A 144,179-nucleotide genomic window follows, 5' to 3' on the forward strand; every position below is an offset into this window, starting at 1 on the left:
GTGATACAGTGAATTATAAGGATCTGGAGGATCTGAAGGACCTGAAGGATCTGGAGAAGGTCTGTATGGAGGAGTGGGCCAAAATCCCTGCTGCAGTGTGTGCAAACCTGGTCAAGACCTACAGGAAACATATGATCTCTGTAATTGCAAACAAAGGTTTCTGTACCAAATATTACGTTCTGCTTTTCTGATGTATCAAATACTTATGTCATGCAATAAAATGCAAATGAATTACTTAAAAATCATACAATGTGATTCCGTCTCTCACAGTTGAAGTGTACCTATGATAAAAATTACAGATCTCTACATGCTTTGTAAGTAGGAAAACCTGCAAAATCGGCAGTGTATCAAATACTTGTTCTCCCCACTGTATATACTGTATATCCATTGATTCTTGAAGAATATAGCTTATAAGTGCCTCATGAGCTTAGTTCAACTGTCACACTCCACGAGAACCCAAAATATAAGCTTGTTTTTCTCCAATGTTTGTAAACATTGTAAATGTAAACAAACACTGTATAGCCTCATACCATGGTTAAAACAATACTTTTGATCACATGGATGGTCAATCCTTGCATCCATAGCTCTGTCTATTCATCTGAGAGTGGTAACATTTCTCCAGGCCCATCACTCAGCTTTTTACCAAAACAAACGCTGGGCGACTGTTTTGTTATTGTTTCATCTGTGGATTTGCCCTTTAAACAGCTGCATATTATCAAGATATCAAAGTGTCACCAACAAAAAGGTAAACAATAGGCCTTTAGAAAATGCAGCATATGGCATTCATTTTTCACATGTAAATAGCACTTTTCAGTAGTGCTCAAAGCATGCCATTCCATGAGCGCAGCATTTATTTTTCAACTCGAATCGATGAGCCCAATCAGTCCTCCATAACAACAAAATCATAAACAACAGAGTAGGGCTGGCTAATAAGTCCTTAGTTTTGGGGTTATGCTCAGGTAAAACAATTTGGCTAATCTATACTTCCATATTTCAAGACATATTCTTGAAGATCAAGGGGTATAACATTTATTGGAATGACTGGAATTCTGATAGACTTTGGTTTTTAATGTAAAGATATAATTTAATCGTATTATTATATGTAGTAGAAAGCAATGGGTTAGAAGAAGCCTACATAACCAACACATAAAGTAAAATTGTACATCCATATATGGCCAGCTATGTAAACTTTAACATTTATATATCCTGCAATAGATGTTGTTCAATTGGTAACATAAATGTTTGTCTTCTTTTAATGCCTCTTAAAGGGAAAGTAATCTAAATGTAAGTGAAAGTAATCCGATTACGTTACTGAGTTTGGGTAATCCAAAAGTTACGTTACAAATTCCAATTTTGGACAGGTAACTAGTAACTGTAACAGATTACATTTAGAAAGTAACATACCCAACCCTGCAGGTGTGGCATATCAAGAAGATTATTAAACAGCATGATCATTACACAGGTGCACCTTGTGCTGGAGACAATAAAAGGCCACTCTAAAATGTGCAGTTTTGTCACACAACACAATGCCACAGATGTCTCAAGTTGAGGGATTGTGCAATTGGCATGCTGACTGCAGGAATGTCCACTAGAGCTGTTGCCAGAGAATTGAATGTTAATTTCTCTTCCATCAGCCGCCTCCAACGTGTAGCTCAGTTGGTAGAGCATGGCGCTTGCAACGCCAGGGTTGAGGGTTGGATTCCCACGGGGGGCCAGTATGAAAAAATTTATGCACTCACTAACTGTAAGTCGCTCTGGATAAGAGCGTCTGCTAAATGACAAAAATGTAAAATGTAGAGAATTTGGCAGTATGTCCAACCTGCCTCACAACCGCAGACCACGTGTAACCACGCCAGCCTGACTGCAGTTCGGCGTCGTAACCAACTTCAGTGGGAAAATGCTCACCTTCAATGGCTACTGGCACACTGGAAAAGTGTGCTCTTCATGAATGAATCCCGGTTTCAACTGTACCGGTCAGTTGGCAGACAGCATGTATTGCGTTGTGTGGGCGAGAGGTTTGCTGATGTCAACGTTGTGAACAGAGTGCCCCATGGTGGCGGTGGGGTTATGGTATGGGCAGGCATAAGCTATGGACAATGAAAACAATTGCATTTTATCGATGACTATTTGAATGCACAGACATACCGTGACAAGATCCTGATGCCCATTGTCATTCCATTAATCTGCCACCATCACCTCACGTTTCAGCATGATAATGCATGGCCCAATGTCGCAAGGATCTGTACACAATTCCTGGAAGCTGAAAATGTCCCAGTTCTTCCATGGCCTGCATACTCACCAGACATGTCACCCATTGAGCATGTTTGGGATGCTCTGGATCGACGTGTATGACAGCGTGTTCCAGTTCCCGCCAATATCCAGCAACTTCGCACAGCCATTGAAGTGGAGTGGAACAACATTCCACAGGCCACAATCAACTGCCTGATCAACTCTATGTGAAGGTGATGTGTCGCGCTGCATGAGGCAAATGGTGATCACACCAGATACTGACTGGATTTCTGATCCACGCCCATACCTTTTTTTAAGGTATTCATTTCTGTGTTCCCAGTCATGTGAAATCCATAGATTAGAGCCTAATACATTTATTTCAATTGACTGATTTCCTTATATGAACTGTAACTCAGTAAAATCTTTGAAATTGTTGCATGTTGCATTTATATTTTTGCTCAGTGTACAATGAAAACATACATCTCAGAAGCTGGTGCATAGCTGGACAGAACTACAGAACCAATTTCAGTTCGACACAGAGTTCTAGCTTCCCTATAGTTCTCCGACTCACCTGTGCCCCAGCATCCAGCAGCAGGCGGACACACTGTGTCTGCCCCTGTATGCAGGCCTCGTGGAGGGGGGTGATGGAGTCCACAGCCACAATGTTGACCGCTGCTCCTCCCTGGATCAGTTGCTGCAGCTGGAGGGCCTTGCCCTGGGCAGCTGCCTCGTGTACCGCTGAACGGTCTGTCCAGAACCCCAGGCCATGAGCTGCAGGCAGGGAGAGTGTGAGAAATTACTACAAATACATATACCTGATACAGACAGACAGACAGTAGAGGCGCATATAATTTAATCTGCCCAACAACTGTTGATCTATTTTACATGATACAGGGTGGGTAATTCTATATTATGGTAACATTATTTGAGCTCATCATACAAAGTAGGTATTTAGTTTAAGTCTGTATATATGAATAAATAACGTTACTGAAAAAATATTGTTCTAGATCTTGAGTTATTGCTGAAACCCTTTGTAGGGTCCATGCAGGGCCAGGTTCTCACCCTATGAGGCTGAACCACTGCTGACATCCACTGTCTGTCTGTGTGATGATTGTTGACATGTATTGGCATAACCCTAAACTAAACATATTCTAATCTAGACAACATTGGCTAGATTCATGATCTGGTCGGCAACAAGCTAGATACAGGTGAATTAATGTTATATAACGATCATCTAGGCTACCTACTACAGTCCTGAACACGAAATAGAATAATAGGCAACACGCTCTAATAGACTCGTCGTCACTTACTTGTTATAACAAGCTTAGCTGGCTGCATGGTCTCAAATTAGGTCAGTTAAAAACAAGTTAGAGCAAATGTTTTCTAATAATAGGCCTAATGAATAAGCCAGCTAAATAAAATACTCAACAAGGGAAAGCATGACAAATACGTGTCGAGGACAGCAAATGTCTCTATAATTTCGATTGTGGGTCAAGTTTGCCTGCTGTTTACGTCATGAGCATTAGCTTTCCTCTGAACTGTCAGACAGACAGATGAGACACAAATAAAACACTCACCTATATCCCCAAACAATGACGGTCTGGCGCGAGTCATCTCCATTTAGATATGGTATCCTCTCTTCTAGTCTTCCAGAATAAATTGATGCATTTTATAACGCAAAGATGAACAGGGAAGCATTGTTACAGTAACGTTGTTGATGATGGTGCCTAAAGTTAAGAAGCAGTGGTTAGAAGCACTCAGTAACCGAAAAGAACATACAAGGATTGTGGGATATGTAGTTTAGAATGATACGTTCCTAGTGATTCCAGCATGGGCAGACTTAAAAGAAAGTTGAACCACTAAATTGAAAGAAGCTCCAGCCGAATGTAATAATAATAAAGACATCACACTAACCTATGGAAATCCAACATTTGTCCACCATAGGGCGCATGTAAGACGTTTCAGAACAAGTAGTGACGTCAACCTCGGTTCAACATACTATAGGGAGTCGCACTCTCGCGACGTAGGTTGAAGGAGCAACAATCGATCCTGACAAGGCCAATAAAATCCGCTTTCACTGGAAGCCCCGCCTTCCACAGATTACAAACGTGAAGCTAGGATTCATTATTTCAATTATTCCGCTTTTCACGATGGTGTGAACAGGAACAATTCATGCTACTTAAACAAACAATTGGATAACTAAACTGTCCCATAGTGGTAGAGCGTGCTCACCCCCTGGACGTTGTGTGTTGAAGGTTGTACTTGTTCTCATATGTTTTCTGATCACAAACAACTAGTTATTCTTCAATTTGCTGGTGCAATGAGTAAGATGGCTAAGAAAACGACCGAGATGACCATGGCTAAACCGTGTTCGGGGTCGAGATCATGCCCCCAGTCATGCGGTTATAGCATTTATCAGAAAGATACACACGGAATATGTGTAGTTTGTCTCGGCTTGGAGCACGCTCAGGCGTCCCTTGCTCGAACCAGCTTGAAGCACGCTCAGGTGTCCCTTGCTCGAACCAGTCTGTGTGTGCATTGCTGCGTACAATCTCCCTGGAAAGACATGTAGCATTCTCGAGGAAGCTTGGAATTACTGATGGCAACTTTCCTTTCCCGGATGGCGGTACCTTGGCTGGGACTGAGGTTCAGGAAGGAGATGGATTGGGTGGTCGGAGCAAATGTCTTGTCTGTCTGGGCATGGGGTATGCAGTGGCTGAATGCGCCCAACCCGGCTCCTGTGCGCTCTACACGAAGAAAGAGTGCGGCCAGGTTCGGTGGGTACCTCCGCCACCTGTGTCTACCTCGGTCAAACACCGCCTGCCTCTCTTCCCAGACTTGTTGATGAAGGGTCCGGTCCCCCATCAGTGATCCGGTCCTTGCCAAGGCGAGCTAGCTATTACTAGCTATTCCTGCGGTGGAGTTGCTGGGGTAGCTCTCCTGTTTAGTATACATAGCATTAAAGTCGCTTGGTTATTCTAAACAGACCGTGCTGCGGTCAAAGAGGTTAGCTAGCCTAGCTCATTCTAAAAAGCCTCCTGGCTAACATCGGCTAGCATGCTTAACTTCCGACGAGTGAAACTTAATAGCTTTCCGCTGGCGATATCGCAACCCCATTCCTATTTCCAGTTCCTGTAATTGGAGGGAATGAAGAAAATAGGGTTTGCATGCACCGCCGATGAAGAAGCAACATGCTTTCGCTTTGAGAGACTAGTCAAGGATCATATCACCTCTACGTTACCTGCCACCCTAGACCCACTTCAAAACAAAGGAGACTTCAGGAAACAGCAGAGGGTGCACCCCCCTATCCACATCGACGGGACCGCAGTGGAGAAGGTGGAAAGCTTCAAATTCCTTGGCGTACACATCACTGACATGGACCACCCACACAGACAGTGTGGTGAAGAAGGTGCAACAGAGCCTCTTCAACCTCCGGAGGCTAAATCAATTTTGCTTGGCACCTAAAACCCTCACAAACTTTTACAGATGCACAATTGAGAGCATCCTGTCGGGCTTTATCACCGCCTGGTACGGCAACTGCACCGCCCGCCAGGACACCTACAGCACCCGATGTCACAGGAAGGCCAAAAAGATAATCAAGGACATCAACCACCCGAGCCACTGCCTGTTCACCCCGCTGTCAACCAGAAGGCGAGATCAGTACAGGTGCATCACAGCTTCTATCTCAAGGCCATCAGACTGTTAAACAGCCATCACTAGCACATTAGAGGCTGCTGCCTATAGACATAGACTAAAAATCACTGGCCACTTTAAGAAATGGAACGCTAGTCACTTTAATAATGTTTACATATCTTGCATTACTCATCTCATATGTATATACTGTATTCTATACTATTCTACTGTATCTTAGTCCATGCCGCTCTGACATCGCTTGTCCATATATGTATATATTCTTAATTAATTAATTACTTAGATTTGTGTGTATAGGGTATATGTTGTGAAATTGTTAGATATTACTGCACTGTCGGAGCTAGAAGCACAAGCATTTCGCAACACCCGCAATAACATCTGCTAAACACGTGTATGTGACCAATAACATTTGATTTGATGTCCCCGGTTGCCTCAACTCGGATGCAGATATTTTATCCAGGTGGGACCCTCTCTCTCAGGAGTGGAGGCTCTCCAAATTATGGGACATTTTCGGCAGGGCCGACATAGATCTTTACACATCGTGAGAAAACGTGCATTGTCGTCTAATTTTCATCGATGAGGGACCCGAGTGCCCTGTCGGGAACAGACGCTCAGGCGCAACAGTGGCCTCGGACCATCTACACGTTTCCGGCAGAGATTTGGTTCCTATGGGCCTGGCCCCTAAGAGGGCCAATCTGATGGCTAGAGGTTTACCTCCGAAGGTTATTGCTACCATTCAGTTTGCAAGGGCACCGTCTAGGGCTGTATGTGTATAAGTGGCAAGCATTTGAGCTCTGGTGCCAAGATAAAGGACTTGTTTCTTTTCAGTGCTCTGTGAGGGACATTCTTATGTTCCTACAGGAGCTTTTGAAGCATTCTCCTCTTTAAGTGTACATGGCCGCTGTCTCAGTGTGTCATGTGGAAATTGACGGAACCTCACGGGGGTGGTGCAGTTGCTGAAAGGTGTAGGTCATCTCAGACCGGTCTCTAAACCTATTGAGCCCACATGGGACTTGGCGCTGGTTTTGGAGGCACTGTGTGCGGCCCCCTTTGAGCCTCTGGAGTCGGTGGATTGGAAAATCCTCTCCTACAAAAACCTCCCTGCTCATGGCTTTGGCCTCTGCTAAACGTGTTGGGGACCTCCACACGTTATCCATACACCCTTCCTGTAGTCAGTTCGCCCCGGGCGACTCCAAGGTTACTTGTGTCCAAATGCCCGAAAGTCATGGCTATGTCCTACAGGTCCTTAGCTTTTGAGCGATTTCCCTTTTCGCCTCCTTCTTTTACTTCTGAAGCGCAACAGAGGTTACATGCCCTGCGTCTGGTGCGAACTTTACACACGTACATTGACCGGACCCGGGATATCTGTTTATGTGACCAACTTTTTGTCTGTTTTGCTAATCCAGCTCGTGCAGGGTTCTCTCTAAGCAGCTTCTCTCCCCTGGCATTTAGCAGCAAGGGGCAAGTGTTACCTAGCAGTGTACACGCCCACTCCACCAGAGGTCTGGCGGCGTCTTGGGCATTGTGTAAAGGGTTGACTATAGGAGATATTTGTGCTGCTGCGAGTTTGGCATCACCACACTTTTGTGATATTGTATCGCTTGGATGTCACTGGTTCCAGTATAGCACACCGTGTGCTTACGGCCGGGACAGGGAAAGTCACTAGGCAGCACACCGGGTGCGCAATACCCAGACTGCCGCATCAGGCGGGTCATCGGTTGGGTTCGGCTTGGGGGGTGATTATATTTCCCCATAGTATGTTGTACCGAAGTTGACTGACTGAAACAGAACATAATGTTATGACTATAACTAGCTACAGTTCCCTGAAGGAGAGAAATTATGTACAACACCTCTTTGGCACCGCACTGCCCGTGCTCGGTTAAGAGCGGTATTCAGATTCAGATCAACTTTATTATACCACCAGGGGGAAATTCATTTGGTCAGGCCCATGTCGCTCAGTTGGTTGAGCATGGCGCTTGCAATGCCAGGGTTGTGGGTTCGATTCCCACGGGGGGCCAGTATGAAAATGTATGCACTCACTAACTGTAAGTCGCTCTGGATAAGAGCGTCTGCTAAATGACTAAAATGTAAATGTCATGTGCTTAAATTACGGTACATGAACACACAGAAACTGCACAATAGAATTCATTGAAAGTGCTATAGCCTACACATTTACAGTGAAAGTGCAACATGTTACAGTGAGGGGAAAAAAGTATTTGATCCCCTGCTGATTTTGTACGTTTGTCCACTGACAAAGAAATGATCAGTCTACTTCCCGCCTGTAGCCACCGCTTATGTTGGGCATACTTAATGTGATCTTTTATATCACTATTGCCAACGTGCGCAAACGAAAATGTAGTTCTGCAGTGTGTGCGCAGAATGCCGCATTTTCGTTGCGGGTTACATCACGGAGGAAAGGATAGGCCTTCTGGAGGTATTTAGAAAATACATTCTTTCTTCTCGGCCAGAGAGTGAACACATTTATATTTTGTCTATTTTCATTTTTAGCTCAATGTGATGGATTTGGATGGCAATGATTTTGGAATTCCTTGCTCAACCCCATTTAGGTATTAGAAAATCTTGACGCCCAATATGACATTATTTTTGTAAGTGTTCTAGTGCTGTACAAACATGCATATGATAATCCACAATGACCCATTTACTTTTTTCTTCACAGGACAGTGGTCAGAATTTGTGTCGAGTTATCCATTTCATAAGGTACCCTTTCATATGAAGTGGATTTGCAAGTTTTGCACATTTTCATCAGTTAATCAGCGCACCATAATACGACACTACAAGTTGAAACACGGTCATTATAGTAGATCTTGCATATATACTGACTGTGTCTGTTCTTTCAAGACACAATCCGCTCTAAAGACTCATTTGTTGAAACATGAAACATCGACACATGGATCTCAAGATGCAGTGACTTATCGATTGCAGTGTGAACGTTGTGATTTTTCAGAGCCTTGCAGTCTTAAACAATACTTTGTTCATTTGGGAGGTCATTAAAAAAAATAAGGAAAAGCTGATGTGCCTCTTTCAACAATGTACATTCAAGTCTAGTGTGTATACTACCTTAAGAGCACATACAAGTAGATATCACAATTCTTCAAGATTAAATGATTTGAGAGTTAATTTGTGTTCGTAGTTTACCAGCTGCAGCCAATGGGGGGCATACTGAAGATGCAGTTCTTTTAGATAGTGATGTCATTTCAGATTGTGGATTTTTAGAAGACAATGAAGATTATGGAGAGTCTATTAAGCATAGACTGGCCTCCATATTCTTACGAATGCAAACAGTCTTGCATGTCTCAAAGTCAGCCATTCAGGAAATAGTTGATGAACTGTATGAAATTGGCACTCTATCTGGAGATTTCAGCAAGAGGACTATTCAAAATCTGTTAAAACAGCACAATGTAGATACTAACTACTCTGTTTTAGGTTTGATAAATAGAGGAAACAATTCCACTTGGTTTGCTTTCAAGGAGTGGTTCTCTTGGCACTGCCCACAAAAGGTCAACTTTTTTAAAAAGTAATTTATCTGTTATAGGGTGGCAGGTAGCTTAGTGGTTAAGAGTGTTGTGCCAGTAACCGAAAGGTCGCTGGTTCTAATCCCCGAGCTGACTAGGTGAAAAAAATCTGTTGATGTGCCCTTGAGCAAGGCACTTAACCCTAATTGCTCTGGATAAGAGCGTCTCCTAAATGACGTAAATGTAATATGTATTAGATGTAGACTGCAAAAAAAAACATTTCTAAATGTGCCCATATTAAGTGTCATAACTGAGTTGCTAAGCCGAAGAATCTTGTTCTAAATCACAGTCTGGTCAGTTTAAGTCATTTCGTGATGGCTCATTCTTTAAAGAAAATCCCCGAGATGAGCTCTCAATTGCGGTTGGCTTGTATATTGATGATTTTGAGGTTTGTAACCCATTAGGCACCTCAAGGAAAAAACATTAAGTGTGTGCTGTGTATCGGGTTATTGCCAATCTAGCGATCAAATATAGAGCCTCTCTCTCTTCTATCTACCTTGCAGTTTTGTGTAACATTAATGATGTAAAAAAGTTTGGTTATGATACAATTTTAGACCCACTTATGAAAGACATAGAGCTACTTGAAAATCACGGAGTGTTTATCCAGCGTTTGGGGGCAAATATTAGGGGTACCGTACTCTTTGTCTCTGCTGATAACTTGGGGGCCCATTCACTTGCTGGTTTTCAGGAATCCTTTAATGTCGACAAATGTTGTAGATTTTGTTTGGTCAGCCGTGTGTAGATGGTGTAAAAAGGGACTGTGTTTTAAACAGGTTGAGCTACTTTCACTCAACTACAGGGTTCCCACTTTACTTTCTTCACAATCCTTTAGAGGGAATTGTGCCTGTCCAACTTAGTTTGTGTCTGGGCAAGTTGATTTCTAATAAATACTTCACATTAGACAAGTGAAATAGTACAATTCAACACTTCCCATACTCATTCTCAGATAAGACTAACCGACCCCAAAGAGTAACTCAGACTTTGAGTTACCGGAACAATTGGTGGAAACGGACATGAGAATTGGACTCTTTTAAGGCTGTTGCCCTTGATGATTGGTGAACTAGTCCCAGATAATGACAACACGTGGAGAGTACTTCTTGAATTGAAAGATATTGTAGAACTTTTGTCCTCGTCTGTGTACACAACTGAGTCGCTGTGCTATTTGGAATATAAAATCTCAGTCCATAGACAGTTGCTGCAGGAGGTGTTTCCTGATTTTCGTTTAAGACCAAAACATTATTTTTTGGAACATTATCCCTACCTCATCCGTTGCTTTGGACCTTTGGTTGACTGTTGGACTATCCGTTTTGAAGCTAAGCATAGTTTTTTCAAAAAGGTTGTCCATGATGCGAACAATTTAAAAAACATTTTGCTCACATTAGCCACAAGACACCAACTCATGCTGGCTTACTTCTTGGACATGCCCAGCCTTTTTAAGCCCCCTTTGGAAGTTGTGAATGTATCTCTCGTTTCTCCAGACATTTTGGATAAGACAATTAAACAAGCTATTAAGTTAAAATATTGTCACGATCGTTTAAAGACTGGTCGAACCAATGGCGCAGCGTGATAAGCGTACATGTTTATTAAGCGAATAAACACACGACAAAACAACAAACAAACAATACGTGAAGTCTCAAGGTACACACAACAAACCTATACGGAACAAGATCCCACCACCCACTAGTGCCAACAGGCTACCTAAGTATGGTCCCCAATCAGAGACAACGAGCTACAGCTGCCTCTGATTGGGAACCACCCTGGCCAACATAGATCTATACATACTAGATCTAACCATAGACAATAAACATAGCACAACACGACACAGAAAATACACACCCTGACTCAACAAATACGAGTCCTAGAGTCAGGGCGTGACACTACCCCCCCAAAGGTGCGGACTCCGACCGCGCCACATAAACATAACAGGGTAGGGGCCGGGTGGGCATTCTGCCTCGGAGGCGGTGGAGCAGATTGCTCTGGCTCCGGAGTGGAGCAGGTGGGACAGGCACGGGCCGTGCCGTACTGGACACACGCACCACTGGCTTGATGCGAGGGACAGGAACGGGCCGGACCGGGCTGACGATGCGCACCACTGGCTTGGTGCGGGGAGCCGGAACGGGACGTGCCGGGCTGGCGACGCGCACCACTGGCTTGGTGCGAGGGACAGGAACAGGCCGGGCCGGGCTGGCGACGCGCACCACTGGCTTGGTGCGAGGGACAGGAACGGGCCGGACCGGGCTGGCGACGCGCACCACTGGCTTGGTGCGAGGGACAGGAACGGCCGGACCGGGCTGGCGACGCGCACCACTGGCTTGGTGCGAGGGACAGGAACGGGCCGGACCGGGCTGGCGCCGCGCACCACTGGCTTGGTGCGAGGAGCAGGAACGGGCCGGGCCGGACTGGGAACATGCACCACTGGCTTGGTGCGGGGAGCAGGAACGGGCCGGGCCGGACTGGGAACACGCACCACTGCCTTGGTGCGGGGAGCAGGAACGGGCCGGGCCGGACTGGGAACACCCACCACTGGCTTGGTGCGGGGAGCAGGAACGGGCCGGACCGGGCTGGCAACGCACACCACTGGCTTGGTGCGAGGGACAGGAACGGGCCGTACCGGGCTGGCGACGCGCACCACTAGCTTGGTGCGAGGAGCAGGAACAGGCCGGGCCAGACTGGGAACACGCACCACTGGCTTGGTGCGGGGAGCAGGAACGGGCCGGGCCGGACTGGGAACACGCTCCACTGGCTTGGTGCGGGGAGCAGGAACGGGCCGGGCCGGACTGGGAACACGCACCACTGGCTTAGTGCGGGGAGCAGGAACGGGCCGGGCCGGACTGGGAACACGCACCACTGGCTTGGTGCGGGGAGCAGGAACGGGCCGGGCCGGACTGGGAACACGCACCACTGGCTTGGTGCGGGGAGCAGGAACGGGCTGGCGACGCGCACCACTAGCTTGTTGCGAGGAGCAGGAACGGGCCGGGCCGGACTGGGAACACGCACCACTGGCTTGGTGCAGGGAGCAGGAACGGGCCGGGCCGGACTGGGAACACGCACCACTGGCTCAGTGCGGGGAGCAGGAACGGGCCGTACCGGACTGTGGAGGCGGACTGGAGGTCTGGAGCGGAGAGCTGACACAACCCGTCCTGGCTGGATGCTTACTTCCACACAATAGGCATTAGCACAGGATGTACGGGGCTGTGCATGCGTACTGGCGATACAGTACGTAGCACCGGCGCAGGATATACGGGACTGAGGAGGCGTACTGGAGACCACGAGCGTTGAGCCGGCACACCCCGTCTTGGCTGAATGCCCATCTTCGCACGACACGTGCGTGGTGCTAGCACAGGACGTACAGGACTGTGCCGGAACACTCGCGGCACAGTACGTAGCTCCGCATAACACGGAGCCTGCCCAGTCACACACTTCCTAGCATGAGTACGGGGAGTTGGCTCTGCTCTAACACTAGGCTCCGCCAACCACCCTTTTAGCCCCCCCAATTTTTTTTATTGGGGCTGTCTTTAGGGCTTCCTCCTCGGCCGGCACCTTCTGCGTTGCCGCTGCTCCTTTCTATAGCGCGCCTCCACTGTCTCCTCCCAAGGACGGCGATCCATTCCGGCCTGAATCTCCTCCCAAGTCCAGGATCCCTTCCCGTCCAGGATCTCCTCCCAGGTCCAGGCTGTCTGCTCCTGGACACGCTGCTTGGTCCTCATTTGGTGGGATCTTCTGTCACGATCGTTTAAAGACTGGTCGAACCAAAGCGCAGCGTGATAAGCGTACATGTTTATTAAGCGAATAAACACACGACAAAATAACAAACAAACGATACGTGAAGTCTCAAGGTAACACACAACAAACCTATACGGAACAAGATCCCACAACCCACTAGTGCCAACAGGCTACCTAAGTATGGTCCCCAATCAGAGACAACGAGCTACAGCTGCCTCTGATTGGGAACCACCCTGGCCAACATAGATCTATACATACTAGATCTAACCATAGACAATAAACATAGCACCACACGACACAGAAAATACACACCCTGACTCAACAAATACGAGTCCTAGAGTCAGGGCGTGACAAACATAAAGATGTGGAATCTGTATCTCTTGCTTCCAGTGTTCTATACATGGCACAAAGTACACTGAGGGCATGTTTGTGTCTATTGGTAAGACAAGTGGACTCCCTGACTTTGGCAAAATTGTGAAAGTTCTAATTGTAGCAGAAACGGCATCCTTCATTGTTTAACCGTATTTAATCTGGTACCTGGAACACCTCAGGTGCTATGAACTCACCAAGAAGCCTTCCAAAGAACTCTTTGTACCAGAACTAGAACAACTAAACTGCTACTCCCCGCTCTCATCCTACCTTTTACAAGGAAGACTTCTGGTTTCACCCAAGAGCATTATACACCACTAAGGGTTTTGTTAAGAAAATATATTTTGTGTTTGCCTTGTTAGTAATTGTTTAAAACTGTTTCTCACTTTTTTGTCTGTACAACAGCCAGCATGTTGCTTCATGTATTCCTTGCGGATGATGACATCCGGAGAGTTCAAATTGAAACACTTCCAGAGACGGTTGATGAACTAAAGACTGTGCTTAAGCGCAAACTCATCCTGGAGGGTGAGATGATCATCCAATTTCAGGATCCAGAATTCAACAATGAGTTCTGCAACGTGACTGACATATCCGAGCTACCTACAGAAAGGGTGAAATAGAAGATTATAATGAAGGCACCACCCAGCTCATCCCGATCGGACTACACTTTGGACACAGGTAGTGTGGACACTTCCAGCTGCTCATCAGGACAGGCTTCATCACTCAGCGGTCGTTCAAAGCGCTGTCCTGAATCATTTGTCATACCAAGCTTTTCTTATGACATAGAGTTGAAGCTCAGAAAAGGAAATTACGCCTTTTGAAAACAATGGTTCACTGTTGACCACTACCAATGATGTCAAGACTGACATTCTGGACAAGCTTGGACGTGCAATGTATGACTTTAAATCATATCCAACCCAGAAACAAGTTGAAGAAGTAGCAAAAGCCCTTGTAAAAAAGCATCCTTGCTTAAGAGAGCTAGGGTCCACAGAGGGATGGTACTGTTGGAAGTTTAGCCTCGGTTTTAAGATGGGAAATCTTCGTCAAAACTATCGCCTAGCTGGAAGTCCTGAGCTAAGAATCAACAGCAAAAGGTCATCAGGTGCAGGGAGTGGAGCCAATAAACTGAAAAAGCTAAACGGTTAGAGATCAATTTCCTTCCAGATATTCCTCAAGGGAGAACTCTCGACAGCCTGGTGGAGGAGAGAAAAACTTTTGAAGATGAGATAAAGAAGAAGAAGCTGGACCTGAAAAGGATTGATTCACTGATGAGAAGCACATTTGCGCTGCGGAGACAGGAAATAGTTGAAAACGAGCCACTGGTGTCTGACGTTAAAAGCAAATGGCCAGCATTGTTTTCACAAAGACAGGTGAGTCCTTGAAATGTTTGCCAGATACAATTTGGGAAACCATCACATGTAACATCCTCATTATTACTGTTTTCTGTTGTGATAAATGTTGATTTTATGGCATTTGTCTTCAGATTGCAGCTGAATTTATGCGCCTTGTGTCAGCTGACCTCCACAAATCCTTGCTGGATGGGCTCGACCGGTATGTGCCAAGACTCCTTGAGTTGTACAGAGCTCAAGGTGGTCGCGTCACACAACTTCAACATCTGTTGGAGTCTTTGGGTGTTCAAGTAAGTGAAAAAGTCACACCTATTTAAAATGACACAATAGTTTTATTCTGATAGTATGTTTGTGTTTTTTTTTACCAAGCATTATTTCTTAAGGTCTCATTCGGACAGCAAACTTTCATTATATCAGAAACTGTAAGGCAAGGTTCATCAACTCCGGTCCCAAAACACTTCAGATTTTTTATTTTACCTAGTAGATAATTGCAATCACCTGCTTTCCCAGGTCTAAACCAATCCCTTTTTAGAAAGGGAGAACAAAAATCAGAAGTGTTTCGGCCCTTCAGGACCAGAGTTGATGAATCCTGCTGTAAGGGAACAAATAGATTGATAGTATTGCTTGTGCAAGGAGTCTGTAAAGAAAGTAATTTTTTTGTTAATTTGTGGTTTCATGTTGTCTCAGAACTCCAACCAGAACAAAAGAGCTGCAGCGCTGCTTGGGTTGCCACACTTCATGAAAGAAGACCCCTCCAACTTCATTAAGTTCTGCCAGGTGTGTTGGACAGTTAAAAGAAACATGTCATTGTGTGTTAACCCTTGGGAGACTATATATTTAATTTTTCATTAAATCTGCCTAGATCTTCACTTTATGGCCTCCAAAATGGTCCCCCTTTGTTATAATGAATATACTACTGAATTCAGCTGAATCTCAACTGCACAGAACAGTTGACATTCTTTTTGAGAATGTTAAATATCTTATTCTTGACTTAGAAGTTGACATTTTAGAGAGAAATCCAAAAAACTTATGTTCATTCCTTCAGCTGGATATACTGGTCCACTTTGTGCTCACGTTACTCAGCCTGTGTAACTTTAGCAGAATGGCTAGAGTATCAGGAACAAAATGATACGTTTCTATAGATATATCTATTACGTTTTTTTATTCGACGACATGTAAACTATGCACACGGATTTCAACTCCCAAGGGTTAATGTGATGTTGTTCTGATATCACCCACCTTTCTGTGGAAGCTTTAAAGTGGTTTTGAGACCTAGATATTACAACTATTACAATATTACCCATAAATAAAATGATAAATGTACTGCATTTATATAGCGCTTTTCTAACCAATGGCCACTCAAAGCACTTTACAGTGCCTCACATTCACTCATTCATACACCGACGGCGGTGTCAGCCATGCAAGGCGCCAGTCAGCTCGTCGGGAGCAGCTGGTGTTAGGTGTCTTGCTCATGGATACCTCCACACTTGGCCAGTGGGAACCGTGGATCGAACCACCAACCTCCCGGTTGCTAGACAACCTTATTCGACCCGCTGAGCCACTGTCGCTCCATGTATTGTGTTTCAGGATGTAGGGCAAGTTTTGAATACTGATGTTAGACAGATTAGTAATTCAGTGTTGTATGATAACTTTCAGGCTTCTGATTCCAAGGAGGGAGTTGTGACAGGAGTGGATGTTGGAGTTCTGATTGTCAGAGAAGATGGAGAAGAGGCTGTGTTACCAAATAATGTTCTGGATGTTTCTGTTATACTGGAGGGGCACATTGTTTTGAATTAACTAAGTGATGTACCTACTGCTTTCGGTGTTTTGGTGGGTCTACTTTACAGCCTAAATATTGATTATCCAAAGGGATTGAAATATACCTTTGAGGTCCTCCAGAAGGTTCTGATGGACGTTGGTGGGGGGACCTGCTCTGCACGTACTCTTGGACTATGAAACAAATTGCTTCAGGGCACATTATAGAGGCAAGTTGTGAAACACAACAAGGCAGCCAGCCTACTGTTATAGTTGAAACCAATGAGCCATCTACACAGAAACAGTGTCACAGGGACATCGTAACGTTGTTGTTCGTTGGTTTAAAGACCATAGGCATTAGTAATTAAAGTTGTATGATTCCAAGGTGGTAGTAGTGCCACTGTTATAGTGTCACAACTCTGTTATAGTTGAAACCAAATCTACACTCAGAAACATTGTCCCAAGGAAATGTTTTGTTTATTAATGGCCTTGATCGTTTTGGGAAATTGTTGATTTTATATATTCTTTTCATTTTTAGAACAATGGTAAATCCATGCATACAGTTTATGTACAGCACTTTGTTGTTTTGCATATTTAGAAATGTATATGGTTCAAAATTATGTTAAAATTGTATTATTGTCTGTAGGACAATTGTTAAAATACATTTTCACTTTTAATAGTGAAATCTTGTTTCAGAGAGTTTTTAGTTGATCCTGTTGGAACACTTTTGTTGTCATGGCAAATGTTAACGGTCAAGGAAGTTGACTAAATTTAAGATCGCTAGTAGGGCCAACTTTCTGTAAAAGTTACCTGATTGCCTTAGGATTTTAAGTTCACTCAACCAGATGCTAAGTTGAAATGCATTGAATAACTTTGTTGGAACTACTAAAATAGATAGTTGATAAGACCACAAATATTTAGTTTGCAGAACTAATTGTTTTAAGTTTGACAAACTTTAATTTGAGCTGAGGGAACTGAAACTACTTTGTTGGTTCAACATAAACATCACTTCCTTAGACTAAATATTCTATGTTGATTCAATGGTTTATCATCAGTCAGGGAAGTCATCGGAACTTCTTATTTTAATTTGAACAAACTGAAGTGTGTGTTGAAATAACTTGAGATCCTTTGCTTAACTTAATCAACATTTTAAGGCAACCAGGAAACTTTTTTTTGTTCCGTCAACTTGTAATTTTTTACAGTGTATCGATTCGCTAGATAGCGTTAGCCGGCTGTACCTGTGCCAAAACTCCGGTATTTTTTATCCTATAGCTTGACTGATCAAAAAATAATCTATTCAGCAGACATACACTGTGTACAAAACAGCAAATATTGAGTTGCACCCTCTGAATGGCACACATACACAATCCATGTCTCAATTGTCTCAAGGCTTAAAAATCCTTCTTTAACCTGTCTTATTACCTTCATCTACACGGATTGGGGTGGAGTTAACAAGTGACATCAATAAGGGATCATAGCTTCCACCTGGTCAGTCTATGTCATGGAAAGAGCAGGTGTTCATACTGTTTTTCATTTATTTGGGCTGCAATCTGAGGTGCAGTTAACTCTAATGAACTTATCCTCTGCAGCAGAGGTAACTCTGGGTCTTCCTATCCTGTGGCGGTCCTCATGAGAGCCAGTTTCATCATAGCGCTTGATGGTTTTTGCGACTGCATTTGAAGAAACTTTCAAAGTTCTTGACATTTTCCGGATTGACTGACCTGCATGTCTTAAAGTAATGATGGGACTGTCGTTTCTCTTTGCTTATTTGAGCTGTTCTTGCCATAATATGGACTTGGTCTTTTACCAAATATTCTGTATACCACCCCTACCTTGTCGCAAGACAACTGATTGGCTCAAACGCATTAAGAAGGAAAGAAATTCCACAAAGTAACTTTTAACAAGGCACACTGAAATGCATTCCAGGTGATTACCTCATGAAGCTGGTTGAGAGAATGCCAAGAGTGTGCAACGCTGTCATCAAGGCAAAGGGTGGCTACTTTGAAGAATCTAAAATATATTTTGATTTGTTTAACCCTTTTTTGGTTACTACATGATTCCAAATGTGTTATTTCATAGTTTTGATGTCTTCACTATTATTCTACAATGTAGAAAATAGTTTTTTTTTTAAACTTTTAAAAAACTTGAATGAGTAGGTATGTCCAAAATGTTGACTGGTACTGATTATATACACTGCTCAAAAAAATAAAGGGAACACTTAAACAACACATCCTAGATCTGAATGAATGAAATAATCTTATTAAATACTTTTTTCTTTACATAGTTGAATGTGCTGACAACAAAATCACACAAAAATGATCAAATGAAATCAAATGTATCAACCCATGGAGGTCTGGATTTGGAGTCACCCTCAAAATTAAAGTGGAAAACCACACTACAGGCTGATCCAACTTTGATGTAATGTCCTTAAAACAAGTCAAAATGAGGCTCAGTAGTGTGTGTGGCCTCCACGTGCTTGTATTACATGTACATGTACATTTAAGTCATTTAGCAGACGCTCTTATCCAGAGCGACTTACAGTTAGTGCATACATAATTTAAAAAAAAAAAAATATTTAAAAAATTTTGTATACCCCCCGTGGGAATCGAATCCACAACCCTGGCGTTGCAAACGCCATGCTCTACAAACTGAGCTACATCCCCTGCCGGCCATTCCCTCCCCTACCCTAGATGACGCTGGGCCAATTGTGCGCCGCCCCATGGGTCTCCCGGTCGTGGCCGGCTACGACAGAGCCTGGATTCGAACCAGCAGTGGCGGCTCCTGAAAAAATTCTCAGGGGGGGCAATTTTTCTGATGATTTAGGTGACCTACACACATTTTAAAAAAGATATGTCCAGCAACAACATGAAGACAGGGGCAGCATATAAGTCAATACCAGAAGCATTTATTGACTGATCTCAAAAGTGTTGGCTTACCAGGGTTGGTGGAGCCCTCAGTTTCATCTTTGCCTCGCAAAGCTAACTCAAACACTCCGCAAAACTTCACACACTGGATTAGCCGGCTGAGGATGTGGCGGTTCTTGCTAATGTCGTAGTAAATATATTTGTTATAGTGAATATGGAATATGATATGTTGAGTAAAATGTTGTGCTAAGATCTATTTAGGTCAGGAGCTGGTTATAAGTTCTGTTCCTATCCAATAACAATGGACAAAAGGGTCCTATCTTGTCAGCCTTGTCAGCAGGTGGCCAAGGACAACACCCACGCCATAGGCCTCTCAGTTCTTCCAACTCACGAGTTCTTGCTCTGAGGACACACACACACACACACACACACACACACACACACACACATCATCACTGTTAAACACACACACACACACACACACACACATCATCACTGTTAAACACACACACACACACAAAAATCCCCTCTCTTAGGCTGAACATTTGAAGACAGAGAACCCGACTCAGAGCCAATGCAACAGTGACACTAGCCTGGAGGTGACCTCGCCCAACTCATCAGGACCAATCAGAAGATCAGAACTACTAGATTCAACCTACTTCATTTATTGCATAAAATGTCTGCACACAATGAAACATTGTCTTCAGATAACGAACGGGTCCGTGCACGCGATTCCAGATATCTTTACCTCTGAATAAACTGCCTTTATTATACCATATCCACCCTGTCCAAAGTCTCTACTTGGTCTCAGTTCTCCAGTAAACTTGTGATTATCAACACTAACCTCATCGTTGTGGCGGCGGACAGCTAGCCTGTATCCCTCATCCAGTTGAGTGGCAATGTTCACTCCCCAAAGCAGACCATCTCAAACAGCTATCCATGTGGGTCTTTGACAGCTCATGTTTCTTAATCTTTCCTGAAAGATGGTGCATGTCCGTTACACACCAGTCGCTGTCCAAGCGGTGCTGTCTGCCGTGCCGCCTTCAGGGTGAAAGAGTAAGCAGGGGGTAGCAGAAGACTGCATTAGCTACATCGCAGCCTGCTAGCCAGGTTTTTCGTTCGTACTAATTTTTGGAAAATCCTCGGGTGTAGGACTTTCCGCCTTTAGTAGAAACCTGTTGAATTATTAAATTTGGTCTGGGAGGTCCTAATTGTTTCGTTGCCAATTTATCTTGATTTGTTCGCCGACAAAAAGTAACTTATTTCAAAGAGACAATCGAGTTGCACTGAACGCTATAGCAATCTTACCAGTAGTACGTGAATTGATTGACGCTGCTACCCGCTCTTTTCTTAGTTACGTTCATGGTTACGTTACGTATGACGAAAGCGCGTAAGTGCAAGCCCTCAGAAACCCATAGAGATTGTATTGAAAGCTCTGATATTTGAAAAAAATAGATTTTACATGGGAGTCTATGAGAGACTTCTGGGCGATTTTCAACCTGACTGAAATCGCCCCAAAAGGGGGGCATTTGAAGCACGACTTTAGCCTGATTGGACATTTAGACGTCTAGATTACAACACTGATAACTACTGTTGCCGTGATATAATTGATTAGAAAAAAAATCCCTTCCTTTTCCCGTTTGGCAGTGCGTCGCCCATATCGCCCTATTGAACACACCGCCCCTGCGAACCAGGATCTCTAGTGGCACAGCTAGGACTGCGATGCTGTGCCTTAGACCACTGCGCCACTCAGGAGACTACCTCCCTACAACGCCTGGGCATGCAAAGCGACTTACAGTCATGCGTGCATACATTTTTGTGTATGGGTGGTCCCGGGGTTCGAACCCACTACCCTGGCGTTACAAGCGCCGTGCTCTACCAGCTGAGCTACAGAGGACCACATGCCAAACGTCCTGCACGGTGTTGGGCTGTAAGCACAACCCCCACCTGTGGACGTCGGGCTCTCATACCACCCTCATGGAGTCTGTTTCTGACCGTTTGAGCAGACACATGCACATTTGTGGCCTGCTGGAGGTCATTTTGCAGGGCTCTGGCAGTGCTCCTCCTGCTCCTCCTTGCACAAAGGCGGAGGTAGCGGTCCTGCTGCTGGGTTGTTTCCCTCCTACGGCCTCCTCCACGTTTCCTGATGTACTGGCCTGTCTCCTGGTAGCGCCTCCATGCTCTGGACACTACACTGACAGACACAGCAAACCTTCTTGCCACAGCTTGCATTGATGTGCCATCCTGGATGAGCTGCACTACCTGAGCCACTTGTGTGGGTTGTAGACTCCGTCTCATGCTACCACTAGAGTGAAAGCACCGCCAGCATTCAATAGTGACCAAAACATCAGCCAGGAAGCATAGGAACTGAGAAGTGGTCTGTGGTCACCACCTGCAGAACCACTCCTTTATTGGGGGTGTCTTGCTAATTGCCTATAATTTCCACCTGTTGTCTATTCCATTTGCACAACAGCATGTGACATTTATTGTCAATCAGTGTTGCTTCCTATGTGGACAGTTTAATTTCACAGAAGTGTGATTGACTTGGAGTTACATTGTGTTAATTAAGTGTTCCCTTAATTTTTTTGAGCAGTGTATATACAGCTCTGGAAAGAATTAAGAGACCACTGCAAAAATATAAGTTTCTCTGGTTTTACTACTTATAGGTATGTGTTTGGGTGAAATCAACATTTTTGTTTTATTCTGACAACATTTCTCCCAAATTCCAATTTTTTTTTAGTCATTTAGAGCATTTATTTGCAGAAAATGAAAACTGGTCAAAAGAACAACAAATATGCAGTGTTGTTAGACCTCGAATAATGCAAAGAAAATAAGTTCATGTTCATTTTTAAACAACACAATACTAATGTTTTAACTTAGGAAGAGTTCAGAAATTAATATTTGGTGGAATAACCCTGATTTTCAATCACAGCTTTCATGTGTCTTGGCATGCTCTCCACCAGTCTTTCACATTGATGTTGGGTGACTTTATGCCACTCCTGGCGCAAATATTCAAGCAGCTCGGCTTTGTTTGATGGCTTGTGACCATCCATCTTCCTCTTGATCACATTCCAGAAGTTTTCAATGGGGTTCAGGTCTGGAGATTGGGCTGGCCATGACAGGGTCTTGATCTGGTGGTCCTCCATCCACACCTTGATTGACCTGGCTGTGTGGCATGGCGCATTGTCCTGCTGGAAAAACCAATCCTCAGAGTTGGGGAACAATGTCAGAGCAAAAGGAAGCAAGTTTTCTTCCAGGACAACCTTGTATGTGGCTTGATTCATGAGTCCTTCACAAAGACAAATCTGCCCGATTCCAGCCTTGCTGAAGCACCCCCAGATCATCACCGATCCTCCACCAAATTTCACAGTGGGTGCGAGATACTGTAGCTTGTAGGCCTCTCCAGGTCTCCATCTAACCATTAGATGACCAGGTGTTGGGCAAAGCTGAAAATTGGACTCATCAGAGAAGATGACATACACTGTTCAAAAAAATTAAGGGAACACTTAAACAACACAATGTAACTCCAAGTCAATCACACTTCTGTGAAATCAAACTATCCACTTAGGAAGCAACACTGATTGACAATAAATGTCACATGCTGTTGTGCAAATGGAATAGACAACAGGTGGAAATTATAGGCAATTAGCAAGACACCCCCAATAAAGGAGTGGTTCTGCAGGTGGTGACCACATACCACTTCTCAGTTCCTATGCTTCCTGGCTGATGTTTTGGTCACTATTGAATGCTGGCGGTGCTTTCACTCTAGTGGTAGCATGAGACTGAGTCTACAACCCACACAAGTGGCTCAGGTAGTGCAGCTCATCCAGGATGGCACATCAATGCAAGCTGTGGCAAGAAGGTTTGCTGTGTCTGTCAGTGTAGTGTCCAGAGCATGGAGGCGCTACCAGGAGACAGGCCAGTACATCAGGAAACGTGGAGGAGGCCGTAGGAGGGCAACAACCCAGCAGCAGGACCGCTACCTCCGCCTTTGTGCAAGGAGGAGCAGGAGGAGCACAGCCAGAGCCCTGCAAAATGACCTCCAGCAGGCCACAAATGTGCATGTGTCTGCTCAAACGGTCAGAAACAGACTCCATGAGGGTGGTATGAGAGCCCGACGTCCACAGGTGGGGGTTGTGCTTACAGCCCAACACCGTGCAGGACCTTTGGCATTTGCCAGAGAACACCAAGATTGGCAAATTCGCCACTGGCGCCCTGTGCTCTTCACATATGAAAGCAGGTTCACACTGAGCACATGTGACAGACATGACAGAGTCTGGAGACGCCGTGGAGAACGTTCTGCTGCCTGCAACATCCTCCAGCATGACCGGTTTGGCGGTGGGTCAGTCATGGTGTGGGGTGGCATTTCTTTGGGGGTCCGCACAGCCCTCCATGTGCTCGCCAGAGGTAGCCTGACTGCCATTAGGTACCGAGATGAGATCCTCAGACCCCTTGTGAGACCATATGCTGGTGCGGTTGGCCCTGGGTCCCTCCTAATGCAAGACAATGCTAGACCTCATGTGGCTGGAGTGTGTCAGCAGTTCCTGCAAGAGGAAGGCATTGATGCTATGGACTGGCCCGCCCGTTCCCCAGACCTGAATCCAATTGAGCACATCTGGGACATCATGTCTCGCTCCATCCACCAACGCCACGTTGCACCACAGACTGTCCAGGAGTTGGCGGATGCTTTAGTCCAGGTCTGGGAGGAGATCCGTGGAGGCCACACACACTACTGAGCATCATTTTGACTTGTTTTAAGGACATTACATCAAAGTTGGATCAGCCTGTAGTGTGGTTTTCCACTTTAATTTTGAGGGTGACTCCAAATCCAGACCTCCATGGGTTGATACATTTGATTTTGTTGTCAGCACATTCAACTATGTAAAGAAAAAAGTATTTAATAAGATTATTTCATTCATTCAGATCTAGGATGTGTTATTTTAGTGTTCCCTTTATTTTTTTGAGCAGTGCAGGCCTAATAGTACACAACAATAGGTAATATGACCTGCAGCTCATCAGCTGTCAATGGCTTCCTCCTTTTTGATCAAGCACACACACACAAACATGTGACTCAAATCATTAGTACTGTAACCTTTCTGTGTCAACCCAGTAAACTGTGTGTGTGTTTTTGTAACCTCAATACAGATGTGTGTGTCTGGGTATCTCCTGTAAAAAATGGCCCTCATGTTGAACTCCAGGTTTCCATCCTTCTTGAACACACCTGTTCTTAGGGTGTCATACTCACATCAGATCACAGCATACTAACCTGGTGCTACACAACACAGATACAGACGATACAATTAGACTAGATTTCAATGGAAAGATGGAAATCAAGGTTTGTACTAAATAACATCAGATGTGATCAAATCAAAGTTTATTTGTCACCTGCGCAAGATACAGGATGTAGGCTAAACATTGCAGTGAAATGCTTACTCACAGGCTCTTCTCAACAGTGCAGTACACATCCACCATTACCTAAGGTGGCAATATCTGTTAATGGTAATCTTTTAACAATGTCCCAGTAATGTGTATATCTGTCTGTTTAGGCTGGCTGATGCAGAGACATGTAAGTTTGTATGTGTAAACTTGTGTGTGACCTGACAAAAGCTAAAGATGGGTTCCCCTTGAAGTCTGATAGTCCTGTCCAGCTGGTCTGTAATCAACTCAGGTATCTGCCACTATTTTTTTTTATTTAACCTTTATTTATCTAAGCAAGTCAGTTAAGAACAAATTCTTATTTACAATGACGGCCTACACCGGCCAAACCCGGACGACGCTGGGCCAATTGTGCGCTGCACTATGGGACTCCCAATCACGGCCGGTTGTGATACAGCCTGGAATCGAACCACGGGGTCTGTAGTGACGCCTCAAGCACTGAGATGCCCACTATAAAGATATAACTCAAAGACAGACACACAACTGGTAACTTAGCTTAGCTATACCTCATAAGAATGTGTCATAACATAATGTGTTGCCATGCATAAATTACAGTATTGTGATAATCAGATTCCATGTGAGGCTAAGTTATTCACCAGATACATTATTTCTCTCCCTCTCATACTAGCTAGCTAGCTAGCTACTCCTCTTTCTCTCACACACAAAAACACACACGGATGGCTTCAACGTATCAAGCTTAGGAAACATCATTCAGTGGGTTAACATTAGCCCGTTAGTTTGCTGTATATATCTAGTTAGCAAGCTACTTAGGTTAGCTAGAAAAGCGAAGTGGTCTGGTCAGAATCTAAAACAGCTAGCTAGCTAAGCTAACTCAACTCCATGATTTACGATAGACTTGCGCTTATCTTGGCTAGCTAGCTAACGTTAGTGAGATAGAGCTAGATAGTTACTGTAGCCACAATGGAGCCGAATTTAATGTAATATATCTAACTAGTTAGTTTAACTAGCTGCTGTTAGCATATAGCTAGCTTGCTATCTAGCAATACCAACGAATTACAATGCTGAACCAACCAAAGCAATTTTAGCAGCACGCGATCACATCAGACCTCATACCTTCCATTCTGTCCTCTGGACTACACTAGCTAGTCATTACACATAACATAAGCTTCCACTTAACATTCCATAGCAGTCTGAGCTGTAGCTACACATTGTGCCCCCTACCGTCTCCCTCCCACTTTTCCACAACAGTCTTCCAAAGAGGTTTGAACTGATCTTTCCACTTACAATCGTCCACTCGCCTCCCCTTAGCATTCGTCACTTCCGGTTCTCGTTGAAGGAGCAGTTCGAGTCCCAATAATCACTCTATTGCGGCATGGCCTTATCAAGTTGTTAGTTGAATATTACATTTTACAATCGATGTATAGACACGTATTACGCCTCATAGATGAGATCTATTCAGTGAAGAAGTGTAACTTTTCTAACTCATTTTCATATTTGTAAAATATCGGCCTAAAATGTAGGCCTACTGTAAATGACAGTCTGCTCTAAATGTATAGTTTGGAATAGGTTTGCCATGCCTATAATATTTTTATGAACATAATGCATTCCATTCACGTACAATTTTCAGTTTGTGTTTGCTGTTCAAAAGCTCAAACGTCTACTCAACTGCGTCTACTAGTGGATTGGAGAAATGAAAGCAAATTAGTCTCAAAATGGATGCGGGGAGACATAAGTTTCTGTTTCTTTTTTGGAAGCAAAACTTTATGTTGAGTTAGGATTACATTACTCGGTGAATATATATATGCTATTTGTGGCAAATATCTGAGTATAGGCTCAGAATATCGAAGTGTGTTCTAATCGCGACGTTTTTCATTTTTCGTACTTCTTCCTGGTTGCAACGTATGTGGAGACTTGACTTTGGCACAACGATTCGCCAAATCATTCATATGGATTGGCGACATTTTTCTCGGAATAGACCAATTAAAAGTATCGGAATATCAACGATAGACGGAGGTGGTCTGCGAATGTCAAGAGGAGAAAAAGGGACAAACTGATTTCATACGTTTTTTTCAACCATGGAAATCGAGAATGGTGTCGCAAGAGGTGACGAATAGAGTTTTTGGTCAACCATAATTCGTTATATCACTCTTATATAACACTTTTATATGATAGCTATTCATCATTTACATTTTACTATGTCGAGAATTGGTTATAGTCATACATCATTGTTTTTTGGTCTATCTATGAGTATTACAGTATTTACAGTTTACAGTATTCTGTCACGTGTGCATAGGCTACAAACTTTACTGTAGTTAGAATCCGTAAGCAACAAGAATAATGCATACACATGGGCGAAACACTAGCTAGCACTCCAGATAATGCAGTTCCATAGGTAAAACACAATATTTTTGGCATAAATACACTACATGACCAAAAGTATGTGGACACCTGCTCGTCGAACATCTCATTCCAAAATCATGAGCATTAATATGGAGTTGGTCCCCCCATTGCTGCTATAACAGCCTCCACTCTTCTGGAAAGGCTTCCACAAGATGTTGGAACATTGCTGTGGGGACTTGCTTCCATTCAGCCACAAGAGCTTTAGTGAGGTCGGCACTGTTGTTGGGCGATTACATTTTTACATTTTAGTCATTTAGCAGACGCTCTTATCCAGAGCAACTTACAGGAGCAATTAGGGTTAAGTGCTTTGCTCAAGGGCACATCGACAGATTTTTCACCTAGTCGGCTCGGGGATTAGAACTAGCGACTTTTCGGTTACTGGTACAACGCTCTTAACCACTAAGCTACCTGCCGATTAGGCATTCCAATTCATCCCAAAGATGTACAATGGGGTTTAGGTCAGGGCTCTGTGCAGGCCAGTCAAGTTCTTCCACACTGATCTCGACAAACCATTTATGTATAGACCTCGCTTTGTGCACGGGGGCATGGTGATATTATGCTTGTGTATGGCTGCTCGGCCATGGAAACCCATTTCATGAAGCTCCCGACAAACATTTATTGTGTTGACGTTGGGTCCCGTGTAGCTCAGTTGGTAGTGCATGGTGCTTGCAACGCCAGGGTTGTGGGTTCGTTTCCCACGGGGGGACAGTATGAAAATGTATGCACTCACTAACTGTAAGTCGCTCTGGATAAGAGCGTCTGCTAAATGACTAAAATGTAAAATGTTGTTCCAGAGGCAGTTTGGAACTCTTTACGCGCTTCAGCAATTGGCAGTCCCGTTCTGTGAGCTTGTGTGGTCTACCACTTTGCGGCTGAGCCGTTGTTACTCCTACTAGATTTTTCCACTTCAAAATAACAGCACTTACAGTTGACCGGGGCAGCTCTAGCAGGGCAGAAAATCTTTTAACAACATGCTCACCAGTATTTGGCCTAACTCAAAATAGTATATATAGAATAGAATCAATATGGTGGTCCTCTGTAGCTCAGCTGGTAGAGCACGGCGCTTGTAACGCCAAGGTAGTGGGTTCGATCCCCGGGACCACCCGTACGTAAAAATGTATGCACGCATGACTGTAAGTCGCTTTGGATAAAAGCGTCGGCTAAATGGCATATTATTATTATTATAATATGGTCGTTACAAATGCATGACACCTAGAATATAATATCATATATATGGTAGTTACCAATGCAAGGCACATTTGACATTTTAGTCATTTAGCAGACGCTCTTATCCAGAGTGACTTACAGTTAGTGAGTGCATACATTTTCATACTTGCCCCCTGTGGGAAACGAACCCACAACCCTGGTGTTGCAAGCGCCATGCTCTACCAACTGAGCTACAGGGGACCTAGTATAGAATAGACAATAATATAATATAAACAATTATATAATATATCAATATGGTAGTTACAAATGCATGGCAACTGTTGGTACAAAACATAACAATTTACAACCTTACAGTAAAGTCACTTTTTAATCTTCTTCCTGTTCCAACCACCAGGTGTTTTATTACCTGTACTACCAGGATCTGAGCCCTTCGACAACATTATTCTGCCTCCACTGCAGAACATGTACATGTACGAGGAGTCTAAGCTGTCTTTCAGATACAACTCTGCTTTCTTGATAAAGAATGCAACCCTGCAAGAACGGGTCAGTATATTTGACGACTTGGTAACTTTTTAATCCACCTGCTTACCCCTCAGTGCGCCGTCCCTCTCTGACCAGAGTTCAGTTATTGCATGATAATATCTGTGTAATACTTGATAATACATGATCGTACTTGTACTTCTACATGATAGTATAAGTGTTATATTTGATAGTACATACTATGTGCAATACTTAGTATTTCTTGTGCTGTTCAGTCAGTTGTTAAGTACATGTTTACATAAAATCGGTTTACTTTTGCTAGCAAGATGTTGGTCACATGCGACAATGACCTTTTTCTTGTTGTTTGACAGTATGAGGCCTTCCGAACTGAAAGGAGAGGCATGGGATACTCAGAGGAAGAACTGGAGGAGTCCTATGGGTTCTTGCTTTTCGACGACGAAAATAAGGTGAAAATAATAAATAAGAAAGAATATCAATGAACACCAGAATAATATCACTCTAAACATATTAATAACCATTTCTACATTTATATTTCTGTAAAAAAAAAAGGAAAGAAAGTCACACACTGTATACTTTTTTTAAATGGAGAAACCAATATCAGTCATTTCTTGTCATAGAAAACTACCTCAAAACATCCCAAGCAAAGTTACTGATCACTACTAATCACTATTTTTCTATTTTAAAGGCAAATAAAGTGGGAGAAACTGGTGTAGTCCCTGGACACAGCACATGCTCAACGCTTGGAGATCCTTCAAAGGGTAAATGAGCTCCGCCATATTGTTTTATAACTCCTCCGCCATAGAAAACGAGATATCACCCACTGGGCACACCACGTAATTTCAAGGTTGAAATTTGGGTAATATTTGGTTGAGACGTTGATCAATGACATTTAAACCTTTATTCACCCACTGAATTCCCAATGTGTTATCACTATGCTTTCAACCATTTAAAAGCAACAAAGTTCAAATAGGAAGACAATGTCAGACATTATGGATTTATACAACAACTTAATGTATTATTACTGTGCTTCATCTAGTAGCACATCCAAATGACCTGGATTGCAGTTGAGATTACATTAAAAGTACACAGTGCAAGTGATCAATGCTGTTCGAGAGTCTGCACAGATTATTATAGTAATTGTGAAGATTTCCACAGACCTGCTATGATGAACATGCATGATTTCTATGATTACATAATAGTAACAGTAACCTCAATATGTGGCCATGGATGCATTACTCATTTTAAGGTTGAATAAATACTGTTACATTAGTTTGTAAGATAGTCTTAACTTTTGTCTATTTACTGTATTAGAAAAGTAATATTGAATTGTGTTTGGTTAACAACACAACCAAATATCAACATTTAAAAGATATGTATCTAATGCTTGGATAGTTTCATCTGAGCCACTGGCTAAATCCTATTCTTTAACTTTTATTTTTGGTTTATTTGCAGATGTGAATCCAACATATCATTTATTAACTTGCAAGTTATTAGGCTATTTACTGTATTGCGAAAGTGATATTGAATTATATTTAGTTCTCAACGCAACCAAATATCAACATTAGAAGGAAATTAATATTTTGTGCCACTGATTTAGTCTAGCTTTATTTCCAGTTTGTCGAGAAATTAATAATTGATATGTTATATTCACGTCTCCATCACAACCAAAAATCTAAATTAAAGAATAGGACTAAATCCTATCAAACTTTATTTAAAGTGCATTTAAAGTTTGATTTGATTTAGGCATATTCTTTAACTTAGATTTTTGGTTAAGATGGAGATGTGAATTCAACATGTCAATTATTTATTTGTAGACAAACTGGAATTAAAGCCAGACGAAGTCAGTGGCACAGATGGAACTGTCCAAGCAGAAGATACATCTCCTTCAAATTATATTTGGTTGCATTGACAACCAACCACAATTCAATATCCAGTTTGTCTACAAATTAATAATTGATATGTAGGAATCACCTCTTCATCTCCACCAAAAATCAAAGGTAAGGAATAGGACTAAATCAAATCAAACTTTATTTAAAGTGCACTTAAAGTTTGATTTGATTTATTCCTATTCTTTAACTTGAATTTTTGGTTGAGATGGAGACGTGAATCCAACATATTAATTATTAACTTGAAGATTATATTTCCACCAAAGTTTACAACCCTATGACTATTTGTATTGTCTATTTTTAGTTTAGTCATTTAGCAGACGCTCTTATCCAGAGCGACTTACAGTTAGTGAGTGCATACATTTTTCATACCCTGAGTTGAATTTAAACGCTCACAAGAGCGGAAATTCAATTGTTTTTAGCTGAAAGACGATGCCCATAGCTTACGCATGATGTTGCACAACGATTTAAGTCAATAAGTCATAGTTTTAGTCAATATATGATATATTTGGGCTTGAAGTGGGAAATCCAAAGTAGTAACTAAATATATTTTCTGTGTCAATGCCGTGTGTTTCCCTTATGAGATGACATGCTAATACTTTTCAATCTACGTTTCTTTTCGGGGCTGGGTTTTATTTGAATGTTACCACCCATCAGCATGGCATTGTTTATTAATCAGAAACACCTGCAAAGTTCTTCCTCACGACTGAGCCAAACAGCTTTTTGCCGTATCCTACACTTGGCCGCCTTAGCTATGGAGCAAATAATTTTTTTGCACCTCCACTTTTTTACCAGCAAATTATCATAATCCATTGGATAATTTGTCAAATTTCACTTTTTATTTAGCTAGTCTGTATAAAAATAAAAAAATGACATTTTTTATAAATTATTACATTGCATTTGATATGACTGCATTTTGGAACCCCGCTCCTCCCAAGATGAATGGTTTTGACCACGCTCCACTGCTTTGATTGGTGCAGCTAGAAACCACAAGTGTCTATCCTATAATGAAAAGGCACCTGCAAAAGAAAATTACACAAACTAGTTTATCTATTTTGTTGTGCTGTTTTTACATTTGTATTGATGTGTTCGATCGTCTCAGGATGTTGTTACATACACTATATACAGTGGGGGAAAAAAGTATTTAGTCAGCCACCAATTGTGAAAGTTCTCCCACTTAAAAAGATGAGAGAGGCCTGTAATTTTCATCATAGGTACACGTCAACTATGACAGACAAAATGAGAAAGAAAAATCCAGAAAATCACATTGTAGGATTTTTTATGAATTTATTTTCAAATTATGGTGGAAAATAAGTATTTGGCCAATAACAAAAGTTTCTCAATACTTTGTTATATACCCTTTGTTGGCAATGACACAGGTCAAACGTTTTCTGTAAGTCTTCACAAGGTTTTCACACACTGTTGCTGGTATTTTGGCCCATTCCTCCATGCAGATCTCCTCTAGAGCAGTGATGTTTTGGGGCTGTCGCTGGGCAACACGGACTTTCAACTCCCTCCAAAAATGTTCTATGGGGTTGAGATCTGGAGACTGGCTAGGCCACTCCAGGACCTTGAAATGCTTCTTACGAAGCCACTCCTTCGTTGCCGGGGCGGTGTGTTTGGGATCATTGTCATGCTGAAAGACCCAGCCACGTTTCATCTTCAATGCCCTTGCTGATGGAAGGAGGTTTTCACTCAAAATCTCACGATACAGGGCCCCATTCATTCTTTCCTTTACACGGATCAGTCGTCCTGGTCCCTTTGCAGAAAAACAGCCCCAAAGCATGATGTTTCCACCCCCATGCTTCACAGTAGGTATGGTGTTCTTTGGATGCAACTCAGCATTCTTTGTCCTCCAAACACGACGAGTTGAGTTTTTACCAAAAAGTTATATTTTGGTTTCATCTGACCATATGACATTCTCCCAATCCTCTTCTGGATCATCCAAATGCACTCTAGCAAACTTCAGACGGGCCTGGACATGTACTGGCTTAAGCAGGGGGACACGTCTGGCACTGCAGGATATGAGTCCCTGGCGGCGTAGTGTGTTACTGATGGTAGGCTTTGTTACTTTGGTCCCAGCTCTCTGCAGGTCATTCACTAGGTCCCCACGTGTGGTTCTGGGATTTTTGCTCACCATTCTTGTGATCATTTTGACCCCACGGGGTGAGATCTTGCGTGGAGCCCCAGATCGAGGGAGATTATCAGTGGTCTTGTATGTCTTCCATTTCCTAATAATTGCTTCCACAGTTGATTTCTTCAAACCAAGCTGCTTACCTATTGCAGATTCAGTCTTCCCAGCCTGGTGCAGGTCTACAATTTTGTTTCTGGTGTCCTTTGACAGCTCTTTGGTCTTGGCCATAGTGGAGTTTGGAGTGTGACTGTTTGAGGTTGTGGACAGGTGTCTTTTATACTGATAACAAGTTCAAACAGGTGCCATTAATACAGGTAACGAGTGGAGGACAGAGGAGCCTCTTAAAGAAGAAGTTACAGGTCTGTGAGAGCCAGAAATCTTGCTTGTTTGTAGGTGATCAAATACTTATTTTCCACCATAATTTGCAAATAAATTCATTAAAAATCCTACAATGTGGTTTTCTGGATTTTTTTTCCTCAATTTGTCTGTCATAGTTGACGTGTACCTATGATGAAAATTACAGGCCTCTCTCATCTTTTTAAGTGGGAGAACTTGCACAATTGACTAAATACTTTTTCCCCCCACTGTATACAAAAGTAAGTAGCACGTATAAATCGTCTGTCCTCTGTTGCAACACTCACTACCGGGTTCCAAACTGCCTCTGGAAGCAACATCAGCACAAGAACTGTTCGTTGGGAGCTTCATGAAATGAAGCTTCAGCCGCACAGAAGTCTAAGATCACCATGCACAATGCCAAACGTCGGCTGGAGTGGTGTAAAGCTCGCCGCCATTGGACTCTGGAGCATTGGAAATGCGTTGTCTGGAGTGATGAATCACGCTTCACCATCTGACAGTCCGACGGACGAATCTGGGTTTGGCGAATGCCAGGAGAACGCTACCTGCCCCAATGCATAGTGCCAACTGTAAAGTTTGGTGGAGGCGGAATAATGGTCTGGGGCTGTTTTTCATGTTTCGGGTGTTCCAGTGAAGGGAAATCTTAACGCTACAGCATACAATGACATTCTAGACGATTCTGTGCTTCCAATTTTGTGGCAACAGTTTGGGGAAGGCCCTTTCTTGTTTCAGCATGACAATGCCCCCGTGCACAAAGTGAGGTCCATACAGAAATGGTTTGTCGAGATCAGTGTGGAAGAACTTGACTGACCTGCACAGAGCCCTGACCTTAACCTCATCGAACACCTTTGGGATGAATTGGAACACCGACTGCAAATAAGGAATAATCGCACAACATAAGAGTGGAGGCTGTTATAGCAGCAAAGGGGGGGACCGACTCCATATTAATAGCCATGATTTTGGAATGAGATTTTTGAACTGTGCTTCCGCAGAGGTAGGGGAGCCAGCAGGCCAGAGGTGGATGAACGCAATGCCCTCGTTTGGGTGTAGGGACTGATCAGAGCCTGAAGGTACGGAGGTGCCGTTCCCCTCACAGCTCCGTAGGCAAGCACCATGGCCTTGTAGCAGATGCGAGCTTCAACTGGAAGCCAGTGGAGTGTGCGGAGGAGCGGGGTGGTGTGAGAGAACTTGGGAAGGTTGAACACCAGACGGGCTGCGGCATTCTGGATGAGTTGTAGGGGTTTAATGGCACAGGCAGGGAGCCCAGCCAACAGCGAGTTGCAGTAATCCAGACGGGAGATGACAAGTGCCTGGATTAGGACCTGTGCCGCTTCCTGTGTAAGGCAGGGTCGTATTCTCAGAATGTTGTAGAGCATGAACCTACAGGATCGGGTCACCGCCTTGATGTTAGCGGAGAACGACAGGGTGTTGTCCAGGGTCACGCCAAGGCACTCTGGGAGGAGGACACAACGGAGTTGTCAACCGTAATGGGAGATCATGGAACGGGCAGTCCTTCCCCGGGAGGAAGAAGCAGCTCCGTCTTGCCAAGGTTCAGCTTGAGGTGGTGATCCGTCATCCACACTGATATGTCTGCCAGACATGCAGAGATGTCATTGTAGTCTATCATTTCACTTCCTCTAGCTGTGAGAACCATGGCATGAGCATGGGCTGACTTGACATTGCTGTACCGCAGCTGAATAGCCTGCCAGCAGCCTACCAAAGGTTGCACCGTGTCCATTACAATGTCGAAAATCTAAAATCAAGTCCAAACCGTTCAATAGTTAGGCTATCCATATTACCAGAGATTAATCTTATTCTTTGTATTTCTATGGCGGATTCATGGAAGATGACAAAACTTTGGAGATAACAATACATGTCAAAGTCAAATATACTGGCTTCCCCTATTCATCTTTGGCAAAGCTTTCCCTAAATGCATATTATGAGAAATCCAGCTCCAGAACCAGCCATAGCCTAGCCAGCTGGCTATCTTTTGAATAAGGTATAGTATAAAAAAAAACAGCAGCAGATACCATTAGCTAGCTAGATAAGGTTAGCATGCTAGCTAGCTACACTGACGCTGTCAGTGCCCCTACTTGTTGTTATTTCTCCACTCCACGTGGAAATCACCACAACATTCCCACCCCTAATTCGCGAATATGTATTAGCAGCCTTTGTGATTCTGTCTCTGGTGGGGGCCTTTAAAACAATAGATGTTGATGACGTCGCAAATGCTATATACAGTGGGGAGAACAAGTATTTGATACACTGCCGATTTTGTAGGTTTTCCTACTTACAAAGCATGTAGAGGTCTGTAATTTTTATCGGACGGAATCTAAAACAAAAATCCAGAAAATCACATTGTATGATTTTTAAGTAATTAATTTGCATTTTATTGCATGACATAAGTATTTGATCACCTACCAACCAGTAAGAATTCCGGCTCTCACAGACCTGTTCGTTTTTCTTTAAGAAGCCCTCCTGTTCTCCACTCATTACCTGTATTAACTACACCTGTTTGAACTCGTTACCTGTATAAAAGACACCTGTCCACACACTCAATCAAACAGACTCCAACCTCTCCACAATGGCCAAGACCAGAGAGCTGTGTAAGGGCATCAGGGATACAATTGTAGACCTGCACAAGGCTGGGATGGGCTACAGGACAATAGGCAAGCAGCTTGGTGAGAAGGCAACAACTGTTGGCACAATTATTAGAAAATTGAAGAAGTTCAAGATGACGGTCAATCACCCTAGATCTCACCTCGTGGGGCATCAATGATCATGAGGAAGGTGAGGGATCAGCCCAGAACTACACGGCAGGACCTGGTCAATGACCTGAAGAGAGCTGGGACCACAGTCTCAAAGAAAACCATTAGTAACACACTACGCCGTTATGAATTAAAATCCTGCAGCGCACGCAAGGTCCCCCTGCTCAAGCCAGCGCATGTCCAGGCCCGTCTGAAGTTTGCCAATGACCATCTGGATGATCCAGAGGAGGAATGGGAGAAGGTCATGTGGTCTGATGAGACAAAAATATAGCTTTTTGGTCTAACCTCCACTCGCCGTGTTTGGAGGAAGAAGAAGGATGAGTACAACCCCAAGAACACCATCCCAACCGTGAAGCATGGAGGTGGAAACATCATTCTTTGGGGATGCTTTTCTGCAAAGGGGACAGGACGACTGCACCGTATTGAGGGGAGGATGGATGGGGCCATGTATCGCGAGATCTTGGCCAACAACCTCCTTCCCTCAGTAAGAGCATTGAAGATGGGTCGTGGCTGGGTCTTCCAGCATGACAACCACCCAAAACACACAGCCAGGGCAACTAAGGAGTGGCTCCGTAAGAAGCATCTCAAGGTCCTGGAGTGGCCTAGCCAGTCTCCAGACCTGAACCCAACAGAAAATCTTTGGAGGGAGCTGAAAGTCCGTATTGCCCAGCGACAGCCCCGAAACCTGAAGGATCTGGAGAAGGTCTGTATGGAGGAGTGGGCCAAAATCCCTGCTGCAGTGTGTGCAAACCTGGTCAAGACCAACCTACAGTATGATCTCTGTAATTGCAAACAAAGGTTTCTGTACCAAATATTACGTTCTGCTTTTCTGATGTATCAAATACTTATGTCATGCAATAAAATGCAAATGAATTACTTAAAAATCATACAATGTGATTTTCTGGATTTTTGTTTTAGATTCTGTCTCTCACAGTTGAAGTGTACCTATGATAAAAATTACAGACCTCTACATGCTTTGTAAGTAGGAAAACCTGCAAAATCGGCAGTGTATCAAATACTTGTTCTCCCCACTGTAGGCCTATATAGTATCGTTCATCATATGACTTATAAAGTATGGGTACATTTAATTTGCGCTGTTAAACCTATCCTTTGGAATGACTTTGATAACAGTGAATCTATTTAGTTATTAAGAGATCTCAATAATAATTCTCACGATAGCATATTGGTGGTAGTGACAATGACAAATATCAAAGCTGGGCATGGTTAAAACCATGGATGGGAGACCAAATGGATAGCTGTAGATAGATTCACTCTCCAGTAGGAGATGCTGCCCAGCCTATAGTTTTTTTTCTGATAGTGGATATAACGTTGGTGATCTGATGTTGTTTCAACGGTACAAATTCAACATATTTTATACAAGGTGTGTATATGTAGATTTCTTTTCCTCCGTGATCGCATAATCCTGTGGTTGAAATATCACCCTCTAAACTGCAGTTTACGTTGTGAATTGTTTTCATCCAATGTATTTTCCATGTAGATTTCACGTCACAATACATTGAGAAATTACGTTGAAACAACGTTGATTCAACCAGTTTGTGCCCAGTGGTCAGACAAGACGCAAAACCCAAACCCATTTCCTGCCTTTGTGTTGGCGGAGTACCAAGTGGAAATGACTAAATGGTTCGCAGCATGGAAGTTAAATACACTAGGTCAACAACAACCTGTGTTAAGGGGATAAGAGTAAAACGGGTAGTCTTACTATTAATGAAACCTCTTTATGCTGTCATCCACAAGGCCTCAACTAAACAAAGGAACCGTTCTAAGCTTGTATAACAGACATGGCTATTTGGCTAGCTAGGCCTATAGAGAGGCAAAATGACAAGCAATTGTCTAAGCCGTGACCATAATCAATACTATGCTATCCGTGAGTGTGCACTATATGGCTAAATACACTTCATAACATAAGTAATGAGATTGAAAGCAGTTTTCTTACCAAGCTGCTGGTGGGCTGTTTCATCTGCTTTTGAAAGTGAAACTGTGCTTAACAGACAAATGATATGAATGCTTTGACTGGAAAGAGAAAGTGGAAGGAGAGTGGAAAAGAGAGAGACCAGTGAAACTTAACTCTAGTAATGTTTGCTGAGGCAGTGAGTAGTGTTAGCCTATACGTATGCCTACAGTAAAAATGTTTGAATGATGTAGAAATTAGATAAGATTTTAACTCATTGGAATGATTCTACTTTTATCAGCAGAATGTTAATGTTATGAGAGTTTAGCTTCGAACATACAGTACATATCTTTCTTTGTTTGGAGTTCCATAAATGCATTCCTCAATAGAATTCAAGGTGCAGGGGCAGTCCCTAGCAGGTGGAAAGGGGAAGGGTGATGTAAGATTATCTACGGTAGGACAAAGTCTGCTAGTTGTATGTATAAACTAGGCCCAGATACAGATAACTGGCGTAGTTATGGAGGAAGGAAACAGTGGTCAAATTCCTTGTGTGGGATGTTGTTTTGCACTTTCAAAAGTTAACAATTCTAAATGTGTACGAGATCGCCATAGAAGCTCTGTATAAAAAAAAACTAGAACCGACTGATAGTTTTGAGATCTTACGCAACTTTTTACAAAAAGAGTTGAAGTCTTTTTTTCAGTACTAGTACAATATGACTTTTGTAAGACCTTTTCATTCCCGTATGGGTTCTTCACTTGTCACTGCTTGAATGTGCTTCAACTCGTTTTTCCTGTTTCGCACCCTGTGAACCTCCTCCCTTCACTATAGAGAAATCAACATGGCACAGCCTTCTCTGCTCAGACTAAAGAAAAGATCTAACCACATATCCATAGCATGTACCTGTGTGCTGCAAGACTGTGTTAGCCTACTGAGAAAAAGCCTAGGCATTAGCTTAGGGAGCCAACACAAGTTCATCATGTGAGTGTGGTGCCAATTCTGCCAAACCACCTCAGTTACATTATGTGGTGTTGGAACTGTAAACCAGTGTGAAGTTTCACAGCCTCTTCCAAAGCCCTCACTTCATTGTTTTAGAAAGGGAACACAGGCTGTGTTGGGGCTTGGCAGTTGGCACCAAAGTATAGAAAGTCCTCCAACTCACTGAAAGACTTTGGAAATTCCTCACAGGAGGATATTGCTAATTGTTTTGGGTGTGCCTTGGTACTGTGATACTAAGGACGTTGTACAACATGGCTCCCATGTCCTTGACATTTATGTCAGATCAGGTGTATAAAAAACATTTTGGGGTGTGGCTTTGGTTCCCTAGACTGTCATGGTTGGCCATTGGGGAAAATGAGCACAAATAACAACATATTCACACTTGGAAATAAACCAAAACCCTTTGACTGTGTGATGCATTTATTAAATAAAATGTTTATTATAATATTCATATTTCCACTTCTCAAATTAAATATTTGAATGTAATTAAACCTACATATATATTTTATTCCTTGTACTACAAATATTTAGTTCAGCTAACATCTTTCAAGGTCATCAAGCCTTGTTCTGCACTGAATATTGTTGTTTTGGTTTTATCAGAGAGAGGATGTTGGCACACTCACCACCCCATGTTCTTGCTGTGGGAACAGACGTGACAATGATGTGAATTTTCTTGTTAACTCAGGTGTGTACGTGTCCAAGTACTCCGACTGCCTGGACCTAAACCGCTGGTATCACGGGAAGTCTGGATACATCGCCATCATCAGGCTCACCAAGGTATTTACATAGTTACGGACCACAGAGGCGTTGCGATAGGTAACTTCACTGTTGAAGGTTCTTCTCTAGGTTATTTCCTTCTAAGGAGTTTTTCCTTGCCACCATGCTTCTGCTTGAAATTTGGGGTTTAGGTCGAGTTACTGCAATGCACTTTGTGACAACTGCTGATGTAAAAAGGGCTTTATAAATACATTTGATTGATTGAAAGGGCTTGTCATTAATATTCTCTCTTTTTTGGGGGGGGGGGTTCTACAGGGCAGAGTGAGAGAGGTGACAGAGAACTACACAGTAAACTACACCTCTCCCTCTAATGGGTTTGACTGTCATGTATCAGAGCAGCTCAGTGCTGTGTCAGCCAACACCAGCTCCTTCCTGGCCTTCGAGAGAACACAGGTGAGATTCCTCCATCCATCATCCCTCTATCATTCATCCCTCCGTGTCAATCTGTGTACCTTTCCAGTAGGAAAAACTAGTTGTAATGAGGTCATTTCAATCAGCTTTGCCTGCTGGGTTTCGGGTTGTGTTGCCTTCAATTGTCAAATGTGCACTCCGTGTGTCAAATAAAATAAAACAGAAGTTAATTTAGTAAGCTACCTCTCTAATGAAAAAAGTTATGATTTATTTGTGTTTTTGCTCCAGGCATTTAGAAAAGTTTATAAAATACACCTGCAGATACAGTAGTGATAAATACAATACAATAGCAAAGCTGAAGAGATTTGTGTTGGTCTTTGCAGTACTACATGTATGAGCTGCCTGGAGGAAGGGCTGACTCGACAGTCCAGCCTCCCAGCCATGCCTGCCCATTCGCTATAGTGGCTTTCTCCTATTGGGATACCAAGACACCCGCATCAGAGGAGCAGGAGAAAAGGTACATTTCCCTCTTTCTCCTCATGGGGTTTTTACGTTTTTCAGATTCATCGAAAATATTTGATGAAAAGGAACATCTTCTAAAACGTCCAAAATGATTGATCTGTTTCTTCTCTTTTGCAGTGAGGAAGGAAAAACAGGTGAGTAATGAATCAAACTGTTGCAAAGGTGCTTTTGGATAATGTTATGGTGCCGTTCAATGGCATATCATTACTACTACAGTACAGTGCATTCCTACTTTAACTGAATGCATTAAGTTGCTCTGGATAACATTGTCTGCTAAAATGTTAATATGATTACAGTGTTTCACTACTACCCCTGGAGGGGCCAACTCCAAATCAGCTCCCAGGTCTACCATGTGGGTCTGAAGTCCAGCACAGGACCCCTGATCCCAGCTAAACTGTAAGTTCAATGCAACCCTAGTGTGAAGGTTTCTCCCTATGCTATGACTTATAAATACAGTGTCTTATAAATATCTCTACAATTTACATGATGTGGGTCGTGTTCAGTAGGGCACACCATAGCAAAACGTTAGGCAACAAAAAACACGTTTAACTACCTGTTTTGATGTGGTAACATAACCTGAGAATGTCATTTTGTTTGATTTCAGTCCAACAGTAATGGCAGTTGACGGAGCCATTAAAATGTCAGATCTGAGGCAGAAATTACCGAAGGCTATATTTGAAACCTGCTTCATCGGGGAAGGTACTGTCATGTTTATGTTTACAAATGTAAATGTAGGCTACTCAAAAGTGGTTTCATTCTGACAGCATTTTGTTTGAGCAGTGTCACCACAAACTAACCTTCCCAGTACTAGGGTTGCAAAGGGAGGGTATATTACTGAAAATGTTCTAAGTTTACCAGTAAATTACCAGAATTTTCATATCTTTCAAATATTTTATGTAGTCTATGACAAGACATCAAGTGTCTCTTTTGGGTACTTCAGATTATCACAGGTGTCTGTAATTATCGCTGGCCCTCTGTGTGGCTTTATCACATGTAAAATATATGACAGTATCTGTGTGACCACCATTTGCCTCATGCAGCGCGACACATCTCCTTCGCATATAGTTGATCAGGCTGTTGATTGTGGCCTGTGGAATGTTCTCCCACTCCTCTTTAATAGCTGTGCGAAGTTGCTGGATATTAGCGGGAACTGAAACATGCTGTCGTAGATTTACATCCAGAGCATCCCAAACATGCTCAATGGGTGACATGTCTTGTGAGTATACAGGCCATGGAAGAACTGGGACATTTTCAGCTTCCAGGAACTGTGTACAGATCCTTGCGACATGGGGCGGTGCATTATCATGCTGAAACATGAGGAGATTTCGTCACGGTATCTCTGTGCATGCAAATTGCCATCGATAAAATGCAATTGTGTTCGTTGTCCGTAGCTTATGCCTGCCCATACCATAACCCCACCGCCACCATGGGGCACTTTTTTCACAACGTTGACATCAGCAAATCGCTCGCCCACACAATGCCATACACGTGGTCTGCGGTTGTGAGGCCGGTTGGACGTACTGCCAAATTCTCTAAAACGGCTTATGGAAGAGAAATGAACATTACATTCTCTGGCAACAGCTCTGGTGGACATTCCTGCAGTCAGCATGCCAATTGTACTCTCCCTCAAAACTTGAGACATCTGCGGCATTGTGTTGTGTGACAAAACTGCACATTTTAGAGTGGCCTTTCATTGTCCCTAGCACAAGGTGCACCTGTGTAATGATCATGCTGTTTAATCAGCTTCTTGATATGCCACACCTGTCAGGGGGATGGATTATCTTGGCAAAGAGAAATGCTTACTGCAGGGATGTAAACAAATTTGTGCACAATATTTGAGAGAAGGAAGCTTTTTTTGCATATGAAACATTTCTGGGATCTTTTATTTCAGTTCATGAAACATGGGACCAACACTTTACATGTTGCGTTTATATTTTGGTTCAGAATATAAACCATCAACTTAGTGAATACCATTGATGTTTAATATGAGGGTTTCAGCATGAAATATCCTTTCAAAAAAATTTTTATGCACTTTTATTTATTTTACTACGTCAATATGTATGTTGTCAATGTTTTTGCATAAAACTTAAACTTTAAGCCAGCAGCATACCACCCTGCATCCCACTGCTGGCTTGCCTCTGAAGCTAATCAGGGTTGGTCCTGGTCGGTCCCTGGATGGGAGACCAGATGCTGCTGGAAATGGTGTTGGAGGGCGAGTAGGAGGCACTTTTTCCTCTGGTCCCAAAAAAAAGATATATCCCAATGCCCCAGGGCTGTGATTTGGGACATTGTCCTGTGTAGGGTGCCGTCTTTCGGATTGAACGTTAAACGGGTGACCTGACTCTCTATGGTCACTAAGGATCCCATGGCACTTATCATAAGAGTAGGGGTGTTAACCCAGGTGTCCTGGCTACATTCCTAATCTGGCCCTCATACCATCATGTCAATCTAATTATCCCCAGCTTCCAATTGGCTCATTCATCCCCCCTGCTCTCCCCTGTAACTATTCCCCAGGTCGTTGCTGTAAATGAGAATGTGTTCTCAGTCAACTTACCTGGTAAAATAAGGGTAAAATATAAAATGTTAAACTGGTGGCAGTTGAGAAAAAAGTTAATTGAAAATAATGCTATTGTTGATTAGATGCTTTTTTCATTAAAATTAGGCTATTTTCTCTTAAACCATATGGTCTATCTACTATATGGACACAGATATAAAATAAAAAATACTATGTACGAATATACAGTACCAGCCAAAAGTTTGGATAGCTACTCATTCAAGGGTTTTTCTTTATTTTTTACTATAGAATAATAGTGAAGACATCAAAACTATGAAACAACATATGGAATATGGAATCATGTAGTAAGCAAAGAAGTGTTAAACAAATCAAAATATATTTTATATTTGAGATTCTTCAAATAGCCACCCTTTGCCTTGATGACAGGACAATGAGCCAACACACCTCCAGGCTGTGTAAGGGCTATTTTACCAAGAAGGAGAGTGATGGAGTGCTGCATCAGATGACCTGGCCCCCACAATCACCCGACCTCAACCCAATTGAGATGGTTTGGGATGAGTCTGACGGCAGAGTGAAGGAAAAGCAGTCAAAAAGTGCTCAGCATATGTGGGAACTCCTTCAAGACTGTTGGAAAAGCATTCCAGGTGAAGCTGGTTGAGAGAATGCCAAGAGTTTGCAAAGCTGTCATCAAGGCAAAGGGTGGCTATTTGATGAATCTCAAATATAAAATATATTTTGATTTGTTTAACACTTTTTTGCTTATTACATGATTCCATATGTGTTATTTCATAGAAAATAGTAAAAATAAAGAAAAACCCTTGAATGAGTAGGTGTGTCCAAACTTTTGACTGGTAGTGTATATATTTCTAAGTTATTCAACTATAAATTACCAAAGTTACGATAGATTACCATAAATTACCGGTAGCTTTGCAACCCTACCCAGGACATTTTTATGTGTTGATTATCTGAATATTTATTCAGCTATGACAACACCCAATTTATTGTGTGAGCTTTATTTGCATTCTTTACCATTGAATTATATTGAGTTGTACGGTTTTTCAGTTTCTCTGGAAGGAATGGGTTGGAGTCTGTATGAGCTGGCACCCAGTGATGCTGAGGACACCTCTCTCTCTCAGCTCACACAGGAGCTCAAGGAGAAAGACCTGGTGAGCTTTCATTGTTTGTAAAGTAGACTGGCAGGTTATTGGAAGACCGGAATGCAGTTCATTGTTGCCTTGTCAGACCTTGATTCTAATAAATCTACTTTTTCTTACCAACAGGCCCTCACAATACAACTGAATGATAGTGGTTTCCTTATACTGTTACATTCATCTCACTTCCTCACATATGAAGGTAAGACAGAACCTGTATACGCAACATACTGCATTTAAATATATTATAGATAGAAGCTAAATATCTAACATTACAGTATAATTGTACATTTCAGATGCTGGGTCCAATAAGCCAGAGGTATTGCAGGGGATGTTTGTGTTTCCGGATTCCAGAGCTATACAGAGAGGTAATTCAAAGTATGTGTGTGTGTGTGTCCAACACCTATGCCCTAGTATACAGTAGGGTTTTTGTCTATTCATTTATAATTTATCCTTACGCAATGTCATTTTTTTTACTACAGACACCAAGATCTGCTCGAAGAAGCCCTCCCTCTCACCAGAGGGCCTTCAGGTGGTGCCTGCACTGAACTACGCAGAGACAGAGGTGGAAAAGTGCCTCCCTGAACAGAGTGGGGAGCTACTTGGTTTACTAGAGCGACATATCCAGAGCTATGCTGCCCTCATCCACCCTGGGCTTACTATCAGTCCATCCAGGGAAGCCAGCATCTTCCCAGATCAGTTTGATGTTCCTGACGCCCTCAAATACCTCTACTCCACCCCAAAGTGGACTGAAATGGGATGGAAATGTCTCGAGTCTTACTTCCACCAGCCGGGCTCCTTCGAGCTCTCTGTGTCCAGGGCCACGGAGCTCCTGGCGGCTGGGCGAGAGGAGCGAGGGGATGAGCCAGATGATGACGTCTACTACTGTCTGTCATCTCCAGAGGGCCCCCCCATGACTCCTGCTAGTTTGGGTGGCCCAGAGGAGGAGCAGTCAGGGGGAGAGTCACCAGGAGACACAGCCACATATATTAGTAATGCACCTGCAGTGTCTACGGAGGACTTTGAGAAACCTGGTATGACCAAGGCAGATGGTAATGCACCAAAGAAAAGAGTAGAGGAAGGGAAGAACTTGCCTTCAAAGGAGGTGCAAGAGAAGGTGCAACATGTGCAACCCGAGGAGATGCAGGGGGAAGTGCCTTCTGATCTTACCAAGCCCGCAGTCCCTGCAGGGGACTTCGGGAAACCTGTCTTGAAGAAGGCCGACAATAATGCACCAGGGACAACTTTGATTCCAAAAGAGGTGCAGAAGGAGCTTCCCTCTGATCTTTCCCAGTCTGTTGTGTCGGCAGATGATTCTGAGAAACCTGGGAAGAACAAGGCCGACTGTAATGTACCAGGGGTAGGAGTAGAGGATGAAGGGACACATTTGAACCCAGAGGAAGTCCAAGTGCATGGGCAAAAGGAGGTGAAAGAGAAGATGCCTTCTGATCTTTCACAGCCTGCAGTCTCTGCAGAACACTTGAGGAATACTGGCCCGGCAGCGTTGGGGAAGGCAGACTGTAAAGCACCAGAGGTAGGAGTAGCGAATGAAGGGACAAACTTGCACCTGAAGGAGGTGCAAAAGGATATGCCCTCTGGTCTTACACAGCCTGCAGTCTCTACTGAGGAATTGAAGAAACCTGGGCCGGCCCTGGCGACCCAGCCCAACAGTAAAGCACTAGAGGCAGGAGTAGAGGATAAAGGGGGAAATTTGCCTCAGAAGGAGGTGCAAGAGGAGGTTCCCTGTGATCTTTCCCAGCTTGCAGTGTCAGCAAAGGCTTTTGCGATAGCCAGTGTGACAGTGATGACCAAGGCCACAGAGGTGACAGAGGTTTCAACCTCACCTGCATCAGGTGACCTCCCAACAGTGCTAGTCATCACTGCCACTGAAAGAACTGCAGCCGTTGTACCTCATAATGAGAACCTTGGCTTGATCAATACAGAGTCGGTCACAAAGAACTCGTCCAGTTTGCCACCAGCCAAAGTACAGGACAAGGGTGGAAGTACTCTCAATGGGCAACGTGTCAAGGCCAATGAGGTCAGTAATTTCTCTATATCTGATTGGAGGAAACGGCCAAGGAAACGGCGTAGATTTAGCGGGTTGGGTAAAAGGGTCTTGAGGTCTTCAGCAGCTGATTTTGAAGAGGAAGAAACCGAGAAGAAGGGACATTTGGATTCAAGTAAAGTCTACTCATTGAAAAAGTGGAAGGAAAGGACAGATTTAGTTCAACTTAACGCATGGAAAAATAAGGTTCGTCCATTGAAAATGCAGAGGGAACTGATGAATTTGACCCTAGATCCCCCATTGAAAAAGAAGGAAAGAATGGATGTAACCCAGGTTCACCCAATGAAAATGCAGAGGGAAGTGATGAATTTGATCCAAGATCTGCCTTTGAAAAAGAAGAAGGAAAGCAAGGATTCAATTCACTTTTACCCACTCAAAAGTAAGGAAAGTATGGATAAAATTCACGACGGCCACCCATTGAAAAAGAAGACAGAGCAGTGGGACTTGAAGGCGATCATCTCCGAATGCGGTAGAATCTTTGTCCCTCATGGTTCAGAAGTTATCGCCAAGGATATAGAATCTTTGAAAGTTATGGGGAAAGTGATAGATCACAAACAATGTGCTGACGAGATGATGGTTGAAGCTTGTATCGAAGTCCCCCAACCCATACAAACAGGAGATGAACCTGGCCTAGAGTTGATAAAGTCAGATGAGAACAAAGATTCACACATATTGAGTGCAGACGGTAAAGACCATCCACCAGAGGTCAAAATGGTTGATGTCGACAAGATGGCCTCTCAGAACCCCTCAGAACTGGTCCAGATCAAAGACATGGATTTTCCTTCCTTAGAAAAACACAAAAAGAAGCGTAAATTTGTTGCAATATCCCTCAGTAAACTAAAGACTGTTTTTTCAAGAGGGGGAAAGAGGAAAACACCTCTCAATCCTGTTTCAGAAGATCAAACGTTACCATTGGACAAGAAAAGCAAGGCCGATACTGGCATGGATGAAATGGAAAGTGTTCATTTGAGTAATTCCAGCAAAGATAGCCCAGACAGAACCACAGGTGCTGCTGAAGTTGCAAAGGAACAGACATTTGGCCTAGACCCAAAGTTTGCACTAGCATTAGGCTTGACTCCTAGGGAGCAAAATGATGCACACAAATCTCCAGAAAAAAGTGATATTCCATTGAAGAAAGACATTCAGAGCAGACTGGACCTGGTCACACCTCAAGACATATCTGACCAAATGTCTGAGGCTTTGCCTAGCTCCCCTTTAGCAACAATCACCGTGACGGGGCGGGGGGGACTCGAAAAGAAACGCAAGCCTGCAGACTCCATAAGGAAAAAATGTAAGTTCCTCTTGGGAAGTCATGTGGTTGCTGTCAACCTCACGTCATGCAAATAACAGAACATGCAGATTGATTTTATTTTGTTCTACTAAACCAAACACTTAATTAGATATTGATATTCTTCATCTTGATAATTAAGTTGTGATTGCAGTTAATATGTGCTGAATTTAAAAAAATATGTTGATTTAATCCTGTTGTCTTGAATTCCTGATGATTCTGTTTCTATATCTCTTTTTCTATCTGAACTGCAAAGCAACACTATGAAGTAATATGTTAATAGCTTCTTACTATTCTGGTCCCAGGTGTGTTTCTGCTGTAGTTGATAAGACAGCACAAACTGATCTTGGACCAGGCTAGCCTCTTGCCACCTCCTTTGCCTCTGCTTTGTCTTGCTGTGTGTCGTGCTACTGTCCCCCAGTTCAATCTATTACAAATCATAAAACAATTTGGTTCAATTTTGGCGAGGAGATTTGAATGCAGGCGACTGCCTTACAACAATTTAATTTCAAAGTATTAACTATCACTATACGCTACTTCGTGTTTTTTGTTTTCATACCGTTTCTTCTGTCTCTTTTCTCTGTTCTCTTTTGTTTCTACAGGGTGGTTACACTATCACACACCAGCTTCTTTTGAAAATGAGAAAGTAGCACAACCTATATCCTCCCAACTACTGACACTTGACCCTGATGTCAGGCGTGTTGTCAGTAGGGGTAGGCCCCGCACAGTGAAGAAAGATGCCAGTGATGCATCATGCCCACCAGCAGATGCTCTGACCCTATTGGCCGATTTGGCCCTCAGTACCAGTAATGACAAAGTACTGGCACAGCAGCCAGACCACCTGGCTCTTCAGCAACAAGAATGCTGTCCAGGTTTGGTGATAAGTGACAACAGTGTCAAAGATGGTGGCTCTCCTCATGAGCCAGATGGTGAGCCAGAGTCTGTCCTTCATGCTCTGCTGAAGCACCCTTCTGCTGCTAGGCTTAAACTTCCCCCTCAGTCTCCGTCACCCAAGGGGCTGGTGGTGGGGAGTGGGGAGCGGGTTGTGTTAGTCTCACAAGAGCATTCTTACTCACTGCCGCCATCCTCTCTACTATTGGGTTTGTCAGGTTCAATCCTCCAAGTCCCCATTTCGGAGGGACTTCAGCCGCATCACAAGGATATGGTCTATGGTGACGGAACTCAAGCACTACGGGCCTTCCGGTGTCAGGAGCAGGACCAGAACAGGAAGGAACTCGGGGAGGAACCCGGAATGGCTCCAGAATCCATGAGCAAAGGAATCGGGCGCAGGCAGAAGTTCCGTCGCTTACGGCAGTTCATCGAAAAAGACGGCTCAGTTCAAGTGACAAGGCTGTGGAAGGAAAACTATGACTTTAATTCAGACAGCAAGTTTACCAACAACCCAATGGATATAACAGTTATTAGAGCCCTACATGGGTATGTACTTACAATTTGTAATTTACACTGAACAAAAATATAAACACAACATGCAACAATTTCAAAGATTTGACAAAGTTACAGTTCATATAAGGAAATCAGTCAATTGAATTACATTAATTAGGCCCTAAACGATGGATTTCACATGACTGGGAATACAGATATGCATCTGTTGGTCACAGATACCTTAAAAAAAGGTAGAGGCGTGGATCAGAAAACCAGTCAGTATTTGGTGTGACCACCATTTGCCTCATGCAGCGTGACACATCTCCTTCAAATAGAGTTGATCAGGCTGTTGATTGTGGCCTGTGGAATACTGTCCTACTCCTCTTCAATGGCTGTGCGAAGTTGCTGGATATTGGCGGGAACTGGAACACGTTGTCGTACACGGTTGTGAGGCCGGTTGAATGTACTGCCAAATTCTCTAAAACTACATTAGAGGTGGCTTATGGTAGAGAAATGAACATTCAAATCTCTGGCTACAGCTCTGGTGGACATTCCTGCAGTCAGCATGCCAATTGCACGCTTCCTAAAAACTTGAGACAGCTGTATCATTGTGTTGTGTGACAAAACTGCACATTTTAGAGTGGCCTTTTATTGTCCCCAGCACAAGGTGCACTTGTGTAATGATCATGCTGTTTAATCAGCTTCTTGATATGCCACACCTGTCAGGTAGATGGATTATCTTGGTAAAGGAGAAATGCTCACTAACAGGGATGTAAACAAATTTGTGCAAAAATGAGAGAGATAAGCTTTTTGTACGTAAGGAACATTTCTGGGATCTTTTATTTCAGCTCATGAAACATGGGACCAACACTACATTTTGCATTTATATTTTTGCTCAGTGTAAATAAAAATATATTCAGTTTGATTAGTTATGCATCTAGTAGTTAGAAGAAAGGACAAGTGAAGAGTTTGCTAGAGACAGAAAGCTTATTCTATAATACTCTATGTATCTGTGACTAATTGTTTGACTGGAATTTGATCTTTCTCTGTCCCTTTCCTTCATCCCTCTGCACTCCCTCTCTGTACAGCCCATGGGATTTCAACATTGAGGACACAAACGAACAGGTTCAGCTCATCATCCACATGTGGATAGGTCTTTTCTACAGCAGGTCCACTGCTAGGTTCTTCCAGGCAGACCCAAGTCTTCCATGTTTGGAAGAAAAATATTCTACAGAAGTGGATCATGGAATGGTACAAACCCAGGTTCCATCTGAGACCAAGACAAGTTCCCCTGCTTATATTGCCCCTTCCAGGATACCAGAACCTGAAGTTCTGGACCTTAGTAACGCGGGTGAAAAAGAAGCACAACCATTAAGCTTGGAACCTGAGGTATTAGACCTTTCAATGAAAACAGCCTCGGCTGTGTTAGATGTCACTGTAGACACAAAGGATTCCCCTGAGTCCAAGCAAAGAACAGATTTTAAAAATCCTCCAGTATACCAACCAGAAAGTGGACTCCACAAGGAAACCATCTCTTTTCACAAACAAAGTACAGGTCTTGAGTTAAAGGTTAGAAAACAAATATATATGTAAAGCACAAATGTTTTCCAATAAATATTTTGTTGACATGATACACATTTTAGTTTTGCAATGATTCATTGTTTATCTTGCTATTCTCTTTTCTCTACAGGTTTACAGAGACCGTGTCGACAGCATGATGTCAGACAACGCGAGTGAACTTGATGATGATGAAACGAACAACCATGAGATTGACAGCAATGGTGCCCTCCAAAATGATGTGTCCCCTAACAGAAGAACTTTGGAAAGTGATGGATCGTACATTCTCTTGTGTGAACAGACAGCAAGTGTGTACATTAATCAAGAAAAGGTCCTGGAGACTCAAAGAACTGCCCAGGGTTTGGAGGGCAAAGCCGAAAAGGAAATCCAAAAGGAGGAGAGGAGCCATGATGGAGAACAAAACATAGCAAGTCTTAAAACCATGGAATCTAAAGATGTTGATAAGGCACAACGAGTTAAAGATAACGATTCAGTCAAAACAATGTCATGCACAGAGGTGCTGGGGGATGGTGACGTTACCAATATGGCTGACAGAGTTGAGCGTAATGCAAGTGAACCCAGAGATGGGTCTTACGTTGCCATCTGTGATGGCAGTGAGTCCAAAAAGGAGACGCACAAAGCATATCATAGGGTGAAGGATTCTGTTGAAGCAGCAAAACCAGAGGCAGTGCATGTTGGGAAAGACACCACAAACAAGGAAATCGATGCACAACCTGCTGGGAATGTTGGGAATGATTCCATTGACAAGGCACTCAAAGCAATGCATGATGAAAAGATTCCCAAAGATGTGTCACGGGATGATGGGAACTCCAAAAATGAGGTGCAAACTGCATTGCAGGAAGGGAATGATACTAGAGATGAGGCACTATCAGCGGTGAATTATGAAAAAGATTCAGGAGATAGAGCAGCACCTGCAGTGTGTGATGGGAATAATTCTGTGGCTGAGACGCCACCAGAGATATCACATAATGAAAATGATTCCCATAAAGAAACACCGTCAGTGGCGCATGATGGAAATGATTCGAGAACTACGACACTACCTGTGAAATTGTATAGCAAGCTGTATATAGACAAAGAACCCATTGCAGTGCATGATAGAAATGCTTCCACCGATGAGGTACTACCAATGGAGCAGGTTGGGGATGTTTCTGTTGGCACTACTAGAGTACTGCCAGAGATGCAGGGTGAGATTCAATCTAAAGATGAGGTACTGACCACGAGAGTATTTCCAGTATGTGATGGGAACACGCCTTGTGTAGGTGAGTTCGACACACCCATTCAGTCCAAGGATGTTTCTGGAGAGGCTAAAACAGTAGTTAAGACTGATTTCAATGGGATTAGGGATTCTAAGGATCAGAAACAGATATCAATGCCGGGTCAGAGTAAATCTGATATTGACACACAAGGGCCCCAACATTCTCAAGACGAGACATCAGAAATACTGACAGGCCAGGTAGAAATACCACTGATTCAAGTAGGATTTCCCAGGGAAGATATCACACACAAAGATGTTCTACATTCACACAGTCAGACATCAGAGACAGTGCGTGCTCAGATTGAAATACCATTTATTGGAGTAGAATTACCATTCATTGAAGTAGAGAAGGATAGCAAGGAAATCATGCACACAGAGTTGCACGACACTCACTCATGTCAGAAAGAGACACCAATCTCTTCAGTGTGTCATAGGGATCATTTGTTTTCAGATGAAATGCTTACAATAGTTTCAAAGGGAACTGAATCTGTCAGTAGATGCCCAACCCCTACCGTGGACGATGTGCCGTATGGTTACATCCCGATTCCTGACATCTACAGTGGCTCCTTGGCTATCTGCGATACCGGTGGGGTCAGCAAACCCCTCAGCACCAGGGAAGGTCACAGCAGATGCCCAACGCCTACACAAGATGAGCCACCTTTCGTTACAGAATTGTCTTATGACCATCACACACCGAAGACTGTTTTGTTGCCCGATTCGAAAGACACCAACATGCCCAACCTCAACAGTGGTCTTGCTCTTATTGAAAAGGAAAAGGCTCATGGTGAACCACATGAACCAAGTGTTAGTAGCAGCTCTAGCTCTGTAGAGAATATGTTGCATAAATCCAGCAACAACAATAACAAACCAAATCATCTGGAAGCCATTGGTAATCAGTTGTCTCAAGTATGGACTGAACCCCGCAAGAAGCCAATCGCCACTAGCACACCTCTCAACACTCCCTATACTTCTTCAAAGGAAAAAAACGATTACAATCCTTACTCAAATATGCAATTTACCCCTGCTGAACAAGACCTGTATGCTCTTTCAAGTCACGATTCACTGCATAGGATCCCTGACTCCTCTCCCAAAACCCATAGCACCTTAACAGAGAAAGCAGCATTCTCTGTGCCATCAATCCACCTTGAAGTCCTGTCCAATGAATCAACAGAAAGAACATTAACTCGGGACTTGAGTGAAATCGCTTTGGAAGGAGACACTAACTTGTGTCCTGACTCAGAGATTATCATACAGTCCATCCGTCAGAGTATCCCAGGAGTAAGTGGACCTACAGCAGCTTCTCAGAACCTTTCAGTGCACAACTTTACTGACCTCCATCCATACAGCCAACAACCTGCCATGGCTGTGAATCTCTCGAAGAGTGAAGACAGCAGAGGAGAGTACAGCTGGAAAGAAGGACAAACGGATATTGACCCTATGTCTTCAGATGTTCTCAAAAGCAAACAAACCGATGCCCCTGTCCACTCAAACACTAATGCTCACCCGTATAACACACCATATGTCACTGAGATGAGGAGACAGATTGCAAGTTTGCAAGATTATGAGGATGTTATGGATGAAAGTGAGGGGCCTGCTGTAGATCAAGACAACATTGAATCTAGTCTAGAGACAAATTGGGTATCAGATGACAAACACGCAAGTAGTACATCCCGGGTGAATAAAACAAAACTTGACTTCATCAATTCTTTACGCCAGTATCAGCAATGGGAGAAAAGGGAATTTGATGACGTTTTGGACTTCAGCAAGCAAGGCACTTCCAATTCGGTCACCTTCCAGTCTGAAGAATCAGACAAAATATTTACCTGTATGGAAGAGAACAAACAGGACTGGTTAAAGTATTGTAGGCCAGAAAGGAGTGGGAACACCTCCAAAAGCCACGAGGAAGTCTCCTCAGTTGCAAAGCCATGCCTAGTTACAGTTTTGGATCACAAAGGAAACAGAATCACCTATGAAAACGGTCCCGTTCTGAAACCGTCAACAAGCATGCACACATGGACAGTTCCAAACTCAAACAGACAGGGCTCGAGCAGTTTTCTGGAGTTCTCCAAGAGGTGGGATGATACACATAACGCTGATGAATCTGACCTCACTCAGTCTTCTATGGATCTGGAGACCCTTATCTTCTCAGAGAGAATGAACCAGATGCTAAAACGTAAAAGGAAGAGCAGCAGCAGCAGGTACAACCAATCAAGACACCACAGGTCAAATGTAGAAGAAAGAGCTTCCTCCTGTAGCCCGGCTGTGACAGTGCACTTTTCCAGCCTGCAGGAACAGGAAAGCTCGGAAGACCACTGGGAAGGACTACCTTCATTCGCAGGGCAGAAGTTGAAAGTAGATATGCCTGAAAGGACAGCTTTGCCTGAAGAAACAGACAGAGATATGCCACAGCATCTTCAAAAACTCTCCTATACAAAGGGCAGTGAGATGACGCATGTCAACGTTTCAGATCTGGTTGCGGAAAGTTTCAAGGCATACCATGCCATGATGACTGCGGTCTGTGCAGGCAGAAAGTACCCACACAGAACTGAGAGACTCAAGAGGGAAGAAGCAAAGAGAAATAGTTCGCCAAAGTCTCGAGCCCCAAGCAAAGACAAAGACTTCTGTGGGCAGATGAAGAAGGACATGTATGACAACCTGCATGATAATCTGAACTCTGTTGTGAAACAGTCATGTAAGAACAAGTTCAGGTTCTACATATTGGTGACATCAGATGACCCATTCTTCAAAGAGACAAAGGTAAGATTAACGTAAATGTTAGCCTGGTTCTAGATCAGTTTGTGCTGTCTTGCCAACTTCTATGGTCAGTGTCAAATGACCATAGCCTATGCAGCGCAAACAGATCTGGGACCAGGGTACGAAACCGTACCATAAGTTGTACAACAATGAAAGCCAAAGTTCATTCTTGCGCCATTTTTAAAAACTAGCTTGTTATATTTGTAGGAGCTGTTAGAAGCAGAAGGCCACATAGCGGTACAACAGTCTCAATTCTGCCTTGGAAAGGATAGTTCCTCGTCCCCTCTATACATTATCTTGAGGAATGAAGATATTGCTGAACACATTTGTGAGGTAAGACTGTTATACCATTGTAGACTTATAAAAGTATCTCAAACTCCCGGAAAAGGATAAGCAATCCAGGTTCGAAATCCAGCCTTTTTGAATCGGTATACGTTGGATTACATTATCATCGTAATTTTGAGATTTCTGTTTTACCCTCAGGTCCCTCACTTGCTCGAATTGAAGAAGGCTCAGAATGTGTTGTTTGCTGGTATTGATCGTCCTGATGACATTGTGAACCTGACCCACCAAGAACTCTTCAGCAAAGGCGGTTTTGTGGTGTTTGAGGGAGCAGCACTGGACACACTGAGTCTCAGTATGGGCGCTTCCCGATTTGCAAGAGACCATATATAAAAGTGCATTTGTTACATTTCATTATGTTTTCACAACTGTCAATCTCTACACGCAACTATGATGTCCCTGGTCCCAGATCAGTTTGTGTCATCTTGCCAACTGCTATGGCCGATGTTTGGCATGAAACAGATCTGGGGCCAGGCTATAATGTCCCCTCCTACATTGCATAGATGTATGTGTATGACTCACTCAATGTCTCTTTCTTTCTCTTAGGCAACATTAAGAAAATGTCTGTTTTCCTGGAGGGGCTGAGTAAAAAGGGGAAGTGGAAATGGCTCTTGCACTACAGAGACAGCCGGATGCTGAAAGAGAACGCACGGTAAGCTTATTCTTGCGCTTGTAAAAGTTCAATCACGGTGCAGGTAGTCAAAGACACTGTGTTTGTAAGAATCCAGGCCAGAGTAATTTTTGTAATTCAAGGAAACTAATGTTCCCATAAAGATTCTAACTAACTGCCGGAACTGGTCATCCCTCCTTCTACAGGTCTAGTGCTGAGGCACAGGGTAAAAAGAGCTTCATGGACGTCTGCCAGGAGGCTGGAATGGTGGAGGTCTTACCCTACCATGAATGTGACGTCATTTCAAGGGCACGACCCAACTACCTCCACTGTCTAGTCCGCCTGCAGGTCCAGAATGTATCAGCTCGTCTACCTGTATTTATAACTGGTGAGAGATCAGACTTTTTCCCTATACTGCATTCGTTAAGATTAGCTACATTTATGGTATTTTGGGGTTAATTAGTAGGACCTTTAACATTGAAAGAAATTCGATGTTTGCAATACATAGGGATTCTTAGTCGCAAGAATGCTAGTTTCTGACAATTATTTCTTTATTTTGCAGACACAACGGCAGACAAAGCGTTTGCAAAACATGGGATATTCACAATGAATATTAACTCCTTCCTGCTGATTTCTCAGAGTGACACTTGCACTATTTCTTAAGCTGATGGGGAAGCCTTCGACAGAAGTCTTCAATACATCAAATTCAAATCACATTTGATTTATAAAGCCCTTTTTATACTGAACAAAAATATAAACGCAACAATTTCAAAGATTTTGCTGAGTTACAGTTCATATAAGGAAATCATTAGGCCCTAATCTATTATGGATTTCACGACTGGGCAGGGGTGTAGCCATGGGTGGTGGGTGGGCCCACACCCACGCCACCCACTTAGTAGCCAGGCCCAGCCAATCAGAATGAGTTTTCCCCCACAAAATGAATTTATTACAGAAATTCAGTGTACATGTATTTTTTTTATTGAACCTTTATTTAACTAGGCAAGTCAGTTAAGAACAAATTCTTATTTACAATGACGGCCTACACCGGCCAAACCCGGACGACGCTGGGCGAATTGTGCACCGTCTTATGGGACTCCCAATCACAGCCAGATTGTTATAGTGCCTGGAACTGAACCAGGGTCTGTAGTGACGCCTCTAGCACTGAGACGCAGTGCCTTAGACCGCTACGCCACTCGGGAGCCCATGATCAACAGCTGTTATTTAAATTAAACCGACTCAAACTTCAAAGAGCAAGCAGAAGAACAGTGGCAAGGGAAACATTGTAACCTCGAGAGGAACCAGACTCAGAAGGGGAGGCCCCTTTACTCCAAAATCTGCTTTTTAGGGGGTTCTTGGGAGTTTTCTCCTAAGTTTGACACACTGATCTAAATCATTGTGGTGTAAGATAAAACATTTTCTCAATAATTTATGTTTTATATTCATGTTATTGTTTATTGCTGTATTTAAAGCCTTGATTTTCAAAAAGTTTACTTAGAGCAACATTTTGGTTCCTTAGTGTAAATCGTTGCACCATTACGTTTTAATTTAGTGTAGATTTATTTATTCTTAATCATTTTCTATGACAGGTAGATTCTGTATAGATTAACGATGACAAATGCTTCAATGCAGAGCTCTGTGTTATACTGTATTTGTTCAATCTTGTATTTATTTGTATGTTTGTAAATACATTTATTGCACCTTTGCGGTATAAAGAAATTGACAAAGTGTTCCCCATCTTTTCCACCCCCATACACGCAGAAAAAAAGAGTGACCATGGTTATTTTCTCTATTCCAGATAAAATAAATCTTTATTTCACTTAAACACAGAATAGTGCCTTATGTAAAAATACAATTTATATCACAATTATAGACTACGTATAAACCCCTGAATAAAACTCTTTGGTGACATTCACATGTCTGAATTTGAAGAAACCATGATCGTACACAATGTGATCATTGCATGTTCTTAACAAACTGTCAAATTCATTATTAAAACGCAGCCACCCAAAATTATCCGCATGCCAGTAATAAACATATCTTTATTTTTTCTACAAATATATTTCCATTGTTTTAAAATGGTCATAGATACAGATTCCAACAATGCATTTGGATTATAAACCAGTTTGTTAAGATTTGGAGCTGTCTGGACACTAACATGATACTATCACTGATCACCTGCATCTCCAAAGATGTCGTTCTTTGTGCGCTCCATCTCTGCAAAGTCAAACTCGGTGCCCATCACGCGCTTGTAGATGTCCTTGATGTCATCACAGGTGGTTTCGAAGTGGGTCGTTGCATCATACGTACGGGAGATAAATATCTGCATAGAAGGGGAAAGAGGAAAAAGTTGAACAAATGAAAACATGTCTACAGGCCTATGTATGAATACGCTATGTAAGTCTATAGCTAGGTTACCATCCAATTGGCGACAGATTTTCATGCGAAAAAAAATTAAAATACACAAAGAAAATTTGTGAATTTTCCCACCAGTGGTACGTTTCTACCAAATTGACTTGTTGCGGATAAAAATCAGTGCATGATGATGTACTGCACACAAAATGTACTTCACGCAAATGTTCATGTACCGAATAAAATTCTAAATTTCAATGCGTTTCCATTGTATTTTAACTCTACCGATAGTTTGGTTTAAAAAAAAACTGTTGCGTTATATAGCAAATGTGCCTGCTCCTGGTCTTGGCACCTGCGCTCTAGCCAACAGCTGGCAGATAGTGCGGGTAGGCTGTGGGGGTTGGCTAGTCTACATGATGAGATTATTATGGATAAGAGCAAGAACATTTATTTGTCAAAGGACAGTCAAGCATCGATCATCATGTCACCAGAATCAGACCCTCAATATTTATTGGAAAGCAGCATCAAGCTCATCACGTGCACTTTTACCACCCTGTTAAATTCATCATAATTTATAGTATTTAAATCTGTAGCCTAATAAACTGCATGGTTTCCCAAGTCGTAGTGGGAGGACCACACACCATATCATCGCTTGACCCCAAATGGTTTTTATATCAATATTTGCGCATAAAGTCTTTTCCACCGCCATTTCCCACATATTAATTTTACAGACACAACAAGATCCCACCATTTCAAATGAACACATTGATAAAATTACACCAAAACTTCCTGTTTCCATCACAGCTGTCATGATTTTTTACAAAATATTATATTACTTTACTCGTATAAAAACTGGATGGAAACGTGGTTAGTGTTCAGAAAATGTTTGCACCTCCTGACAATTTCAAAGAAGAGTGCAGCCCAACATGAGGATTAGGAAATATGCACTCACCTGGCTGTCTTTTCCCATGTCAGTTGGTGCATACTGATCGCTGATGCTAACAAACCTGAGGAGAGAAGGTTTCAACGGGGTAAGGAAACATTAACGAACGGTGAATATTTAACCAAGCCAGTGCGGTACAGCTCAGTCGTGTGAAAATAATATTACAGCATTGTGTTCCAGTGATGTGAGCGCCTGTGCTAGTAGTATAACAGTAACACTATAACAGTATAGTAGTATCATTATAATATGTATCTTATAGTATAATATACTACAGTGCATTCAGAAAGTATTCAGACCCCCTTGACTTTTTCCACTTTGTTACGTTACAGCCTTATTCAAACATTGATTAAACTGTTTTTTTCCTCATCAATCTACACACAATACCTCAATGACAAAGCAAAAAAACTAACTTTAATATCACATTTACATAAGTATTCAGACCCTCTAATCAGTACTTTGTTGAAGCACCTTTGGCAGCGATTACAGCCTCGAGTCTTCTTGGGTATGACGCTATAAGCTTGGCACACCTGTATTTGGGGAGTTTCTCCCATTCTTTGCAGATCCTCTCAAGCTCTGTCAGGTTGGAAGGGGAGCGTTGCTGCACAGCTATTTTCTGGTCTCTCCAGAGATGTTCGATTGGGTTGTACGGGCTCTGGCTGGGCCATTCAAGGACATTCAGAGATTTGTTCCGAAGTCACTCCTGCATTGTCTTGGCTGTGTGCTTAGGGTCGTTGTCCTGTTGGAAGGTGAACCTTCGCCCCAGTCTGAGGTCCTGAGCGCTCTAGAGTAGGTTTTCATCAAGGATCTCTATGTACTTTGCTCCGTTCATCTTTCCCTCAATCCTGACTAGTCTGCCAGTCCCTGCCGCTGAAAAACATCCCCAAAGCATGATACTGCCAACACCATGCTTCACCATAGGGATGGTGCCAGGTGTCCTCCAGACGTGACGCTTGGCATTCAGGTCTGAGTCCTTTAGGTGCCTTTTGGCAAACTCCAAGCGGGCTGTCAGGTGCCTTTTACTGAAGAGTGGCTTCCGTTTGGCCACTCTACCATAAAGGCCTGATTGAGATGTTTGTCCTTTTGGAATGTCCTTCCATCTCCACAGAGGAACTCTGGAGCTCCGTCAGAGTGACCATCGGGTTCTTGGTCACCTCCCTGACCAAGGACCTTCTCCCCTGATTGCTCAGTTTGGCCGGGCGGCCAGCTCTAGGAAGAGTCTTGGTGGTTCCAAGCTTCTTCCATTTAAGAATGATGGAGGCCACTGTGTTCTTGGGGACCTTCAATGCTGCAGAAATGTTTTGGTACCCTTCCCCAGATTTGTGCCTTGACACAATCCTGTCTCGGAGCTCTACGGACAATTCCTTCGACATCATGACTTGGTTTTTGCTCTGACATGCACTGTCAACTGTGGGACCTTATATAGACAGGTGTGTGCCTTTCCAAATCATGTCCAATCAATTGAATTTACCACAGGACGACTCCAATCAAGTTGTAAAAACATCTCAAGGATGATCAATGGAAACAGGATGCACCTGAGCTCAATTGTGTAGTCCCCTGTAGCTCAGTTGGTAGAGCATGGCGCTTGCAACGCCAGGGTTGTGGGTTCGTTTCCCACGGGGGGCCAGTATGAAAATGTATGCACTCACTAACTGTTAGTCGCTCTGGATAAGAGTGTCTGCTAAATGACTAAAACGTCAAATGTAAAATTTCGAGTCTCATAGCAAAGGGTCTGAATACTTATGTAAATAAGGTCTGTTTTTTATTTTGAATAAATTTGCAAACATTTCTAAAAACCTGTTTTCGCTTTGTCATTATGGGGTATTGTGTGTATATTGATGAGGAAAACATTTCATTTAATCCATTTTAAAATTAGGCTGTAACGTAACAAAATGTGGAAAAAGGGAAGGGGTCTGAATACTTTCCAAATGCACTGTATAGTATCATAGAATCAAAGGCCTACTTCTGTTCAATAGGCTCCAATAGATCCAGGGCCGGTTTGAGCTCCTTCTCTGGGTCGTTGGTCTCCACTACGCTGCTGGCGATGGCAATGTACTTGCCCTGCGCTGCCACGTTGTGGGCCGAGGAGATCATACACACATAGATGTCTAAAATGAAAACACAACAGATCAGTGACAAATCATACACCCTCACTAAGCTCTACTAGGTTGTGTTCAGTAGGGTAGAAAAAGTAGAAAAAAGTTTTTCAACGGGAAAACATAAAAAAAAAATGTCTTCCAGGTAGTCCCTCCCTGTTTATTTTTTATTATATTTGGTGCCTAATGAACACAGTCAATACCATTTCAAAAAGTCACAACATATTTCAGTGACAACTTCATTTCACACACAATCATTTATGAAATGCTTATCTACTGCTTATGAATGTGGTATGTATGGTTATGAATGTATTATTAAGTCTTTATGTAGGCTAGGTACCCTAGTATCCAGGGGTCTCACCATGTTTCCTGTTGACCTGGATCTGAGGGATGATGATCTGGCAGGAGTTGACGTCGCCGGTGTTCTTGATGGGGTGGCTCATGACACAGATGATACGGACCACCTGGCCGACCTTGCTGACTCTGTCCATGACGTAGCTGGGGTCACAGATCAGCTGCTTACAGCGGGCTATCTGGAGAGGGAAGGAGAGATGGTAGTGGTTAGGGTTATAGTTAAGGTTAGGGTGGGTTAGAGTAAGGGTTAAGTTTTGGGTAAGGCATAGGGTTAGTGAATTTCCATCTGGAAACATTCAAACTCTGTCGGTTGTATACACTGCCATAATTAAATCACCATTAAGAACTAATATAAAACAATAATAACATTTAGAGGTAAAAATGTGACAAAATCTGACCTCTCCCTCTGACTTGACCCCCACCACCTTTCCATTCTCCATAACGATCTCCTCTATGGGCTTGTTCAGCATGTAGGTCCCACCATAGATAGCACTCAACCTAGCGGGAGAGAGGTCAATTCAAAGACACTGGTGAATAGTGGAGCATGGGATGGGTTCATATTATTATTATTAGTGCCACTGAGCAGACACTTTTAAACGTATGGTGCAGTGAGTGTACACATTTTCAGTGTGTGTATGGGATCCCTGCGGGAATTAAACTGATTACCTTGGGTTCATCAACCAAAAGGCTAAAGATGGACAAATGATAGTGGCAGGGAGGAGGTAAACAAGTGAATCTTACCTGGCAAAGCCTTGTGGCAGCTCCCCCAGGCCGTAGAGAGGGTAGAGATAAGGACTCTTGCCGTATCTGGCCAGAGACTCACTGTAGAGCTTGATCCTGTTGATGGTGTCGATGCAGGGCTGGTCCAGGTAGCTGAGAGATCAAACAAAGAGATTGTAACACACTGTTATAATGTTCATGAATAAGCCATCATAAATGCTTATAGATATTTTAAATATGACACTTGTTAAAGTAGTTCCCATCTTTCAAGTTAAAGTTAATTTGCCATGATGAGTAATGAATACATTAGAAATCTTACTCACCAGAGCTCTCACAATAAATAAAATAAATAAAACACCAAGAAACACACAAATATATAATAAAGTTGATACACAACTAGTAAGGGAAGTGAAACAGCCTATGTGCCATCTCAACTCAAGTAGTGGTGGTGACGACTGCGGAGTCTGTGTCCCAAATGGCACCCTATTCCCTATACAGTGCACTACTTTTGACCAGACCCCTATGGGCCCTGGTCAAAAGTAGTGCACTATATATTGTGAATGGGGTGCCATTTGGGACACAGCCACTTACTCGTCTGTCCTGTAGAGGGCGAGGGCGTGGCCAGTGAAGTCCATCACATCCTGGCCCAGGCTGAACTTCTTGTACAAGTCACGCATTGTCGCCTTGTTGGGGTCGACACCCTCCATGGTTTTGGGATCATTCACGTCATAGTTGGCAACGAAAATCAAGAAGTTCCTGAACCGTCTCTTCTCGAAAATCCCCATCAAGCCTGAGAGTGTGTAGAAAAGTCAGTGAGACAGAAAAAGAAAAAGCTGTTGGGTGTTTGAACTAAGATTAAGAATGTGGTCCTGTATGGCTCAGTTAAAAGGATGTGGGTTCATTTGTGGCTTAAATTCCCACAGGGATCACATAGCTACATATACAACAAAAAAATTGCACTCACTCACTGCAAGTCGCTTTGGATAAAAGCTTCTGCTAAGTGGTATACACTAAGTGTACAAAACATTAAGGACACCTTCCTAACATTGAGTTGCACCCCCCACTTTTGCCCTCAGAACAGTCTCAATTCATCGGGGCATGGACTCTGCAAGGTGTCGAATGCGTTCCACAGGGATGCTGACCCATGTTGACTCCAATGCTTCCAACAATTGAGTGGCGCAGTGGTCTAAGGCACTGCATCGCAGTGCTAACTGTGCCACTGGAGATCCTGGTTCGAATCCAGGCTCTGTCGCAGCCGGCCGCGACCGGGAGACTCATGGGCGGCGCACAATTGGCCCAGCGTCGTCCAGGGTAGGGGAGGGAATGGCCGGCAGGGATTTAGCTCAGTTGATAGAGCATGGCGTTTGCAACGCCAGGGTTGTGGGTTCGATTCCCACGGGGGGCCAGTATAAAAATATATGTATTCACTAACTGTAAGTCGCTCTGGATAAGAGCGTCTGCTAAATGACTAAAATGTAAATGTAAAATGTAAGTTGGCTGGATGTCCTTTGGGTGGTGGACCACTCTTGATACACACAGGAAACTGTTGAGTGTGAAAAAACCAGCAGCGTTGCAGTTCTTGACACAAACCGGTGCGCCTGGCACTTACTATCATACCCTGTTCAAAGGCACTTAAATCTTTTGACTTGCCCATTCACCCTCTGAATGGCACACATACACAATCCATGTCTCAATTGTATCAAGGCTTAAAAATCCTTCTTTAACCTGTCTCCTCCCCTTCATCTACACTGATTGAAGTGAATTTAACAAGTGACATCAACAAGGGATCATAGCTTTCACTTGGATTCACCTGGTTAGTCTATGTCATGGAAAGAGCAGGTGTCCTTAATGTTTTGTACACTCAGTGTATAGCATAAGTTAATAGAATGCTTGATTTACTAGACATACAACTTTTTTCTACTTGAGTAGCATAGGTAATCCACATTATAATTGGTTATTATAAAAATAAGCAACAGATGATAACTAGGGCTGTGGCGGTCATGACATTTTGTCAGCCGGTGATTGTCAAGCAAATAACTGTCGGTCTCACAGTAATTGACATTTAATTAACATAAACATATTTAGCATCTCCTGTCTTCCACGCATAGCCTACAAGCCACTGATGCAGACCTTTGGAACATCTACATTTAAAAAAGTATAATAAATCCATGTAATATAGGCGACACCATCACAATAAATCCATTATTTATTTGACAGGTCTAAAGAAACATGATATGAAGAAAATGTAGTCTATTTCAGAAGAACAGAATAGCATACTCTGAGTTGTCCTTATGTTAGGCTCTGATCTGGCTATGCCATATGGCTGTGGGCTACACTAGTTCATTTAGCAGACAAGATTTGCTTAGAATTCCGTGCCATTATTTTATAGTATGAAGAATATAATTGAACAAAGCTGAATAAAATAGAAAGGATATTTTCTCCAAACGATTTGAGGGAGTGCGCACATGCGGCTATTCTGTGTTGAACAGTTAACAAAGAAACAGGTCCTGCTATATGCTTAATTTAGAGTTATTTATGTAACTTTAGTTGTGATAATTTTGGGCTATATGTTTTGAATTTTAATACACTAAGGCTGCATGATGCGACTAATGATAATTTGATAAAAGTCGCATGAAAGGCATGAGCTCTGCTTTGTTTTTTTTACGCAGGCTTTACACACTTCACCTACAGTGGGGAAAAAAAGTATTTAGTCAGCCACCAATTGTGCAAGTTCTCCCACTTAAAAAGATGAGAGAGGCCTGTAATTTTCATCATAGGTACACGTCAACTATGACAGACAAATTGAGAAGAAAAAAATCCAGAAAATCACATTGTAGGATTTTTTATGAATTTATTTGCAAATTATGGTGGAAAATAAGTATTTGGTCACCTACAAACAAGCACGATTTCTGGCTCTCACAGACCTGTAACTTCTTCTTTTAGAGGCTCCTCTGTCCTCCACTCGCTACCTGTATTAATGGCACCTCTTTTAACTTGTTATCATTATAAAAGACACCTGTCCACAACCTCAAAACAGTCACACTCCAAACTCCACTATGGCCAAGACCAAAGAGCTGTCAAAGGACACCAGAAACAAAATTGTAGACCTGCACCAGGCTGGGAAGACTGAATCTGCAATAGGTAAGCAGCTTGGTTTGAAGAAATCAACTGTGGGAGCAATTATTAGGAAATGGAAGACATACAAGACCACTGATAATCTCCCTCGATCTGGGGCTCCACGCAAGATCTCACCCCGTGGGGTCAAAATGATCACAAGAACGGTGAGCAAAAATCCCAGAACCACACGGGGGGGCCTAGTGAATGACCTGCAGAGAGCTGGGACCAAAGTAACAAAGCCTACCATCAGTAACACACTACGCCGCCAGGGACTTAAATCCTGCAGTGCCAGACGTGTCCCTCTGCTTAAGCCAGTACATGTCCAGGCCCGTCTGAAGTTTGCTAGAGTGCATTTGGATGATCCAGAAGAGGATTGGGAGAATGTCATATGGTCAGATGAAACCAAAATATAACTTTTTGGTAAAAACTCAACTCGTCGTGTTTGGAGGACAAAGAACGCTGAGTTGCATCCAAAGAACACCATACCTACTGTGAAGCATGGGTGTGGAAACATCATGCTTTGGGGCTGTTTTTCTGCAAAGGGACCAGGACGACTGATCCGTGTAAAGGAAAGAATGAATGGGGCCCTGTATCGTGAGATTTTGAGTGAAAACCTCCTTCCATCAGCAAGGGCATTGAAGATGAAACGTGGCTGGGTCTTTCAGCATGACAATGATCCCAAACACACCGCCCGGGCAACGAAGGAGTGGCTTCGTAAGAAGCATTTCAAGGTCCTGGAGTGGCCTAGCCAGTCTCCAGATCTCAACCCCATAGAAAATCTTTGGAGGGAGTTGAAAGTCTGTGTTGCCCAGCGACAGCCCCAAAACATCACTGCTCTAGAGGAGATCTGCATGGAGGAATGGGCCAAAATACCAGCAACAGTGTGTGAAAACCTTGTGAAGACTTACAGAAAACGTTTGACCTGTGTCATTGCCAACAAAGGGTATATAACAAAGTATTGAGAAACGTTTGTTATTGACCAAATACTTATTTTCCACCATAATCTGCAAATAAATTCATTAAAAATCCTACAATGTGATTTTCTGGAATTTTCTTTCTCATTTTGTCTGTCATAGTTGACGTGTACCTATGATGAAAATTACAGGCCTCTCTCATCTTTTTAAGTGGGAGAACTTGCACAATTGGTGGCTGACTAAATACTTTTTTTCCCCACTGTATTCTATTGTGCGAGAAATACATATTCCAAACATAGTCTGGGACAGTTGTGGGATGCGATAGATCCCAAATTAATACAACCACTAGCATAAAAAAAACTGTTTTAAGCAATGAGCCTGACGCAACAGATGAGGTTTAGCTTAAAATGTTGATAACTATTAGGCTTTTTCTTCACATTATAAATGCAGCAATGCGCACACAGCAGTAGGCTATAAGCGCGAATGTTCCACTAATGTAATCTATGCACTTAAATAGCGAATGGAGTACGCTTTTCCCGTGGTTCATTTTATTAATATTAGGAAAATTGAGAAATAAATATGTACACCTAGCCTATAGAAAGCTGATGGGATCCTCCTCTTTTTAGTAGAGGCCATCACTATGTTTTCTCGCGCAATTGCATAGCCTATAGACATGTAACAAGTTTGGTAGGCTATTAATGAGCATCAGAGCTTGGAGATACCGTGACTAAACGGTCACATGGAATTTGACTGCCTTCATGACTTGTGACCGCCGGTGTGACGGTAACGCGGTCACCGCAACAGCCCTAGGAGTGACACAAATCTTTTTTTCTAAACTCTACAAGAAATGTATGCACTAACTGTACTGTAAGTCGCTTTGGATAAAAGTGTCTGGCATAGCCTATATTATAGGAATAAGCCACTGAAAATCCCATTGATATACTCACTGGAGGCCAGTGCCTCTGTCTCAGTGACAGGCACTTTGTAGATCGCTCCCTTCTTGTAGACATAGCTGCCCTCGATCACCTTGAAGTCCAGGTAACGGGTCACCTGAGTGATCAGCAACATCCGCACAAGCTGACCTGGGTAGAGCAGAGAGAAGAAAAGAGGTCATGTTCGTTAAGGCATACAACGGAAAACATTTCAAAATAATCCTGATGTGTACCAAGATTAAATAAGCTGCTGAGGGAGAGGCCTTTGATAACATTCATGAAAAGTATACGTGGGTTGTGTTCATTAGGGCATTTGACTGAAAACATTTTTTAACATTCTGCAACAGAAAATGAAAATAGTCCAAGTAGTCCCTTTCTGTACAGTCCCCTTTCTTCCGTGTGGTGGCTAATGAACACAACCCTGCACTGAGTATTATATCTAGAATAACATGGGTGTATTCATTAGATGATGACCGTAGCAAACAGTTGCAAAAACGTTTTACAACAGAAGCCCTTTCCTCCAAATGTAAAACATTTTGCAATGAAAACAAGCGTTTCTATTGGACAAATGTAGGTAGGTTCCTCACAGTTTCATTCCGTTTGGTTCTGTTTGGATCCTAGTGAATTGAATACACCCCATATTGCTTTCCTACCATTGGCCATCAGAAACTTTGGGATGAGGTCCACGCTCCAGTCCCGACCTCTTCCCATGGACTCTGGAGGTTTACCGGGAAGACTGAAGCGCTTGTACAACTGGAGGGGGACAAGAAGAAGACAAACAGAAATGATTAAACTTTGTATTATTACTTCATTCAATTTCATTCATGACTTAGTTTATTTGACAATAAAACATAGAGCTGTCAGATTGTGAGTATCTGAAACTCAGCTGTGCCTCAACTTTTGAAAATAAAACTGAGATGTGAGTGATAGCATACATAATATAACATATTACGCTATCTGTGTGATGGCACCACACAGTGGGGGCTGTGGAACCTAAGGTTAATAATCTAATACCCTTTTGACCCAACTGAGCCAAGTTAAACCAATTACTGGGCTGGCCTAGTTTGGGATCCACCATAGTTGCCAGAAGGGAATATGTGAAAACAAAAGATCCCAGCCAGCAAAGTATGGTTCGGCATTATAGCATGAAAAGGGTCATAGTCATCTTGTGTGCCTTTGCTTACATCTTCCAGTGGCGTGATGGACGCACTCTCTGCTCCATAGTAAGAGTTCCTGTCCATATGAAGCACCTTCTTTCCCTTCACTGACATAATGCCAGACAGAATGCATTCCTATGGAAGAAAAAGATAAGCCAGATAGCTAGGTAGCTACACAAAGAGATAACAATTGTCATTTATGTTTTAAATGTGTAAACAACAGTGTAAACAATTTAAACAACACAGTAAAGAACAATGTCAACACAGCAAGCTAACTAATACAGTAGCTACTTAGCGTAGGAAACTAGCTACATTTTACTAAGGAAAATAACTGGAAATACTGTTGTATGGGAGCTGTCCCTTATTGCTGACTGGGGAAAGTATCGCCACAACACTACTGAGAAACATAGTAGACACCGATTCCCGAGAAAAAAAATCTGAAAATAGAGTTCTAACAAACGAGCTAGCAAGCTAATTTAGCACTAACGTTAGTTAGCCATGACATTAGCCTACAGATTAGCCTTCTACACACCTAGTAGCTGTGACCATTGTTGGACGGTTGTACTATTACTTTGTCTGTTTTCTCACCGTTAGACCGGTCCCGAGAACGATAACATCATATTCTTCATCCATACTGAGTGTCCTTCTGTACTTTATCCCTAAATATGTTATTTCTGTCAGTGAAAATGGAATGGCTGTTTGATAGTTGAGAACTTGTTCCGCTGCACTGCAGCGCAGGTAATGATAACCGTGTCGTGAACGTACCCTTCTTTGTGGGTTGGCGGATGTTTTTGCGCATGTCTAATCGACGTTTTCTGGGATGGGTTTGTCGGTGGAAACAAGATGGCGGCTCTGGCAAGAGCGCCAACATATTTACTCGAATAGATGTCAGAATTATCCCTCATCGAGCATTTTGTTCACAACCTGCACGTCTTTCATGCATCATGAAGACCAGGAGGATGTTTTATAGTAGGGATTGAATAAGCTAGGACCGTTACTAAAGTCAGCGAGATGTGCGAGAGCTATGCCCGCTCGCTGCTGCGTGTGTCGGTGGCGCAGATCTGCCAAGCGCTGGGCTGGGATGCAGTGCAGCTCACAGCCTGCGACCTGCTCTCCGATGTTCTGCACAGATATATCCAGCAGTTAGCCAGGGGTTGTCATCGTTACTCGGAGCTCTGTAAGTACTGTATTTCAGACATGTCTACTGTAAATGAAATTAATCTGTCTAGGTATTGGATCGCATTGTTTATTCCACGCTCTGTGACTAGCGCCCTCTCCAATCGAGGCCTAGTAGTGCTAAGGTTGTCAGAGAAGTGTACAGTAAAGTTAGCCTAGGTGCTAGTACTAGTTAGCTATGTTAGCTAGCCACATTATGTAAACAATGACTAGGTTTGTTTGCAAAAGTAATTTCCCAAATATTGCATGTATTTAATGTTTAGCTAACTACAGTCATTATATACATTTAGTCGCTTATGACCATGGTTGTTTCTCAATTTGAAACAGGTCATACTGTGGTGTGTGTGCTAACTAGCTAGCTCAGATGTCAACATGGGGGAGTGTTCTAACATACTGTAGTTCCAAAGAAAACAGTGTGGCATCTTGTATAGAAATGGCTTAAACAAATACTAGGTAACGTTAGCAGTAAATGCCACTGTCTTTCCTGGGGTGAAATTAATCAATTATTTGCTGAAGACATAATTGATATTCTAAAAAATAACTTCTGTCTGATTTTTGACATTATCTTACATTATGCAATGGTGTAAGAGACTTCACTCAGTTTCCTATAGTGTGTATAATATAGACGGGTTGGTTGTTTAGCAACAAAACCGACGCATGCACAACTATGGGGCAAAACAGACAGTGTTGGCTTAGATTGTTGACAACATGTAAACTATATTTCGTCACCAATCTTTATTGCAAACATAAATACATTTGCACAATGTCATGAGCACTTGGTGTCTCTCAAATACATCGTTACAGTTGTTGGTTAGCTCGCTAGCTACAGTTGAAGTCGGAAGTTTACATACACTTAGGTTGGAGTCATTAAAAGTGGTTTTTCAACCACTCCACAAATTTCTTGTTAACAAACTATAGTTTTGGCAAGTCGGTTAGGACATCTATTTTGTGCATGACACAACTAATTTTTCCAACTATTGTTTACAGACATATTATTTCACTTATAGTTCACTGTATCACAATTCCAGTGGGTCAGAAGTTTACATACACTAAATTGACTGTGCCTTTAAACAGCTTGGAAAATTCCAGAAAATGATGTCATGGCTTTAGAAGCTTCTGATAGGCTAATTGACATTATTTGAGACAATTGGAGGTGTACCTGTGGATGTGTTTCAAGGCCTACCTTCAAACTCAGTGCCTCTTTGCTTGACATCATGGGAAAATCAAAAGAAATCAGCAAAGACCTCAGAAAAAAATGTGTCTGGTTCATCCTTGGGAGCAATTTCCAAACGCCTGAAGGTACTACGTTCATCTGTACAAACAATAGTACGCAAGTATAAACACCATGGGACCACGCAGCCGTCATACAGCTCAGGAAGGAGACGCATTCTGTCTCCTAGAGATGAACGTACTTTGGTGCGAAAAGTGCAAATCAATCCCAGAACAACAGCAAAGGACCTTGTGAAGATGCTGGAGGAAACCGGTACAAAAGTATCTATATCCACAGTAAAACGAGTCCTATATCTACATAACCTGAAAGGCCGCTCAGCAAGGAAGAAGCCACTGCTCCAAAACCGCCATAAAAAAGCCAGACTATGGTTTGCAACTGCACATGGGGAAAAATATCATACTTTTTGGAGAAATGTCCTCTGGTCTGATGAAACAAAAATAGAACAGTTTGGCCATAATGACCATCGTTATGTTTGGAGGAAAAAGGGGGTCGCTTGCAAGCCGAAGAACACCATCCCAACCGTGAAGCACAGGGGGGGCAGCATCATGCTGTGGGGGTGCTTTGCTGCAGGAGGGACTGGTGCACTTCACAAAATAGATGGCATCATGAGGATGGAAAATTATGTGGATATATTGAACCAACATCTCAAGACATCAGTCAGGAAGTTAAAGCTTGGTCGCAAATGGGTCTTCCAAATGGACAATGACCCCAAGTATACAGGTAAAAGTCAGTAAATTAGAATATTTTGAAAAACTTGATTTATTTCAGTAATTGCATTCAAAAGGTGTAACTTGTACATTATATTTATTCATTGCACACAGACTGATGCATTCAAATGTTTATTTCATTTAATTTTGATGATTTGAAGTGGCAACAAATGAAAATCCAAAATTCCGTGTCACAAAATTAGAATATTGTGTAAGGGTTACATTTTGAAGACACCTGGTGCCACAAACTAATCAGCTGATTAACTCAAAACACCTGCAAAGGGCTTTAAATGGTCTCTCAGTCCAGTTATGAAGCCTACACAAACATGGGGAAGACTTCAGATTTGACAGCTGTCCAAAAGGCGACCATCGACACATTGCACAAGGAGGGAAAGACACAAAAGGTTATTGCAGAAGAGGCTGGCTGTTCTCAGAGCTCTGTGTCCAAACACATTAATAGAGAGGCAAAGGGAAGGAAAAACTGTGGTCAGAAAAAGTGTACAAGCGATAGGGATCACCGCGCCCCTAGTCAAGATTGTGAAAAAAAACCCATTCAAAAATGTGGGGGAGATTCACAAGGAGTGGACAGCTGCTGGAGTCAGGGCTTCAAGATCCACCACCAAGAGACGCTTGAAAGACATGGGTTTCAACTGCCGCATACCTCGTGTCAAGCCACTGTTGACCAAGAAACAGCGCGAAAAGCGTCTCACCTGGGCTAAGGAAAAAAAGAGCTGGACTGCTGCTGAGTGGTCTAAAGTCATGTTTTCTGACGAAAGCAAATTTTGCATTTCCTTTGGAAATCGAGGTCCCAGAGTCTGGAGGAAGACAGGAGAGGCACAGGATCCACGTTGCCTGAAGTCTAGTGTAAAGTTTCCACCATCAGTGATGGTTTGGGGTGCCATGTCATCTGCTGGTGTCGGTCCACTCTGTTTCCTGAGATCCAGGGTCAACGCAGCCGTCTACCAGCAAGTTTTAGAGCACTTCATGCTTCCTGCTGCTGACCTGCTCTATGGAGATGGAGATTTCAGGTTCCAACAGGACTTGGCGCCTGCACACAGCGCAAAATCTACCCGATGCCTGGTTTTACGGACCATGGTATTTCTGTTCTAAATTGGCCAGCCAACTCCCCTGACCTTAGCCCCATAGAAAATCTGTGGGGTATTGTGAAAAGGAAGATGCAGAATGCCAGACCCAACAACGCAGAAGAGTTGAAGGCCACTATCAGAGCAACCTGGGCTCTCATAACACCTGAGCAGTGCCAGAAACTCATCGACTCCATGCCACGCCGCATTAATGCAGTAATTGAGGCAAAAGGAGCTCCAACCAAGTATTGAGTATTGTACATGCTCATATTTTTCATTTTCATACTTTTCAGTTGGCCAACATTTCTAAAAAATCCCTTTTTTGTATTAGCCTTAAGTAATATTCTAATTTTGTGACACACGGAATTTTGGATTTTCATTTGTTGCCACTTCAAATCATCAAAATTAAATGAAATAAACATTTGAATGCATCAGTCTGTGTGCAATGAATAAATATAATGTACAAGTTACACCTTTTGAATGCAATTACTGAAATAAATCAAGTTTTTCAAAATATTCTAATTTACTGACTTTTACCTGTACTTCCAAAGTTGTGGCAAAATGGCTTAAGGACAACAAAGTCAATGTATTGGAGTGGCCATCACAAAGCCCTGACCTCAATCCTATAGAACATTTGTGGCCAGAACTGAAAAGGTGTGTGCGAGCAAGGAGGCCTACAAACCTGACTCAGTTACACCAGCTCTGTCAGGAGGAATGGGCAAATTTCACCCAACTTATTGTGGGAAGCTTGTGGAAGGCTACCTGACACATTTGACCCAAGTTAAACAATTTAAAGGCAATGGTACCAAATACTAATTGAGTGTATGTAAACTTCTGACCCACTGGGAATGTGATGAAAGAAATAAAAGCTGAAATAAATAATTCTCTCTACTATTATTCTGACATTTCACATTCTTAAAATAAAGTGGTGATCCTAACTGACCTAAGACAGGGAATTTTTACATTTACATTTTTAGTCATTTAGCAGACGCTCTTATCCAGAGCGACACTAGGATTAAATGTCAGGAATTGTTAAAAACTGAGTTTAAATGTATTTGGCTAAGGTGTATGTAAACTTCCGACTTCAACTGTAATGTTAGCTATATTGGCATAGACGTGACTTCAGTCAAAACACCTCAAAACAAGACATGGTATCTGGCCATCCAGAATCACAAAAACATCCAGACCTTTGCCCCATTGAAGTGTGCACATCGTTTTCGACGTTGTCAGCTAACCCATCTATAGTACAGTATCACATATGCATGCATAGAAGGAGGAGACATAAAGGTTTGATCATGTCTCATGCATGCACTTTTCCCCTCCTCCTAGATGGGCGAACAGACCCAGTATTGGAGGACGTGGGCCAGGCCTTCAGACTGCTGGGGGTGAGCCTGTCTGAGCTGGAGGACTATGTCCATAACCTGGAGCCTGTGGGGTTCTCCCAGCAGACGCCGCTCTTCCCCCTCAGCAAAAATAACATGCTGCAGTTCCCTCAGCCTGGAGTGGGGGTCCGGGGGGATGCCGAGGAGAGGAAGGAATACATTCCAGATTATATGCCACCCTTGGTCTCCTTGCAAGAAGGTGGGGGCTTTAACAATATTCTGTGTGTGTGTGTGGGACTTGTGTGTGTGAGACTAGGGCTGTGGTGGTCATTAAATTTTGTCAGCCGGTTATTGTCATGTAAATGACTGCCGGTCTCACGGCAATTGACCGTTATTTAACATAAGCACATTTAGCATCTCCAGGCCTCCACAGGTGATATTCCACCAAAACTCTGTATGCCATGGGCTCTCCAAACCTGTTCCTGCAGCTACCCAGTGCATAATTTGTTTTCACAATGAAACATATTTCATTAAACTGTTGACAGCGCCTCTCTCTGCACGCTCAAGAAGGAATGAAGGAGAGAGAGGCGGAGATGGAAACGCACAGTGGTGAGATATTCTGTTGCTAAAGGTAATGTGTCAGCCTATTAATTATGAAAATATTAAAAATGCCTTATTACTAGGCTATTCAAATACAAATTCACTATAATTGTAGGCTAACACAAAGCCGCCCTGCACAACCAACAGCATCGCCTAGGCCTATACGTTCTCTCCTAGACTCATGGATAGAAAGTTTGGAGTGTAGCATAAGGTAACCAGCCCATCCAGTATGCATAATGCAGTTCACACTGAAAGGCAAGTACTATAATTATTTTTATTTTTTAAACGTGTGTATTTTACCTCCTTTTTCTCCCCAATTTCGATCTTGTCTCTTTCGCTACAACTCCCCAACGTACTCGGGAGGCGAAGGTTGAGTCATGCGTCCTCCGAAACATGACCCACCTAACCGCGCTTCTTAACACCCGCCCGCTTAACCCGGAAGCCAGCCGCACCAATGTGTCGGAGGAAACACTGTTCAACTGACAACCGAGGTCAGCCTGCAGGTGCCCGGCCCACCACAAGGAGTCACTAGAGCGCGATGAGCCAAGTGACTTCTTCCACATTGTGTTGTGTTACAGCCTGAATTTAAAATTGATTTTGTGTCACTGGCCTAGACACAATACCCCATAATGTTAAAGGGAAATTATGTTTTTAAATATTTTTACAAATTAATAAAAAAGGAAAAGCTGAAATGTATTCAACCCCTTTGTTATAGCAAGCCTAAATAAGTTCAGGAGTAAATATTTACTTAACAAGTCACATAATAAGTTGCATGGACTCAATCGGTGTTCAATAATAGTGTTTAACATGATTTTTGAATGACTACCTCGTCTCTGTACCCCACACATACAATTATCTGTAAGGTCCCTCAGTCTAGCAGTGAATTTCAAACACAGATTCAACCACAAAGACCAGGGAGGTTTTCCAATGGGGCAAAGAAAAGGAGAGCACTTAATATCCCTTTCAGCATGGTGAAGTTATTAATTACACTTTGGATGGTGTATCAAAACACCCAGTCACTACAAAGATACAGGCATCCTTCCTAACTCAGTTGCCGCTCAGGGATTTCACCATGGGGCCAATGGTGACTTTAAAACAGTTTCAGAGTTTAATGACTGTGATAGGAGCACTGAGGATGGATCAACAACATTGAAGTTACTACTTAATACTTACCTAATTGACAGAGTGAAAAGAAGGAAGTACAGAATAAAAATATTCCATAATATGCATCCTGTTTTACAACAAGGCACTAAAGTAATACTGCAATTAACTTTTTGTCCTGAATACAAAGTGTTATGTTTGGGGCAAATCCAATACAACACATTACTGAGTACCACTCTTCATCATGTTATGGGTATCCTTGTAATCGTTAAGGACTGGTTAGTTTTTCAGGATAAAAAAGAAACGTAATGGAGCTAAGCACAGGCAAAATACTAGAGGAAAACCTGGTTCAGTCTGCTTTCCACCAGACACTGGGAGATGAATTCACCTTTCACTAGGACAATAACGTAAAACATAAGGCCATATCTACAGTGGAGTTGCTTACCAAGAAGACAGTGAATGTTCCTGAGTGGCCAAGTTACATTTTTGACTTAAATCTGCTTGAAAATCTATGGCAAGACTTGAAAATGTTTTTGACAGAGCTTGAAGAATTTTGAAGAGAATAATGGGCAAATATTGTACAATCCAATTGTGCAAAGCTCATAGAGACTTACCCAGAAAGACTCACAGCTGTAATCGCTGCCAAAGGTGATTCTAACATGTATTGACTCAGGGGTATTTCTGTATTTCATTTTCAATACATTTGCAAAAGTTTCTAAAAAATATGTTTTCACTTTGTCATTATGGGGTGTAGTGTGTAGATGGGTAAAATAAATATATATATGAATTCAGGCTGTAACACAACAAAATGTAGAATAAGTCGAGGGGTATGAATACTTTCTAAAGGCACTGTATGCTTATGGGTGTTTTTGATTTAATCATAACCTTAGAAAGTGCTGTCCATTTAGTTGTTTGGCTTTGAAACAACATCCACAATGACCATGTTTTCCACTCAGTTTCAACCTGTTGTTGAACTTCTTTCTTCAAATTGATCATCACAGTGAGCTGAGTTTTAAAAGCATGATACTCTTTTGATGATGAGTGTTTGATGTGATTTTCGATTGCATTTGCATTGATGTCGGAGTGGTTAGAGGGACAATAGAGCGCTGAGTACCAGGCCATTAGCAACCTGATAGTTGTTAACGAGTTCGGTACTGAACACATGTCCAGAGTGCATAAGAGGAGATTACCGTGACCCAACGGTCACGTGGAATTTGACTGCGGTTATGACTCATGACTGCTGGAGTGGCGGTAATACGGTCACTGCAACAGCCCTATGTGAGACACGTGTGCGTGCATTTGTGTGTTAATGGGGTTACGGTACTCAGATAATCAATGCTTTTTTCTTTTGTCCTTTAATACAATACTAATCAGAGGGCAATATTGATTGAATGACAGTGATGAACCTTTGACTCGCTCTCTCTGCCTCTCTCTTCTGTGTCTCATCCTCTCTCCCCCTCTCTCTTCTCCCATCTATAGAAGAGGAGGAGGAAGAAGCCCTGGCTGACATGGGCACCTCTGCCGAGGCCATGCAGGTCCCGCTGGACGATACAGACGAGGACATGGATGACGACGAGGCGGTGAACGATGAGAACCACCCTGTGAAGAGACACCTGGACAGCCCCGACGCCGCCATGGGTATGATGCCCACCTCCAAGAGGCCCCGCATGCACCCCGGCTTTAGCCCCGACTGGAGCATGGAGCCCAGGGAGCCCCTCACCTCCCTCAACCCCCAGCGTGTCCCTCCAGGCATGATGGCTTCCCATTCCCACGACAGCATGGGTTCAATGTCTCTGTCCCCAGAGACACCTGGGCCTCCAACGTTGTTCAGACCCCAGCCGGTGACCCCAGGGAGACACTCTGATCATAAGTCTCATGGCGGTCAAGGCCGCAAAGGACCCAAAGGCTCATCCCCCGGTAGGCCACGGACTAAGTCCCCCAAGGGGGTCAATGCTGGTGGGGCTATGTCAGGCAGCCCCATCCGCTCGCCCAAATCTTCCAAGGAGCAGAAAAAGTCCCCGGGCAGGACCAAGAGCCCTAAAAGTCCCAAGAGCCCCAAGATGGGCTCTGGAGTCAAGTCTGGTTCTCAGGGCAAAGCGGAGGCTCAGGCTCAGGTCCTGGCCCTACAGAGACTGCCCCTGTCAGCCCTCAGCGAAAGGATGGGGAAGGAAAACATCCACGTGCTGCAAAGCCTGGAGGACCGCGAGCTGGCGGGTTTCGTCTCTGGTAAACTCGGCGAACCCGGCGGCGACAACGCTGATATTGACGATTCTATCGACGCCGTGATCGCCAGGGCATGCGCCGAGCGAGAGCCTGACCCTTTTGCCTTCTCATCGGGCTCCGAGTCGGAGAGTGATGGCTTCTCCTCTCCACGGAGGCTTACTATCATGGAGCCAGGGGGAACGCCTAAGCTCTCACTGGATGCCAACAGCCTGGATAAAGACACGTCCATGCCGCTTCACCTCAACGCAGGCAGTGGCCCCGGGAACTGGACCATGGACGACTCCATCAACGAGGTCATACGTAAAGTAAACCAGGGAGGTCCCAATGCGGCACACCCCCAGGGCGAATCGTACCTGTCCTCAGCATCCGCCTCGCCCCCGACCCCTGAGCCCCTCCTCAAGATGTACGAGGAGAAGAACAAGCTTGTCTCCTCGGCTGACATCAAGAAGAAACTCAAGAAGGAGCTGAAGACCAAGATGAAGAAGAAGGAGAAGGGAGAGAAGCCAAAAGATAAAGAGAGGGACAAGGGGAAGATGAAGGAGAAGAACAAGGATAAGAACAAAGATTCTTTCTCCAAGGAGGCCAAGATGCCGTGGAAGGACTTCGGTAACAAGGACGACGACCTCAGGGAACACTTCCTGGGTCAGAGGTCAGGGTTCAGCGGACCAGAGGGCTCCATGATCAAGATCAAGTCGCGAGATGGAGGGGATGGCAGTGGCAGGAAGGAGAAGGACAAACACAAAGACAAGAAGAAGGACAAGGAGAAGAGCAAGAAGGGAAAAGACAAGCGGGACAAGGGTAAGGACAGGCAGAAGATATCCTCCCTCACCCCGTTCGGTTTGGGTGACATGCCTGCCCTGTTCAGCCCGTCCACGTGTCTCCGCATCCCCTCCATGCTGCCTCCTCTTCCCCCTATCCTCCAGGAAAAGGATGTGAAGAGCAAGGAGAAGGACAAGAAGAAAGACAAGAAGGAGAAGAAGAAGAAGAAAGATAAAGACAAGGAGAAGGAAAAGGAGAGGGAAAAGTCCAAGGAGAAGGAGAGGGAGAAAGAGGAGAAGAGGAAAGAGAAGGAGAAAGAGAAGGAGAAACGAGAGAAGGAGAAAGACAAGGAAAAAGAGAGGATTAGGCTAGAAAAGGTAACTTGTGTTTTCCCAGTGTTGATTTATAGTGTAGCATTTATAACACAGTGAATCAACACACACACTAACTGGTTGCTCTCCTTTCTTCCCTCTGTCACAGGTGAAAGTGGAGACTCCAGTAGCTGTCCCATCACCAGTCATCCCCAGGCTTACCCTAAGGGTGGGGGCTGGCCAGGACAAAATGTACGTTTCTCAATTCAATTCAACTTTCTTTCCATTTATATGTCCCTTTATTTAACTTACAGTGCATTCGGAAAGTATTCAGACCCCTTCACTTTTTTACAGCCTTATTCTAAAAATGTATTTCTAAAAAACAATCCTCATCAACCTACACACAATACCCCATAATGACGAAGCGAAAACAGGTTAAAGATAAATCAAAACAGAAATACCTTATTTACATAAGTATTCAGACCCTTTGCTATGAGACTCGAAATTGAGCTCAGGTGCATCTTACGTTTTAGTCATTTAGCAGACGCTCTTATCCAGAGCTACTTACAGTTAGTGAGTGCATACATTTTCATACTGGCCCCCCGTGGGAAACGAACCCACAACCCTGGCGTTGCAAGCGCCATGCTCTACCAACTGAGCTACAGGGGACTACACAATTGAGCTCAGGTGCATCCTGTTTCCATTGATCATCTTTGAGATGTTTCTACAACTTGATTGGAGTCCACCTGTGGTAAATTCAATTGATTGGACATGATTTGGAAAGGCACACACCTGTCTATATAAGGTCCCACAGTTGACAGTGCATGTCAGAGCAAAAACCAAGGCATGAGGTCAAAGGAATTGTCCGTAGAGCTCCGAGACAGGATTGTGTCGAGGCACAGATCTGGGGAAGCTCCAGAGTTCCTCTGTGGAGATGGGAGAACCTTCCAGAAGGACAACCATCTCTGCAGCACTCCACCAATCAGCCACTCCTCAGTAAAAGGCACATGACAACCCGCTTGGAGTTTGCCAAAAGGCACCTAAAGGACTCTCAGACCATGAGAAGCAAGATTCTGGTCTGATGAAACCAAGATTGAACTCTTTGGCCTGAATGCCAAGCGTCACGTCTGGAGGAAACCAGGCACCGCTCATCACCTGGCCAATACCATCCCTACGGTGAAGCATGGTGGTGGCAGCATCATGCTGTTGGGATGTCTTTCAGCGGCAGGGCCAATGAGACTAGTCAGGATCGAGGGAAAGATGAAGGGAGCAAAGTACAGAGAGATCCTTGATGAAAACCTGCTCCACAGCGCTCAGGACCTCAGACTGGGGCGAAGGTTCACCTTCCAACAGGACAACGACCCTAAGCACACAGCCAAGACAACGCAGGAGTGGCTTCGGGACAAGTCTCTGAATGTCCTTGAGTGGCCCAGCCAGAGCCCGGACTTGAACCCGATCAAACATCTCTGGAGAGACCTGAAAATAGCTGTGCAGCGACGCTCCATCCAACCTGACAGAGCTTGAGAGGATCTGCAGAGAAGAATTTGTAAGTCGCTCTGGATAAGAGCGTCTGCTAAATGACTTAAATGTAAGAATGGGAGAAACTCCCCAAATACAGGTGTGCCAAGTTTGTAGCGTCATACCCAAAGGTGCTTCAACAAAGTACTGAGTAAAGGGTCTGAATACTTATGTAAATGTGATATTTAATTATATATAAAAAAAATTGGGGGGGGGGGGGTTATTGTGTGTAGATTGATGAGGGGTCTGAATACTTTCCCGAATGCACTGTAATTTGTCCACATCATACATTACATCAAACTCATACAGACACAGATGAAACCATACATAGAAGTACTGTACTTAACTCATTTTGTTGGCTCTATGTGCTGCAAGGCAGCTGTATTGTTGATCCGCATGCAGTAATGTGTCATAGGCTCTGGTTTGATATCTCTCTCTCCCCCTCTATTTCTCTTTATATCCATCTCCAGAGTTATCAGCAAGGTGGTTCCCAATTCAGAGCCACCACTGCCGCCACCCAAGATGCCAGCACCCAAGATCCCCGCCACCAAATCAGGACCTGGCAGTCGCCTTCAGCCCCCACCACCTCCCCCAGTATTGTCCCCAGTTGTACCCTCGTTGCTCTCCCCCGCCTCCATTCTGTCCTCCAGCAAACTGCCTGTACGCAGTGTGATCACTGAAACTGTCAGAACATACGTGGTGAGTCCCAGTCAGACCCTCTACATCAATCATATACATAATTATGTATCTGTCATGCTTATCCTCTATCTCAGGGGTTCTCAAACTTTTGGGGGCCGGGGACCCCTTTTGTGATAGCAAATCCATCAGGGACCCCTCAGGTGCTATACAAATAAAATACAAGGAGTTTTACTATGACGTCTGCAGTGCATAGCTGGACTAGTGTTGTCACGACACCAGAATTTTGACTTCGGTACCAGGTTTAGTATCACGATACTCGATACCAAAACGATACCACGGCAAAAAAAGAAGGCATATTAGCCAAAGTCACAGAATGGCACTTGATCCAGACAGATAAACTCAGCTACTGCTCTGTTCAATCATTACATTTGACATTTTTATGTCAAATCTTTCAGAGACAGACATATATGCATTAATGAATAAATTATACAATCATACAATTAATGTGATTTTGTTTTTACCAATCTAACTACATAACAAAATAATGGTAATTTATTTGAATGGTAAATCTCTATTGATAAACTGGGTAAATCAAGATGTAGCTTAGGCCTATTCACAATACAGGTGAATGCATATTCAATAGGAGTGTGTGTTGCATTGAGTTATTGAGCTTGTTTTGGCTGATTTCATGGGGCTACAGATGAAAAACAATCTGTTTCCCTTCCATTTGGGACTTATTTTATTGTACTGATCATCAATATTTGCATAGAAGTAGCTTATTTTATAAAAGTGCACGCTGTCTCTTTAACCAGTAATGACTCATTCACAAGGCAAGAGAGCCCTATTCACACAGTCAGTTCGCTGAGGCATAGGTAATCTTTGGGAGAGACGTGACAGAGAACGATTTTAAGTGAATTAATAAAGTTGGTGGCAATCAGCTTTGAAATCAGCATATTTCGCTTTATGGTTTGGTATCACAAACAAAGTACTAGGGTAGTGAATTGATGTTAGCTTCAGCTGTAAGCTAGCAAGGAAAGTTAGCCTACAGATTTTCTTGCATTGTAAAGTGTTCGGGGACATCGGCTGCACTGATACAGACTTGATCCGTGAGACACATTTGACAGAAGTACCTAAATATACAGTGCCTTTGGAAAGTATTCAGAGTCTGAATTTCAGACCCCTTGACTTTTTCCACATTTTGTTACGTTACACCTTATTCTAACATGGATTAAATAAAACAATTTCCTACACACAATACCCCATAATGACAAAGCGAAAACAGGTTTTTAGAAATGTTTGCAAATGTACTAAAAACAGAAATACCTTATTTACATAAGTATTCAGACCCTTTGCTATGAGACTCGAAATTGAGCTCAGGTGCGTCCTGTTTTCATTGATCATCCTTGTGATGTTTCTACAACTTGGATGGAGTCCACCTGTGGTAAATTCAATTGATTGGACATGATTTGAAAGGCACACGCCTGTCTATATAAGGTCCCACAGTTGACATTATGGGGTATTGTGTGTAGATTGATGAGGGGGGAAAAAACAATTTAATCAATTTTAGAATGAGACTGAACCCTAACAAAATGTGGAAAAGGTCAAGGGGTCTGAATACTTTCTGAAGGCACTGTGTGTATATATGTATATATATATATATATATATATATATATATATATATATATATATATATATATATATATATATATATATATATATATATATATATATATTTTCCACACACACACACACACACACACACACACACACACACACACACACACACACACAGTGGGGGGAAAAAGTATTTAGTCAGCCACCAATTGTGCAAGTTCTCCCACTTAAAAAAGATGAGAGAGGCCTGTAATTTTCATCATAGGTACACATCAACTATGACGACAAATTGAGAGAAAAAAATCCAGAAAATCACATTGTAGGATTTTTTATGAATTTATTTGCAAATTATGGTGGAAAATAAGTATTTGGTCACCTACAAACAAGCAAGATTTCTGGCTCTCACAGACCTGTAACTTCTTCTTTAAGAGGCTCCTCTGTCCTCCACTTGTTACCTGTATTAATGGCACCTGTTTGAACTTGTTATCAGTATAAAATACACCTGTCCACAACCTCAAACAGTCACACTCCAAACTCCACTATGGCCAAGACCAAAGAGCTGTCAAAGGACACCAGAAACAAAATTGTAGACCTGCACCAGGCTGGGAAGACTGAATCTGCAATAGGTAAGCAGCTTGGTTTGAAGAAATCAACTGTGGGAGCAATTATTAGGAAATGGAAGACATACAAGACCACTGATAATCTCCCTAGATCTGGGGCTCCACGCAAGATCTCACCCCGTGGGGTCAAAATGATCACAGGAACGGTGAGCAAAAATCCCAGAACCACACGGGGGGACCTAGTGAATGACCTGCAGAGAGCTGGGACCAAAGTAACAAAGCCTACCATCAGTAACACACTCGCCGCCAGGGACTCAAATCCTGCAGTGCCAGACGTGTCCCCCCTGCTTAAGCCAGTACATGTCCAGGCCCGTCTGAAGTTTGCTAGAGTGCATTTGGATGATCCAGAAGAGGATTGGGAGAATGTCATTGGTCAGATGAAACCAAAATAGAACGTTTTGGTAAAAACTCAACTCTGCCGTGTTTGGAGGACAAAGAATGCTGAGTTGCATTCAAAGAACACCATACCTACTGTGAAGCATGGGGGTGGAAACATCATGCTTTGGGGCTGTTTTCTGCAAAGGGACCAGGACGACTGATCCGTGTAAAGGAAAGAATGAATGGGGCCATGTATCGTGAGATTTTGAGTGAAAACCTCCTTCCATCAGCAAGGGCAACGAAGGAGTGGCTTCGTAAGAAGCATTTCAAGGTCCTGGAGTGGCCTAGCCAGTCTCCAGATTTCAACCCCATAGAAAATCTTTGGAGGGAGTTGGAAGTCCGTGTTGCCCAGCGACAGCCCCAAAACATCACTGCTCTAGAGGAGATCTGCATGGAGGAATGGGCCAAAATACCAGCAACAGTGTGTGAAAATCTTGTGGAGACTTACAGAAAACGTTTGACCTGTGTCATTGCCAACAAAGGGTATATAACAAAGTATTGAGAAACTTTTGTTATTGACCAAATACTTATTTTCCACCATAATTTGCAAATATATTCATAAAAAATCCTACAATGTGATTTTCTGGATTTTTCCCCCTCATTTTGTCTGTCATAGTTGACGTGTACCTATGATGAAAATTACAGGCCTCTCTCATCTTTTTAAGTGGGAGAACTTGCACAATTGGTGGCTGACTAAATACTTTTTTTCCCCCACTGTGTGTATGTATATATATATATATATATATATATGTCACCTTTATTTAACCAGGTAAGCCAGTTGAGAACAAGTTCTCATTTACAACTGCGACCTGGCCAAGATAAAGCAAAGCAGTGCGATTAAAAACAACAACACAGAGTTACATATGGGGTAAAAAAACAAAGTCTAAAATATATATACAGTGTGTGCAAATGTAGCAAGTTATGGAGGTAAGGCAATAAATAGGCTATAGTGCAAAATAATTACAATTAGTATTAACACTGGAATGCTAGATGTGCAAGAGATTATGTGCAAATAGAGATACCGGAGTGCAAAAGAGCAAAATCAATAACAATATAGGGATGAGGTAGTTGGGTGGGCTAATTTCAGATGGGCTGTGTACAGGTGCAGTGATCGGTAAGCTGCTCTGACAACTGATGCTTAAAGTTAGTGAGGGAGATGTCTCCAGCTTCAGAGATTTTTGCAATTCGTTCCAGTCATTGGCAGCAGAGAACTGGAAGGAATGGCGGCCAAAGGAGGTGTTGGCTTTGGGGATGACCAGTGAGATATACCTGCTGGAGCGCAGACTACGGGTGGGTGCTGCTATGGTGACCAATGAGCTAAGATAAGGCAGGGATTTGCCTAGCAGTGATTTATAGATGGCCTGGAGCCAGTGGGTTTGACGACGAACATGTAGTGAGGACCAGCCAACAAGAGCGTACAGGTCACAGTGGTGAGTAGTGTATGGGGCTTTGGAGACAAACGGATGGCACTGTGATAGACTACATCCAATTTGCTAAGTAGAGTGTTGGAGGCTATTTTGTAAATGACATCGCCGAAGTCAAGGATCGGTAGGATAGTCCGTTTACGAGGGCATGTTTGGCAGCATGAGTGAAGGAGGCTTTGTTGCGAAATAGGAAGCAGATTCTAGATTTAACTTTGGATTGGAGATTCTTAATGTGAGTCTGGAAGGAGAGTTTACAGTCTAACCAGACACCTAGGTATTTGTAGTTGTCCACATACTCTAGGTCAGACCCGTCGAGAGTAGTGATTCTAGTCGGGTGGGCGGGTGCCAGCAGCGTTCGATTGAAGAGCATGCATTTAGTTTTGAACCCTGTGGCACCCCAGGGTACAGAAGGTACGGTGGGATTCGAAATGGTCGGTGATCTGTTTGTTAACTTGGCTTTCAAATACTTTCGAAAGGCAGGGCAGGATGGATATAGGTCTGTAACAGTTTGGATCTAGAGTGTCACCCCCTTTGAAGAGGGGGATAACCGCGGCAGCTTTCCAATCTCTGGGGATCTCAGACGTTACGAAAGAGAGGTTGAACAGGCTAGTAATAGGGGTTGCGACAATTTCGGCGGCTAGTTTTAGAAAGAAAGGGTCCAGATTGTCTAGCCCAGCTGATTTGTAGGGGTCCAGATTTTGCAGCTCTTTTCAGTTGGGGTGCAGAGTTGGTGGCCGGGGTAGTGGTAGCCAGGTGGAAAGCATGGCCAGCCGTAGCAAAATGCTTGTTGATTATTGTAGATTTATCGGTGGTGATAGTGTTTCCTAGCCTCAGTGCAGTGGGCAGCTGGGAGGAAGTGCTCTTATTCTCCATGGACTTTACAGTGTCCCAAAACTTTTTGGAGTTAGTGCTACAGGATGCAAATTTCTGTTTGAAAAAGTTAGCCTTTGCTTTCCTGACTGCTTGTGTATATTGGTTCCTAACTTCCCTGAAAAGTTGCATATCGCGGGGGCTATTTGATGCTAATGCAGTACGCCACAGGATGGTTTTGTGCTGGTCAAGGGCAGTCAAGTCTGAGGAGAACCAGGGGCTATATCTGTTCTTAGTTCTGTATTTTTTTGAACGGGGCATGTTTATTTAAGATTGAGAGGAAATTATTTTTAAAGAACAACCAGGCATCCTCTACTGACGGAATGAGATCTATATCCATCCAGGATACCTGGGCCAGGTCAATTAGGAAGGCCTGCTCGCTAAAGTGTTTTAGGGAGCGTTTGACAGTGATGAGGGGTGGTCGTTTGACCGCGGACCCGTTACGGACGCAGGCAATAAGGCAGTGATCGCTGAGATCCTGGTTGAAGACAGCGGAGGTGTATTTAGAGGGTAAGTTAGTCAGGATGATATCTATGAGGGTACCCATGTTTACGGATTTAGGGTTGTACCTGGTAGGTTCGTTGATAATTTGTGTGAGATTGAGGGCATCTAGTTTGGATTGTAGGATGGCCGGGGTGTTAAGCATATCCCAATTTAGGTCACCAAGCAGTACGAACTCTGAGGATAAAATATATATATTTTTACCAAACTGATTTTCATGTTCTAGTAGCGAAAAAGTACAGAAGTTTCGGTATACCGTGCAACACTAGGCTGGATGTGTGATGTATATTTTTATTTTAGTCCTGAGTGTCTTGTTGCTAACACTTTCTCTCTCTGTAGGTCCGTGATGAGTTGGGGAACCAGATCTGGATCTGTCCTGGCTGTAACAAGCCTGATGACGGCAGTCCCATGATCGGCTGTGATGACTGCGATGACTGGTACCATTGGTAAGAAACAGGCTTGGCTTCATTCATTCATTTATCTACTGTGGTTCAGTCCAGCTGATATGACTAGTTATTGCTGTAGAAGCATAGTGAGGAACATGTACTAGGATACTAGTTGTTGAACCTAAAAAATATACTTCTGCTACGATGTGGAAAGGTGATATCCACTTTTACTATGTATGTATCCCTTTTTGATCCCTCCATCTTCCCTCTTTTTTTCACTCACTCACTGATTCCGTCCTCCTCTCCTCAGGCCATGTGTTGGGATGGTCTCGGCCCCTCCCGAGGACCAGCAGTGGTTCTGTGTGAAGTGTGCCGGCAAGAAGAAGGACAAAAAACACAAGAAGCGGAAACACAAAGTGCATTGAGACTATGCAAAACAAAAGCACACTTTGGACTTCTCATTAGCTGGACTGACTGCTTCTTCAAGCCATACTGGAACACTCCTGGCACTGCTGTACAAAAATAAAACAAAGAAGTTAAAAACATGACAGATGAGACATTCACACATCCTGATGATTTTAGTGAACGTCATGAGCCTAACAGACTCTTTAACCAGCACATATTCAACCTCAGCTTTTAAGGCTACGTCCTAGTTCTGTACCCTTCTCCCAAAGGTTTTTATTTTATTTCATTTTATTTCACCTTTATTTAACCAGGTAAGCCAGTTGAGAACAAGTTCTCATTTACAACTGCGACCTGGCCAAGATAACGCAAAGCACTTGGCTTGCACACTCCCCGTCATGGATTTAAACGCATTGGATTGATGTAAGCATTGGCTGGAGAGAGTTTCCACCATTGTTTAAATCTAGAGAATTAGGTCGTAGCCTTTGTTGATGTGAGAGCCCTTGGCTCAGCGTTCAGGTGGTGTGATGTCGTCACAGAGATCATGCCTTTCCATCATTGTGGTTACAAACCGATCACTGTTGAGTTCAATGTTGTCAAAGAGAGCATGGACATGGTATAGAGAAAAATCTACATCCATCATTCATCCATCGTCATATTATTCTTGTTGTTTTGTTAGTATTTCCATAGCCTGGTCCCATATCTGTTTGTGCTGTCTTGCCAACTCCTATGGCCATTGGCTTGAGTTGGAGATGGCAAGACAGCACAAACATATCTGGGGACCAGGCTAGTATTGCCACAAAAGGAAGGTTAATAACATCGAACTGAATGACAGATTCAGATCCTGCCTGTTTAACCCCCCTTTCTGCAGTATCATTTAAATATGTCATGTATATAAAGGTGACTGCATTTGTGTGTATTATAAAATGCGTAAATACCAACTTCCAACCAAGCCAAGTGCATTTTGTTCATAGGAGGCTTCTTCTGACTTGTTAAATCCATTTCCAAATTATTGGTTTTTAACTTGAATGATTTTCTGTAATTTCTGTATATTTTTTTTTTAAATGAAAGTTAGTATTTTTATTTTTTTCGTTCATATGAATTGTCCCCCGATCAGAGTTATACTGTAGCTGTGTTCGTTGTAAACGTATCTAATTTTGCTGATATTTCCAATATTAAAGCCTAACAGTCTGTTGTTCTCAAAGACACGTAAATCTCATTGCCATAACATTTTTTTCAAAAGAAGTCACTCATCTGTACCTAAATTCTCTGTACGCAACTATACTTTGATATCATTTGAGTGTGTACGCACTTCTATCTTCCTTCATGCATTTATACTGATTGTTCTGTGCAATTTTCACCCTTTCCCTAATAATTATTTTCCTTTGTTTTGATGCATTTAATTCATGAAAATACATTGGAAATATTTTAACAAAACAGTAAATTTGTTAAATTAATCAGAAAATGTTTTGATGAAGAAGCAGTCTGTTATTTTTGCCGTCTTTGGATTTCTGTCTGAGGCGCAGGGAGTCATACAGCTCAAAACATATCCGTGTGCCTCCATCTGGAGGTGAATCACTAGCAGTCTCAGCTGTAGCAACCAAGAAGAGCCTAGTGCAGAATGTTCGAGTAAATGTTTCTGCTCCCTTGGCAACTCCTTATGCATGTCCAATACCATAAGAAGTTGGCAAGAGAGCAGAAATGGACAGGCACCCAAAAGTCTAGTGTATATTTAAGAAACTCCTCGTGTAGAATGCTCAGGTAGAGCCTAATAGAATGTTCAAGTAGGCCTAAAGCCTAGTGTAGAATGTTCAAGTAAACTCCTTTTAACATTTAACTTACTTAAAGACGACTGGTGTAATGCTTTATCTCTTGTTATAAACATGTATGAACCTTTTATAATTTCTTAGTATAATGCTTAAAAAGCCTAGGGTAGGTAGAATGTTAAAGTAAAGCTTAGCGCAGTGTTTAAGAAGTAATATATTCCTGGTGTGATAATACACCAAATCTAATCTAATTGTATTTATCACATGCGCCGAATACAACAGGTGAAATGCTTCCTTAGAAGCTCTTTCCCAACGATGAAGAGTTAAATAAGAAAAGGAAAAAAGAAGGGAGTTATTATATACAGGAGTACCAATACCATAAAGGAGCAAGGTGCAGAGATACGTGGTAATTGAGGTAGAAATGTACATGTAGACAGGGCAGAAGTGACTAGGCATCAGGATGGATAAGAGTCAAAAGTAAGAGCAGGGTAAATGTGGTGATACAAGTGGAAAATATAAAAAGATCCAGTCCATGAAAAAAATTGGAGGCCCCTTACACTTCAGTGTTGTGATGCAAAAATTCTAGCAAAATGTATAGCGCATAGAATTAAAAAGATATTGTTGGATATTATTCATTTTAATCAGACAGGTTTTTTACATGGAAGATACATTGGAGATAATATAAGGCAAGTATTGGAAACAATAGAACACTATGGAAAATATGGGAAACCAGGCCTGCTATTCATAGCAGACTTCGAAAAGGCATTTGATAAAGTACAACTGGGGTTTATATATAAATGCCTGGAGCATTTCAATTTTGGAGAATCTCTTATAAAATAGGTCAAAATCATGTATAGTAACCCTAGGTGTAAAATAGTAAATAATGGCTATTTCTCAGAAAGTTTTAAACTGTCAAGAGGAGTGAGACAAGGTTGTCCACTATCGGCATATCTATTTATTGTGGCCATTGAGATGTTAGCTATTAAAATCAGATCCAATAATAATATCAGAGGATTAGAAATCCAGGGCTTAAAAACAAAGGTGTCATTGTACGCTGATGATTCATGTTTTCTTTTAAATCCACAACAAGAATCCCTCCACAGCCTCATAGAGGATCTAGATACATTTTCTAACCTCTCTGGATTACAACCAAATTATGACAAACGTACTATATTACGTATTGGATCACTAAAAAATAAAATTTTCACATTACCATGTAGTTTACCAATAAAATGGTCTGATGGTAATGTGGATATACTCGGAATACATATCCTAAAGGAAATAAATGATCTCACTTCAATACATTTTAATAGAAAGTTAAAGATAATAGATAAGATCTTACTACCATGGAAAGGAAAATACCTGTCAATTTGTGGAAAAACCACCCTGATTAACTCTTTAGTATTATCCCAGTTTACCTATTTACTTATGGTTTTGCCTACGCCTAGCGAACAGTTTTTTAAATTATATGAGAAAACAATATTCAATTTTATTTGGAACGGCAAGCCAGACAAAATTAAAAGGGCCTATTTATATAATGAATATGAATTCGGAGGACAGAAATGATTAAATATTAAAGCATTAGACCTATCACTAAAAGCTTCAGTCATACAAAAGTTAATCTTAAATCCGAACTGGTTCTCAAGCAAATTAGTAAGATTGTCTCACCCAATGTTCAAGAAAGGCCTTTTTCCCTTTATTCAGATTACAACAACTAATTTTCAGTTATTTGAAAAGGAAATCATCTCCCAAATATCACTATTTCTAAAACAAGCCATAGAATGTTGGTTGCAATTTCAATTTAATCCTCCAGAAATGACAGAACAAATAATGCAACAAATATTGTGGTTAAATTCAAATATACTAATTGACAAAAAACCTTTATTTTTTGACAGAATGTTTAAAAAAGGTATAATCTTCGTAAATGATATCATTGGTAGGACTGGTGGAGTTATGTCGCACATGCAGCTAACAAAAACATATGGAAATGTCTGCTCTACCCAAAATTACAACCAAATAATTGCAGCCTTACCGCAAAAGTGGAAGGGGAAAGTGGAAGGGGGAGAAAGTAAGGAACTTGTCTGTCGGCCTTGCATTAAAGAACATAATTGGTTAAGGAAAACTGTGATAAATAAAAAAGTATATCAGTTTCACTTAAGGACCAAAGGATTGACAGCCGTCCCATATAGATTGCAAAATAGTTGGGAAGAGATTTTTGACATACCGATCCCATGGCATAGTGTTTATGAACTGACACGCAAAACGACACCGGATTCAAAAATTAGAATCTTTCTATTTAAATTATTATATAAAATTCTTGCTACCAATATAATGTTATTTATATGGGGGATACAATCTTCCCAGCTCTGCAGATTTCGCTGTGAAGAGACAGAATCATTAGATCATTTGTTTTGTTTCTGTCCATTTGTAGCTTGTTTTTGGACACAGGTCCAGGAATGGCTAAAGGATTGCAATATTTACCTGGAGCCAACCTTGCAGATAGCATTACTGGGTGATCTGAAAAGTCATAGTCAATCGATCAATAATATAATAATACTTCTAGCAAAAAGGTTTATTTTTAAATCAATCTGTAGATGCAATGAGAATAGAAAGGTTCAGAACTTTTGTAAAACATCACAGTACGGTTGAAATATATATGGCAAATAGAAATCCTTTATGGATGGTGTTAAGAGATAGATGGGAGGTATTGAATGGAGTTGAAGGATGGGACTAATAACAAATAACAACAAATAATAACAAGATAACTAATAATGTAAGCATACTGTGTCCATAATAAGTATATAGGTTGTATGTTGGGAGCTTTTGGGAAAGAGCACAGTTAGAAAGATATGGCATATGGCAAACCGGATGGACATCATGAAAATGATCGGAGAGGTTGAGAGTAGAAGAAGTTCAGGAGCAAAAAAAATAAAAAAAATAAAAAAATAATTATTGTAAAATTGACTGTGTCCATAAGGTGTAGATAGTAAGTATAGGCTGGAAGTAGAGGCCTGGGCATTGTTGTTCACTAATTTACCCCAAGTAGGGAAAGGATGGCGGGGTTGAAAAGTAATAAAGGGGAGTATATATATACAGTGGGGATAAAAAGTATTTAGTCAGCCACCAATTGTGCAAGTTCTCCCACTTAAAAAGATGAGAGAGGCCTGTAATTTTCATCATAGGTACACGTCAACTATGACAGACAAAATGAGAAAAAAAATCCAGAAAATCACATTGTAGGATTTTTTATGAATTTATTTGCAAATTATGGTGGAAAATAAGTATTTGGTCAATAACAAAAGTTTCTCAATACTTTGTTATATACCCTTTGTTGGCAATGACACAGGTCAAACGTTTTCTGTAAGTCTTCACAAGGTTTTCACACACTGCTGCTGGTATTTTGGCCCATTCCTCCATGCAGATCTCCTCTAGAGCAGTGATGTTTTGGGGCTGTCGCTGGGCAACACGGACTTTCAACTCCCACCAAAAATGTTCTATGGGGTTGAGATCTGTAGACTGGCTAGGCCACTCCAGGACCTTGAAATGCTTCTTACGAAGCCACTCCTTCGTTGCCCGGGCGGTGTGTTTGGGATCATTGTCATGCTGAAAGACCCAGCCACGTTTCATCTTCAATGCCCTTGCTGATGGAAGGAGGTTTTCACTCAAAATCTCACGATACATGGCCCCATTCATTCTTTCCTTTACACGGATCAGTCGTCCTGGTCCCTTTGCAGAAAAACAGCCCCAAAGCATGATGTTTCCACCCCCCCATGCTTCACAGTAGGTATGGTGTTCTTTGAATGCAACTCAGCATTCTTTGTCCTCCAAACACGACTGAGTTGAGTTTTTACCAAAAAGTTATATTTTGGTTTCATCTGACCATATGACATTCTCCCAATCCTCTTCTGGATCATCGAAATGCACTCTAGCAAACTTCAGACGGGCCTGGACATGTACTGGCTTAAGCAAGGGGACACGTCTGGCACTGCAGGATTTGAGTCCCTGGCGGCGTAGTGTGTTACTGATGGTAGGCTTTGTTACTTTGGTCCCAGCTCTCTGCAGGTCATTCACTAGGTCCCCCCGTGTGGTTCTGGGATTTTTGCTCACCGTTCTTGTGATCATTTTGACCCCACAGGGTGAGATCTTGCGTAGAGCCCCAGATCGAGGGAGATTATCAGTGGTCTTGTATGTCTTCCATTTCCTAATAATTGCTCCCACAGTTGATTTCTTCAAACCAAGCTGCTTACCTATTGCAGATTCAGTCTTCCCAGCCTGGTGCAGGTCTACAATTTTGTTTCTGGTGTCCTTTGACAGATCTTTGGTCTTGGCCATAGTGGAGTTTGGAGTGTGACTGTTTGAAGTTGTGGACAGGTGTCTTTTATACTGATAACAAGTTCAAACAGGTGCCATTAATACAGGTAACGAGTGGAGGACAGAGGAGCCTCTTAAAGAAGAAGTTACAGGTCTGTGAGAGCCAGAAATCTTGCTTGTTTGTAGGTGACCAAATACTTATTTTCCACCATAATTTGCAAATAAATTCATTAAAAATCCTACAATGTGATTTTCTGGATTTTTTTCTTCTCAATTTGTCTGTCATAGTTGATCTTTTTAAGTGGGAGAACTTGCACAATTGGTGGCTGACTAAATATTTTTTTCCCCCACTGTATATAAAACATGGGGGATTGGAAGTGATGCAGACAATTACATTGATAGAAGTTACAATCTATCTGCAATATCAAGCTGATCTACCCCCATTAAAAAATAAAATTAAAATAAAGAGCAGGGTAAATGATGGGTGTATGTGAACATTTTGCCCATTTCATGGTTTTTCTGTCAGGCAATGTGCAGCACGGTTATGTACCATTACACAGCAATTCTTCCAATTTTGCATTTCTCCATATGACCACATGGTGTCATTCTTAATGCAGAAGCTAGCAGGTTTCTTCACATGCCAAGAAGACATGAGAGAGAAGCTCTTATCCAATGTTTTGGATTCTGGTGAATGACGAAGTGGAATTCATTTTGCTCACAGCATGCTCATCAAAAAATCATGTTCTCCAAAATAATGAATGTAGAAACTGGAACTAATGTCTCTCTGGTGTATAGTTTAGCCCATGTGGAGCACTTCACTTACTGCCTTTGAACTGTTATCATGAAAGTTCACTTGCTTTTGCAGTGTCTGTCTCCTCCCCCATGACGCAACAAACTACAGGTGCTATGGGATTGATAATAGACTAGTCAATTAATTTCTGATTGGTTTATAATGAGGCTTACATCATGCAGGGGACTATTTTGTTGCTTTTCTACCTGTAGGTAAAATGTTGAGCGCAATGTTTGATTGAACAGCGAAATGAAACCCAAACACTCTTCCAGAGATCACAAAATAAGTCGCTGCCACCCAGTGAATGGTGTGTCATTAAAAACAGAATCTAGGTTTCTGTTTTGCAGTCTGTATAGGAAGAAAGCATGTTGCTGTTTGTTTCTGTGCTCCAGATCACTTATCCTTTCATGTACAGTGTATAGGAGTATCTGTGCAAATAATAAGAATAGTAACACCATGGGAAATCATCTCCATAGTAACAGGCAATATTTTAATCTTCTGTCTCTCCATGAGTTGGGAGGCACTTAGTTTGTAACTTGCATCGGGATGGTATTTAAAGCTACAGTCTGTACTCCAATGGGTATATAATATATCATTCATTTAAATAACCATTGAACAGCGGGAAATATCACAGAGTGCACATTTAAGAACCTACAGTATTAGTTTCTGCTGTCTGTCACATCTTGATGGTATTTGAAGCAACAATCTGTATTCCAAATGGGCATATATTGAATTCATTGCTAAAGGTGTAATCTGCAATAGTTACAGCTGTTCAATGAAATAACCATTGAACAGCTGTAACTATTGCAGATTACGCCTTTAAGGAGAAAACTAGCTACAGTATACGTTTCTGCTGCCTGTCACAGCTTGGTACATCTCACGCTGGGCGTTTCATCTTGGTCTATTTTAGACCACTTGATTCAGTTGATGTGGGCTCTTCATCTTGATGAGACCTTCACAGTAAACTGACCATTTTGGCCAGGCAGGAAGCAGAACTGATGCATTATACTGTCATGCTTGGGCTGTGTTGTGTTTTGTTGTGTGGGTGGCTGGGTGGGTGGATAGTGTAGGTGTGAGCTAAAAATGGAATGCTGCGCATAGGCCTTTAGAGTACATTATGAGATAGAGAAAGTGTGTGTGTGTGTGTGTGTGTGTGTGTGTGTGTGTGTGTGTGTGTGTGTGTGTGTGTACACAGCTGGCTCTCAATGGAGAAGAGACACAAGGTCGTCTGATGTGAAGAAATCAAGGAGGAAGTGAAAGGGGACTGGCCTTGGAAAAAGAGAAGTGAAAAGTGTCCTATTGCACATGCAAAATAAGCGAATGAATGACCTAAGGTGGTTTGTACAGATAAATAAAAATGTTTCTGCTAGCTTTATCAGGTTATGCAGCACCATGCATTCATTCAACAATACACAGATCATTCAATATGTAACAAAGTTTATACAACATGCCTGTATAAGAAAGTGTGGTAGGCTCATAAAAAGCCATGAAGCATTATACGTGCAGAGTTAAAACATTTTGTACACAAGTTTGCCATTTGAAATGAAACTGGACTTACACAAGCTCTTCCCTGCTAATGTAAGAATAATGTAAATGTCGTACAAATCCTTTTAACAAGCAAACTGTATCCTCTCCGATGTGATATATGAGACAGTAGAAGATATATTGGCGACATGTGAGACCTTAGACCTACAAGGAGATAGTGACGTCTAGGAGTAACGAAGGACTAGAGATACATGACCTCCTCCTCTCGTGATGACCATGACTGTCTAGTCCTGTCGATAATCTTAGCCACATTTCTCTTATGGAGTTGGGTAGTTAATATTCCCTCCCCACACCACTCTCTTTCTCTCTTCCCCCCCACCCCCCCACCCCCCCACGTGCTGCTGGGTGTCAAGTTTCAAATAGTCACAGCTTTTGCCGGGGCATCTGTTCAATCATAAATTGTTCCTCTGAAGGTGTTTAGACTACCCAATGAAAGCTGATTAGCACAGGGCTTGGACTGGAGTATTTCTCCCAGGCCAAAAATAGCTTAAATTCACAACCTGTTTATTTACTTAAAACTATCAGACGCCTCAAACACCCAGAACCAAAGCATGTGGATGGAGGTTTCAACAAAACAAGACAGACAGCGGTTTCAGAATCTGTTTTCACAATCAAACCCATCTGAAAGTGCAACCACTAGTGAAATTAGAAAGTTGCTGGTAGTTGTTTTCCGTTTGCGTAAAAAAGAATTCCTGCAGTGCTAGTGAACATCGAGTCACCAGACAAACTGACCCTGTCACTTTGGGTCATGGGGAGCACGTGACTGAGAAAGAGTGAGAGAGAAGAGAGACAGACAGAGGTCTCAAACCCTTTCACGTGTCTTTCAGTAGCCTAACACATGGTTGGTTTACGGATGTGCAGACTTTCCTTTCAGGTTCTATTCACCTTCTGGAAAGTGTTACTTTGAAATGGATGTTATTTCCTGAATAATATAACGTCAATGTTTCTGTAATAGATACAGCATTTTCAGCAGGTACAGTCGTGGTCAAAAGTTTTGAGAATGACACAAATACTAATTTTCACAAAGTCTGCTGCCTCAGTTTTGATGATGGCAATTTGCATATACTCCAGAATGTTATGAAGAGTGATCAGATGAATTGCAATTAATTGCAAAGTCCCTCTTTGCCATGAAAATGAACTTAATCCCAAAAACACATTTCCACTGCATTTCAACCCTGCCACAAAAGGACCAGCTGATATCATGTCAGTGATTCTCTCGTTAACACAGGTGAGAGTGTTGACGAGGACAAGGCTAAAGATCACTCTGTCATGCTGATTGAGTTAGAGTAACAGACTGGAAGCTTTAAAAGGAGGGTGGTGCTTGAAATCATTGTTCTTCCCCTGTTAACCATGGTTACCTGCAAGGAAACACATGCCGTCATCATTGCTTTGCACAAAAAGGGCTTCACAGGCAAGGATATTGCTGCTAGTAAGATTGCACCTAAATCAACCATTTATCAGATCATCAAGAACTTCAAGGAGAGAGGTTCAATTGTTGTGACGAATGCTTCAGGGCGCCCAAGAAAGTCCAGCAAGCGCCAGGACCGTCTCCTAAAGTTGATTCAGCTGCGGGATCGGGGCACCACCAGTGCAGAGCTTGCTCAGGAATGGCAGCATGCAGGTGTGAGTGCATCTGCACGCACAGTGAGGCAAATACTTTTTGAGGATGGCCTGGTGTCAAGAAGGGCAGCGAGGAAGCCACTTCTCTCCAGGAAAAACATCAGGGACAGACTGATATTCTGACAAACTCCAAGCATTGATTATGCAAGAATGGGCTGCCATCAGTCAGGATGTGGCCCAGAAGTTAATTGACAGCATGCCAGGGCGGATTGCTGAGGTCTTGAAAAAGAAGGGTCAACACTGCAAATATTGACTCTTTGCATAAACGTAATGTAATTGTCAATAAAAGCCTTTGACACTTATGGAATGCTTGTAATTATACTTCAGTATACCATAGTAACATCTGACAAAAATATCTAAAAACACTGAAGCAGCAAACTTTGTGAAGACCAATACTTGTGTCATTCTCAAAACTTTTGACCACGACTGTACAGTGTAAGAATGTTACATTTCGATCAGAGGTATTTCAGGAGATACTATTATCAGTTCATTAGTGCAGGCCAAGAATACAATAACTTTAGTTGCTCTCTGCTTTATATGGTGCAGCAACACATCACAAAGACTAGCTAGGATTTCAACATCAGCGTTTAAATATTTATGTCAGCGGAACTAATAGTGTAGGGCTGAAACCAGAGGGATTCATGCTCAGATCAGAGGAATGGAGGATCCCCTTCACCATGTCAGTCTTATCCCCTATGATACCCGCCCGGCCCACATGCAACACACACACACAGCATACATTAACTGATTAAAATGACTTTCCTCTTTAAAGTCAGAGAGAGAAAATGAGGAAGAGAGAGAGAGAGAGAGAGAGAGAGAGAGAGAGAGAGAGAGAGAGAGAGAGAGAGAGAGAGAGAGAGAGAGAGAGAGAGAGAGAGAGAGAGAGAGAGAGAGAGAGAGAGAGAGAGAGAGAGAGAGAGAGAGAGAGAGAGAGAGAGAGAGAGAGAGAGAGAGAGAGCAATAAAGAACGCCTATGGGGGTTGGAGGCGTAGATTTCTTTTCTCCTGGGCTCTCAGAGTCAGAGAAGGATATTACAGAGCAAATCTCACCTTAAAGTTGTGGTAAGGGTAAAGCACTAGGATGTTTCTTTATGTACCTGGAATGAAAGGAGTAACTATATGCATCAACAGGAAATAATCTGGCTGCATGGCATAGTCAAATATTTTCTAGTTTATTTTCTCTGCCTACTGTATTCCTTTCTGCCATACTCTTCACTTCGATAACACTGTAGTGTAGTCCGGATGGGCTATGGTGAGTTGCCATGCAAATGACGGTACTAAAGCAGTCATTTTAAACAACATCAAGTTATAAACAGGAAATGATCTGACTGCATGCCATACTTCTTTTAATATTGGTAACTCTGTATTGTAGGTGTATAAGCTATGCTGAGTAACTATGCAAATTAGGTCAGTACTTTGAAACTACATAAGGGTATGCCTCTTCATGTTTTGGTTCCTGTTGTCAGTTGATGATGGCCAATGGCTCCAGGGTCTGTGACAACACTTTATGTAAAACGACTAGTTTTGGATCCTGTTTTAGTAATATACTGTATGAAGGTTACTGTATGTACATGCCCTTCACGTGTGTGTGTGTGCTTATCTTATGTGAAGAAGTTGAGAGTGCATTTGACTGGCCTAGTTACCAGATCTGTTTGTGCTATAGCCAACATCTCTACCATGTGTTGTCATGCCAAACAAGACAATGGACACACATTAGAAGAACAGTTGGCTATACTACATACAGATATGACAACGGACCACACTAGTATTTGACATAGTCAAACAACTAATATGCTACACTGCCATGGGATATGATCATGGTTGTATCCCAAATGGCACCCTATTCCATTTATAGTGCACTACTTTTGAACAGGGCCCATAGGGCTCTGATCAAAAGTAGTGCACTATATGGGAATAGGGTGCCATTTGGAATGCAGATCATATCTCACTGGGGATATATTTCATATAGCAAAGTATTGCAGAGAGATTTCTGTTCACGTCAGGCTTAACGTGCAAACAAAATGCCATCTGAGAGAGGAGACTAGCGTAATCCTTCCTTTATTAAAAGGTACCTATGCTTACCAGAATGTTTGCTTACTGGCTAAACATACAGCAAGCTATGCTCTCCATCTCTGCCCCAGTGTAATAATGACAACATACTGTAGTTTGAGAGAGGGTACATAGAGGTAGACAGGGTTTGCTCTGTCTCCCCCTCTCTCAAGGTCTCTATCACTCCCTCTGTCTCTCCTCTCTCTCCCCCTCTCTGTACCTCTCTCTTCTCATCCTCAGTCAGTCCAGGGAACATGAAACATGTGACATATGCACACCCTCCTGTCAGAGAGGAGATTATTCAGGAAGTGATGGTATGACTGGACTGGATAGCGGTTTTGGATAGAAGCCAGGCCCCAATAAATATTTCCTGGTGTTAAATATTTGGTGTTTTCACAGCTTAAATCTTGGGCAAAGACCTGCATGTAATTGCAGAGTTAGTAGCCGGAGTAGTTAGAAAAATTGGACACTTCAGAATCCAGTTTTTACATACATATTCCTGTATCTGTTACAAAGGGTGTGGTGCTTTGCTTGTTGGATTGATTCCCCTGTTTGACCCATAGACTGTGGTTCGACCACAAGTGCAGTCCCTGAGGTTTAGCCTGTATGTACAGTATTTGCTTTGTCACAGCAACACCTGGTTTTGACCGACATTTGCCCTGTATTTCCCCTGTATCCAAGCATTCAAATACATGCAAAACATGAAACCGGGATCATGCCAAAACCCCCTCAACCCCAGGACCTGAGAAAGAAACAGATCCAGAGAACCATTGGCAAACTTTGCAGATGTTTCCCCTTATTAACCCCGTGCATCCTAGTCTACTCAGTGTGACAGTAGGAATAAATCATCCTTGTCCAATTTCCTGGACTCTTCCTAATATGGGTGTCAATTAGAGGAAGAGTACTACTGTGGCCGCAGCTTTGCAGCCTGCGAACCGGGCTGCCGCGGGCTGCACAATGCATTAGCCCACGATGAGCTGTCAAAAAGGCTTATTTCAGCTACGCCAGTCTGCAAAAGGGGTGTGCGCCGCTCTACTGCACTAAATCCGAGGGCGAGAAGGAGAGGGGCGGGAGAGAAAAACAGACAGAGAGACACAGATAGAGAGTGACACAGAAAGAGAGAGAGAGAGAGACACAGAGAGAGAAATAAGCTACCCAGATAGAGAGGAGAGAGGGAGAAATAGTGAGAAGAAGAGAAGTGTCCATTTAACACACACAAGGTGGATTTTTCTGGAAGAGTACCGTGCGATGTTGGAACACTCGTCGGAGCTAGCCCTGGTGCAGAGCTTATACGTCAACAGCATGCGTTGTCCCCCCTCTGCCTCCTCCGCCGGTGTCCCCGTCAGGAATGAGGACCTAGGATCTCTGAGGTACGTTGTCCTTGGATGTTGGGTTGGCCCCTCGTTCATTCAGAATGAATCAGATCTAGCCTGGCTGGCTTTTGTTGTGGTTGGGGTTGGGGCTTTAGCCAGTGTTTTTAATGCGTATTTGTCCCTGTGGTGGTGAATAATGGATATTGTTATAGGAGCAATTCATTGTTTTCAGTTGAACTATTCATTCTCATGCCATGGTGTGTTAGGGTAGATTTGTGATGTGTATGTTTTTCACTGAAAAGAAAAGAGACACAATCTATCTTGTGATCTGGGGGAAAATCTCCCCCCTGCTCAAAATCCACCCCCTTCAGTCATCTTTACAAAATCGCCTATTGATCCTATTGATTGAAGTTATCATCAAATCAATCGTGAATAAATACATGTGTCTTCTTATATTATTTGACTCAAAACCAATGTATTGTGAATACACAATACTAATGTATTGGTCCACAGGGATCGGGATAGTTCCGTCACCCTGAAATGAAAAGAAATTGAAGAAAGAAAATGGGCAGATGAGAAATCACAATTTAAAGATGATGAAATGAGGCTCTGTCAGTCTGTCAGTCAGTGATGCACGGACAGGGATCTACCACTGTATGAAAGAGAGGCCACTGAACAGGACAGTGGTGCGAACAAGTCCATCCATCCAGGCCTTGCCCTGACGCCTTCAGACAAAACCAACATGAGCTGTATGTCTACTGCAGGGCACAGAAACATTTTCATCATCCAATAAGACATTTGCATAAACCAGTATTACCAGCACCAAAAACGTAACTCAAAACCAATCTAAAAAGGTTAGTGTTAACCAACATAACAGCCAGCCGAGCTATGAAAATCTGCATTTATTTTCAGATTAGATTAGAACATTGAGTCATACTCAGATCTTCTCCCACTCCTTCTCCATTTTGAGAGTGCCAGCTTCAGTTGGTCGCCATTCTGCAAATGCTTTCAGAGCTGAGAGAAAGTATGTCAGCCAGGCAGATAGGCAGGCAGCAAGTTCATGGCGACATATAGAAACAGAGGTGATGTAACCCATTTGGGTTGCTCTGTACATTTGGCCTATTTTTACTTGACCCGCTCCACCATTGGTTAAGAAGGGGTGCAAATCAAATGCTGGATGAATTGATTTGTAGGGGCTAGGGATTGTCTGGATAGTCGCACATTGCAAAGGAATACCACAGAATAGAAAGATGTAAACAATGTTGAAAAAATTATTAGTCACAATTATAGCCTAGTCAAAAGCTTTGATGTTGTGTGAGATAGTAATATTAGATTAGAGTCCAAATGCATAACATTCCAACATAATATCTGAACCAAGAGATGCTTTGATAGATGCTTTTTATAGCAGCCCCAGCCCCTAAATCCTAATGGGCATTCATAAGACTGTGTATGTGCCTGTCTGAATGTAGCCTATTTGGTAAAATAGGTCACAGTCATATTGTATGTGTGTAGGCTATGCATAGCGCATAACTCTTTGAAACTCTAACATCAACACAATCTGCACTGTAGTCTGCCTTGAAAATTGCAATGGATACAAGGATTAACCGGGATTTCACAAATAGGATATTTCTTATCAGTGAGTCTGCAGAATGAACCTGCAAGTAGGAATTTTGTTGGACGATGTATACCATGCGTATCCCGTATGACTAATAAAACTTTAAACTTGGTGAGACACTCCCAATAATATTTTTGGGGGTTGTGAATGTGCAGCTGCTGCGAGTGAACAATCCCAGTCCAATTAATTAGGCCGCCAGCCCCTCTCTGCTCCGGGTTGTATTTATTAGGGCACAATGTTGCAAAACGTTTTGCAATGGAAAGAGGAAACACGCATTTCTTATTGGACAATTCAGCTAGTCCCTCCCTCTCGGTTTCAGTCCGTTTTCTTCCATTTGGTGCCTGCTCTGCTCTGCTGTGGTACAAACAGTAATTGACAACCGTGATCTCAGTCCCCCCTCGATGGGGGTTTGTATAGGGAAACCTCACCCAGCAAGTCGAGTTCAACAAAGAAAGACAGGCTCCCCACCCCCCAAGAAAACAACAGCAATACCACAAAGGGGGAACATGACCTGTGACACTTATCGAAGCAATGGTAATGTCCCAAATGGCAAGCTGGGCTCTGGCCAAAAGAAGTGCACTACATAAGGAATAGGGTGCCATTTGGGACACATGCAAAGACTCAGGATGACTGGGAAAAAACACAATTTTTAAGGATATTTTCTGCTTGGCCTATATTCACAAAGAGTCTCAGTGTAGTAGTGCTGATATAGGATCCTTTTGTCTTTTAGATCATAATGAATATCATTATATGGACAGGGGCTACCTGATCCTAGATCAGCACTCCTACTCTGATGAGCTTTTTGAATACTGGCCCAGAATCTAATAGGGGGGGACTCGGAGTCGAGTGGCTCAACCTAAAATGTGGAGCATTTCATTTGAATTATTGGAGAGGAGTATTATAGAAAGGGGATTTCCTATTACTACTTGATTGGTTCAATAATAGCCAAGTGCTTGAGCTAAGGACTCGTGGAATGGGGTTGCCATAGCCTATAATTTTCCTTTCTCTGATAATCTCTTACCTCTCACAAAATGTCCATCTCTTTTCCCTTTTTTTGTTACATATAAATATCCATCTCTTTCTGTTATTGTCTGTCTTGGTTCTGTAGTAGTCTAGCCAGGAGATGTGGGGGTCTCCATTTCCTTCGATCAACACCTGTCATATTTCCCAAACATATCGTTTAGGTCAGATTGAGCCATTTGTGTAAACTGCAGCCAGCTTCAAATAGACTGACAATAAATAGTCAAATAAGGTATGGATTCTATGGAAGTGCCAAACAAGATAACTGGAAGCCTGGCCTAGTCAAACATTTTTGATATACTTGACAGGGAATGGAAGTAGCCACGCCCCTCTCTCGCTCCATGCAGTTGACAGTTGCTCGCCTGTAGTTTATTTTTCAACTGGGGATTGGAGGAGAAATTAGTTGGGGGATGCAGAAGACGAATGTCAACCGCTTCTGATGACTAGTATTCGCATTCTGCTGCTTTGAGTAGAAGGGCCCCCTCCCTGCACCTGTCCCGCTTCGTGGTCGCGCAGGAGTTTAATCTCGAGGCATTAACGTAGACATCACTTTCATTGTTGAAAGACTACGGCGTGGTGAATTGTACTGTAGCTCCTGAACATGACTTCGGCATACAGTGGTCAGGATTTTCTTCCGGATAGGACGGTAGAAAGCCGGTTGATGCTAATCTCGGAAGATACAATGTAAGTAGCAATTGCCTTGTTTTTAGACGCTAATCATAACCGACATGTATTTGTCAATTTTTGAAAGAATTGCAAATAAATTATAACGAGCCACAAATATCGACATGTTTGAATAGGAAGCTAAATGGGTAACGTTAGCTAACTGAAAAAATTGTTTACTTCTTGGTTAAGGAAATGCTAGTCAAGTGACATTTGCTTCCGGAGTTGACGTTCCAGACAGGATCGGACTTCTCGTCATTCTAAAGTTTATACAAGCCAGGATTGCTTGTGTGTTTCGGTGTATGTTTACTGTGCGAGCGGGAGAAACGTGCACACGCGGCAGCCGCCCTTTTGATTTTTTTCATGCGGCTTGCTTGAGCAGAACGAAAGGAATAGAACAGCAACGGAGTCTTCGGTTCGGGTAACGGCGGGTAGGTCATGATAGAACATTACTTACAATGCTACTACCCACTGCAACGCTTTTTATGGCAAGCATTGCACAACAGTACCTATATAATGTAACAGTTAGCGTTATTTTTCACGAGATATTTCATGCATTTGTACTCGGCGTGTTTCACGAAGAGGCAGTTTGATACGTATTTGTAGCGAGCAGCGACCGTAGCTAGTTCCCCGTTAACACATCGATTTCCCGTAATGGAGATTCGTGTAGGGTGGTTTGCAGAACACACGTGGTACATTATTGAGCAATTTTAATGAAAATCGTGTGACAGCCGCATAGATTGTTAGCAAAGGAAGCCAGTAAACACAGACGTGTTGTTTTCAGAAATGCCCCAGGCTAATTCGGCTTAACATGAGTGGATTTCAACTCACACCCATAGATAGGGTATGAAGCTCTACGGTGCTAGTCACAGTTCACTCTGAAATCCCCCCAGCTATATCTAGAAATGGGCTTGGCTCTGCAGCTAAGTTCCTGAAACATACGGGACTTACATGGCTACAAACGTAAACATTTTACAACAAATCCCTTGCCCTGATATTGATTATTAAATGGGCTGATCAATGTATTTGCATTAAAACACGGTGACTGACAAATAGCCTACGCTTTCCTACTAGATAAGAACACACGGGAAGCATTCTCATCAGTTTCCTCTTTCCATGCAAGACGGATTTTATTTTATTTTTTAACTGTAACAAATACGTTTGTCATAATGCTCATGGGAAATCTTTCGAACCCCTGGCCTGTCCAACTCGCAACAGTTATTTAATTATGGACTTATGCATGTTTGTCAGAGAGGAAGAGGCGAAGCGAGAGGTTTTACTCCGCGTAGTAGAATATCCTAGCGGAATCAAATCTTGAAAATCAGAAATGGGAGTTGACTCCGGGGGAATCGAGGAATAAATTATTGGAGTCGAGAAAAATATTATTTTGGAGTCGACTCTCCACCACTACGTCATCGTCTTAAACAGTTGGAAAAATGGCAGAGAAGGCCAAGCGACAGCAGCGAAGTCCTGTATGGCAATACGTTGAGAAGTTAAATGAGAAGGAAATGCAAACTTTGCGAGTTGGAATTGAGGTACAGTAATAGTACATGTGCAATGCTGAACCATCTGAAAGATATGCATCGTGAGACCCAAACCTCTGCTGGCAGCTGCTATGTGAATTCACATGGAACTTTATGAAAATTTCTCATCGTTTTATTGGAAAACCGATAAAAAATGGCAGTTTAAATGTTAAAAATTGTCACTTTGTCACAGCCGTACTTAAAATGGAGATGGCCTCAATGTCGCTGCCCATGCTGTCACAGACGCTCTAATGGAACATATAATAGTGGCACATATACAAAGATGAGTCCTCTACCTATCTCTATGGCCTGTTGTTCACAAGCGTATCTGCCCTCTCATTGGCTAGAATGGCTCCACCAGTGGTCCCTCCTCTGGCCTGCCTTCCATCTTTGAAGACATGTATTTCCATTGTTAGAGCGGTCACATAAATATCTTGTAAATATACAAACAATCTTTGTGTTAGTGTGATCCCCATATCACTCACCACACATCTCAGCGGAGGTCAACAGCTGAGGTCAGCAAGTATGCTGTAGCAACTTCATGCACTTGATATGCATTTCCCACATCACACACAAATACACATATTGAAAAAGCCAACAGTGAACTTACTGGTAATAGTATCACATAGGCTAATATCAACAAGGGATGATTGATTGAGTGAAAATGTAATCATGGCTGTCTGGCAATTGAATTGTAGTTAGTCTAAAGCAAGGGTGTCAAGATTATTTCGACCTGGGGGCCGCATTTGCTCTTCAACGAGGTCCGGAGGTCCGCACTGAAAATTGGTTATATTTCCTTTCCGTCGAAATTTGCAAAAAATAGTTCTCTATCCATCATTTTTTGATTTTTTTATACTACCTGACTGTCTAGCTTTCATTTAGGTGATTATTGGCGAGATGGACACAATCAAGAAACTGTTTCAATGTAGGTCCATTATTTTCCGCAGGCCATATTTGACACCCCTGGTCTAAAGGCTAGGGGTGGTCTGGGACTGGAGTGATGAATGCAAGGAATCCTATCTTTTGGCTTTGGACACGCACACACAAAGGTGATAATCTCTGCCTAACTAGTGTGTGTTCTGTGATTGATTGAGCCTCTGATAGAGGATAGTGAATATCTGGGCTTAAGTGTGATCCTTTGGCAAGGAACACTGAGATGGGCAGTGTCCCAAATGGCACCCTAGTGTACTACCTTTGCCCAGGTACTACTTTTTCTCAGCACTTATTTTACCCTATGGGCCCTGGCCAAAGGTAATGCACTATATAGGGAATAGGGTGCCATTTGAAACGCACACGTGGTGTTATCTGGGCTAAGCTACGTGCGATGATGCTGTGATCCTTTTGTTGTGGACACTGACAGTGGTCGGGGTGGCTGTCTGATCTGGGCAAAGTGTGGCTTCTTGGCACTGACTCCTGGGGCTGAGAGAGGGCCAGCTGTTCGCATAGTGTGTGTGTGAGCCATGTAGACAGATGTTGAAGGCTGGGAGGGGCTTGTCACCTGTTCCACATTTTTCCACCACTTCCTGCTGCTGGTGTGGCGATGCACCATGGAACTATGTTTAATTAAAGAAGAAACTGTTCCCCTCCCTTACTTCAGACATTGTCTAGTATGGTAGTCTGGCATTCACAGGGGATACAGCACCATGACTCATCTTTGACCTTTATCCTACATGAGGGTTATAAGAGAGCTGCCATTTTGTCAAAACCATGCAAAGGATTTAAAATGAGAAACTTGGTTCCAAACTACATACAACGGCCTTGGCCTACATCTTCACTCCTCTCTCCTTTCCTCCTCCTACTTACCAAGTTTGTCCAATTGTGGTTTGAGGTCGCTACAAAATACTAGGCTAATGTCCATCTTTCTTCACCCTCTCTCCTTTCCTCCTAGTTCCCTAGTTTCCCCAAGTGTGGTTTGAGCAGAGGTCACAACAAACTACATAGGCCTAATGTACATATTCACCACTCTCCTTTTTCCTCCCCAATTTGTGTGGTGTGGTTTGAGGCAAACTACATGGGCATTCATCTTCTTCAACCCTCTTTCTCGCTCCTGTTTTTTCCCCATCCAAAGCCGCCTCCAAGTTTTGTTTGTGTGGTTTGAGGTCGCAACAAAGTATTCAGTAATTGTAGTCAACTTTCACGCTCAGATGGCTTTGTGGCGTGTTTATTTTGCAAAGATCAGATACATCCACCAGGGTGTTTCTGTAATTGACACAGTGGGATAGCTAGTTGTTATTTACCCATATACAGCACGTCTGGTTGGCCGGTACACTACAGAACACATGAACAGGATATACAGCGTAATATCAATGTACATTACTTTGGGGGCTGAATGTTAGTTTGAACCACTACGACAGAAACTGACTTGGGAATTTGAGTCAACTTCAGCCAACCAAGGTAAATTCCATTAGGTTGTACGAAACGTCCCTGTGGCAGCGGCACATGCTATAGGCCTTGCTAATAAAATGTTGCCGATTGCAATGGCATGCATATGTTCTACCAGGGGACCATAGACTCATGGTACACAACACATGGGATGAGTTAGAAGGGTCTACTGTCCAAGTTGAGTGGAATCAGCTTAATGTGGAATCAGCTTCACGATACCACTTTTTTTTTTTTTACTTCGATATCAAGGGGGAAAAAAGGTATTAGCCAAAGTCACTGAATGGCAACTAATCCAGACAGATCTTTTGAGTTCAATATCATTACATTTGAAATGTTAGATTTTTTGATAAATCAATTTGACTTTGGTAAAAAAACAATCTAACGACATAATGTAATAATTTATTTGAATGGTAAATCTCTAGTCTATTGATAAACTGCTTATATCAATATGTAGCCTAGGCCTATTTACAATACAGGTGAATGCATATTCAAAAGGATTGTGTGCATGCGTTGAGTTATTTAGCATTTTTTGGCTGAATTCATGGGGCTATAGATGAAAAACAATCTGTTCCCCTTCCCTTTGGGACTTATTTTATTGTACTGATCAACAACATTTGCATTGAAGAACCTATCTCTTCTTTTATAAAAGTGCATGCGGTCTCTTTTTATGACCTGTGATGTCATTCACACACACTCATTTCGAGGCTCGAGCAAAGATTATCTTGAATGGGAGCGAACAATAATTAAGTTTCAACATTTCTACATGCCGTGTTGAATTATTCAATTGTGTTAACTTCTGTGCAGCATGAGTGGTGACGTAGCCCAGACTCCCAGTGAGTGCAGCGGTTCCTCAGGACAGGCTAGAGCTAGTAATGAGTAAGTGCAGCAGGCACGGTGCTCTCACGCTATAATGGGACATCGTCTGTGCTGATACAGATCCTCAATCAGTAGTCGGCGCGAGACACATTTGACAGAAGTACGGAAAGTAACACATTCTAGTACCGAAACGTTTTCATGTTCTAGTATCGAAAAAGTACCAAAGTTTTGGTATACTGTGCAACACTAAATCAGCTGCCAGTCCAGGGTTACGTTCATGATTGGGGCATGCAATGGAAAACTCCCATTTCTCCAGATGAAATCCTGCTACTAGTGAGATCCGGTCGCCCGACAACCTGCCTGCTCGATCCCATCCCCTCCTCCCTTCTCCAGACAATCTCTGGAAACATTCTCACTTCCCTCATCAACTAATTCCTGACCACTGGCTGCGTCCCCTCTGACTCCAGAGTCGCTCCCCTCCTCAAGAAACAAACACTCGACCCCTCTAACGTCAAACTACAGACCGGTATCCCTTCTTTCTTTTCTTTCCAAAACACTTGAGTTTGCTGTCTGACCAACTCTCTTGCTATCTCTCAGAACGATCTTCTTGACCCTAACCAGTCAGGCTTCAAGACGGGTCACTCAACCGTGACTGCTTTCCTCTTTGCCACTGAGGCGCTCTGCACTGCCAAAGCTGACTCTCTGTCGTTTGTTCTCATCCATCAGATCCTCCTCTCCATCCTCTCAGGGCTGGGTGTCTCAGGCTCTGCACACTCTTGGATTGCATCCTACCTGGCAGGCCGCTCCTACCAGGTGACTTGGAGCGGATCTGTGTCTGCACCACATACTCTCACTACTGTTGTCCCCCAGGGCTCGGTTCTAGGCCCTCTTCTCTCGATACACCAAGTCACTCGACTCATCATATCCTCACATGGTCTCTCCTATTATTGATATGCGGATGACACTCAACTACTTTTCTCCTTCCTCCTCTTCTGACACCCAGAGGGCGACACACATCTCTGCGTGCCTTGCAGATATATCAGCTTGGATGTCGACCCACCACCTCAAGCTCAACCTCGACAAGACAGAGCTTATCTTCCTCTCGGGGGAAGGCCTGATCGCTCCAAGACCTCCATCACGATGTCCCCCTCCCAGAGAGCAAAGAACCTTGGCATAACTCAGGACAACACCCTGTCGTTCTCTGCAAACATCAAAGCAGTGTCTCGCTCCTGCAGTTTTATGCTCTACAACATACGTAGAGTACGACCCTACCCCACACAAGAAGCGACGTAGGTCCTAATCCAGGCATTTGTCATCTCCCGTCTGGACTACTGCAACTCGCTGTTGGCTGGGCTCCCCGCTTGTGCCATCAAACCCCTGTAACTTATCCAGAACGCTGCAGCCCGCCTGGTGTTCAACCTTCCCAAGTTCTCTCATGTCACCCTGCTCCTCCACACACTCCACTGGCTTCCAGTTGAAGCTCGCATCCACTACAAGACCATGGACCTTGCCTACGGAGCAGCAAGAGCAACTGCCCCTTCCTACCTTCAGGCTATGCTCAAACCCTACACCCCAACCTGAGTATCCCGTTCTGCCACCGCTGGTCTCTTGGCCCTCCCACTCCTACGGGAGGGCAGCTCCCACTCAGCCCAGTCAAAGCTCTTCTCTGTCCCTTCAAAGAGTATCTTTAAATAATCCCACGGCGCTCCCCCACCCCCCCATACATTTTTTACAATAATTTCTGAGCTTGCACTTGACTCTTCCCCCCTTTTACTAGCACTGACATTGCTGCTAGCTACTTTATTGAGGAAAATGTACTTACTATGACTGAGATGTCGTTGTCCCACCTAGCTATCTTAAGATGAATGCGCTAACCGTAAGTCACTCTGGATAAGAGTGTCTGCTAAATGACTAAAATGTAAAACATTTTGCAATGGAAAGTTACAATAAGCATTTCTTATTGGACAAGTCGAGGTAGTCCCAGTCCATCCCTGTTTCAGTTTGTTTTCTTTGATTGGTGTCTTATGAACAGGACCCAGATGGAACAAGTGCACACAACAGGGAAAAACGACACGCAGAACCAGTATACAAGCAGTAACATTCAGGTGGCCATGTATATAGCATGCATAAGATGGAAGTAGGAGCCTATGCATTGTTGTTCATTATTTTATTCAAATTGGGTGAGGGGTGGTAGGATTAGGGTCCAATAATAAAACATAAAGTAATATACAAAACAAATATACAGACAATTACATTGATAGAACCCACACTCTCTCTGCAATATTAAAGCTGATCCACCCTTAAAAATAAAGACAGAAAACAATTACGTTTAAAAAACCATCCAGGCTAGGTCAGAGAATGCGAGCAGCAGCTTTGGATAGGCTGCAGGAGCCAGGAGAGCATGTGGGTGGGCTGGGTAACCTTCCCCTCTTGGACAGAGGCCTAAGTGGAGCAGAAAGCCGCTCGCTAGTTGGTGACTGACAGTTTTAAGACGCGTTGGAGGGACGCCATCTAAGCAGAAGACTGTAAACAAAAATAATTGGACTTGAGTTCTGTGACGTTGCTTATTTTTTTATTTTAGAAGAATGTTATTTCTTTGTTAAGGGCCCGTCTCGAACAGGACTTTACTCTGGTTGTAACAACTACAGTAGTAGCTTATTTTCTTTATTTGGGGGGCTTTTCTAAGCCGTAAATACACCAGAGTAGGAACCTTTGTTTTATCTGGGTCTGCCTTCAGTGTATTTTGGTTTGTGGTAGCCGGTTGTAACAGGCTTCTAGTCTTTCTATATCCCTGCTGCCTGCACTGTTCCTGCCAACAACCTTCTTCACCTGATGCTAGATTTGCATTCTAGCTCCAGCTAGACCACAGTTGAGTTGCTTCAGCCTAAATCAGGCTCCTATTTGCCTATCTTCTAGAAAATGTCAATATCATCCATCTAGTCATTCATCCATTCACTAGGGTCTCCCATCAAAACCACCACCACAACATGCAAAATTCTTAAGTTGCTTACTCGAAGTGGCACTGCTCTGTCAACAGAGCTCGGTGCTTATTATCGGATGTATTAGGTACTGTATGTTAATAATATGTTAAAGAAAGACCCCACTGAATCATTCAGAACATGAAGAAATTATATTTGTCTTGGTCAAATGTATTTTATAACATAAGGAAGTGAAATTTCATCACCAAAGTGTGTTTTCATCCACTCTGGGCAGAGTGGGTGGCATCCCTCCTCATCCATAACCACTGTCACCAGGGACACTCCATATGATTATGGAGCTAATGGGGCGGGTCTTGTCATCAGGCCCTGGCTGCCTCTTGTCAACATGGAGCCCTATTCACAGCGTGATTGGACACGTCTGTCTTCATCAGGGGAAATGCAACAATGAAATTTAGGCCATATTGAGGCAGAATTGGAGTTAATGTTGGGATGGAAACGTCTTAATGGGGCCTTCATCAGAGCACTGATGTACTGATTATGTACCACTGTGATGGTCCTCCAGCAGGCAGCAGCACCTTGTATGGAAATCAGATGAGATATCACAGAGCTGTGTGTGCCCGTAGCCGGAGTGACTCGAGGTGCAGCCTGCCCTGCCGGTGTGATCTGCTCCTAACCGCCACCTCGTATGGAAATTGGTCAGATATCACAGAACAAAGGCCAGACAGACTTGCAGACATCACACCAGAAACAGACATTGCTATTTCTGTGGCGCCTGTTGTCAGGTGCCTTGCTGGAGTGAGATTGAGAGTGAGGTGGAGCCTGCTATGCCTGTGTGATCTAACCAGTCTCTAACTGCCTCCGCGCCGAGGCTAGAATACACAGCCCTGTGGCTACTGCATCTGGTTGAGTGGTATTTCTATAAGGAGATAGTCATTATTCATCCACTCTGACAACCAATACCTGGCTGGGCCCTGCCTTTGTGACTTGTGTCAGTTTGTGGAGATGGAGACCCATTATACACTTGGCAGCGGTCTGATGTTAGGGGTGGTAAAGAAGAGATATTCTGTGTGTTTGAGAGTGACAAGGCTACATTGCAGTCAGACTGTGCAGAACCCCTGATCTACAAAACATCTTGCATCCCAAATCTAACTACTTTATTATGGATCAAGATAAGTGATTTCTGTGCCTTGCCTTGCTCAAACTGATCCCTTCCAACATGCAGTTTTCTCTCTTGGTCATGTTGAAGCAGCACTCAGTGACATTATAAATTACTATGGCTTTCTTGAAGAACAAGTATCACTATTCAGGATAGTCCGAGTTTTCACTTGACTGCTCATCCTCAGAAATGTTAAGCGCTCGTCCACGACTCCACAATGTAAACTGCGACTTTTCATCCCCAAATAAAACGAGAGTGCCAGAGCCCTCCTGAGGAAAGGAGCATGAATTATAACTACGTTTGGGCGGTATCCAGATAGTCATACCTTCATACCGTTCCTGTACCATACTGGGGTACACGGTATTGCCGGCATTGCACACAAGGGGCGCTATTTCTTTCCAAACATAAAAACATGTATCACAATTTCTTGTTTCAGGAGGGGATTGATTGTCTCTGCTGCAAACCAAATGCATAGCTGGCACCCTGAGCTGGAGAGAAGTTATTTGGCATATATATAAATTTTTGGTATAGAAAATAATAGTCTATTTCAAAATACACCGGTATATACGGGATACCGCCCAAGCCTAATTATAACTCAAAGAGGGAGAGCCTTGCCTTGCTAACATAGGTGATCCTTCTTTACAACAACTATGAATTGAACCAACACATGAAGCAACACTGGATTATATCACGGTGTGGGCCTATGAATGTAAAAAAAATAAAATGATGGTAGAGAGTCTTGAAACGATCCCAACCAAGCCAAGTAAAAAGCCATATATTCCAAGTCGATGGTGTTGTTAATGGTTTTAACTGTCCATTAATTTAGGATGCATACAGAACACAACAAACGTGTGACGCATTTGAGCTTTGAGAAGGTGGCTGATGACATGTAGTCTAGAATATGATATTGGTGGCTCGGTGCTGCCTCGGTGACAGCCTCTATAATGGGAGCTACTAGGAAAAGTGCAGCTGACGTGCTTCTGCGGTCAGACCACAGCAAATCTCCAGGCATATGGTCTCGGTAAATCATGTTATTTTGTGGGAAGAGCAACAGCAGGTATGCTAATGTCAGCTCAGGCTCCAGCGGACTCCAGGACCTGTCAGCTGCTCCGGGGTGTTTTGGGGCCAGGTCATTTGCCCTCCTGACCTAACGGACATTCTCTGGTCTGGGTCATAATTATTGGGGCACACTGTAGCAAAACACGTTGCGACTTGAAAACAACTGTTTCTTATTGGACAAGTTGAGGCCAGTTTCATTTGAAATGATCCCCTTGCCTTCCTCCCTTCACTTGGAGTGAGCTCTCCAGTGACAGTTCATGACGTTGACGTGTGGGAGCCCTTTCCAAGCAAGGGGTGAAGAAGGGGAAAAGGTTGTGAGTAATTTGGATTGGAACTTGCATTTGGTGTGGTGGCTGGGCAAATGACTCCACCACTGGCACTGACTGTCCCGATTCCCGGGACCACCCATACGTCTAGCTTGGGTAGTGTTGAAGTGTTCATCCAGCGTTGGGATCATTATGTTTCAGCAATTCACACCACATGCATCTAGTTATCAAGATAATTGTATTATGTGTAGGCTGTTGGTTGACCAAGATTATTTTTTTTAGTCGAGCAGTAGCAAATATCGATATTTTGTTATGGCACTAATCCATTGCGGAGGCCGAGACTAGTCCATTGCGGAGGCCGCTGGGATGGCACAGTCCAAGAAGAAGGGGAATGTGGCTGAACAATGCACGTCTCTCTCCAGAATGCGCTCTCTTCCGCCAATTTGTGTACATTCATTGTTTCATAACTTCATTGTGTGAATTGTTTGCGTTTGATTGTTAGTGTCTATATACATACAGTGGGGAGAACAAGTATTTGATACACTGCCCATTTTGCAGGTTTTCCTACCTACAAAGCATGTAGAGGTCTGTAATTTTTATCATATGTACACTTCAACTGTGAGAGACGGAATCTAAAACAAAAATCCAGAAAATCACATTGTATGATTTTTAAGCAATTAATTTGCATTTTATTGCATGACAAAAGTATTTGATACATCAGAAAAGCAGAACTTAATATTTGGTACAGAAACCTTTGTTTGCAATTACAGAGATCATACGTTTCCTGTAGGTCTTGACCAGGTTTGCACACACTGCAGCAGGGATTTTGTCCCACTCCTCCATACAGACCTTCTCCAGATCCTTCAGGTTTCGGTGCTGTCGCTGGGCAATACAGACTTTCAGCTCCCTCCAAAGATTTTCTATTGGGTTCAGGTCTGGAGACTGGCTAGGCCACTCCAGGACCTTGAGATGCTTCTTACGGAGCCACTCCTTAGTTGCCCTGGCTCTGTGTTTCGGGTCGTTGTCATGCTGGAAGACCCAGCCACGACCCATCTTCAATGCTCTTACTGAGGGAAGGTGGTTGTTGGCCAAGATCTCGCAATACATGGCCCCATCCATCCTCCCCTCAATATGGTGCAGTTGTCCTGTCCCCTTTGCAGAAAAGCATCCCCAAAGAATGATGTTTCCACCTCCATGCTTCACGGTTGGGATGGTGTTCTTGGGGTTGTACTCATCCTTCTTCTTCCTCCAAACACGGCGAGTGGAGTTTAGACCAAAAAGCTCTATTTTTGTCTCATCAGACCACATGACCTTCTCCCATTCCTCCTCTGGATCATCCAGATGGTCATTGGCAAACTTCAGATGGGCCTGGACATGCGCTGGATTGAGCAGGGGGACCTTGAATGCGCTGCAGGATTTTAATCCATGACGGCGTAGTGTGTTACTAATGGTTTTCTTTGAGACTGTGGTCCCAGCTCTCTTCAGGTCATTGACCAGGTCCTGCCGTGTAGTTCTGGGCTGATCCCTCACCTTCCTCATGATCATTGATGCCCCACGAGGTGAGATCTTGCATGGAGCCCCAGACCGAGGGTGATTGACCGTCATCTTGAACGTCTTCCATTTTCTAATAATTGCGCCAACAGTTGTTGCCTTCTCACCAAGCTGCTTGCTCTTGTCCTGTAGCCCATCCCAGCCTTGTGCAGGTCTACAATTTTATCCCTGATGTCCTTACACAGCTCTCTGGTGTTGGCCATTGTGGAGAGGTTGGAGTCTGTTTGATTGAGTGTGTGGACAGGTGTCTTTTATACAGGTAATGAGTTCAAACAGGTGCAGTTAATACAGGTAATGAGTGGAGAACAGGAGGGCTTCTTAAAGAAAAACTAACAGGTCTGTGAGAGCCGGAATTCTTACTGGTTGGTAGGTGATCAAATACTTATGTCATGCAATAAATGCAAATTAATTACTTAAAAATCATACAATGTGATTTTCTGGATTTTTGTTTTAGATTCCATCTCTCACAGTTGAGGTGTACCTATGATAAAAATTACAGACCTCTACATGCTTTGTAAGTAGGAAAACCTGCAAAATCGGCAGTGTATCAAATACTTGTTCTCCCCACTGTATGTACCATTAATTTCTAATCTACAATGTTTGTTTGGTTACGGTAATGTCTGTTAATGCATTCAATATATCATTATTCTAGTCTTTTACCGTTCTCATTGTTGGAGTGAGTGGACACATTGTTTGCAGAGCGCACAACCTATGCTACACTTGTGAGACTTTTTATTATTTAACTCCATTTACGAGATTTGTCAATTTAGTCATTGTCTTTTGTTTGGCGCGCTCCTGTCAATGTTGAGTAAGGACTTGCACCTGATTACGCATAGAAGTAGGCCTATAGGCTACCTGGCCTGCTTGCAAATGTAGGCATATAATGTGCCTATTTGGGGATCTGATAGTATTTCTGATTGGCTTAATGTACCACCACTAATGAGCTGTGGAGCTTCTCAAAGTAATGTTTTCTTCACCTCAAACAGCAAGCCAAGTCGGTTTTACAGCCGTTGAGAATGACAGTAGTTCCTCAATGTATTTGAAAAATCTTTCCAGCTCTCTCCCTTTCGATATCCACTCAACGTGAAAGGGAAAAATGTCATGCTCTGATCCAGTGGAAACATCATAAAATAGGCCTACCTGATTACTTCTTATCCCTTGCGCAAATAGCCTACAGCTGTGGCGGGAAACTGAGGGCCCAGAATATTTTATACAATGTTGCAAGGAGCTTCAGGCAGGACCAAAGTTAATAGTTGATAAAATGTTTCAAGGTCATTGCAGACAGGCCATGCGTAGCCAATGTGATTTATAGGATATTTATTTTATCCGGATATTTTATACCTGCAGGCTATAATGTTTTTAATAGTTGGCAATGGCAATATAAGTTACTTTTTAGGTTTGTATCATTTTAATTTAGATTTGGATAGCATTTTGATTAACTACCTGACAATGATTTTGAGATATGAAGATGTTATTATACATGAATTGAAACTTCCACGAAAAATGTGCATATGAAAACCATAACTAGCACGCAGATGGGTAGAAATGGTAAGATAAATTGGCATTCCACATGAGAAAGTTTGCCGACTCCTCGTGTAGCCTATTACAGGCAACTTCAGGAGAGTAATGGCAGAAACTACGAAAGTTAGTAGGAGCAGGAGGAGAATGTTCGGGACAGGGTAAGTTTTTTAGTTATTCTGGTTATCTTGATCTCTGGCTCCCTCTCCAGTCAATTGACAAGCTCAATGCATGTATAGTTGATTTTATTAAAACACATAGACACACCCTATCTATATATCTATATATATACAGTGGGGAAAAAAAGTATTTAGTCAGCCACCAATTGTGCAAGTTCTCCCACTTAAAAAGATGAGAGAGGCCTGTAATTTTCATCATAGGTACACGTCATTATTGACAGACAAAATGAGATTTTTTTTTCCAGAAAATCACATTGTAGGTTTTTTTAATGAATTTATTTGCAAATTATGGTGGAAAATAAGTATTTGGTCAATAACAAAAGATTCTCAATACTTTGTTATATACCCTTTGTTGGCAATGACACAGGTCAAACGTTTTCTGTAAGTCTTCACAAGGTTTTCACACACTGTTGCTGGTATTTTGGCCCATTCCTCCATGCAGATCCCCTCTAGAGCAGTGATGTTTTGGGGCTGTCGCTGGGCAACACGGACATTCAACTCCCTCCAAAGATTTTCTATGGGGTTGAGATCTGGAGACTGGCTAGGCCACTCCAGGACCTTGAAATGCTTCTTCACGAAGCCACTCCTTCGTTGCCCGGGCGGTGTGTTTGGGATCATTGTCATGCTGAAAGACCCAGCCATGTTTCATCTTCAATGCCCTTGCTGATGGAAGGAGGTTTTCACTCAAAATCTCACGATACATGGCCCCATTCATTCTTTCCTTTACACGGATCAGTCGTCCTGGTCCCTTTGCAGAAAAACAGCCCCAAAGCATGATGTTTCCACCCCCCATGCTTCACAGTAGGTATGGTGTTCTTTGGATGCAACTAAGCATTCTTTGTCCTCCAAACACTGACGAGTTGAGTTTTTACCAAAAAGTTATATTTTGTTTCCATCTGACCATATGACATTCTCCCAATCCTCTTCTGGATCATCCAAATGCACTCTAGCAAACTTCAGATGGGCCTGGACATGTACTGGCTTAAGCAGGGGGACACGCCTTGTACTGCAGGATTTGAGTCCCTGGCGGCGTAGTGTGCTACTGATGGTGGGCTTTGTTACTTTGGTCCCAGCTCTCTGCAGGTCATTCACTAGGTCCCCCCCGTATGGTTCTGGGATTTTTGCTCACCGTTTTTGTGATCATTTTGACCCCACGGGGTGAGATCTTGCATGGAGCCCCAGATCGAGGGAGATTATCAGTGGTATTGTATGTCTTCCATTTCCTAATAATTGCTCCCACAGTTGATTTCTTCAAACCAAGCTGCTTACCTATTGCAGATTCAGTCTTCCCAGCCTGGTGCAGGTCTACAATTTTGTTTCTGGTGTCCTTTGACAGCTCTTTGGTCTTGGCCATAGTGGAGTTTGGAGTGTGACTGTTTGAGGTTGTGGACAGGTGTCTTTTATACTGATAACAAGTTCAAACAGGTGCCATTAATACAGGTAACGAGTGGAGGACAGAGGAGCCTCTTAAAGAAGAAGTTACAGGTCTGTGAGAGCCAGAAATCTTGCTTGTTTGTAGGTGACCAAATACTTATTTTCCACCATAATTTGCAAATAAATTCATTAAAAATCCTACAATGTGATTTTCTGGATTTTTTTTCCTCAATTTGTCTGTCATAGTTGACGTGTACCTATGATGAAAATTACAGGCCTCTCTCATCTTTTTAAGTGGGAGAACTTGCACAATTGGTGGCTGACTAAATACTTTTTTTCCCCACTGTATATATGGAAAAATACACGTTACATTTTTTTGCCCAATCGATTGGTCGAAAGAACAGACTACTTTCGGTCGACCAAGATTAGTTTTAGTCGGGGACAGCCCTAATTATGTGACAGGCAGCTGTGTCTGAGATTGTAGATGTATGAGAAGGCAGGCAAAGCACTCAGCAAAGTGTCGTCAGAGAAAGGCTGCCTGGATCTGGCTACTAGATAAATGGTGTCACGCACCACAATGCCCGTTGTGCTGGTTTAGTGAGACGTAGCATTGGATGGGAGGATTACAAAGTGTCCCTCTGACTCGCCACAGGCCCATTGTTACTGTATAGGGGATCTATCGGTGAATAGTGTTCTCTCAAGCATCCGAACAATATGCAATTGTTTCTGCTGTTGCTGCGCATTGGGATAGCATAGAGATAGAATTCCTAGAATGGGCACCCATCACAGTAGGATGACTGTAGGCTGGGGTTAATCCATTCTAGTGATTGTATTTCTAAAGGATGATGGTGGAAGCTGGTAGGTTACTCCCTGTTCCATCGCCAAGCTAGACCAGCGCCTGAGGAGAGAGATGGTGATGGGCTACAATCCTCTCTCTGCTAACTCCCAGCGTTTTTAGAGAGGTGTTAAGAGGGTAAAACATTTTTTGCAACGAAAATAGAGAGGAAGTTTTTCTTATTGGACGAGTTCAGATAGTACCTCCCTGCTTCACTGTGTTTAGGACTGCTATCATCCGGTTAGTGCTGACTGACCACGACACTGCTGTGCCGAGGCCTTGCTGCTGAGTGGATCTTGTACAGATAGCTGTCAGGGGGTTGGTGGTGGGGGGCAGTGAAGTCGCCCCTTGGCTTTGTGAGTGTCTTTAAATCGTTGTTTGGATGTATTGGCTCCAGTAGGAAAGTTTGTGCCTCCATTTTTCCCCTGAAAGAAGTGTTTATTTGTAAAGTGTGTTGGATCTGGGTCTTTTTTAAGAGTTGGATTTCCAGAGGACCAACAGTGAGGAGTCAGAATGTCATTTAGGTCGTCCCTTGGTGTCTCGGCCGAGCGTTTGGGCTCTATGTGTAAGAGATGGATGGCTCGTGTCCAAAGGTCTGTATACTTTAACTCTTTCTGTCCCTTTATTTAATCTAGTCACCCTCTCCCTGTCGCTTTACATTTACGTCATTTAGCAGACGCTCTTATCCAGAGCCACTTACAAAATGGTTCATTCACCTTATAGCCAGTGGGATAACCACTTTACAATATGTATTTTTTTATTTTATTTTAATTTATTTTTTATCTTTGTCTCCCTCAGTCCCTCTGCTTACTATCCCATAAGAACTAATCACCAGGTGTGTGTGTGCCAGTCGCCAGCTTTCTATCCAGGAGTTCCTCGGGTCCTAATCTGGCTGTACACACACACACACTAGGGCTGGGCGGTATACCGTATTTGACTATATACCGGTATTGATTCACGGACCCTTTTGGGTTTTTACTTGACCTTCTATAATGGTATTTGAATGTTTGGTTTGTTAAATGTGATACGCCGTGTATAACGTCAATTTTTATAGTTTACTTCGCTACTAGAGTCCTCTCTCTCCATGCCGCTTTCCACACAGACCTAGCCCCGCCCCCTGTCACTCAAGGAGCGCATTTGTTGTTGCTCGACCACGATATACTTGTGTTCAGTCGGCATGGTCATGCAACAATGTTGATGACAACGATGCGGTTTCCGCTTTGCTTCTTAATATAAATTCGCAAATGTTCTGTAATTACACTATTCGTCTTCTTATATATGCAAACTGCTAGTTTGTCTTTTCTTAGCAAGTTGTGGCTAAATCGTGTTAGCCGCTAATCTTTAGCTAGCTAATAAATGTACTGAGTCAGAGCAAACGTAGCTAGCTATACAGCCTGATACCAATTATGGTGTAGGCCTAAATCAACATGTTGTTTGTGTAACAGTATATTCTAAATCAAAGAGGAATAGGTGAAGCATGAATATATTGGCTACATGAAGTACCTAAAGAGAAAACATTTAATGTAGCCAAAGATTATAGGGTCCCCTAGGAAACACTGACCAACACTTTGGTTCCTACCCTGTCAAAATAACTCCTCCCTGGCATTTTCATTCGTTGTCATGTCAAACAACACTGTATTCAAAGTGCCCACTATTATATAGAATTAGAATAATCATTCTATTTCCATGATTCCAACAGTTCACACAAGTGTTTTGCTCTAAATCGCAATTGCAACATTTGGTTAAATAAATGACCTAGATTTGTTGCCCATATCGTTCAGCCCTACGTGGCAGTGTGGAAATGATCTCAAATGAGGCAGGAAATGCAGAAATCTATGAAAGTGTAGACATTTTTTGGGGGTTGAAGTTTAATTGAACAGTATAAAACAATCAGAATGGAGAAAGACCCATTGAAATCACTTAGAATGTATGTGTTGCCACCCTAGGGTCATGTGCTACTCCTAAAGCAAATGTAGAACTTTTAGTATTCAAAAACATAAAATACTGTAAAAAACACACAAAAAAAACACTGTGATATGATATTTTGGCTATATTGCCCAGCCCTAACACACACACACACACACACACACACACACACACACACACACACACACGTGATCCTCTGGCCCGCCTGGCACAGTCTAGTGTGCGTGTGCAATGTGAGTGAATGATACCTTCCCTGACCTAGTAGACTGTAGCAGGGCCAGAGTCGTGGCGTCCTGGCCCCTCCCAGCCTGGCTCAGTCAGGGGGGGGGCTATGGTCAGGGCTTGTGAGAGGCTGCCCCTTCAGCCTCCCAGCCTAGCTCAGTGGGGGCATGTGCTGACAGAGGCTTCTAGTGTGTAGTGGACTAGGCAGTGGGCACAGTGTGATACGTACGCTATGCTGCCTGGTCTGGCCTGCTGCTTAGTTGCCTTTCTGTCTCAGTAGGGGTCTGTGAGAGGCTTCTGCTGGGCTGTGTGGTACGTTAAACTGTGGTACATTGCCTGGCCTCAGTGGTCTGGCCTGCGGACACTCCATCAGTCCCTTTAAGGCTGGCCCTAACTTGATCACCCTGAGAATGCTGATCTCCTCTCAGGGCCCGGCCATGCAGCATAGCGCTGACCCACTGAGAGAGAAAGAGGGAGAGAGAGAAAGCTGTGTGTGTGGCTCGTGTTAAATTGTTTGTTTTTAAAACAGCGGAAGTCAAAGTACTATTGCGTTGTCTGTTTGCTGGTGAGTGAAATACAACAAAATACTTATCAGGCACAGAAATCCACAGAAAGGCTAATACAAGGATTAAACGTACACAACCAGGGTTTATTCTGGATCAAAAAGGGGTTTCGGTGGTGGGTGTGGCAATTTTAGAGGACCCCATCTTGGCGGTGTAGGGAAATGTTTGCATTTTTAAGCCAATTTCCTGCAATTCTACACATTTCATGGAGCTGAGACATTTCTGCTGTTTTTTTAAAAAGCGGATTTTCTGCAATTCTACACATTTTGCCATGCAGCTGAGATAAAATGTTGCAGTTTTAAAGCAAATTTTCTGCAAATCATATATACAGTGAGGGGGAAAAAGTATTTGATCCCCTGCTGATTTTGTACGTTTGCCCACTGACAAAGAAATGATCAGTCTATAATTTTAATGGTAGGTTTATTTGAACAGTGAGAGACAGAATAACAACAAAGAAATCCAGAAAAACGCATGTCAAAAATGTTATAAATTGATTTGCATTTTAATGAGGGAAATAGGTGTTTGACCCCCTCTCAATCAGAAAGATTTCTGGCTCCCAAGTGTCTTTTATACAGGTAACAAGCTGAGATTAGGAGCACACTCTTAAAGGGAGTGCTCCTAATCTCAGCTTGTTACCTGTATAAAAGACACCTGGGAGCAGAAGCAATCAATCAATCAGATTCCAAACTCTCCACCATGGCCAAGACCAAAGAGCTCTCCAAGGATGTCAGGGACAAGATTGTAGACCTACACAAGGCTGGAATGGGCTACAACACCATCGCCAAGCAGCTTGGTGAGAAGGTGACAACAGTTGGTGCGATTATTCGCAAATGGAAGAAACACAAAATAACTGTCAATCTCCCTCGGCCTGGGGCTCCATGCAAGATCTCACCACGTGGAGTTGCAATGATCATGAGAATGGTGAGGAATCAGCCCAGAACTACACGGGAGGATCTTGTCAATGATCTCAAGGTAGCTGGGACCATAGTCACCAAGAAAACAATTGGTAACACACTACGCCGTGAAGGACTGAAATCCTGCAGCGCCCGCAAGGTCCCCCTGCTCAAGAAAGCACGTATACATGCCCGTCTGAAGTTTGCCAATGAACATCTGAATGATTCAAAGGAGAACTGGGTAAAAGTGTTGTGGTCAGATGAGACCAAAATGGAGCAATTTTGGCATCAACTCAACTCGCCGTGTTTGGAGGAGGAGGAATGCTGCCTATGACCCCAAGAACACCATCCCCACTGTCAAAAATGGAGGTGGAAACATTATGCTTTGGGGGTGTTTTTCTGCTAAGGGGACAGGACAACTTCACCGCATCAAAGGGATGATAGATGTGGCCATGTACCGTCAAATCTTGGGTGAGAACCTCCTTCCCTCAGCCAGGGCATTGAAAATGGGTCGTGGATGGGTATTCCAGCATGACAATGACCCAAAACACACGGCCAAGGCAACAAAGGAGTGGCTCAAGAAGAAGCACATTAAGGTCCTGGAGTGGCCTAGCCAGTCTCCAGACCTTAATCCCATAGAAAATCTGTGGAGGGAGCTGAAGGTTTGAGTTGCAAAGAGATCTGCAAAGAGGAGTGGGACAAAATCCCTCCTGAGATGTGTGCAAACCTGGTGGCTAACTACAAGAAACGTCTGACCTCTGTGATTGCCAACAAGGGTTTTGCCACCAAGTACTAAGTAATGTTTTGCAGAGGGGTCAAATACTTATTTCCCTCATTAAAATGCAAATCAATTTATAACATTTTTGACATGCGTTTTTCTGGATTTTTTTGTTGTTATTCTGTCTCTCGCTGTTCAAATAAACCCACCATTAAAATTATAGACTGATCATTTCTTTGTCAGTGGGCAAATGTACAAAATCAGCAGGGGATCAAATACATTTTTCCCTCACTGTGTGTGTGTGTGTGTGTGTGTGTGTGTGTGTGTATGTGTGTGTATGTGTATATATATATATATATATATATATATATATTTATTTATTTATTTATTTATTTATTTATTTATTTATTTATTTATTTATTTATTTATTTATTTATTTATTTATTTATTTATTTATTTATTTATTTATTTATTTATTTATTTATTTATTTATTTATTACCAGTCAAAAGTTTGGACACACCTACTCATTCAAAGGTTTTTCTTTATTTTACAATTTTTTACATTGTAGAATAATAGTGAAGACATCAAAACTATGAAATAACACATGGAATCATGTAGTAACCAAACAAGTGTTAAACAAATCAAAATATATCTTCAAATAGCCCCTTTGCCTTGATGACAGCTTTGCACACGCTTGGCATTCTCTCAACCAGCTTCATGAGGTAGTCACCTGGAATGCGTTTCTATTAACAGGTGTGCCTTGTTAAAAGTTAATTTGTGGAATTTATTTCCTTCTTAATGTGTTTGAGCCAATCAGTTGTGTTGTGACAAGGTAGCGGGGGTATACAGAAGATAGCCCTATTTGGTAAAAGACCAAGTCCATATTATGGCAAGAACAACTCAAATAAGCAAAGAGAAACGACAGTCCATCATTACTTTAAGACATGAAGGTCAGTCAATACAGAACATTTCAAGAACTTTGAAAGTTTCTTCAAGTGCAGTTGCAAAAACCATCAAGCGCTATTATGAAACTGGCTCTCATGAGGACCGCCACAGGAATGGAAGACCCAGAGTTAACTCTGCTGCAGAGGATAAGTTAATTAGAGTTACCAGCCTCAGAAATTGCAGCCCAAATAAATGCTTCACAGAGTTCAAGTAACATACACATCTCAACATGTTTATTGTTCTTATTTCTTTTACAGAGTATTGGATGACTGTTATTCATATTCCATTCACCCAGCTCAATGTAACATTAATAGGTTTAGGCTACTACATAATACTCACATAGCATCCCTCTCTGTTTGAGCCGGGTGTTTCAGTAGGCTACACTAGCTAGCTGCGTTCGCTAGCTGTGAAAGTAAAAAATACAACAAAATATAGCTATCTCTCTCACTCAATTTCTGAAGAAATTAATTTGTTCAGAACTGTTCAACTATTGTCTTTCTCTCTCTCTTTGAGTCAACTACTCACCACATTTTATGCACTGCAGTGCTGGCTTTCATTACTAGATTCATTCTCTCATCCTTTGATTGGGTGGACAACATGTCAGTTCATGCTGCAAGAGCTCTGATAGGTTGGAGGACGTCCTCCGGAAGTTGTCATAATTACTGTGTAAGTCTATGGAAGGGGTGAGAACTATGAGCCTATGAGGTTTTGTAAGGAAGTCATTGTACCCAGAGGAGGACACAAACTAGCTGTCCTCCGGCTACACCATTGTGCTACCCTAGAGAGTGCTGTTGAGGTTACTGTAGATCTTAATAGCAAAACAGTGTGTTTGAATCAATTATTTGGTGACGTGAATATATTTAGTGTAGTTTTATCTAAAAACATTAACTTTTTTAAATGTTTCACTATTTGTATTTTTCTGAAATTCACTGAGGATGGTGGTCCTCCCCTTCCTCCTCTGAGGAGCCTCCACTGATATAAATTGTATACCTCCCAAGCCTAATTGTCCGGTCTTTTTAGTGAGGATGTGCGATTGTCATTGTCGGTCAGCCAGACTGGCTACAGTTTCGTAAAAAGCAACTGTAGTGCCATGGGACAGGTTTTTGTGAAAAACTAGCCTATCGCTAGGAGATGTTAATGCCACGTTGCACATGCTTTGCAGAAAATGTTCTGCCAATAACACGGTGCGACCTGATATTATTTTTTGTACCTGTGTAACATCCAATACGCTGCCGCTCAACAGTAAAGCTTCCTTGCTCACCTGCTCGCACTGAAACGAGTTATTGCATCCTCTGTCTTGCAAACACACGTGACCGCCCTCTTGAAACACCTTAGCCAGCTGCGCCACCAAAAAGCTAGCAGTTTGACGGTAGGCCCTGGTACTAAATTATCCTAAACTAAATATTGTACTAAATCCTTCTTTCCTCTCCACCTCTCCCTCACAGCAACGGCAGCAACAGCAGCAAGATGAATGGTTCCATGGAGAACCTGGATACCCCTGACCATGACTCCATCAAGATGTTCGTTGGCCAGATCCCCCGCTCCTGGACGGAAACGGAGCTCAAGGAGCTGTTCGAGCCCTACGGGGCCGTGCACCAAATCAACATCCTCCGAGACCGCACTGCCACACCCCCCCAGAGCAAAGGTAATTCAATGTTAAATGTCTTTTAATGCAGCCCTTTCTATACCAGCATAACTTTACAATAGCCTAGGCCCTAGAAGCCAAAGAGAAGATGGAAACAGAGGCGTAGGGGCTTTCACACACACACACATGCTCGTGCAAACGCACTTTGTTTTGTGACACCAATAATGAATAGCCAAGAGGTCACTTCAATACAACACACAGCCTGTGGCTCACAACACAGACATGCGCGTACACACACACACACACATACACTGTGCCAACATCACTCAATGTCGGTGTTAACACAACACCTCTGGGCCAGGCGCGGCAAGCTGTTTGTGTGCGTGCGCTATATTCCTGAGTCTATTACTTTGAACATAATAGAACCTTCTGTTGTGTTTTCAGGGTTATACCAAATAACAACCCTTCTTACTCCTGTGCATTATGGAAAACAGTTTTTCTCTTTCCTCGGGTGGTTAAGAGATGGTGTGTAAAGAAGTGAGTGAGTGAGTGAGCAAGGGACAGAGGGGAGAGAGGAAGGAGTGTTATTTGCCTGCAATTTTCCATTAAGACATCCATCGACGCACTCACCTTAGAAAGAGTGCTTGAGTTGAGCGGTTCCGTTTAGGCTCGCAATTAGGCGAGACAGCCAAGTGGAAGCCTGCAGTTCTGAAAGCTTTTGCGACTGTGTGTGTGTGTGCGTGTGCATGCCACTGAAAGTGCGGAGCCCTCCGGAATTAACCACCGGTAAATATGGCCTGTGATGTGAAGTGAAAATAAGTTTTAATGCGGCCAGGCGTATTCCCATTTATTCACTGTCTCAATCCTGATGTGAGGGATTCAATATGGATTTAAAGCCTTAATCCACCAACTGGTGGTTTTGATGTGGATTGTGGATCCCTCTCTTTGATGTTGGGACTTTGTGTCTGGTCTATCTGGCACTGCCAACGCTCAGAGTTGGGAGGGAGGAAGGGATGAATGGAGGGAGGGAGAGAACGCTAGGCCTAATCTCACAGTTGCAGGCTGGAGAGTTGTCATTGGAATTTGCTCAGGTATGTTGTTCCCAACTTTGTACCTCTGAGACTCTGCTGAGCTGTGGTGATATTATACTGCACTGTTCTAAGCAAGAGCCTGCATTGAAATTGAACCCCCCCCACCCCCCCATTGAAATGAGAATTAATCTGCTTATTAGACTGTATAAACTAATGTAGATAGATGGATACCCAGGCATGTGTCAAACACCAAATGAGGTTTCTGTATACTTAGACAAGTGTCTCCTGGGTGCTGTTGAATATAGAGTAGGGTTGGGCGGTATCCAGATTTTCATATCGTCACACTGTCCTTCTCTCATACGGGATATACTGTATTACCGGCTTAGTACACAAGGCGATGCCAAAAAAAAACATTGGGCGTCTATTACCAGAATACTAAAGAAATTAGCACAAGTAATTGCGAATTTCAATGGAAGCTGCTAGCTAAATATACTAACGAGCGCCAACGAAAGTAAATTAATTGTGTAAAGACAGGCAATCCAGCTCATAAAGTTATTTATATATATTTATATATATTAGGTCCAGTCAAAAGTTTGGACACACCTACTCATTCAAGGGTTTTTCTTTTCTTTTTACTATTTTTTACATTGTAGAATAATAGTGAAGACATCAGAACTATGAAATAACACACATGGAATCATGTAGTAACCAAAAAAGTGTTAAACAAATCTAAATATATTTCAGATTCAGCTTTGCACACACTTGGCATTCTCTCAACCAGCTTCATGAGATAGTCACCTGGAATGAATGCCTTCTTCAAAGTTAATTTGTGGAATTTATTTCCTTAATGCGTTTGAGCCAATCAGTTGTGTTGTGACATGGTAAGGGGGGGGGGGGGTATACAGAAGATAGCCCTATTTGGTAAAAGACCAAGTCCATATTATGGCAAGAACCGCTCAAATAAGCAAAGAGAAACGACAGTCCATAATTACTTTAAGACATGAAGGTCAGTCAATACGGAACATTTCAAGAACTTTGAACGTTTCTTCAAGTGCAGTCGCAAAAAACAAAGCGCTATGATGAAACTGGCTCTCATGAGGACCACCACAGGAAAGGAAGACCCAGAGTTACCTCTGCTGCAGAGGATAAGTTCATTAGAGTTACCAGCCTCAGAAATTGCAGCCCAAATAAATGCTTCACAGAGTTCAAGTCACAGACACATCTCAACATCAACTGTTCAGAGGGGACTGTGTGAATTAGGCCTTCATGGTCGAATTGCTGCAAAGAAACCACTACTAAAGGACACCAATAAGAAGAAGAGACCTGCTTGGGCCAAGAAACACGAGCAATGGACATTAGACGGGTGGAAATTTGTCCGTTGGTCTGGAGTCCAAATTTGAGATTTTTGGTTTCAACTGCCGTGGCTTTGTGAGACGCGGTGTGGGTGAACGGATGATCTCTGCATGTGTATTTCCCACCGTAAAGCATGGAGGAGGTGGTGTGGGGGTGCTTTGCTGGTGACACTCCTCCACCTCCAGGCTGTGTAAGGGCTATTTGACCAAGAAGAAGTGATTGAGTGCTGCATCAGATGACCTGGCCTCCACAATCCCCCGACCTCAACCCAATTGGGATGAGTCGGACCGCAGAGTGAAGGAAAAGCAGCCAACAAGTGCTCAGCATATGTGGGAACTCCTTCAAGACAGTTGGAAAAGCATTCCAGGTGAAGCTGGTTGAGAGAATGCCAAGAGTGTGCAAAGCTGTCGTCAAGTCAAAGGGTGGCTATTTGAAGAATCTCAAATATAAAATATATTTTGATTTGTTTAACACTTTTTTGGTTACCACATGATTCCATATGTGTTATTTCATAGTTTTGATGTCTTCACTATTATTCTACAATGAAGAAAATAGTACAAATAAAGAAAAACCCTTGAATGAGTAGGTGTGTCCAAACTTTTGACTGGTACTGTATATATATGTAGGAGCTACCGAATGTCATTTCTGGTGAGTTTGGACATTTTACAAGCGAATGTGAACGAGAGACATTGTGCAAATGAACAAAGTTTTGATGCATGCTTCTTTTGAAGGAAGAACAGTACTGGCTCTGGAGCAGCATGTGTAGGCTATACGCTGTGTCTGGGTGGAGTCTGGAGTTGCTAGGGCAACGGGCCTGCCTGCTCTGCTCAAAGAAGAGAGGAGAAGACAGGCCGAGAATGGAGAGGAGGAAAAATGCAAGGAAATCAAGATGGTGGCAGCTGTACAGATAACTCCTCCAAAGGGCTGTGGCTTCTCAAACACGGCAGAAAACTCACACTATATGATGCCCAGTCTCCTTATTAATTCATCCACTTACTTAGATAACTAGCAAGTTAAACTTAGGAGTTAAGTTAATGCAGAATTCAGATTATTTCACGCAGGACAAATATAACACATAACAAATATCTTGTTTTGTAAATGCAGATGTAAAATGTTAATTATTGTAATTTCTGCTCGGCATCAGACTAATTTCGTGCTTCAGTTGCACTTGACTCGGATGAGAATTCACAAATGGGCAATCTTATCAGCAGACAGCCCTCTGACTGATGTGTATTTACTTTTCTCGGTGTAGCCAGCCTACTTTTCTCCGGTAAAATGTGAGATTGACTTTAAGCAAAATAAGGAAATGTAGCTGGCTACATTCTTTCTATGATAAACATTAGAAATATTATGGCCATGCTTCGTTTTTTTGCGAAAAAAGACCTTGCTTTTTCATTGTAAGCTGATTTACTTGTGTGGCTGCCAGCCAAATAGCGTTGCACTTCTGTTGTCATCTGATGACGATGAAGCTATTTTCTGCTGAATGTGTTGCATTAATGTATTTTCTGTGAAGGAAAACTATAGTTGCACGCCCCTGATCACTCTATTGAAGCAAAAAAACACTTTCAATATAAAACGTGACCCCTGTCAATACACAGCTGGACTCCCCTGCTCCCACTTTCTCCTGTTGTACTATTTACAAACAAACATGTGACTCGCTCAACTGTTCTGGGGAACTATGGTAAGCTTCATAATGTAAAATAATGTGACAGATGAAATGAAAGACGCGATCTGCTTTATCTCCTAAAGTATTGCACAAGTTGATTGCAGTTATTTACTTAAAAAGTAACTACAAATATAAAAATGTATTGAAAAACAAAGAAATAGTTTCAATGCTATTGACGGTATTGAAAAACCATCCCGTGGCTATTTCCAAATACCCCGGTATACAGTATACTGCTCAAGCCTAATATAGAGCACATTGTATGAGAGGATAATACCCTCCTCCTCAACTCCCTTTCCCCCTCCTCTTTGTGTCATCCATCTTGCTTTTGTTTGAATCATCCCGATTCTGTTGGAATCAATCCAATTAAATCCCACTTCAATTTGGGTCTGTTTGTTTGTTTTAGCCCCTATCTATTTTGAGAATGGTCTGATTCTGTAGCGTTGTGTTTTTTAGGTCATGATGACGCCAGGGTCTCTGACTGCAGGGTATAAAGACATGATAACCATCATGCTTAGCTCTTAGCCCTATGGTTTATTTAGCCTCTTAGCAGCAGGGAGGGGAAGCACAGCGAGAGAGTGGAGGGAAAAGACAGTGACAGAGAGCAAGAGAGAGAGAGAGAAAGCTGCATGGTTTATTTAGCCTCAGCAGATCGCTAGGGGGTAGCACTAAACAACCGAGAGGGAGAGGAAAGCGACACAGAGAGGAAAAGGAAACTCTGCAGTGGTGGCTTATGCGATCTCAGTGACTCAACCATTATAACAAAGTAAATGGGGGCCCCATGCCATTTCATTTTTAGTTTTTATGGCAATTGTTAGTTCTCAAAGATCTTATTTAAAAAATATATAGCTCCATTATCTTTTCAACATACTTTTATCTGGTTTATTCGTTTAAGTTTACACTGAAAACATTTTACCATCCCGTCACACACAGTGAGGGGAAAAAAGTATTTGATCCCCTGCTGATTTTGTACGTTTGCCCACTGACAAAGAAATGATCATTCTATAATTTTAATGGTAGGTTTATTTGAACAGTGAGAGACAGAATAACAACAAAAAAATCCAGAAAAAAACGCATGTCAAAAATGTTATAAATTGATTTGCATTTTAATGAGGGAAATAAGTATTTGAAATAAGTATCAGAAAGATTTCTGGCTCCCAGGTGTCTTTTATACAGGTAATGAGCTGAGATTAGGAGCACACTCTTAAAGGGAGTGCTCCTAATCTCAGCTTGTTACCTGTATAAAAGACACCTGTCCACAGAAGCAATCAGTCAATCAGATTCCAAACTCTCCACCATGGCCAAGACCAAAGAGCTCTCCAAGGATGTCAGGGACAAGATTGTAGACCTACACAAGGCTGGAATGGGCTACAAGACCATCGCCAAGCAGCTTGGTGAGAAGGTGACAACAGTTGGTGCGATTATTCGCAAATGGAAGAAACACAAAAGAACTGTCAATCTCCCTCGGCCTGGGGCTCCATGCAAGATCTCACCTCGTGGAGTTGCAATGATCATGAGAATGGTGAGGAATCAGCCCAGAACTACACGGGAGGATCTTGTCAATGATCTCAAGGCAGCTGGGACCATAGTCACCAAGAAAACAATTGGTAACACACTACGCCGTGAAGGACTGAAATCATGCAGCGCCCATTTTTGACATGCGTTTTTCTGGATCTTTTTTGTTGTTATTCTGTCTCTCACTGTTCAAATAAACCTACCATTAAAATTATAGACTGATCATGTCTCAAACATACAAAATCAGCAGGGGATCAAATACTTTTTTCCCTCACTGTATATATATACCAGTCAAAAGTTTGGACACACCTACTCATTCCAGGGTTTTTCTTTATTTTTACTATTTTCTACATTGTAGAATAATAGTGAAGACGTCAAAACGATGAAATAACACATATGGAATCATGTAGTAACCAAAAAAAGTGTTAAACAAATCATAATATATTTTATATTTGAGATTCTTCAAAGTAGCCACCACCCTTTGCCTTGATGACAGCTTTCATCCCAAACCATCTCAATTGGGTTGATGTCGGGTGATTGTGGAGGCCAGGTCATCTGATGCAGCACTCAATCACTCTCCTTCTTGGTAAAATAGCCCTTACACAGCCTGGAGGTGTGTTTTGGGTCATTGTCCTGTTGAAAAACAAATGATAGTACCACTAAGCGCAAACCAGATGGAACGGCTTATCGCTGCAGAATGCTGTGGTAGCCATGCTGGTTAAGTGTGCCTTGAATTCTAAATAAATTACAGACAGTGTCACCAGCAAAGCAACCCCACACAATCACACCACCTCCTCCATGCTTCACAGTGGGAACCACACATGCGGAGATCATCCGTTCACCTACTCTGCGTCTCACAAAGACACGGCGGTTGGAACCAAAAATCTCAAATTTGAACTCATCAGACCAAAGGACAGATTTCCACCCATCTAATGTCCATTGCTCGTGTTTCTTGGACCAAGCAAGTATCTTCTTCTTATTGGTGTCCTTTAATAGTGGTTTCTTTGCAGCAATTCGACCATGAAGGCCTAATTCACGCAGTCTCCTCTGAACAGTTGATGTTGAGATGTGTCTGTTACTTGAACTCTGTGAAGCATTTATTTGGGCTCCAATCTGAGGTGCTGTTATTCTAATGAACTTATCCTTTGCAGCAGAGGTAACTGTGGCGGTCCTCATGAGAGCCAGTGTCATCATAGCGCTTGATGGTTTTTGCGACTGCACCTGAACAAACTTGAAAAGTTCTTGACATTTTCCGTATTGACTGACCTTCATGTCTTAAAGTAATGATGGACTGTCGTTTCTCTTTGCATATTTGAGCTGTTCTTGCCATAATATGGACTTGGACTTTTATCAAATAGGGCTCTCTTCTGTATACCCCCCCACCTTGTCACAACACAACTGATTGGCTCAAACACATTAAGAAGTAAAGAAATTCCACAAATTAAGTTTTAAGAAGGCACATCTGATAATTGAAATGCATTCCAGGTGACTACCTCATGAAGCTGGTTGAGAGAATGCCAAGAGTGTGCAAAGCTGTCATCAAGGCAAAGGGTGGCTACTTTGAAGAATCTCAAATATAAAATATATTTTGATTTGTTTAACACTTTTTTGGTTACTACATGATTCCATACGTGTTATTTCATAGTTTTGATGTCTTCACTATTATTCTACAATGTAGAAAATAGTAAAAAAATTAAGAAAAACCCTTGAATGAGTAGGTGTCAACTTTTGACTGGTACTGTATATATAATTTATTTTATCTTCATATGCCACCGCTGCTAAATTAATATAGGGGAAACACTGCAGCAGCCTCTTAGAGATGAGAACGGAGCAGCTCAATGCATGTTAGCATATCGCAGCTCCCAATCAAGGCCTGGGAGAGCGAGAGGGAGCTCCACTCCACAGTAACAGCATAATTCGAGCACAATCGCACGGCCTGAGAGGGTGCTCCACAGTGAGCAGCAGCAATACAACACTATGTAGGTCAGAGACGCTGCAGTACTCTACTTCCCTGTGTGTGTGTGTGTGTGTGCGCTCTGCCAGCCCAGAGAAACTGACAGGCTGGAACGCCACTTGCGGTCTGCTGGGACTGAAGGATGAGAGTGGATATATCTTTTTTCTCCTATTCCTCCCCCATCGCCCTCCCTTGTTCTATTGCTTGCTTGCTCCTTGCTCTCTCTTCTCTCGCGCTCTCTCTCCCCCCGCCCATTCTTGTTGAGTGTGGATGTATTGCCTATTTGTATGTGTGTATGCACACTTATGTAACGGAGAGCCATTCAATAGTTTGTCGGTACGGTACAGTGGCTGCCTGCCTCTGAGTAGCTTCACTGTAGCCTCTCTCTGCCACACTTCAGTGATCCTGACAGGCAGATAGCCCCTTGGTCTCCTGCTCTCTGCTCTCTGTGCTCTGTTGAGTACTGTACAGTCACGTGTGTCAACTATGACCCTGATCCGTCACTCCATCTCCTTATCTTGCCCATAGCCTACTTTCACTGCAAGTGCTGTTTGTGTGCGCTATAGGCACCTAGCATGCTGTGCAGTATGTCTACTGTATGTACAACAGTTAATTATGATTCCATTCCTTGTCTTAAAACAGCACTGGTGTTTAGCGTTACATTACTCTTATTGTTCTGTCATTTAAATTTAAAAAAAATATCTTCCCCCCTTCTCTCTCTGCAGGATGCTGTTTTGTAACGTTTTATACCAGAAAAGCCGCCCTGGAGGCCCAGAATGCATTGCACAATATAAAGACCTTAACAGGGGTGAGTAAGCAGGAAGCGTGTGTGTGTGTGTGTGTGTGTGTGCCGCCTTTAGCACCTCATTGCTCCCCTGTGTTGCTGCACTTGGATGGATGGATGGATGGATGGATGTAGACTAATGAGCTCACTGAGCCACATCCCACACACACCGTATAGCCCCTGCCATGCCATTCCTATCCACAAGAACTGACCTGAACCTAGCTCCCTCTTCTGAAGTGATAATCACACAGCTGTGTGCACACCAAGACCCACACACGGAGAGTCATGTAAAGGGTGCTTTACTTAAGGGGAGCCTAGCTAGCTAGCGACCCCCCCCACACACACACACAGCTACCCAGTCATAAAGTGGAACAAATTATTAATCATGCTTGTCCTCATGAATCATAGATGCAAAACTAAATTTCATTTTTTTTTAAGGAATACAAAAATGAAAGTGTATGAAGAATATTGCTCCTAACAATGGAATCTGCTGAGAGCGATGGAGGGAGTGAGAGAGGGACAGGAGGAGAGAAGGAAAGAGAAAAACAGGGGGACAGCTGTACAGAGAAACAGAAAGAGTCTTCATTCTAACCTGATTTATCTGATCAAGATTAAAGCTCAGTCAACTGGAACAAGTGCAATTGCTTGTTAAAGCTTGATAAATCTGCCTCCCCTATCCCCTGCGTTACTCTATCTGCTTCCAATCAATTAAATCAATACTAAACTACCTCAGTCTTCAATTAAATCAATACTAAACTACCTCAGTCTTCAATTAAATCAATACTAAACTACCTCAGTCTTCAATTAAATCAATACTAAACTACCTCAGTCTTCAATTAAATCAATACTAAACTACCTCAGTCTTCAATTAAATCAATACTAAACTACCTCAGTCTTCAATTAAATCAATACTAAACTACCTCAGTCTTCAATTAAATCAATAACTCCACTCTATTGGAAACTGTGAAAATGTCATCAATCAGGAGAATGACTAAGTGTTAAAGAATTTGTACCAGTGTGATATGCAAAGGGAGACTGTACTAATTATACCATTCAGGGTTGGGGGCCGTTCCATTTCAGTTCAGGAAGTCAACAGAAAATCTAGAGTCCTGAACTGACTGAATTGAAATGGAATTGACCCCAACCCTGAAATGTACAGTAGCGTGATGATCGAAGTGAGATTAGATTAGATAACACATACTGTACAAACCTACAGTATAAATATCACTGTATCATTAATCAGTTAAAGCATTTTCAAATAAAGTGCATGTCTTTTGACAGCTGCCAGTCATGCTGCTTCTGGCATTGACTGAAGTCTGATGCCGCGTTGGTGGAAAAGCTTGTGTCCCTTTCGGATGCCAAACCTGGGTTCAAATACTATTCGAAATCATTTCAAATACTTGATCTCTGCTTGGTTGAGCTTGCCTATTGCAATGGAACCAATAGAAGAGTCACACAAGTGCACATCCCGGATCCCACCTATCTGGTACTCCAGGCAGGCTAAAACAAACACAATAAGTATTTTAATGATTTTTTAAATAGTATTTGAACCCAGGTAGGTCTGTTGCACGGACTCCCTCCTTCTGTGCCTTCCTCTCCTTGGCAAGTGACCCCAGTCCCCATACAGAGAGGGCCATCTGTCCATTTCTTTTAGTTCCCTTCTCTCTGAAAAACAACACATTTCATAAGTGCATAACTGTCTCTCCTGTTTTTGTTTTTATAGTGAGCACTCAAGCGAGTGAGTAAGATTTCCCATGTTATCATGTCATCATAACACATGGTAAATCAACTTGAAGCCAAGCCACTTCCATGATATCTTTATTTCCTCTGTCTATTTCTCTTGGTCCCCTTCTCTCGAAAATAACACCATTTCATACAGCCAGCCTCCCCGGTTTGTATAGAAATGGCTTGAGTGAGTAAGATATCTAGTCTTTACACATGACAAATAAATTGAACTTGAAACCATGCCCTCTGCTGATATCCTTATTCCCCTTGCTTAAAATCTAGCCACTTCACTCCATATTTTTCCTATTTTCTTTCTGGCTTCTCTGTGCCAATATGGCAGGTGTAGATATCTAATCCAAAAGATTAGCTCTTCAGATCCACTTCTTCTTCAGCGTATTAAGGGATCTAGTGGAAGAGCCAGGGGAAATAAGTTGCAGGTGGAAATATGTCATTTAGAGATGGATTGGATTTTCTGCCAACCTCTTGTTGTAGCTCAAGCTTTAGCTCAGATATGGCCCCTCACATGTTAGCAATGCTGGACTGAATGGCTAGCATTCCATTCCCAAGTGAAGAACTATCACTTTAAAGGCCAGTGAACATTGGTTGTACACCAAATGGCATCCTATTCCCTAAGCCTCTGGTAAAAGGTAGTGGGCTATATAGGCTAGTGTTGTATGGTATACCGGCACCACAGTAATACCATGGTACCAAAACGTCATGGTACTTATGATACCAACATTTTTAGAATACCATAGTACCGTTTCATATTATACTACAAACTTTTTCGGCCCTACCGATCTAAAGCACCCGCTGGCGCCTGTTATAACATGTTTATAAAGTAAGTTACTTAAGTAAATCTTTTAAGCAACAGCAGCTAGTTTCTTGTATGCTATGCACCGGTCCAATGTTCACTTCACTTTCATGCTTTCTGTAGTCAGCCAGCTGCATCCCCAACCAGCCCTCACTCGCATGCTTCTCTCCGTCTGCTCTTCCTGCAAATCTATTCCTCCATCAGTTTTTTAAAATGTAATTTAGCTGTGATGGCGATTGGGGATGGAGACCCTGATCAGTCTCCTGTTGTTACATTTGATACATTGGAGCAGCACACAGAGGGAGTAAAGTTGATACATTGTATATAATTTCATCCCTAATAAACCAAGAGCACAGGCCAGTCTGAGTATAGGCTTTGCAAGTTCGCTGTCATGCAGCAGTGCCAGAGACGAAAACCAGCTTTGCGACAGGCTTGCTTGCATCCTTACAGCAAAGAAATCGGCTTGTCTCTAACTCAAACGGTTAAAAGAATATGACTCCTATAACCGGACCGACCTTTTTTCTTCCTGCGCGATTTCGCGCGCATTTGATATAATTTCACAAACCATGTTGCGGGCTGTTTTAAACTAATCCCGGCCCGCTAATTATTGGTTTGATAACAAACAACGTTGTTCAGTCATGTTACCTAGCTAGCTAACCACCTGGTAACTTGACAGTAGGTTTAGGCAAATTAGATTGGCCCAGGAAAAAAGGAAAAGGGTGTGCTACTCATGAGATGTGCTTCAAAGGTAGGATTCGTATAGGCATAACTATATCAAAAATCGATTTAATTCTGGTGCTCCTTACGTTTTGTTTGGTGCCTAACGTTTTTAAAGTTGGGAGCAGTGTGTGCATGTTTGTGGGAGAGAGAGTGGTGGTGTGTGTTTTATGAGGGAGACCGAGAGTGTGTATCTGTGTGTTAACTGAAGAGTAGAAGGTTTCATGCAGTGTTTTCCCTTAACTGCCACAATGACATGCAGATCATTTTGCATGTATATTCCTTTCTCCCATTACACCAGTCAAATCACAGGTGGGCCTTTGCAAATATGAGCAAATTAGCCATTCTATGCAGTATTCTATTATACAGTGTGAAATGAAATTCAATATGTGTTGTATTGAGAAGAAGTGTGAATATTAGTGCCAGATTTTTTGTGTACCATACACGCATAATGTTTAGAAAACGGGAACACGCATCCTGGGGACGGGGCGAACAGCACGCTAGGCCACTGAATTCTTCCCTTCATGGTATCGTGATACTACTCGGTATCGTGATACTACTCGGTATCGTGATACTTGGCCTGGTATTGTATCGTGACGACACTTGTATAGGTGCCATTTGGGATGCATCCATTGAGAAGCAGGCCAGAAGAGAGCAACGCTTTTAGATGCATTTTATTTTATTAGGATCCCCATTACCCGACGCCAATGGCGACAGCTAGTCTTACTGGTGTCCAACACATAACGTAAAAGACATTACAGACAAAATACTTTACAATTTACATACATTTAAAAACATTAACATGTAGTGTGTGTGCATCTATCAGTTACACATACATCTCAGTACATACACACAATTAGATCACATGGGGGAGAGGCGTTGTGCCGTGAGGTGTTGCTTTATTTGTTTTTTTAAAACCAGGTTTGCTGTTCACTTGCACTATATGAGATGGAAGGGAGTTCCATGCAATCATGGCTCTGTATAGTACTTTATGTTTTAGGGCTGTCCCTGACAAAAAATAATTGAGTCGTCTGTTCTTTTTTAAACGTGTATTTTTCCATATATAGACACATTCTATGTGTTTTAATCAAATCAACTATATGCACTGAGCTTGTCTGATGCTTTAAGCTAACTGTTTGATTAAATAATTAAGACACACAAATGACTAGAGGGAGTCCGACCGCAATTGATTTGATTGCCGCCTGGCTCAGACACATCAACAGTGTGTATAGCGCAGTCGGTGATGCTGAAGCTGCAACATAATTACAGCCATTTCTGACTGAAGAGTTATGTTACCGAAATCCTTCATTTGTTTAGGAAAAACATTCCCTATCCCATCAACCCTTGCTCTCTATACGTGACACATGTATGCATCGCATGCACGTGACCAATAGGGCCTGACCTAACGCATATCATAATCACATCAATAAATTGGTTATAACAAACTCTAAACACCGTAACACATGTGACAGCAAAATGTACGCAGAGGACGTGACAAATAAACTCGAAACGGGGGAATGTTTACTGGTTGTTCAGGAGGTAAAGGGGAAGTCAGATGTGTGGAATAAATTTGACTAGTTGTAGAAAATACTGCAGATCAAGAAAATAAAGGTATGGAGCAAGCGCTGCGTGCATATTATGTGTGCCAAACAGGTGCTGTTAGATTACAATATAATATTTCTGACCGTTTGAAACAATGTAAGCAACACTAAATCAATTATAAGCGTACTAGAGCGTCTGTAACACTTTTTTTGTAAAGCCTTTATTACAGCAAAGACTAAAAACAGTCTCATTCATTCGTAAATGCAATTTCCGAAATGGAACGGTTTAGGCGTATATATTGTTTACGCTAACTATTCAATGGTCGCTTTGTTATTTTATTTTAAAACTAAAATGCTTGATTGCGTTTCACTTCGTGAATGACTTGCATGCAGTGTGATGACATGAACGAATAAATTATTGATTGATACAGTAGCCTATATAAGCATTGAAATATAGGCTTAAATAAATGACGGTATTTAGATAAACAGGATGCGCTCTTAGGCCTACAGCTCGATGGTGGTTAAAGAAGGCTGCTTATACTAAGCCTACTAATGATAATGACATTACTTATTATTAGAATGATGATCATAATAATAATAATAGTAATAATAACAAGCAGATGATCAAGGAAAAGGGAGGGTGGTTGTTGTTGTTGTTATTATTATAATTCTTCGGACAATTTGGAACAGTGTAAACGCTAAATAAATTATAAATAATACCAGAGAGGCTGGTCTAATGAAAAAGTCGAACACCTTTATTACAGCAAATATTAAAAACAGCCAAATTTGTGAAGTTGTTGCGTGAGGCTTGGTGCTCATGGAATCAGTAGGCTATTAAACAAACACTCAAACAGGCAACAGAAGCATGATCTGTCTTTTTCCTGTAGATATACACTACCAGTTAAAAGTTTGGACACACCTACTCAATCAAGGGTTTTTCTTTATTTTTACAATTTTTTACATTGTAGAATAATAGTGAAGATATCAAAACTATGAAATAACACATATGGAATCATGTAGTAAACAAAAAATGTTAAACAAATCAAAATATATTTTATATTTGAGATTCTTCAAATTGCCACCCTTTGGCATTCTCTCAACCAGCTTCACCTGGAATGCTTTTCCAACAGTCTTGAAGGAGTTCCCACATGCTGAGCACTTGTTGGCTGCTTTTCCTTCACTCTGTGGTCCGACTCATCCCAAACCATCTCAATTGGGTTGAGGTCGGGGGATTGTGGAGGCCAGGTCATCTGATGCAGCACTCCATCACTCTCCTTCTTGGTCAAATAGCCCTTCCATAGCCTGGAGGTGTGTTGGTTCATTGTCCTGTTGAAAAACAAATGACAGTCCCACTAAGCCCAAACCAGATGGGATGGCGTTACGCTGCAGAATGCTGTGGTAGCCATGCTGGTTAAGTGTGCCTTGAATTCTAAATAAATCACAGACAGTGTCACCAGCAAATAACCCCCACACCATCACACCTCCTCCTCCATGCTTTACGGTGGGAAATACACATGCATCTCACAAAGCCACAGCGGTTGGAACCAAAGATCTCCAATTTGGACTCCAGACCAAAGGACACATTTCCACCCATCTAATGTCCATTGCTCGTGTTTCTTGGCCCAAGCAGGTCTCTTCTTCTTATCGGTGTCCTTCAGTAGTGGTTTCTTTGCAGCAATTCGTCCATGAAGGCCAGATTCACACAGTCCCCTCTGAACAGTTGATGTTGAGATGTGTCTGTTGCTTGAACTCTGTGAAGCATTTATTTGGGCTGCAATTTCTGAGGCTGGTAACTAATGAACTTATGCTCTGCAGCAGAGTTAACTCTGGGTCTTCCTTTCCTGTGGCTGTCCTCATGACAGCCAGTTTCATCATAGCGCTTGATGGTTTTTACAACTGCACTTAAAGAAACTTTCAAAGTTCTTGAAATTTTCCGTATTGACTGACCTTCATATCTTAAAGTAATGATGGACTGTCGTTTCTCTTTGCTTATTTGAGCTGTTCTTGCCATAATATGGACTTTTACCAAATAGGGCTCTCTTCTGTATACCCCCCTACCTTGTCACAACACAACTGATTGGCTCAAACGCATTAAGAAGGAAAGAAATTCCACAAATGAACATTTAACAAGGCACACCTGTTAATTGAAATGCATTCCAGGTGACTACCTCATGAAGTTGGTTGAGAGAATGCCAAGAGTGTGCAAAGCTGTCATCAAGTCAAAGGGTGGCTATTTGAAGAATCTCAAATATAAAATATATTTTGATTTGTTTAACACTTGTTTGGTTACTACATGATTCCATATGTGTTATTTCATAGTTTTGATGTCTTCACTATTATTCTACAATGTAGAAAATAGTAAAAATAAACAAAAACCCTTGAATGAGTAGGTGTGTCCAAACTTTTGACTGGTACTGTATATGGATGATTTATAAAGCCAGGCACATTTAACAGTTAGGCTATGGATTATAGACATAATTAAGTTGGGTTTTGCTCTCGCCTCACTTTTCTTAGACAATTAAGCCATGGGTTGCTTTGTGATGCACCGTTCTTACATAATATAACCATATACAATTTCAGTAGCATATGTCTTAGACTGATGGACTGTGCCATCCCAATGGCCTCCACAATGGATCAGTCCACTCAGACAGGCGCCAATCAGACGGGTGTCTTGTACACCATTATTTTTTTATTTATATTTTTTTTTGCTACGGCTCGACTAAAGAAATCTGGGTCGAGCAACAGTCTATCAACCAAACAATCGACCAGTCGACTAAATGGAGTAAGCCCTAGTATGTTTCCTTGCATTTGTTCTGGGGACTGTGGGAAAAAAAACCGTATGAAATGGATCCTGAAAGGATGCCGACAGGGAGAATCAATAACTGCAATCATATGACTACTGCTCTGACCCAACCCAAAGAAAGAGGAGAGAAATTGCATATGAGGATTTGAGCCATACCACTAGCCAGTGGACATATCTTCTATAGCTCAGTATAGTGTGAAGGATAATAGAATCTGAGAGGTGGCGAGCGAACAAGAAAGATACTGAAAGATGAGGGGGATGAGGTGGAGGAAGAAGGGTAATAATGAGCGAGAGAGCAATAATTGTCTAAAAATCCATCCTCACCTCCTTTCCTTCATCTGCACTGATGGGAAAAGGTGGAGCTCGACAGGTGAGACTTGACCGGTGAAAACAATACGGGGGAGTTAAGCTCATTATAAGGCTATCTTTCACCTTGTCAGTTCTTTCAGATCAGTGAAGGAGAGGAGGCTAGGAGAGATCAAAATGTTTAAACAATTGAGAAAGGGCCAGGGAGCGAGAGAGAGAACTAAATAACATAGCCAAGCACCTGACCTGTTCATCGTCCTGGTAACTAACAGTTGGTTAGTGTGTGTCATTGTGATGACACGCCTGATGATAGCGTGATGTTAAACATGTTTTTTCCATGTTCTCCTCCTCCTTACAGATGCATCATCCCATCCAGATGAAACCCGCTGACAGCGAGAAAACAAATGGTGAGTGACATCACTGCAGATACGCTGTGACACAGGCTAAAGTGTGTATAAACAAAACATGGCGGCCGGCCGGTTAAAGAGAAGGGTTGCGTCACCAGGGCTGTGGTCAAAAGTAGTGCGCTATATAGGATGCCATTTGGGTCACACCCTGAAAACGGAACACAGCTACCATGAAAGGAAGTGAGGAAATTGCACCAAGAAGAATCAACATTCGTAAAGGAAATAAAAAGGAGATTGTCTCTATATTTTAGTTCCCAGATGATGGCCCAAATAGTACTTGTCTGGTCTCGTATGATTGTGCTGCCAAAGATTGACAACAACCATAGGAGTTGGCTATTATGGCACAAACAGATCTGGGACCAGACTGCCGAAACGGTACTCTGCGCTGTAAATGTGTAATAATACAGTATTTCAGGGGTGTCAGGGGTTACTAGGATTAAAGGAGCTTTTTGAAGGCGAGAGGGTGCAAGGAGCGAGAGGAGAGGAAGGCAGGTACAGAGGGATCTGGTGGGAGGATAAGGGGATGATAAAGCAGTCATCCGTCTAAAGAAAAAGAGATTGGGGAGGAGGGAGAGATGAAGCAGTAAGATAGAGATTTAGAGAACGAAAAGGGGTGAGCTGACTCATTGAGTGAGGGGGTTGCAAGGAGGGGAGAGGAGAGATTGAACTAGCAAAAAGAGAGGTGGAAGGTTGCATAGTCCATTTTGCTATCGCTGTTTTGCTGTCACTCATTCTTTCCTCTCTCTTTCTCCATTTCAGCGGTGGAAGACAGAAAGCTCTTCATTGGAATGGTGACAAAGAAATACGGCGAGAACGAGGTCCGGATGATGTTCTCTGCTTTCGGACAGATAGAGGAATGCCGAATTCTCAGAGGACCCGACGGTCTGAGCAGAGGTGGGTTGTGGGTAACGCCATGTCACTCTCCTCCACGCTCCCGTTATACCAAGTGGTCCTGTGTCAGTGGATCAGTTGGTAAGAGCGTGGCGCTAGGAACCAACGCAAAGGTCTTGGGTTCAATTCCTGCAGGGATCATAATACACATACCAGAAATGTATGTCAAATGTACCAAAAGTCACTACTAAACCCACCTGAGTGGTGATACACCCTCCGATAAAAGAACAAGACAGACTTGTCTAGTGCCTGCCTTACTACACTGCTCCCAAACCTTTTATTTCCACCCTTCCCACCCTGACCCTATATTCAAATCCTATTCACCCAAAGTTGGCCCCCTCCTCTCCCCCCCCGATATGACTCTCCCCGTGACACACACTCACCACCTCCTACATCGCTCTGCAGAAGAGGGAGGGGGGTGCATCACCACTCACAGCTCTCGCCTCCGCCCGTAACAATAGTCCCAGCCGTCGCCACGGCAACCCCTGGCTGCTGGTGTTCTAGGCCGGTCTCAG

The 144,179-nt window shown here is 42.7% G+C and overlaps 5 protein-coding genes across 17 annotated transcripts in view; 3 read left to right on the forward strand and 2 right to left on the reverse strand.

Annotated features, from left to right (window-relative positions):
- The window catches only part of LOC121577073 (ankyrin repeat and SOCS box protein 13-like), a 13,659-nt gene extending 9,428 nt beyond the window's left edge, over nt 1-4,231 (reverse strand). Inside the window, exons 1-3 of the mRNA XM_041890824.2 lie at nt 4,144-4,231; nt 3,807-3,956; nt 2,801-3,000 (exon numbers count right to left, since the gene is read on the reverse strand). Coding sequence (XP_041746758.2) covers nt 2,801-3,000; nt 3,807-3,849 — 243 coding nt within the window. The 5' untranslated portion in view covers nt 3,850-3,956; nt 4,144-4,231. The remainder of the gene's footprint in view (nt 1-2,800; nt 3,001-3,806; nt 3,957-4,143) is intronic.
- A 22,335-nt stretch (nt 4,232-26,566) lies between these two features.
- LOC121577074 lies at nt 26,567-56,616 on the forward strand. 3 transcript variants are annotated; one of them, XM_041890825.2, is made up of 22 exons: nt 26,567-26,973; nt 28,832-28,980; nt 29,289-29,384; nt 29,624-29,696; nt 39,672-39,763; nt 40,019-40,156; nt 40,498-40,631; nt 40,754-40,770; nt 40,933-41,032; nt 41,241-41,335; nt 44,214-44,317; nt 44,432-44,504; nt 44,599-44,670; nt 44,785-47,658; nt 48,258-49,092; nt 50,127-50,607; nt 50,729-54,628; nt 54,833-54,958; nt 55,109-55,262; nt 55,514-55,619; nt 55,784-55,965; nt 56,140-56,616. In XM_041890825.2, the coding sequence occupies exons 1-22, from the start codon at nt 26,946-26,948 to the stop codon at nt 56,238-56,240; spliced, it is 9,930 nt and encodes a 3,309-aa protein (XP_041746759.2). In that variant the 5' UTR covers nt 26,567-26,945; the 3' UTR covers nt 56,241-56,616. The 3 variants fall into 3 exon arrangements, with proteins under 3 accessions (XP_041746759.2, XP_041746761.2, XP_041746760.2); XM_041890827.2 differs by having other exon boundaries at nt 48,765-49,092; XM_041890826.2 differs by lacking the exons at nt 55,784-55,965; nt 56,140-56,616 and having other exon boundaries at nt 55,109-55,302; nt 55,514-55,599.
- A 738-nt stretch (nt 56,617-57,354) lies between these two features.
- On the reverse strand, nt 57,355-68,887 carry LOC121577076 (rab GDP dissociation inhibitor beta-like). Of its 2 annotated transcripts, none has more exons than XM_041890829.1 (11): nt 68,745-68,887; nt 68,184-68,291; nt 67,653-67,752; nt 67,015-67,149; nt 62,628-62,826; nt 62,058-62,189; nt 61,715-61,814; nt 61,324-61,495; nt 60,830-60,974; nt 58,879-58,933; nt 57,355-57,897 (listed from the first exon to the last, which is right to left on the reverse strand). In XM_041890829.1, the coding sequence occupies exons 1-11, from the start codon at nt 68,787-68,789 to the stop codon at nt 57,742-57,744; spliced, it is 1,347 nt and encodes a 448-aa protein (XP_041746763.1). In that variant the 5' UTR covers nt 68,790-68,887; the 3' UTR covers nt 57,355-57,741. The 2 variants fall into 2 exon arrangements, with proteins under 2 accessions (XP_041746763.1, XP_041746764.1); XM_041890830.1 differs by lacking the exon at nt 68,745-68,887 and adding an exon at nt 68,689-68,707.
- A 94-nt stretch (nt 68,888-68,981) lies between these two features.
- Nucleotides 68,982-87,878, forward strand: LOC121577075 (transcription initiation factor TFIID subunit 3). The gene is made up of 7 exons (XM_041890828.2): nt 68,982-69,333; nt 73,682-73,933; nt 76,855-78,734; nt 78,838-78,920; nt 80,657-80,885; nt 86,573-86,679; nt 86,930-87,878. Exons 1-7 carry the CDS (start codon nt 69,168-69,170, stop codon nt 87,042-87,044), a joined length of 2,832 nt encoding a protein of 943 aa, XP_041746762.1. The 5' UTR covers nt 68,982-69,167; the 3' UTR covers nt 87,045-87,878.
- Nucleotides 87,879-100,223: 12,345 nt separating this feature from the next.
- The window catches only part of LOC121577077 (CUGBP Elav-like family member 2), a 59,199-nt gene continuing 15,243 nt past the window's right edge, over nt 100,224-144,179 (forward strand). For 7 of the 10 annotated variants that reach the window (XM_041890831.1, XM_041890834.1, XM_041890833.1 and 4 more), the window contains exons 1-5: nt 100,224-100,471; nt 126,024-126,223; nt 134,405-134,487; nt 142,725-142,773; nt 143,533-143,667. In XM_041890831.1, the coding sequence (XP_041746765.1) occupies nt 100,350-100,471; nt 126,024-126,223; nt 134,405-134,487; nt 142,725-142,773; nt 143,533-143,667 (589 nt within the window). In that variant the 5' untranslated portion in view covers nt 100,224-100,349. Of the gene's footprint in view, nt 100,472-103,429; nt 103,734-103,932; nt 104,144-119,801; nt 119,904-126,023; nt 126,224-134,404; nt 134,488-142,724; nt 142,774-143,532; nt 143,668-144,179 lie in introns of those variants that run through there. The other 3 variants (XM_041890839.1, XM_041890841.2, XM_041890840.2) reach the window with 3 other exon arrangements.

Source organism: Coregonus clupeaformis, chromosome 11 (assembly GCF_020615455.1).
Source record: "Coregonus clupeaformis isolate EN_2021a chromosome 11, ASM2061545v1, whole genome shotgun sequence".
In the NCBI taxonomy this organism is placed as follows: domain Eukaryota; kingdom Metazoa; phylum Chordata; class Actinopteri; order Salmoniformes; family Salmonidae; genus Coregonus; species Coregonus clupeaformis.

Coding starts and splice junctions, on each gene's coding strand:
- LOC121577074 (XM_041890825.2), top strand. CDS start 26,946: ATGGAAATCGAGAATGGTGTCGCAAGAG. Junction 41,336..44,213: donor AACCTGCTTCATCGGGGAAG/GTACTGTCATGT, acceptor ACGGTTTTTCAG/TTTCTCTGGAAGGAATGGGT. Junction 47,659..48,257: donor AGACTCCATAAGGAAAAAAT/GTAAGTTCCTCT, acceptor TTGTTTCTACAG/GGTGGTTACACTATCACACA.
- LOC121577076 (XM_041890829.1), bottom strand. CDS start 68,789: ATGGATGAAGAATATGATGTTATCGTTCTCGGGACCGGTCTAACG. Junction 58,934..60,829: donor TTGGAGCCTATTGAACAGAA/GTAGGCCTTTGA, acceptor TTCTCTCCTCAG/GTTTGTTAGCATCAGCGATC. Junction 57,898..58,878: donor ACATGGGAAAAGACAGCCAG/GTGAGTGCATAT, acceptor CCTTCTATGCAG/ATATTTATCTCCCGTACGTA.
- LOC121577075 (XM_041890828.2), top strand. CDS start 69,168: ATGTGCGAGAGCTATGCCCGCTCGCTGCTGCGTGTGTCGGTGGCGCAG. Junction 69,334..73,681: donor TCATCGTTACTCGGAGCTCT/GTAAGTACTGTA, acceptor CCCTCCTCCTAG/ATGGGCGAACAGACCCAGTA. Junction 78,735..78,837: donor AGAGGATTAGGCTAGAAAAG/GTAACTTGTGTT, acceptor CCTCTGTCACAG/GTGAAAGTGGAGACTCCAGT.